General features: G+C 39.9%; 2 protein-coding genes across 5 annotated transcripts in view; both read right to left on the bottom strand.

Annotated features, from left to right (window-relative positions):
• Window positions 1–224, bottom strand: part of LAMP5 (lysosomal associated membrane protein family member 5) — a gene marked incomplete at its 5' end in the record, with an annotated part of 9,405 nt that extends 9,181 nt beyond the window's left edge. The window contains one exon of the mRNA XM_084261960.1: window positions 185–224. Coding sequence (XP_084118086.1) covers window positions 185–224 — 40 coding nt within the window. The remainder of the gene's footprint in view (window positions 1–184) is intronic.
• Window positions 225–7,593: 7,369 nt separating this feature from the next.
• Window positions 7,594–95,643, bottom strand: PLCB4 (phospholipase C beta 4; the record flags this gene model as incomplete). Of its 4 annotated transcripts, XM_084261438.1 has the most annotated exons (37): window positions 7,594–7,965; window positions 11,052–11,088; window positions 13,190–13,276; window positions 13,668–13,725; window positions 15,419–15,520; window positions 19,824–19,999; window positions 25,675–25,750; window positions 30,237–30,352; window positions 35,889–35,954; window positions 36,076–36,125; window positions 38,863–39,013; window positions 39,453–39,541; window positions 43,771–43,975; window positions 46,755–46,919; window positions 48,588–48,690; window positions 50,490–50,541; window positions 52,471–52,595; window positions 52,812–52,896; window positions 53,538–53,679; window positions 56,364–56,399; window positions 58,015–58,115; window positions 59,587–59,682; window positions 60,597–60,687; window positions 63,177–63,261; window positions 63,713–63,792; window positions 64,330–64,423; window positions 65,014–65,224; window positions 68,304–68,412; window positions 73,107–73,164; window positions 73,770–73,870; window positions 74,970–75,051; window positions 80,178–80,231; window positions 80,725–80,804; window positions 90,229–90,372; window positions 92,068–92,127; window positions 92,420–92,500; window positions 95,560–95,643. In XM_084261438.1, 37 exons carry the CDS (start codon window positions 95,641–95,643, stop codon window positions 7,877–7,879), a joined length of 3,621 nt encoding a protein of 1,206 aa, XP_084117564.1. In that variant the 3' UTR covers window positions 7,594–7,876. The 4 variants fall into 4 exon arrangements, with proteins under 4 accessions (XP_084117564.1, XP_084117565.1, XP_084117566.1 ...); XM_084261439.1 differs by lacking the exon at window positions 56,364–56,399; XM_084261440.1 differs by lacking the exon at window positions 11,052–11,088.
• Window positions 95,644–144,179: the final 48,536 nt, after the last annotated feature.

Here is a 144,179-nt window from a genome sequence, read left to right on the forward strand (position 1 = left end):
GCTGGAGTAAGATCTCCGGTCGCGACGGGGCGTCCCCTGTCGCGACAGAGCGGGCGGTGGAGATGGGGCAGCCGGTTGCGGTGAGGCAGGACCGGTGCTCTAGCAGCGCCGGGTCTGTCTCAACGCCTTTGGCTATCTCATTGCGACAGGGCTCCGTATCGCGACTTGCCGCCGCGGTACTCACGCAAGAGGAAAAGCAGCCCCGGGAGGCGCCCCCCGGCCATCCTCCCTGCTTGATCCCGGCGTGTCCGCGGCTGGTGCTGCTCCTTCTCCGAAAGGGTCCGCTCCGGAGGAAATAAAGGGAGGGAAAAAAAAGAAGAAATTAAAAAAAAAAAAAGGAGGAAAAAAAAACCCTCCCTGAAACACCTCCTTTCTCACAAGCTGCACAGGCTGCAAAAGCACTCTGCTGCGGAGTGGCGGGGAGGAGGGATGGGGAAGAGTGTGGGTGTGTGGGGTGGGGGAGGAGGGGGGGGGGGAGGGGAGATGCCGCTGGAGCTGATGGAGACACCCGCGGCGTACGCGTAGGCCGGGCGGGGAGGAGGGAATCCCACCCTCCTCCGGTGTTGGGGGACCCCCGCCGACCCCCGCGGAAAGGCTCTCGGGGATCCCCGCGGGGATCCCGGAGGAGAGCATGGATCTCGGAGGAGGGAGCCGGGAGACCCCTGGCCAGCCGGAGCCGCCCCGATGTGCCGCCGGAGCGCGGCTGAACCCCAGTGAGCCCCTCTCGCTACCCCAGGCAGGAGATGGGCCGGGAGCGGGGCCGCAGCCCGAGGTGAACCCGACGCCGGCCCAGGGCGCACGGGCTTCGCCAGGGCACGGCGCGGAGTCGGGTCCCGCTTCCCCGCGGGTCCCGTCACCCACCCATCCAGCCTTCCCTTCCCTTTCGGTGCCGTGCCGGGCGGCTGATCCCGCGGGACCCAGCGCCGCCGGAGAGACAAGCGAACCGCTAAACCGGGACAGCGGCGGGGATGGAGGAGGGGTTATCTAGTCCAGCGCCGGCTGCTCACGAAGCGTCAGTAATTTCGGGGAAGACAAACAGCTGGTTCGTGCTTTAATTGAGAAAGAAACGTGCGGCTGTTTTTGCGTGGCAAGGTCAGAAGAGAAGCCCTTTCGGAAATGGCCATCAGCACACCTAAGCTCCTAACGTGTCGTGACATACCGTGACATAAACCGTAGCATCACGTAGCAAGGGGAACGGTCCCAACAGCACCGGGAAGGTGCATTGAAACAACACAGGCCGTGGCTGTGCGGAGCGTTACTGGGGGAAACAGGCACATCGGGCTGCGACCCCATGGAGCCGGGGCGCTGTGAAGGGCTTGTCCCGGCCGGGCTCACGGGTACAGGGTGCGCGGGCATCGCGACCCTCGATGGGGGCGATAGGAGAGGGGGGACTGCAAGGTGGGGTGAGTAAAAGCAGGGGAGTGCAGGGCTGCTTGAGCCCCGAGACGGGCAATCCCGTTCCCTTCCCGGCGCCTGCGTTTCCTTCCTCTCAAGCCGTGTGTATAAAATAGGTCCTCACGAGTTGTGGGCTGAGGGGGGTCTCCGGGAGGAGCAGGCGTGTTCCCAGCCCAGATCGAGCTCCCAGATTCCCAGGGGGTGCGAGGCGGCGGCCGGGAGGCGCTGCCAGCGTGAGAGGGACCGAGCTGCGCGCACCGCGGCCCCGGGATTTTTCTTTCCCTTTTACGCGGCGTTGCGACGTTCAAATACTAAATTTTTTGCCTCCCCTCAGGAGTTTTTATGGCCCTTTAATGCGCTGCCACCCTCGACCCGTACGAAGAGCACATCTACCACTTAGAATTTACAGCGGCACAAGCCCCAGGAGCAGCGGGACCAGGAGCCTACTACCAAGGATATCTATTTTCTATACAAAACCAAAGGGACAGCAGCTATCCTTACATGGATTCACTAGCAAACCGCTTTTCTAGTCAGGAAGAGGAGTCTGGAGGCAACGGCCCAAGGTTTTGCCAAAGAAGGTGTCACAAGGTGAGTTTGGATTGTGGGCAGCTGCCCCTGGGAAGGGGCCCTTTCTCTGCCAGGGCACACCTCCCAGAGGGGTTTTCTTGCTGGGAAATAGCTCTTTAAAAATAAAATCAGATACTGATGGAACATACTGATTTCTGTCAATATTCTGTTGAAATTCCTTTTCTGCTTGCTGTGCATATTAAATATTATGTTCTGTTTATTTCCTCTCTCTCCTGTTTCATGATAAAGAGTTATTCCTACCCCCCAAAACAGGGCCAGAGCTGTGCCCATTGTGACACAGGATTAACCTGCAGATAGTAGTTTCAGAAGGCTGTATAAAGAAAGGTGGAAAAAATCTTCTATGTGAGGCTCTTTGACTGTAACAGTCTATTTCTGTGGTGATTTTAATTCCTGTCTTCCTCAGGTCTTTCACTGTTGACCTCAGTATTTAACTAGCGTCTAGCCCCCAATTAATTTCCTTCTTTTTGGAGGTTTCCAGGTAGTTTCTAAGCCTCCAAAACCAAATACATGATTCTGAGCAGCTGCCTCTGCATCCAGCCTGTGTAGCAGGGTATCACAAGGAGCTACTGGGAGAGAGTGGCTGTGTTAGAGACATGGGCAAGGCTGACCCACAGCCACAAGTCCCATGTCACAGAACTCTGCTCTCCCAGCACCCGCCAGCTGTGTGGCACAACAGAAAAACCCTTCAGCTTCCATGACAGTCCCCACTTCCAGCCTGCAGAGCCGTTTTTATCCTGCTTCCTCTGGCAAATAAATAAGGGAAAGCCCTAAGGTTTCCTACCACTAAGAAAGCTCCAAAGTGTTGAGAAGAACAAGAAAGGTCTCACCCGAGGAAACCAGCACACTATTAGCTGACCTAAAATGCTGTGACCAGGGCCCATTTACAGTGACAGCCTGGGTCACCAGGAGCCACACCTCCAACCTGCCCTTACACCCAGCTATGGAGACCACCTGCCTATCGCCAAAGGCTAAAATACCTCCCTGTTACCTACCAAATACCAGCCAGCAGTAGCTCTTCCCAGCCCCCTCCAGGGAGCATGCAGCACTGTGACAGTGGTGCTGCAACCCTGGGATCTCTCTGGGGACAGGGGTTTTTGGCTGAACGTCTCTGGGATGTGCCTACGGCTGGCAGCTGGTTTCACAGGCAGCCTGTGGGACACATGATGTGCAATCTGCAAGGAAATCAGCCCCTAAGGGGTATTTTGGGTCTCTGGCAAAGCAGCTGGTGCTCAAGTGGGGCAGAGGTTAAACAGACCCCCAACTTGAAAACAGTCAAGTTAATGACCAACCCCCAAATTACTGGAAGTGAAAGAATAGCGGGCTGCCTGCATGGCAAGGGTGTCATGACCCTCCCCATCACAGCTAAGCCAAATTTATCTGAAGAGACTCAGAGAGGGAGAATCTGCCACTTCCCTCGATGAAATTTCACTGAAGTGGAATCCATCACCCAGCCAGAGAATGACATTTTAAACTGCTTTAACTCAGTATCAATGTTCAAATTGATTAGCCTATTTCATCTCAATGGAAATTCTCACCTCATTACATTAGCGACCAAACTTCAAATAATTTTTGAATCAAATACTACTTAAACAGTATTTCAAAATACTTAGCTGACAAAATTCATCACTTAATTTCAAATTACTGTCTGTGTTTTATGCTAAATTGTCAATGGATGATATACATAACGGTTCTGGGAGCTGAGCCTGGAAGCTGAGGCTACCCAGGCTCTGCGGTTTCACAGAACCACGTTTTCTTTCTGATTTGATAAATGTCTCAGTCCTGGCTGAGCAGTGAGCACAGACTCAAAAGGCAGCTCTGGACAGTGTTTTCTACCCTTCCAAAACCAGCCTAGTCTCTGATGCCAGGAATTAAGGCAGATTTGATTTTTCTCAGAGAGGAACGAGACACGAAGCCAAGTCCTCCTTGTCCAGTTACTTCTTTAACAGGTAGGGCAGTGGTTTCCAGCCAGACTCTTAACTGAGCCTAAGAAAGTTCACTGCTTCACCATCCAGTTCCCTCTGAATCTTTTGCTTCTCCCTTATTACCTAGAAACCACTGTGGTAGGTAATAGTATAAAATTCCTGCTCACAGCACTGTCTCCACTAGCTGCATTTTTGAAGATGTATCTAATTTAAAAAAGAAAAGAAAAAAAGACTGCCTTGTTTGAGATGCTGGATTCTGTCTGGCATGCTCTGAAAACACTGCTGCTCCCAGCTCCCTCCAGCACTTGAGCCAAGCTTAGAGAGCAGGGAGAGCTGTTCCCAGTACAAAACTTGCCTTTAAAACATTATGTACATAAGGACCAGGAGGTGCCTCTGTAGGTTAAGTAGTATCAGAATAAGAATTCTCAACAGGCATCACAAGTGTGTTTAAATCCTGCCTTAAACTCCTAAAGAATTCACTGATCTCTGTCTCAGCTGCATTCTCAAGGTAGTGCTGCTACGCTGTATGTGCAGGTTGCTGCATCTCACGGTAGCGCTGCTACTCTGCTCGTGGGGGTTTCTGCATCACACAGTAGTGCTGCTACACTGCTTGTGGGGGTTTCTGCATCTCACAGTAGCGCTGCTACACTGCTTGTGGGGGTTGCTGCATCTCACTGTAGCGCTGCTATGCTGTACATGCGGGTTTCTGCACCTCACAGTAGCGCTGCTACGCTGTACAGGGGTTGCTGTATCTCACAGTAGCGCTGCTACGCTGTACAGGGGTTGCTGCATCTCACAGTAGCGCTGCTACGCTGTACAGGGGTTGCTGCATCTCACAGTAGCGCTGCTACGCTGTACAGGGGTTGCTGCATCTCACAGTAGCGCTGCTATGCTGTACAAGGGTTGCTGCATCTCACAGTAGCGCTGCTACGCTGTACAGGGGTTGCTGCATCTCACAGTAGCGCTGCTACGCTGTATAGGGGTTGCTGCATCTCACAGTAGCGCTGCTATGCTGTACAGGGGTTGCTGCATCTCACAGTAGCGCTGCTACGCTGTACAGGGGTTGCTGCATCTCACAGTAGCGCTGCTACACTGTACAGGGGTTGCTGCATCTCACTGTAGCGCTGCTATGCTGTACACGGGTTGCTGCATCTCACGATAGCTGCTACGCTGTACAGGGGTTGCTGCATCTCACAGTAGCGCTGCTATGCTGTACACGGGTTGCTGCATCTCACGATAGCTGCTACACTGTACAGGGGTTGCTGCATCTCATAGTAGCGCTGTTATGCTGTACACGGGTTGCTGCATCTCACGATAGCTGCTACACTGTACAGGGGTTGCTGCATCTCACAGTAGTGCTGCTACACTGTACAGGGGTTGCTGCATCTCACTGTAGCACTGCTATGCTGTACATGGGTTGCTGCATCTCACTGTAGCGCTGCTACACTGTACATGGGTTGCTGCATCTCACAGTAGCGCTGCTACACTGTACACGGGTTGCTGCATCTCACAGTAGCACTGCTACACTGTACAGGGGTTGCTGCATCTCACAGTAGCGCTGCTACGCTGTACAGGGGTTGCTGCATCTCACTGTAGTGCTGCTATGCTGTACACGGGTTGCTGTATCTCACAGTAGCGCTGCTACACTGTACATGGGTTGCTGCATCTCACAGTAGCGCTGCTACACTGTACACAGGTTGCTGCATCTCACAGTAGCACTGCTACACTGTACAGGGGTTGCTGCATCTCACAGTAGCGCTGCTACGCTGTACAGGGGTTGCTGCATCTCATAGTAGCGCTGCTATGCTGTACAGGGGTTGCTGCATCTCACAATAGTGCTGTTACACTGTACACAGGGGTTGCTGCATCTCATGGTAGCTGCTACACGGTACAGGGGTTGCTGCATCTCACAGTAGTGCTGTTACACTGTACACAGGGGTTGCTGCATCTCATGGTAGCTGCTACATGGTACAGGGGTTGCTGCATCTCACAGTAGTGCTGTTACACTGTACACAGGGGTTGCTGCATCTCATGGTAGCTGCTACATGGTACAGGGGTTGCTGCATCTCGCGGTAGCGCTGCTACAGTGCTCATTGGTAGTTCTGTCCTGCTGCGAGGACTGAGGCTGCACAATTCTTCCATCACTTGAAAGAAAGAAGAGCCCTTTGAATAAATAAGCGGTGATAGAAATATATTTACACTATGCACATTTTTTACAGGAAATACAACTTACTAACAATGTGTAACCAATAACACCACCACCCTACAATTCACTACAGTCAAAACTAAAGGTTTGGAATTTTTAACGTTTTTATTAGAGAAGTTGAAAGTTTCATCTCAGGACTGACAATAACATAATTCTCTCTTTTCATTTATTTTGTTTATAGGGATATGTAGAATTTGTTTGTACAAGCATATACAACAAAGTAATTGGTGCTTAGTACATTGAAATCAGGAATCTGATTTGTTCTAAACTACCAGTTTTCCATGCAGTCATCTTTGAATTGGCAGCATGGACAAATTCCAAGCGGAATGCTTACATGCATTGTTTGGCAATATAACTACAGCAAGCTCTGGAAACATGCAAATTAACACGTTAGCAAATCGGGTTTTATATCTCATGGACATAAAAAGGTTAATCCTGATATGAAATTCTGAAAATCTGCATAAATACTTCTGTGTAAAATTAAATTACTTATGTACTTTTCTTTTACTACAAGTATCAAGAATGCCCACGTAATTAATATACACACATATATATATAGACCTTGTTATGCTAAAAGTCTTTGTAATTAATCAAACAATATTCTGTGCCATACATTTATTCAGTATTTACTGGCTAGTAGAATGACTGTGGTCATACAGTAGGCATTGCAGTCCTAGTAGCACTTGTATCACATGCAAACATACTCTTAGCATTTCTTTTTACTAATTTTATCACGTGGCAAACACGTATGTGATTTTTCTACAATGTCGTGGTCCTGAAGTGTATAAATACTTTTTACATTTTCACAGTACAAACTTTTTTTTTGTATTTTTTCCAAAAGCCATTTGAACAACCTTTTAAGTTACAATGAACTGTTGTATCCGGGAGCTGCAGCAACAGGATCAAAATGCGTTTTCTATACAAGCAATGTAGGATGTAAACTTCTCTTAAAGTGCCTAATATGGAATTCCTTAGAGCACTGATCAGTTTTGGCACAAATACACTGCATTTCCCTCACACTAACCATTGCAGTAGCTTTTATGGGATATCAGCTTCTTTCAGACATGAGAGGGATGATGTGGCACTTGGGAATGACATCATTGGACTGCAGAAATACCCTGTCAAATTGCTGTTAAGAGTTAGAGCTAACTGCCTACTGTCTGCTGCCTGAAAAATACTTCAAAATGGAATTTTAAATTGCCCAAACTCAACTCCTTACTATACTGATCATTACGGTGACTTGGCAGAAGATCCAGTTCAGTGGGCTCCGTGACATCAGGTGCCGAGCATCTGACGAGTAGTTGCTTGTCGGGATCTGGCAGCAGGGGGGTTTCTACACAATATATCACACATGAGAACACAAGTGGTAAATAACATGACTTGAGTATGGTTTTGTTGCCATTTGAGATGATGTTAAAAATATCTGTTGTGTTTCAAGGCTCTGATCGAGTAATTCTGATGCAGGCAAGCTGCCTGTTGAGATACAGAAGGGAATACAGGACTGGGTTTATAGACTCTTCCTTTTCCAATGAGTGTTTTTCTGAACAAAAGGAATTCTTATCATGGAAATCCAACAAAGGGAATTCAGTGCCCAGTGTTAAAAAAGAAATAATGCAAACCTTAAGACTTGGTGGTCCGTAGCTACGCTTTATGTATTAAAAACAAAAGACCCCAAACAAAAGACAAGAGGAAAAGCCTGCTTTTCAACCTCAGCAACGATACTCTGAATTTTGCTCTCATTTTAAGGATGCTGTGTTCTCCAACTTCAGTTTGCTTGTTGAGGCTTTAGACCACTGTTGCTGGCCTGCGATCCATCTCTGCTTCCAGCTTCACCATCTGCTGCATCTCCTTTGCCTGCAATCCAAAATAACTGCATGAAGCATCGCGTTAGACCTTTTGTTCAAAGTGAAACACATGTTTTATGTGGTAGTGTCTGAGTGAAATACAGGCAAAACACACTGAAAAGGTATGTAATAACATTATGTTTACACCACACATACACCCCCAGTGTCATTCTGTTTTCATAATATAATGTAATCCAAAAAATTATGTAATTCTTATGTCTGTAAAATCTTGGGAAATATTTTGATCCTATTCCAAGACTCACAGGTGGACTTTCTGAAGACATGTATAGTAAAATGCAGCAGCTGATTTTGTGTGGGGGAAGAAAACTAGGCAGATGCTGATCTGATTGTTTCTCCTGATAGGAAATGTCTTTGTAGGTGTTTGCTCTGCTGCTGCTGTGTGAGTACTGCCCTGTGTTACTTCCCGAAATGTTTAGAGTTCATCTCTGATGCGGACTCGTCTTTTCCATAATGACAATGAATGTCAAAAAATCCCTCAACTTCTTTGCAATAGGCAACATTTAAGAAGTAATTTTTTTAATCTTTTTTGAATAATCTCTAGCAGACCTGGAGATCCTTACGATTACAGATGTGTTTTTCACCTCAGGATTAGACTACTGCTCTCTGCTCCACGGGGATATCACACACCGAATCCACCTGAATCTGTATCCAAATGCACTGTGCAGAACAGAGCAAGGAATGTATGCCAGGTCTCACTATAAGCTCGGCATGCCTAGGACTCTGCAAGCAGAATGGAGGCACTGTGCAGAAATGGCAACTGGCCTGGGAATCCCCTGCTTAGAAAGCACTTTTTGAATTCCCTTCCTCCCTTTCTCACACCCCCAGACTTACTCCTCCTGTGGCTCAGGCATGGGAGTTGTGCTTTGGTTTGAAACCCTGCAGTTTAGAGGATCTGGGAGTCACCATCTCTTCATTTTCTCTGAAGGCTCTCAATTTGGGAAGTTAGTTAAATCCATAACCCAAAGGACTCCGAATAAGTTAACCCAAAGAACAACAAAGCCCATCTGTACTAACAAGCCAGCTCTCAGGTTTAGGAAAAGGCAAGTCAAGCTAGTATTTTCTTTGGCGTAACTGGTTAGTGTCCATCATGCAGGGAAGGATGGTCACTGAACTTGATTTACATGAACTGTGTTCCTCCCTCAGTTGTAAATGCTACTTAGACAGGGAATTTTGCTATACATGCTCCTACTTAAGGAGTCACCTCTCCTGGTTGTGCAAACACATATTTGCATATGTGAAAATGGGCAGATGCAGATCTAAATTAATGAGATGCACAGGTATTCATTTTGCAAGGTAAACGTGGGTTTGTGCAGATGGGATATACATGCCTTCTTGAAAAATCTAGTCTGTACTTTCATAATCATCATCATCATCTTGAGGAAAAAAGTAATTATGATAATAGCAAAGCAACTGTCATAAATATGATTAAAAATTAATCAACGCTCTCCATTTAAATAAGTTAAAAGCTTGAAAGTAATGAAGAAATAATTTTAACATGAAAATATGGAAACATAATAAATAAATCAATATGTACAACCTCTTCTGAAATGTTGGCTGGATTTTGCCTGTGTGTGAAATGAAATTCCAGATAAAACAAAACCCTGACTTTGTATCTTAGTGACTCACATCTCACGGTTTAAACTTGTGACTTAACTACTGGCACATTGTGTCCTATAAATATTCTGTATGCCAATATATGGCGTACAGCAGTGATTTAGAGGTAACTTGGTTCCAAAGAGTACGTTAGCATAGGACTGGGATGCTCCATTTAGGTAGTTTGCCTGGTTCAGATGGTGCATTCTGACACAAACACAGCATGGCACTTGAAGACGAGCCTCATGGAAGGCAGCGTTGAAGATTCACAAAGTGAGTGGCAGCTAATGGACTCTGCTTCAAGATGCTTCTCTCTAGTGAGATCTAAGACAGGTTAAGAACTATATACAGTAAAAGAATATTTTTTTTTCCCTAGCCTAATGAATGCTTTTTGCCCTCATTACATGCCTGTAAATAAATGCTGGTAAAGTAGGTGCTGTCAGACTGAGTGGTGCAAGATAAAAGTATGTTACCAATTCAAGACAATAATTCAGATCAGGCAACACAGTACAACTGGATTCACAGGCTCACAGAATCGTAGGAGTTGAAAGGGACCTCCAGAGATCAAGTTCAACCACTCAACACAGCAGATTCCCTAGGACAGGTCACACAGGGAGGTGCCCAGATGGGTCTTGAAGATCTCCAGAGAAGGAGACTCCACACCCCCCTGGGCAGCCTGTCCCAGTGCTCTGTCACCCTCACTGGGAAAAAGTTCTTTCGTATATTGGTGTGGAACTTCCTGTGCTCCAATTGAGGCCATTGCCCCTTGTTCTGTCCCCACAGACCACTGAGAAGTGGTTGGCCATTTCCCTTTGTCTGTTCGAGCCTCACACAGCTGTCTCCCTTGGTCAATCAAGGGTTAACAGAGATCTCTTGCGAGTAACGATTACTTGGGAAGCCACAGCAGCACAGCCACATGGTAAATGTAATTGCCATACCTTGTAATGTGTTGGATTTTGAAGTGAATTTTAAAATGCTAGAAGCCTCTCTCTAGACACTGCAAAGCTATTCCTAGCTACCTGTTCTATAGTTTGCTATTCTTAGTGTGAAAATACTTATTTTATTACCATACTGATATATGTGGACATTCTTTGTCTGTCTATCAGTGTTAGCAGTTAATCATATGTATGTTAACACTAAAATAGTTTACAGAGATCAACAGACACTACTCACAGCCACAGTTTAGAACCCTAAGAGTATCTTTCAGTAACAACAGTAAATGTACAATACAAGTTAATCTCAAAATATTTCCTCTGCTTATCACTGCTTATCTGCATCTGAATTTGGGATGCTGAAGTACAAAATACTGTTAATATTGTGGCAGGCTCAAATATCTGTGGGCAAACAAGATTAACATTGTGTTCACTGTGTCAATGGTACTTCCCAATGGTTGCATTTACAAGGAGGGCTCCAATGATAATGAGTTAATTTAGAAGGAAAGCACACTGAAATAATAGTTTGCTTATTATACGTCCGTCCTACCTTGTGTTTGAGACACTGCATGACAGGATTTCAAAAGCTGTTTGTACAAAAATAATAATGTCAAAATTGAGGATTACAACAAGAAGCAAAATAAATGAATGAAAACTGAAGTGAAATTGAAAAATTAATGCAAGAAAAACATATATAACAAACCAAAACAAATTTAAATTCATAACACTTTGTATTGAAGGTTGTTTCCACACCCATAACGCTACTTTTTGGCATTGTATATTTGTATGAAAAAATTCTGCTCTTGTTTGACCTGGAAAAAACCCACAACCCATGCTTTGAAATTCTCATTAAACAAATACCACCTTTATCTTGATCCAACTAGCTTCCATACATCAATGTGTATAACAAGGAAACCTGACCCAGCTGGGGACTTGCACTGGTGTACTTTTGGGGCTAAAATGAAGTGGTCAAAACAGCAGGTATGAAAATACATGCTCTGATGGATCACATTAGTGTGAGTTAAAAAGCTGTTAAGAAGTACCCCTGTGGTGGAGGCCACCACAGCCCACACAAAAGTGATAACCAGCACACAAATGATCTTTCTCCATTTAATCATTGACAATTTAAGCTGACTTCACCTCAGCACTGAAGTGGAGTATAAGGAAGCTCATGTAGGCTGTAACCATCTCTCAGCAGCAGCAGCTGTCACCCCAGGTGAGGGATGTATCTGATTGCTGAAAAAGGTGACTCCTTTAAAAACTCACGAATTTCCCAGCTACCTCCCTACCTTGTACATAAGGTGTTTATCCCATTGTGGGTAAAAGCACAACAGCACTCATTCACTCTTGTTCTTTTTTTTTTTTTTTTAATGGATCTAAAGGTCTCTAAAGCCAAGGGAAAGAAACCCCTGACAACTGCTATCTCTGGGTCAAGCCCACCATGTTTTTGTCAACTAGCACTATTTACAGGAACTTCTGTCATGGTCTCTACAGTGATGCTACAGATCTGGTGTAGCCCGATTGCCTCCCTGTGTGCCTGCCTCCCCCACCTTTTGATTATGTGCAGATGTTGCTCAGGGTCAGACCGACTAACAGATCCATTCATGCTGGATGTTGGAGAAGGCACCTACAGAAATCCTGCAAGGGGAATTTTGGTTGTTGTCCAGAAGGGAGGTAGAACACTCCAAAGACAGAGCCATGGTAGCTGGGGCTCAGTGGTAGCAGCTGCTGGTGATCCTAGGTGCTGTGACCCCGATGGACATTAACTAGGTTTGAGCTTTTGGGGCTGTAGGACTCTCTCCGGACAGTGGAAATACTTGATTTGCATGTACTTTTCCCTTCTGCTGTGCAGGGTGGCTTTAACCCATACTGTAATGCCTGCCAGAGAGTTCAAATGATGAACATTTGATAACAAAGTACATAACCCTAAATGTTTAATACCCTAAACGGGTATTAAATGCACCCCTTCTTTCTCACCTCCCTGAACTGCTGGGTATATTCCCCTTGCAGTTTACGTTCCGGTAAGTGCAGCACTACAACTCTGTGTGATTATTACAGCTCTGCTGACTCAACCTTTCAGCAAGGGAGCTGCTCAGAATATGGAGTTACTTCTACCAGAAATAAGATTAGAATTTGCTTTTCCTTGCCAAGTAGTTTTTCAATTAAAAAACAACCCCAAAAAGCTTATAAACTAGCATAAAATAATAAGGTGTTTTAATTAGGAAAGGGTGTACTAGTACAGATAAAGCTCCCTGTGCTACTATACATCTCTAGAATTCAGTCCATACTGTCTCTTAGAGTTCAGAGATGCTCTGTGCACATTTCACCTCTATCAGCACTGGAAGTGTGAACTCCAAAATGAAGGAAACAGATTTGCTTGAGGTACTTACTTGGAGTAATTAAAATGGATATGCTGGGACTTCTATGATTGTCATATCTAGCTAACGAGTATCAATGTGCCTGAACAGCTGAAAGGACGGACTCTGGCTAAGGAGTCAAGCTTTTACATGCTTACCTCAAACAAATCTGGTGCTCTGTTGTTTTTAAGTCACTACATCTCTTTGTTCTAACTCCCCAAGCAGGTGAATGATCACCTCAATGACTTACATTTAGAAGTAATGACTTAGCGTGATTCTGGTTACTGTTTTCACTAGCTTGCTTTTCTTTTAAGCCTTTAAAATAAGATACCTGCTCATTCTGCTTCTCCAAGACTTCTAAATGCTCAAGCTGAACTTTTTTCAACTGATCCATTTCTTTTGACTGCTTCATTGCCAGCTGTAAGCAAGAGAAAATAATGGGGGGAAATGGAACACATTTTTAAGAAGCAAAATAAAACTGACTTGAAACATATACGTATATACACTGTCTTGTCCTGTCACAGGAGGCCTATTATATCACCCAATCTTAAGAAGAGCTATTAATAAAATATATTTCTATTATACATACAGCTTAAATTACATAAAACTAGCAAATACACAACAACAAATAGGAATGTTATTAATTTAAAATAGCTTCCTCTTAGGTAGATGTTTGACCTTTCACACTGCAAGTGTGTGGAACAAAGCAAGGGCAAACATCTGTTTACTAGAGCTGGGTTCTCAACACAGAGAAATGAAAATGAATATCCAGAAATAGTGCCCAGGGACTTTGTCAAAGTTATAATTACCCTTTTTCTCTCTTCCAGGAACTTTTTTGTGTTGCTGCTGTTCAGTTCTCTGACTCGCCTAAAAAAATGCAAATGTGTATGTGAAGAGTCACAGGAAAAAAAAGGAACCCCAAAGCAACAACAGAGAGAATCACAAACTCATTAGGTATATTGTGGTTTCTGGTTATCTGGACCGTGGGGGACTAATGGTAAATTGCATGCTCCTTTGGCTTTACACCTTTACACTTAGAGGTTTCCAAGTATGATTGAACACCTGAAAAAACTCTGAAAAAAACCCAAAACATGACTGCTATGAATGAAGTTTGCACTTTCCCTTACTCAAGTGTGGTGGACATAAGTTTGAAGAATGTTTGTGTATCCTTTGCTGCTGTCTGCTCTCAATTTATTTTGGTATATTAAAAGGACTACACCTCTTAACAGTGGTAATGGAAGTATCATCTGATAATCATAAGTTAAAGCTTACCAATGCTTGTAAGGTTCTTAAAGCTGCTATTTAAGCAAAAAGTATGCAATTAATATTTATATAAAATACCTAACTGTGAAGTGCCTCTTCCTAAGATGAAATATACCAAAAATAGTTCAAAGAACTGAATCAGACTGATTAGAAAGCCCCAAAACCAGAACTGCTTTCAAATCTGGGAGCAGCTTTATCTCAGAGTCATTAGTGGAAGTCTTACATTAACTAAACAGCCAGTTACCAAGGGCTCCAACAACTTGGCTTCCTGATGCCTGTAACACTCAAAGGGTTTAGTTCAATGGGAACAAGTTCAAGAATTGTGACCAAAATAGCCCAGTGCCAAGGAGAGAATATAAAAGAGGAAAGAATGAGCCAGATGGCAAGCCCAACGTGAAGGGGAAACCCTGAAGGCTTATGAGATGTCATCATGTAGACTCTGCTTGTAGCTATGTATTTGGAAACCTTCAGAATAAATAGAAAAAACTTAAAATAGCTATAATGCAGATCAGTCCTCCAAAAACCTCAGTAGCTGGTACTGGGATGTGTCTCTCAAGTCAATTAAGACTGTCATCCCCAAACGTGCTGTGAATAACCCACTTTTCCAAGTGCAGCAGTGCCCTTGGTTTGCTGGGCCTGGATGCTGGCCAGGTCTCCAATGCCAGCACACTGCAGGTCAGTTCAGAGCAGAGGAGCAACACATGTGCCGTTGTGCAGTGTATCTCCTGCTGCTTCACTGCTATCTTCCATCGCCCTCTCTGCTGATCAGCACCACTTTTAGCATTCCTTCCTTCTCTTCCACCTCTCCTTCGTGTTATCAGTAGATGATGGAGAGAGCCTGTCACTGGCATCACCTCCTGTGTGTTTAGTGATGCTGCCTCTGCAGTTATTCTAACTCCAGCTAGAACCAGATCTCAGACTCCTTTTCTCACATAGCCCTTATTTCATTTAAAAAGCAACAGCAAAAAATACAACACACTTAATGTACAACCAATAAAACTCTTACAGATGTGTTTCAATTTAAGTGTGATTAGACCTACTCAGTCAGTCATAGCTGATGAGTATAAATTTAAGAAATTTCTTATTTCCCTCCTCAGGGCATCACATTTATTAAAAGGATAGATAAGAGAAAAAAGCAACTTTTTTCTTGAAATAGTAATCTAAAATACATTTAGCATGATCATTAGACATTGTTTCCATAAAGAAAAGCAGGGGTTTAATAGAATTAATCCATGAGTTCACCTGTTAGCCTTGGACAGTATCCTTTCCTTCTCCAGAAGGGAGATCTGATACTTACCTCTCTCTTTCAGCTTTATTTTTGATAGATTTGTCTTGGCTTATGGCTTTGCTGTTCTCCATGGATATTTTAGCCTGGTTGGCACGCATTTCCTTGCTTTCCCTAGGCAAAACCAAACAAAGTCGTTAATGACTAAAATGCAATTGTCGTTGAGGTTGATTTCTGATATGACTCTGCACTCTGGTTAATTTTGTCCTTGAAGCATTAAGGAAGAGGAAAGAACAAACCCTATAAAAAATGCCTTCCTTTGGGTAGACTTTAACACAATTTAAAGCAAGGATTCAGAAATCCCCATTCGTTCCAGAGAATATAATCTGGAAAAATCAGTTTTTAAACATTTTTACACTTGGAATGTTATAAAAGGGTATAAAATATTCTCTTTTCTCTCTGCTGTATAAGAGCTGCCCCAGTATGTGCTACTATCAGCCATTTAGAGAACGCAATTTGTCTCTTAAAACTGCCTAATAAATTTACAAATCCTGTGATCAGAATGTGACTGCAAGACGAATAGGAATGCTACTTCCTTTTAAGACCGTGGTTGGATAGGTGGTTTTGTTTCTCCTTTTGGGCCTGTGAACCTCATAGCCTTCCATGTGGAATGAGATAGTTCCAGCCAGCATAGCAGAAAACCAGAAACCAAACAGATAAATATCCCATTGTTTTAAAAAGAAGGAGAGATTGTGATTCTTCGTTGGGAGTAACAGCACAGATGCTGACCTTCAGAAATGGCTTATGAGCCATGAGCGAGTGGATGGCTTTTTGTCACACGTGAGCCAGCCAAGCTCCAAAAAGGCTGTCCCTGAAGGCTAGCTCTTGCTTTCTGCCTGCTTAGCATTCCAGCTCTGGCAGCTCCTGGTCTTAAGTGCTTATTGAAACAGGAATTATATATGGAAATTAGGCAGCGAATAACAGATTGTAAAGTCCCCAGTAATGCATAAGTTACCCATCACAAGCCAGGGCAGTGCCTTAGTGTCTTTTTCCGGACTTGATCTTAAGTAGCCCAAGTATTGTACCCTAAATTCTAAGTATCTTCTATGCACAGAATTCGTAAGGGGAAACATTTCCCGCATACAGATTTAAAAGCAGTAGTACTACAGCAGAAATTAGACTGAGTTCTAAAAAGCACTGTGTCAAGAACACATTCCATTCCAACAGCCCTATCTCCAAATAAAAGCTTTTATTTCCTATACTAAATTGGAAGCAATTTTCAAGTCTTAAGGACAGTCCTGAAAGTTTTCTTTTTTATTGCTGTGCTCACGAATAGGAAAAAAGTTAAGTGTAGGTGTTCAAATTGATTTAGTCTATTTGCATCAGATATCATTTTAAAGTGAAAGAAGTTAAGAGGATTAGAGGACTACTGTGAAATCACTGATGATTTCAAAATGCGGCTTTGGCCACGGATATGGCTGAAAGAGCCAACATACCTCTATGCAACTGTTCCTCCATCCCACAAACTATAATCTAGCTCCAAGTTACACTGCTGAGGGGTCTTTCTGGGTGCATTGGCATTGTGAGAAATAAAAGCTATTATCAACAGACAAAATGAAAAATCAAATCCTCCTAAGAACACAGAGAAGCACTTGGAGGGACCACTCCTTTCCTCTGAAAGTGCTTCTCAAAGACAGGGCCAAAGTTCTAGTATCAGGTCACAGCTCAATCACCTGTCACAGGGCTTCCCATCGATCAAGTTCAGGCCACAAGTGGTGGCCATGCCTGTAGCCAGATGGAACTGGAGTAAGAAAAGTCAGGATGGTGAAGAAAAAAACGGATTCTGAAAAGTATACTGCATGAGCTCTGAGACTGAACTGCTGATGGCTTCCTGCATCATACTGATCGCAACTCGGAAGCGTATCCAAACATGCCTTCTAAAGGGACACTTGACTTTCAGCACACACAGATGCAAGCATCCTTGGAATTTATACATATATTTAGATGACATTAAAGTGTGTTAGCATTTTATTTTATGTCACCTGTATTGTTTGGATGACTAGAAATCTCTCCTATTATAAACCCCAAGAAAACCACAGATAAAGTAAAATGAAAGAGAAATAAAAATTATCTGGAGCACATAATGCTTGTGAATAACAGCTTCATGTCCCCAATTTCTGAAATGCTGCAAGCAACATCCAAGCCAGTCAAGCTAACCCGGGCTGGGGAGGCAGGGGGCACAGCATCCCTGGAGTTCAATAAGCTTCAGATTTTTAGTAGTATCTGCTGTCTTCTGCTTTGTTGTTAAATGAGCTCAAAGCACAAACTGTAATTGCTTTTTGTACTGCACACGGAGGGAAAGTATCTACCCTACAGCAGATAACTACATCATTTTAGATTACTGATCTTTCCTACTACGCCTGTGTCCTCTGTTGTGATAGCGAACTCATTACCTCAGCTCACAGAGAGGGAAGTGGCGAGAACAGCATGCTGAGAGCATGGTCCACCTCCCACGCTGCTCCCAGATAAATCCTTGTTTTTCCTGTGGTTGCCTGAGTCGACTCTTGGATATTACATATGTCTATACAGATAAATGTATACGTATTCCTACACATAATATATTCTATTAAAAATTTTAGAAATTATTATGTGTAAAGTCTCTTTGGGGTTTTATTATTCACTTTTCAACATTTCACATTCCAAATTCTTCTGAAGCATTCATAGATTCAGACACAGTTTTAAATTGGCTTTAAAGAGAAAAAGTCCCCAGTGCATATTTGGGGGTTACACACAAATTCCCAAATAAGCAGAACCAGACTCATTGCAATGAATAAAGCAGAAAGAATTTTGATGGTTTTTACAGCCGGAAAAAGAAAAAAGTTCTCAATATTTATCAGGATGTTGATTTTGAGATCTGGTTCTTAATAGCTTTGAAAAGAGAGCAATGCATGTACCAAACACAAATTATTTCTAATAAGTGAGCAAGACCTATTAATAAGAATATGAGAACAGTTTACAAGAAACAATATAGGGCTGTTGAAACAACATACAGATAGAGAAATTCTAAAGTGAAAGACAAAAAATATGAGAAACATGCTTGAAAAAACCCTAAACCAAACCTTGTCCTAACATAGATATAATAGCTGCCTACAGTGACAGCCTTTAGCAAAGGCACAAGAATAAGAGGGTGCATACAAACAAAAAAAGAAAAATTACTTTCAAAAAGTTGAGGGGCTCTACATTAGTAAATTATCTTCTAAGCATTGCAGTGAATTTCAAATAGGACAGAAAACAGGACTGAAAAGCAAAGGGATGAGATTTCTCCAGACCGATGCAGTCAGGTATGATTTAGAGATACAGTTCCAAGGACTGCACCTTCCTTTAGCCAGTATCTTTTGAATGGTGCATTTGCATTACAATTTAACAATTTCGGACTTCATTTTTGACTGGGTATTTATTGCAGGACAGCTTGAATACATGGGTTAACAGAGAGATTAACATAAAGATGAGCTCACTAAAAGCTTTTCGCTGGGACAATTCTCTGTTGGATGGAAAGCTTGCAGGTCCCAGCATGTGTTCTCTCTGATGCAACGATAAGCTGTTTTTCCACTCAGGAATTTAAAAAATCATTTCAATTCCTTCAAGTGTGAGTTGTTTATTCCTTCCCCTCCACACCCTCTCCCCCCCCCCCCCCCCCTTTTTTATGTGAACGGGCTTGAAAACAATTATGTATGAGTATATATATGGATATATATGTACGTACACACATTTTGCATTCATATTCTTTCAAGCTGCTTTACATAACAGATCATAACATTAAAAAAATTAGTCCTCTACTTAATTTGTAACCCTGTGGATATGATGTGTATTTAGCTTTGTTTAATTTCAAACAGGCAGGATGGTTAATGACAAAGGCAACAAGACAGTAGCATACGCAGTATCTTCTGCATTCCTGGGATACTGAATGCAGATAATGCTCCAGTCTAATGTAGCTTATCCTGCTACTCATTGTTTTTATGATCTTGCTTTTCATAGATCTGTATGATCTATAATGGCCACATAAACACAGGCGTCTTCAACTGCTTGTGACTCCAAAGGGTATTTCCATTTCTGATACTTCTCAGCCCCTGAAATGAAGTTCCTGGGTGAAGCCTGAGCATCTGCAGTTGATGCAAACTACCACTGCTTCATCACATCCATCTCCTTTAATGAAGTTCAGATAATCTAAACCAGCTAAGAACTGGTTTAATGGTTGGACTTGGTGATCTTAAAGGTCTTTTCCAACCTTGTGATTCTGTAAATAATCCCATTCCTGCATCTATCTAAACCTTGCATGATCCCTTCTTTTACTTCTACCATGCATACACAGCCCAGTATCTCTGACAGCAGCACAAGAGCTGTCAACACAAAGAAGTCAAATGTAATCCAAAGCAGACCTAAACCAACCCTTGTTATCAAGCAGCACTGCTCTGCTCACCTGTCATGTGAGAATTTTAGCTGCTGGGTTTGCTGTTCGTGAGCATTGATCAGCAGTTTCTTCAGTAGTTCACACTGTTGGTTCAAGTGTAAATCACGGATTTCTTGCTCTTCGGCACTGTGCGTATTGATCATCTCAGACCATTCCTTAGTGTGCTGTGCCACGATCTCTTTGACCTGTAGAGAAGTAACAGCAGGTTTGACTGAGATTCTCAGCTAGGCTAGGGGATCAACCACTACTGCTGCTGAAGATGATGTACAGACAATCATAAAAAGAATTATAAAGGACAAGCTAAATTCCCAAAAACAACGTTACTGAAATGAAGCTGATTCACAGAGTAACAAAGCCACTGAGGACACTACAGCATGTTACAAACCCAGACATAAACCAAGCCCTACTATTAGGAGTCTATTATCTAAAGTGCCCTGAATAAATTGGCTGCATTTATGCTCTTGACTGTACTACTGTTATTTTAAAACCTTCTCTAACACTGAGTTGATAATAAAACAGTTTCACAGTTTTGGTTTCCAAGAAAAAAAACTATTAGAAAGTGTTCAAATTAATAATGGAAAAAAACCTAGTGAGCAGGATTTCTCTGAGGGCTTAAACACAGCCCTTGATTTTGCGGAGATGGTTTCTCACACACACAGTCAGTTTACAGAGAAATCCTGTATTTAATACAACCTGAATCTGACAACTGGCTACGTATCTGTTTTCATTCATTAAGTCAGCAGGGATTCTGACAAGTATTCTTCTCTTGCTTATCTCCCAAGACTCATGAGAATAATGAGATTAAAGTTTTGGAAAGTTTCCAAGAGACAATATGAAGAAATCTAAATCACCAGAGTTGTTATTGTAAGAATATATCACACTTAATGATTTAGAAAAGAAGCTAGTAGAAAGATACATTTTATTATCCTTTAATAATTATCTTTGGGTATTCTGACATGCTATCCTACTTTTCCATAAATGGTATACAAAATATCCCTCACAATAAACCTGTTTTCAGGGAGTAATTTCAACTGCTACTATGGTAACTAATAGCATCTGGGTCATCTTCTACAAAAGGTAAACCTCACTCTTCAAATCAAAAATTGCCACCATATTGCTCAGAGGGACCGATGCCAGTATTTTAGGTGTGGGCCCACATGTGGGCTCTGCCTAATGCAGAAGCAGCTGACAGAGAGCTAACCTGGAATTTTCTGTGGCTGTCAGAATAAAACAAAAGCATTTTTGAAGCATATTTGAAGTGTAACGTGGGTCTAATTCATCAGGGTATTTAACAGTGAGTGTACCCCCAGCAAAATGAGCTGTGCTTATTTTTGTGCATGGGGTAAGTGTACTACTAAGCCAGAGCCTATCAAATATGAAGCGATAAATACACCGAAGGCTGTGGAGCAGTTAGTGGGAGTAGTATCTTATAATAAGATATGTAAGGCAGTACTGCCTTCAGAGCCAGAAAAACATGAGGATTTTGTTTTAAAATGGATCAAAATAAATGCTTGGATGTTGGTAAGGGAGAGATACTCACTTTTCAGATGGAGTTTTTGAAAGGTTGAGGGGCAGTCACTCCAGCTCACCTCTGGCATCCACATAAGTTCCGCACCAATATGGGGAAGAACTTTTTCCCAGTGAGGGTGGCAGAGCCCTGGGACAGGCTGCCCAGGGGATGTGGAGTCTCCTTCTCTGGAGATATTCAAGACCCATCTGGATGCCTCCCTGTGTGATCTGTCCTAGGGAACCTGCTTTGGCAGGAAGGTTGGACTTGATCTCTGGAGGTCCCTTCCAACCCCTACAATTCTGTGATTCTCAGGTGCCTACATCAGGACCAAGTTTAGTCTGAGCTCCTTGTATTGTGGATGCAAAAAGGTGAGCAGTTTCAAAGCCATATTTATCACACTGAAACTCTGCCTGGAGATGCCTCTCTTGTATCTACAGGCCCTCAAGCAACTAGACCCTTCTGTTAGGTCGTGTGAGTCTTCTCAGTAGCGACCTCATGTGGCTTATCAACCCCCAGGGCCACAGAGAGTCAACATCAGGGGAGCTAAAAGTCAGTCATGGCTGAAGTTGTCAGGGAAAACCCATTCCCTATTTATTTCTAAGGCAGAGATTCCAGATGGACTTAGCTCCATCCAGAGCTTGGAGACAAAAGCTACAGTTAGATCCAAAGTCCTGAGTGAGTCTAATTGTGACCACAGCAGAAGAAGGGCCACATACTCACAAAACTTCTATGGTCACACTGTTAGAAGATTTAATATTTGAAAAAGAAAAGTGCTATTACATGATGCAGGAAGCAGGTAGAGCCAGCAGCAACTCACAGGTGTGTACTGCACATCTTGGCACAGGTGCCCACACACAGATCCTTACACAAATTTATGATTCAAACTCCCTTCTTGCAGAGGATGCTCTGAACTGGGCTCTGCCACCTTTCAAGCATCAATAAAATTGTAGTGGGAACTGGGATGGAGCTGGCCAAGTATTCGCCTCCACTGCTTGCTGCTGTCAAGAGTCTTCCACACAGGAAGTCAGTCTTAGGACTGGGTTATGGACTAATGTGAAGTATTAGAAAGCACAGGAGAGATTACTAGATGAGATCTGATTCACAATCAGTGTTTTAAATTGCCCTAAAAGGACAGGCAGGTATTCCAGTAAACAAAGAGTTTGCTTTTACTTAAAGCCTCCTTACGCTGCAGGGGCAAATGCAAAACAATATTTACATTAAAAAGCAAGAATTGTGACTTATTAATAAACCAGTGGAACAAGTAAGTGTATAAATAGTGGAAGACATGACGAACGCAAGAATTTTGTGACTGAACCACAAAGAACATTTACAAAGCCCAAAGAAACGCAGGGAAAAAACTCAAGGGCCCCATGTGAATTAATAACTTGATTATTGATTTTAAATGGTTAATGCTACACACTGCAGAGGAACACAAAGACAGGAATCCTATATCTCAGATACACTGATGCCAGAGAATCACAGACTATCTCAAGTTGAAAGGGACCCGTAAGGATCAGCAGTTCCGACTCCCAGAGAAGAAACCTGCATGGCAGTACTTTAAATATTTGATCTGAGAAGATAGGAAGTAAGAATCATAAAAAATCCTGCCTGTGTTCGTGGGAAGATGTGCTACTAATTTCAAAATCAGCATGCAGTCTAAACAGCAGGTACAGCTCCTTGGAAAATTCTTCTCTAAGGGTGGGAGAGAAAGGGAACATTTGTTTTCTAAAACATCCTGCCAGCTAGAAGTCTCATTTTGGGTAAAGGAAGATACAATCTCATGAGAAGGATGTAAAGGATTTGCAAAACACCAGTTACAAGACTTGAAATATTCAATTTGACTCAGATCCAGATGACCTTAGAACACAAGATCATTAAATCATCTGAAATCCAATTTTGCTTCAGATCTGGGATGCACATCAAAGTTCAGACATTGTAAATTCCACGCCCCACCCCCCCCCCCCCCGCCCCCCGCTTTTCCCCAAGTTATTAGCATCATGCTTAAAATGACTATTTCATTTGCACTGGGCTGTGCTCTTGTCCTACTTTCCACTCTTAAGGTAGTGTCGCTTATACAAAAGGATAAGAAAAACAACCATTAGCTAACTTCTTCCTTTCTTGTTCTACAGGCCATGTTTGCAAACTTTTTTTGCATCACATAAATGCAAGGTGTTTGTTTAGTCACTAAGTTCAAGCAGGAATCATCTTTGAAGCAATCTTTCCTTTTTTAGTCTTTCATCCTCTGCCAGCTTGATACTGGGACCTACTTTTCTAATCCAGGGGAGTAATTTTCATCTGCTAGGTTAATTGTGTGTGAAGTACACATTGGGACATTCAGAGCTAATTTAAGTATTTTATGCAAAACTTGGGTTGGATGTTTCCTTGTGACAAGACAACTGTCGTAGATGAAAAGGTCTCTTTGGTGCTAGACGTGTACATACACACTGTGTGACATAGAGCTTCATCTGAGGACATGAGCTGTAATTAAAGCTGAATTATGGTACAATCTGATGTCAAAATTGGTGGGCCAAATGCTGAACAACTGTTAATTAATCAAACTCCCACTATATCAGTGTAATGCATTCAGCATCTCAGAATTTAATCTAATTTAATTGCATCTACCTTCATCTAAGAGGAAAGTTAATTTCCCTGTGGTCTTCAGCACTGTTTTCCAACCTGCTGCTTGCAAACCTGTGAATGATCTCTAGGAATAACTCCAGGGCCCACATGCAGCAATTGAAACAAAAGAAGTATGTGAGAATACTAAAATCTGGACGATTTTGATGGAACCACAGTGAGCAAGATACTGACTCAGAGAAAACCACAGAGGTAGATGACTTGTGGAGAGGTTCTTCAGGACCTATCCAACACACAGAGGCTTGGCATTTTAAAGGAGCTTACATTTAAGTCTCCTTTTAAAATGTCATCCTAAAAGCTGACATGGGAGTGGACAAAAATCAATCTCTTTTCCAGGTATGGATTAAATTGAAGGGAGCCAGTTTGAAAGCAGGATTTTAAAAGGAACAGAGCTCAGAAACTGCATAAATTTGGGGAAAGGGAAAACATGAGTCACTTTTATTGGATTTGGAAGATTAACCAACGCTTGGATGTCCCTCGTGTACAAATCACACCTCTCAACTCCAGACTGTGAATGACACAGGTGAGAAGCAGAGATCACAGCAAAGAATTTTCCACACAGTGTAACTTCAAATGAGTTTTAGAGCTTATGTCTGGATGACAGGGAACTAGTGCTCCTCAGAGATTTTATTCCACTAAGAAATGAATGAATTATCTTTTTTAAAAGTCATCAAAAATTTTACTTTTATTTAAGGAGTTAGTTCTGGACTTATCATAGGATAGTACACTAAGTTTGATTCCTGGGTGTTATTCCTACATCTTTGGCTGAGCAGGCAGCAATGAGAAATGAATTTTGTTTAGAAAATAGGATCTTCTCTATATGAGGATGATACAACTCTAGTTTCAAAGATGTGGCAAATTTTGTGTGTATTTTCTATACTTGTCTGATTTCATTAGTTTCAGCTTTTACAGTAACTGTCCCATACCATGGTCAGCCTCTGGGACCTTTCTGTACGTGTACTAGAAGGCACGTGTATGTGCCTTCTAGTGTACTTGTGAGCCTCTAGTTTAGGTATCTCTCAGAAACTTAAAATCACATCAACAGGTGGTAGATAAGACTTTCAAAGGAAATATGAAGTCAGTGAGCATAACAGTGGAACAGAAATAAAAAGGAAGCAGCTCTAACAACTCAATGTGAGCCACAAATCACAGCTTGAGAACAGGTTTTCCAAATGAGCTGAGATTGAATCCCAGAGCACTCCTATTCTTCAGCACTTTGTAGAAAACAGTGCACTTAAGCACTGGAGGGGAAAAAAAAACAATTAGGAGTAAGAAGGTATTTGGGTGAAGAGCAATTTGGAATCCTCATTCCCTACGAGACAGGCTAGCAAGTGTTATTCATGGTGACAATAAGGGAAAATGAAAAAGAAACTTCTTTTTGTATGTATTTTGAGAAAGTATTTAGCATCCAAATTTCATGTAGAATATATTCACCTCTTTGTATAGCTAGAACTGACACAAATGACCAGTTTAGTTTCATGATGCATGAATACAGCACTTTCCTCAATAATTTTAAAAGGGCAGGAAATTGATGTTGCTTTTAATTATTTTTTTTTAAGAAACACTTTTAGACACTTGATTACTCCCATTCTTATCAACATATTATTATTACTGAAAATTGTTCATATGCTTCCAAGAGATGTTAACTACCACTTGGGTCTCAAAATCTCTCTTTTCAGATGTTGTATGTGTTAAAATTGGCTGTTTGCTTACCTTAGATTTGTGATCCGATGTTAGTGTCTGAATTTTAATTTCCGTTTCTTTCTTCAATTCAAGACAATTACTTCCTCTAAAAAAAAGGAAAATTGCATGTGTGCCACAAGTTAAACATCTTCCCATTCAGTCAGCTCTTGCTAATTAAAATGTTAATCAAAGTTGAAGTGCTACAGCGTATTGGAATGAAATTATTTCTTCTGGCAATTTATTCACAACTTAGAAAATATTGTTGGATTAGTGATCATTCAATTCAAATACCACATGATTAATACTAGATTGGCCCAGCAATTATTCCATTGCTGAAGATGTGTCAAGCATCTCCATTTATGGCACTTGTTTCCTTTTCCAGGCCTAAAATAACTTGCCAACAAAAAACAGTTTCTGCCTGAAAACTTACAGGCCTATTTGTTGCCTTGCCATGACTTTACCCTCTATTTTTAAAGTAATTTTTACTACTTTTTTGTGTTATTTGAGGCAGAGAAAAAGAAGGAATTTGAATAACTACCTCACGGCAACTTGGGCATACTAGATTTGAACACCTATTGAAAATGGAAGCTCCTCTCTGTGAGAAAACAGGCAGGTTGAAAAGAAGGGGGACACATTACCCTTGCAGATCATACCAACCCACATGGATGAAACCATGCCATATACCTTGTATGACTTGGAAAGCAGCAAATCTTCAAGACAGGCCTCACTCCTGCAGTAAGCGGCACAGCACAGCCTTTGTGTTTGGGCAAAGTTAATGAATGTGAGTTGCAAAGCTCATTTAATGCTGGAGGAGCACACGATTCTAAGGAACAGACTGGTTGTTGCCTGCAGAAGGCCTGTGCTGAAGCTCCCCTGACTTGCCCGTGGGCGAGGAGATGGATGACTTCTTCCTCTCACCCACAGAATTTACTTCAGTAAGCCAAATTACTTGGGCCTCACACTGGGCCAGATGTACAGAAAGACTATTCCGTTGCAGCTACAACAATATTTCAATTACTGCCTCACCAAAGGTAGCACATTCTTGAAGGCTGACAAGAATTTTTGCCCATCTTCTAGTTCCTTTTCTTTCAGTGAAGTGTTTACAACAGAATACAAATTCACACACTGCAAGTCTCTGTTGCATTGTGAGTTTTTTTCTTGCAACAATACCATATACTGAGAGGAGCCTATTTTAACATCACTGTAATATTTTCATGTTGGATCATCCTCTAATGTAAAATGATGTAACTCCACTGAGTGGATGAAGCCACATCCATTTCATCATCTGAAGCTGGTCCTAATAAGAATGGCGACTGCTTGACTGCAGTAACGTTAATCCATGTTTGCTCTAGAAAAGGAGATTTAGTAAACTCTTAACAAGTTTAAATCCTATTTTAATATCAAAGTACTGCTAAACTTTGGTAAATTTGCAGAAAAATTTATCACCAAACTACCAGAAAAGTCCTAACTGAAAATAGTAGTGTAACGTGCCTTGTGTTTTCAAGGGCCACCAGAAAGACTAGCCATTTACGTTCTAGTCAGAGCAAGGAAATTTTTGTAAATATTTCTAACACTCATTTGACACTTTGGAAGTAATATAAATGCATAGAGACAAGTTCTGACCACTGTTCTGTCTGCCTGGAAAAAAACCCAATAAAACAGCTGGAAAAAAGCAACTTTGACTATGTTTGTGGGTAGCTGGGATCAGTCTGGCTATAATTTATATATGATCTGTCCTATGAAAGAGTTTGTTTCTTAGGTGTATCAAACATATTTTATCCCACATTAGTTGGGATTGGTTCTAATTGGTTCATTCACTATACTTTTTAGAATCCCAGACATGAAAACCACCAGCTGATCTCTTCTCTGGAAATGCAGCTTTCATTATATCTCAAGGAAACTTCCAGCCAGGCTGGACATAGAGAGACTTGGCCCCAACTGCACTAACATAGTGTGTGGTTAAATCCTCAAGTCACGGTTGAGAACAAATACCCTGGGACAGCCCAACCCAATGTCACATGTCTGTGCTCACACATACACATACACTTGAATTTCTGGACAATCATGATAAATCAGAAAGATCCTTCTGTGCTCTCAACTCCATTTCAGAGTGGGAACACGAGCATACGAATTCCTTTAAGCCTCTCTGAGATTTGGAACTATTTGAAGTGTACAGCAGAAAAAAGCACAGAGAGCAAAATCCTGTCCATCTGTCAGTGAATTAGCATGTGATTAAAAAAATTCTGCTTTGCTGAACAATATGCAGTTGACATTTGTCACACCATGTGGTGGAAATAGACCATGGAAAACTGCACAACAAAATCAGAAGAGAAAGCCTTCTACACAACTATCACAAAGCCTTTTTGTTCCAATAAGTATCTGAAAATTTCAATATGAATGCCTTGAAAACACATTTTAATCTTCTTTTACAACTTTTATTGCTTGTAAAAGTTCCAAAATGATACCAGGGAAATAGAGCATGTCCACTACTCATTGAACACAGGACCCCTTATTCATCAGAACATCTCAGTTCAATAAAGTCTTCGAGTCACAACCAATATGTTCACTTTTCAGCCTGTCCTAAACATACTGCACAGCTGGAGTGAAGTGTGTGCACGCATACCGTGCTGTGGGCTTTCAGGGCTGCGTACACAATGAGCTGGAGGGAAGCCCTTAAATCACAGAATCATGCTTTGTTACGGAATTCAAGTGTTCCCAGAAAGTCTGTACTGATACAGGATTTGATTTCGCTGTTAATGAGATACCAATAGATATTCTTGTAAAACTGAAGAGCCATCAGATGACTGAGAGCTCTGGAGTCCAATAGGAAGTATGAAGTCATGGCAAGGAATGGTGTTTGGCTGTGTTTTGGGCTTGTTTCTTATGGAGTAGTCATCTCCAAATTTTTATTTTTTTTTAAATTATGATAATTTAAAGTTATCATAAAGGCTTTGATGTCTGTGACAGAAGTGCTATAAAATTAAGAAAAGACACTGCAAGTAGATGATGACGTGATCTCAAACTGGGAATCGAATTATCAACTACTTCTATTCCATCTGTGTTACTCTGGAAAGCACTGTTACCCAGCACTCCCCAATATTTACTGCACAGGGACAGACATAACTACCTTTAACTTTCTCACACGACTTCACTTGCTGCTTTGCCTAGCCTGGCAGAGGCATTGGCTTCTTCTCAGGCAGCAGGAACACCAATTCATGACTTCTGAGACATGTTTCTTAGATATCAGAGCACAAGGAAGCCTTTCTCTCCCCACAATAACTATGGCACAGTGGCCAGGGCTTAGTTGACCACCACTGTAGTGAACAACCTGACTGTAATTATAAATCCAGATCTATCAATAATGTTCTGCTGTGTTATATCCAATGAAAACTGAATCAAAATCACATTAGTAAGTCCTGTAGTTGTTCCCTCTCTGTTTGGAGAGGTAATAATTTTCTGGAAAGAACTACTTGGATGAGAAGTACTTGGGTGCTTGCAGTTCTTTCTTGGGACAGAAAAACCCCAAAACATGAGCTTTTTAAAGACTCTGTGAGCTTTTAATAATGTAGCATGAATTCTCTTTGCCTTATTTACTCCTGACATTTCTATTTCTGTTCCATTGAAAGTTTATAACATGCACACTCCAAACCCACTGCCATTCCAAGTAATTTATAAAACAAAGTACTTGTGGAAGAATTCAGTGCCAAAGAGGCATCTATGTCCTGTGTTCAGTGAGTTGGCTGTGAGTTGTTGTTGCCAGATAACAATAATATGAAATTAAGGCTAATTATTGGCATAGCTTGATACAGAACTAAATAAAGCAATTCCTACTTTAGGTCACAGTATTGCAGAACAAACCACTGTCTCAATGGAATGCCAGTCATAGGATGAAAGGTAGAGAGGAGAAACCACTGCCAGGTTACACAATAGAAGCAAGGCAACTACAGGTCCTGCTACACAGTTCCAACTGGGACTGTGAGAGGGACATTTTATCAAAGTCAGTATATCCCAGGAACTTTTCTGGGACAATTAGGAGATTTACGTAGATAATGTCCCAGGCCATCACCTACTGCAACCCAAAACAGCTTTACTCACGTCAAAGGAGTAATAAGATTTATGCCAGAGCTGGGGGTATGAAGGCTTTTTTCTTAAAGAGGAAACTTAAACTTGGAAGCATGGAAAAACTCTTACTATGTTCAGGATTTAGAAGACCACTTTTTTCCCAAAATCAACTTTTTTCTACTTTCTAGTCATTAGAGCTATTGAGGACAGTAGTCTGCTTTCCCAGAGACATTCCCCAGGAAATGCAGTGGGACTGGATCAGATCACAGAAATAAAAAAAATGAGGAAATTCCTTTGCTTTTGTTTGGAAAACTCAGATAGGACAAGACTACCAAAAGGCAAAGTGAATACAACGTTTATGGCCCATTGCTAGAGCCTTCAAGTAGCTCATGTTCAGTTTGATGCATGATGCTGGTTCTAGCTGAAATTCATTCATCTCAGTGACCTTTTTGAGTGTTTTATTCCAGACCACAAAAGCATAAAATTCTATTTTAAATCTAAAAAAAAACCCCATTAAAACAATATCTTACCCCTTCTTCTTGATTGCCTTCTCTAACATTTTCTCATAGGATACTTTTTCTTTATCATACTGTGCCACTATTTTGTCGATTTGCGTGCAGTGTAACTTCTGCATAGCACTGTGCTCCTGGAAAACAGTAGGAAATTAGAATTAGTTGCTGGATTTTTAATGTTTAGTTTTTGTACAATGTAAAAATAGCAGTGTATGAACTTTGACAATGGAATTTCATCTGTTTTAGCCATCTGGTGTTAAAGGTTCCAGATATTCCACTGTGTGTGCTAAAACATTTCTTCTTTGTTAGGAAAATGAAAAGCTGTAGTGGACCTTAAAAATACGCTATACCTTAAAAACAAAAGAATTATAGGAAAAGACTTTATCTTTCTGGATAAATATCAATTTAAGTGCAATGTAAAAAATCAATTTTACAAATCCATATCACATAATTCCAAGTTTCTGTCTGCAGAGGATAATAAAAGTCAATTTCATACTGAATACCGAGCTAGCCCCTTACCCACTGCAAACCAAACAGTTCCAAGTCCAAACATTAGCTAAAAATCAAATTGTTAACAGCAGACATGCTGAAGATCTGGCCCACGACCCTAATGACAGCAACAATCTTATCATGAAGATGTTCCAGCTTGTCATAGATTTGCAAGTGATTGCACAACAGTTGTGCTATATAAATTTCAACAAGACATAACTTAAACTAATCATTTCCTTCTGTTTGTACCCACAACCAATACAGCACAGCCTGGAACACTGCACATACAGGGCTACCTGTGGAGTATTACACATCAGTGCTAACCTGCTGGCACTTAGAGTAGCACGACTTACACTGGTGAAGTGGCAGAGGAGGTTATCTATGGGAGGGGAAAAAAAACCTGTTCCTATGGTGAAAAGCTCAACCACTAACACATCTGGCACACTTGGGACTAGCACACATACAGTGCTTTCCTGTTACAACACTGCACCAGAAATATCAGTCTTCACTTTGCACTTACATGTAGACTTGATTATTGAACTTGACTTCATATTCTCCTTGATCAGAACAGCTGTATTTAATTTACATTGCAATAGGAAAAATTGTTGGGTTTTAACTTAATATCCATCCACATTGCATCTAACTGTGAAACAAAGTCTTGCATTAATTAATATGGCCTCTTACAGGACTTTATTTTGTTTTATAGCTCATTTTACATTTATTCTACCCTTGCTATTCTATTGCTTTTTGTTATTATTTTCTATACACCTGTGTTTGCCTTATCAGTGTTCCTTCCTCTAAAAATACTAATAAAACATTTGTACATTCACCATTACTAAAACATTACTATAAATGGGATGCTTTTAAAAGCATCTAGCCCTGGGCTGTACCCAAGCATTCCAACATCTGCCAAGCACTTCCCCAGGGAATATGTACAGCTTCCAGATTTTGTATTTAGTGAGGGGAATTGAATTTTCTGTACTCCAGAAGATTTGAGGGGAAACAAATAGATTCTATCAACATTAAAACATGCCAGCTTCACTAGAGAGCATTTACACTGACTACCCAGCTAGGAAAAAGTACAGATGGGGAAAAGAATGACCTAAGCTTGACAGCACCATCCAACCACTGGTGAAGTGACTGAGAGCATCTCTCAAACTACACACTCTCCCCTAGATGAAGTGAAAAATACAATTCTTATTATAAAAGACTATGTGCAGACACAATTCAGTCTCTTGAGGAGGAGAGGAACCAAACTCCTATCATACACACTGTTATTCCTGTCTGGTGTCTCTCTACAGCAACACCAGGACTCCTGTGCACAACTGGAAAGTAGAGTGTAGAGGATTCTCATTACAGAATACAAAAAAATGAGGAAATAAAGAAAAAGAAAACTACAATTTCCAAATCAATCTCCCCTTTTGCACAACTTTACTAATCTAGAGTCCCCCAATCTTTTGTACTGCTGCTTTTGCATTTGGAAAAGGAGATTTTTTTTCCATGTTCTTTTTTTACTAGGCTTTATCTCAAACCAGACATATATTCCACCTCAATATAAAAGTGCAGGAGATGAATTCTAGTTTACATAATTCTGGTTATGGTCTGTAGCAATATTAAATTCCTTAAGGGGGCACTTGTAACCGTCACTGCCTTGTCTGAAACTGGTAGAGCCATATACCTCAATCACCTGTTGTGCTATTCAAGGTAATTGCTCACTATCCTTCCAAATCACAAAAACTCCATGACATCTCTGCAAAATATTAAAATTCATTAGGGAACCACAGAAGCAGGCTGCTAAAAAATCAAATCAGTGACCTTGAGTGCTGTGTCCAGTTCTGGGCCACTCAATACAAGAAAGACATTCCACATCCTGGAGTGTGTCCAGGTAAGGGCAACCAGACTGGGGAAGGGGCTGAAGGGCAAATCTTACAAGGAGCAGCTGAGGGACCTGGGGTTCTTTACTCTGGAGAAGGGACGTTATCACTACCTACAACTCCCTGAAAAGAGGATGTAGAGAGGTGGGCATTGGTCTCTTCAGCCAAGTGACAGGAGATAGGACAAGGGGAAATGGCACTAAGCTGCACCAGGGCAGGGTCAGATTAGATGTTAGGAAGAAATTCATCACTGGAAGAGTTGTCGTTATGTGGAACAGGCTGCCCAGGGAGGGGCTTGAGTCACCATCCCTGGATATGTTTAAAAGATGGATAGATGAGGTACTTAGGGATATGGTTTAGTAAAGGACAGGGATGGTTAGACTCTATGATCTTAAAGGTCTTTTCCAACCTAGTCATTCTGTGATTCTATGACTAAGCCACTTCTATATGCACATCTCCTTGCTCTTAGAGCTCATCTACATGTGATGTCATCCCAGATCATTTACCTGAACAGCACTCAAGATCTAAGTTGATTAAAAAAAAAACCCCAAAAATGTATCAACCTCATTCAGACACATCAGCCATTCTGCAGTTGCACAGTAATATTCACACTGGGGGATTAAAGTTACTTCACAAAATACAGGCAGGAAATACTTTATTTTGAAAGCTGCCCACTGTAGGTATCTTTATGAATGCATTGTCTAAAGAAAAATGTTTCAGCAATATACAGAAGTGGCTGGACATATTATTTTAAAATCTGGCCCTGGACCAGCTTCCCAGATCCCACCGATTCTTGTGGCACCTCAGGTAACGGCACTCACTTCTCCCTAGGTAACATTTTCTCCAAATTCCCTTTGTGAACGTGACGATTGTTAAAGTTGACTCATTCCTGACAGGACACTTTCCTCTCTCTGCTCAGCCTACAGGACCAGCTTTACTCACTGTCCAACAGACAACAGGGAATTTGCCCTAGGACTTAACTACGAAGCTTTATCTATAATCCTTACAAAAGGTGCCCCCCACCCCAAAAATGTCTATATAGTATCAAAGTAGTTGTTAGCTTCTCCCCCCTTGGCTTTTTCTCCCCTTTATAGAGAATTATATCTTACCTTCTTTGCATATCTGGCAAACCTACACTGCTTTCTCAGGGTGATGTGTCTCATGCCAGCTTCAGAATGCTTTGCTAGGTGAAACTAGTTCATGATGCAAATAAATGGGCTGGGGTGTGGACTGTGTTCTTTGCCCACAAGAGCAATTTGGTCTTTAGCATTCTGAACAGCAGCACAGTGCTATTTAAGTCACAGACTAACATTTTCAGAGATTAAACCAGCCTGGAGAATATTCACTCTTCCTGTTTCAACTCTCTCTTCCTTCATAGCCACGACACAAACCAAGCAGAGATTGGGTTCAAAATGAGAGGTGAAAAGTCTGTTGAATAACTTAATGGGTTCTTCTGAAGTGAAGAAACTATACTCGCACACTGACTCTGAAACTAAACTTGCTGTGTAATATCGACACTCTCCTGGATTTACTACTGTTTCCTCCTGCCTTTTGTTTCTACGTGCTCAATTATTCCCTTACAGTCCTCCAGGATTTCTTTAAATGCATTGTCCTGTCTTCACAGAGCTTTAAATATGTACCTTTTACATGATTCTCAATCCTGAGTAAAATCGCAGTTCTTCACTGTTTTATGAAATCCAAAATTCTGCATTTTTTGCAAGCCACTAATCTGACATCACGGACTGGGTAAATTTAATTTTATCAGCCACAGACTGGCTGCCTAGCAATGGTGATACCAAGAACAGTGGTACTCCCACCAATCCAATGATCTCTATCCCACTTAGATGAAACATCTTATTTTTCCTACACAAAAGTAAAAAAGAGAACTGTGAAGACTGTACCTCTACCTGCCCAAACATGCTTCATGTATCCATGGATAGCTAACACACAGCCTTTCTGCTTCATCCCATCTGATAACATGCATTAAAACCAGTGATGAGTACACCAAGCAGTTCCCTGAGATCACGTGTGAGCTAATATGACCACCTTTCTCTGCTCAGACTCTCCTCTTCAAACTGAAGAAGTTGCCCTCACCGGAGCCTTTAGCAAGACATGCTCGAGACAGGCACTTTCTTGTTAGGCCAGACCTGCACTCTGTACTTAAGACCAGAAGGACACAAGCTGGCTCAGACCTAAAATAGCTGTGCTTGAGCTAATGCTGAAAGCCCTTCTGAGTGCACAGCATTTTCAGATTGTGGCTGGCAATTTTTTCCTCAGATTAGAGGAAGAGAGTGGAAGCCTGAACAGATGGATCAATTTTTTTTAACATTAGCAAGCTCAGCCTTGGCTAAGATATCCTTACACTACTGTGGGTCACCGATCAGGGGCACAGATCATTGAGTATGGCTGGGTTTTGTATGTAACCATGGTACCATTTTCATTTGCAAAAAGCTGCTATAACAAACTGCTGGATGTTGTCCATGAATGAGAAAATAGTGTTTAAAAATAAAAGGGCCCCTAAAAATCAACCCCATGAAGGTCTAGAAACTGTTTGTGCTCCGAAGTAGGGATGACAGACACTTTTTCTTGAGCATGGGCTTCAGACACATGGCTAAAATGAAGAAATCACTCATTTCCCTTCTGCATAGGGTCAGTAAGGAGTCTGAAATGTAACTATTTCATTTTGTTAAACTACTTCTAATACTAAGAGCCCCACAAAAGCCTCAACTGTAGAAAGTATTTTCTTTGTATTTCATTGCAGAGTCCCATGCCCGAACAACAGTTATGACAATAAACTCAAAAACCCATCTAGCAAAATGCCCAGGCAACTACATTATGTCTGATCTGCAATGAAACCTGCAGTCAAAGACAACAAGGGAATAACTGCCCCAAAAGCTCAGAATTAATACGTATGAATTGCCAAAATTCAGAACTTAAGATGTTTTTGCCTCGTAACAACAGGAAGGGTTTTCTAATGATAAAGGGACCAAGAAAACTGCCTGTCAGTATGTCATGTAAGAGAGGAGCAAGATAAAATCATTACCTGAAAAAGGTGAGCTTGGGATGCTTATATGGGTCAAACAAATGTGCACCAAATCTCAGGGAGATATGCAAAGGGTTGCCTAAGGGAAAATTTGCTCACTGGAGCACATTTCAGTACACTTAAAACAGATATATCTTTTCTTGGTCGTCCAACTGGCATTCCTTAGTCTTTCCCTACAAATTAATTAGGAGCTGTCTGTGCTAGTGAGTGCTGCAACTTTTTTCAATTAGAGTCTATTGCTCAGAGAGCTCTTAATGATCGTACCTTTGCATGCTTCTTCTTTAAGGCATTCAGCTCCTTCTGTTGCTTCTTTAAATGCTTTATATAAGCCTATAAAATGAGAAGTTGGATAAATTCTTCTGTGGTCATACTGACTTTAACCAGATAAAACCCTAGCTACTTAAAACAACTAATTAGGAATGCATCCTGAAAAGCTTTTGTCTGTGCTTACCTTCATCTGCTTCAAATCTTCTATCTTCACTTGAGGAATAAGGTCTATACCTAGGAAGGTATTGATAGTTTATCTAAAACTTCATGCATAGTAGTATACATCATACTTTTAAATCTGGATAAATTTCAGAAAACCACATTTAGGTTCGCAATGAATTATTGTTTTTAAGCCACATAGAAATAGTTGCAGGTTGATGAGAAAATCATTCATGAAGATACAGCTAAGATACAGTTAATTTCCTTTTCAAATCACTACTCAAGTGCCAAAGCACTGATCAGTCAATTGCCTTGTGAAAAAAGAAATGAATCAATGAGTGTATTTTAATCCTGCACGTTTCTGGACTGAAGTCCCAAAACACAGCAATCTAAGAACTGAAAAAGTTCCTTTGCTGAAAACACAGCAAACCATTGAAACCAGCAAACCTCTGAAAACCAGCAAACTGAACCACACAAACTTCAGGATTATGGTCCCTAGGTGGAGATGGCTCTAGCATCATCTGGGGAGGCTTCTCAGGTGAGCTTCTATATGACTATATAAAGGGTTAATGGAGGTTAAGTTTATTTCTCCTCAATTTAAAACACACAAACCATCACAGTGAAAATTTACCTGCTCCTTGCATGCTAATGGAGGTAAAATTTGCATTTTAGTTAATACCATGCTATGAGAAAAGAAGCAACAGTACACTTCAAGAATAAAGGAGAGTTCTAAATGGAGAAGAAACACCAAACCACGGAAAGAAAATTCTTATACAAATTTGATACAAGAAAATCTATCAAACAAGACTGATAGTACGATTTAGATCGATGAAAATATATTTTGATCACCTTAACTGCCATGCAAAAATTCCTGAATGTTTATGCTTTACGAAATGTTTTGTGACATACTATGACTTTGTTAAAAACTACTAAGCACATCCCACACGTAATCATTACTAAAAATGTCAGTCCAATGCCATGAGAGTTGTAACGCATATTTTTAGACACAAATGTTCACCTGTACATAAATATACTGTAAATGTACTTTGTTAACTGCTCATAGTCTGTGGAGCATAAGATTCCCCCGGCTTGAAAATGACTTTCTACCTTTTAAGATTAAGTGGAAAATATGGAGATGCTGTACAAGGGGGTTGGGGGGATGGGGGGGATGTAGGCAGCCTCATTTAGGGAACATAAATATTTTATCTTCTTAGAAGCACAAGATTCTGCTCAATTACATGGTATTAACATTAGTCTAGTAAATGAGACCAGAAAAGATTTAGATGCAGATAGAAGCTGAAGTTTTCAAGCCCACAAATCACTTCACTATTCCTGCAAGGCAGAGAACAAAAACCCCTCAACATCTGTCTGCATCTGAGAGCCTTCCCCAGACACTTTATCTTGCTGGATATGTAATTTTTAATAGCAAGGTGAGCTGTATATTGTAGCAACAGTAGAATTATTCAGATCTTCAAAGATCATAAAGATAAGTTATATAAAAGGATTGTTAAATGGAATGTAAATATCAACAGCTCCACTTGAACATGTGAGAATATGGACAAAAATGTTTGCAGGCAAGAATGGGTAAGTACCAAAATCTCAGTTTATGACTAGGGCTTCATCAGGCATGCTGTGTTCTCAACAAACTTCCTCAGGATTTTATTTTAAAACACAGACCTGTGTACTTTGTTCACCAGTTCTGACACCATGGCAACCAGGAATTAGTTGCCAAGCCCAGCAAATTTCATGCTTAATTAATGCACGATAAAACTAATACTCGTGTATCTTGGGGAAGATACATGAAATATGAAAACACCTCGCTGCATAAAATAATCTGGGTTTTACACCAAGGGAGAACTTTGAAAGAGTTCAGGTGCCAGAGATGACCTGTTTTATTGCCAAAACTGACTCCAGAGAAGCAGCCTTTGTTTCTCAAGAGACACCTTCATGTGTGTGTTTTCAGCCATATCTGCTTAAGTTAAGAACAAGAGAAGCCGGTGCTCCTTTTTACTCCTATCAATCCTTTTGGGCTGTGGTGGATGAGAGAGTGAACCACATGCTAATTCTTCTGGTCCATTAACAGAAATACTTATTGTGTTTCATTCAGCTGTAGAGATTTGTTTCCTCTCTTAATCTTCATTACCTGTGATATGTGAGAAATAAATAATCCCCTCTGACTCCATAAAATGAGTTTGTAGAGTGAACGGTGAACAGTGAGGAAAAATTACTTATTCACTTCTAAATAAGCATTTAATACGGATATTTTTTACAACAAACATGCCATTTCCCTAAGCACTATTCAGAGTAAAACCACACATTGAAAACATTTCTAATTGTTGGGAAATCTCTATAGAATCCAATGAATTCTAAATACCTTTAATTACTTAAATCTGCAAATCTGCCAAGGGATTTGGGGGGTGGGGGTCGGGAGAAGCAGAAGAGTTTCTGTGGAGTATACCAGAAAATAGTAATTCCTACAGGCATTCCTCCAGTACATCTTTAAGAAACTACTCCCAGAGTCACACAGGTTACTACTGTGGGCAGTAGGTAACACAGCTACACAAAGACACCTTTGAGTAAAATAAAGCTGTATTGGTGTAATACAGCCTTTTTAGTAATATACAACATTTATTTACAATTAGAACTTTGTCAACAGCAAAATTAGCAATTAGCACTGTCGACACCAAAAGAAGTTACTTTCTAAAAGGGAAAGAATGAATGGAAATTCAAAATGAACCCGAGGAACGAGTACTTCCCTGTGACTTTATGAATCCCTTCAGAACTGAGGGTGTGGCAGGGGATTTTTGTCTACCTTTCTTAGTGTCGGTCCCAGATCCTAAGCCTGCAGTGGTACTCGGTCGAAGTTCAGAGCTACTCTGAGGCGTTACGTTGGCTTTGGCATTATTAGCTTTCCCTTTTCTGTCATTCTTTGAAGTGTCATTTGGTACATCAGCTATATCACTCTGAAAGAAACATTCATATCATCATAAATTAATTGTTGTTTTACCTGTAGTATAAAAGCTGGGCTATGGCAAGTTTCTGAACTTCTCACCTCAAACGTAATTCAGAAAATTACAACATACTTTCAATCAACACTACAATCAGTAAAGAATTAGTGAGCTGTTTTAAATGGACACCTGCTAAAATACAGCTCCTTCCTAATTTCTTAAAATTTCTACTTCCACGGGGTGTGTTAGTGTGATCCACAAAAAGTCAGTGAATGGTATTTCAGCATGTTAACTAACATAAGACAACATATTTCAGAGCAGGATACAGAGGCTTATACTTGAAAATGAGAAATAATAGGTAATAGGCACCAACTGGAGAATGCCTAGTTTACTTTATAAAATGAAGCACAGCATGAACATGAATAGGCTGTGTCTGTCATTCAGTTCTACTTACCGTTTCGATACCCATAGCTCTCATTTGGTCTGCTCTTTTTTCTGTGATAGACAAAAATTTCTTTGGATCTGATAAAGCATCAACAATATCTGTAAAAAAAAAAAGAAATAATAAAAGAATCAACTTTTTATGATCTTCAGAGGCATTTAGAAATTAAACTCTTGCAAGAGCTCTATTTTACCTCTCTTATTCTGAGCCATGGCTTGCAACAACACAGTCCAACTTTCCACAGTGAACTTGGTACAACTGAAAGCACTCAGCATTTGAACACACTAGGAACAGGAATCAGTTTCTAATACACCAAGGGAGTGGTATTAATCCAGGTACCTTATTTAGGAAGAAGAAACACCACTGACTCCATCAGACTGAAGTTACCCTAACCCACTCCCAGTTGATGACACTAGAATTTGAGACCAGAATGGGACGTCCTGAGCTACAAAGCACAAACAAGTTTGTCTCTTAGTTATTACTCAAGGGGGAAGAGGCTGATTTGGGACTGCAGGGAATTGTAGGAATTGCTGTTATATTTCCTAGCTAAATAATGGTTTCAGATGGGTGGTTAAAGCAAACAGGAAGGCCTCTTCTCCCTCACCTTTGTGATGGTCCATGCCTGGAACATGACAGGCTGTGAAATGCCTTTTTTGTGGACCCTAATGGCCAATATTTGAATTTGGCACATGACAATACCATTAGTGATACCACAGCACAACCCTGCAATGGATACCATACAGATTATTGACTCTGCTTTCCATATGCAGTGATAAATGTGCAAGCATAGTTTTACAGGAAGAGAGAGACAGACAAATTCTGTCCCTGTATTGAATAATGCCTTCCAATGTTTAATTTCAACAGTCATACAATTCAGAAATGGCAAAGGAGTCCCTCCCCAGCAAGAAATGGTTTACAAATTAAACTGATAGAGCACCATTCAGTGACCAGAGCTTTTGATCTGTTTTGGTGATCCCTTTGAAGCTTCAGCTTTTTCATTTAGAAAAGGGTCGCTGGTTCTCAATGAATAAGCCTTCCTTGTCAGAACGGCAACTTAAGAAAGCAAGTCTGAACACTGCAGCATGACTGACTACAAAATACTATCATTTAATGAAGTCTGGTTATTTGCCAGGACCGTTGGAAGGGCCTTGGACAGTGCTTCATTTGCAAGGAGCCTGTTTCTTTGCAGAACACTGCCAAGCCCTGGTTTTGGCTGCTTGTGAGTAAAAGCTAAATGCTTTTGTGCCCTTACATTCTAGATGGTCTCACTAGCACAATGTCATTCTACAATGACAATTCTGGCACTCATGGGTTTAGTCGTCATTTGAATTTTGCCCAAGTTTCATGACATCTCTTCAACCATTTTCCAAGTTATCTTACAATAATGCAAGACAGAGAAGCTGGTCCACTGACCAGGTCTGTGAAAATATCCAACCCATCAAAAGCTTTGGGAAGAAACTTGCTACCCTTGTGCAAACTAGGGGATGGATGATATTATCTCCCTTCCAATTTAAGTTCTTCAATGAATTGTTCCCTGTAATTCGCTGCATGCAAGAAAAGTTTCCCTTTCCAACAAAAGTTGTAGTAGATACACAGCAGTACCTTTGACAGCTCTGTCAAGTGGCCTGTAATAATTGTTGGAACCCCATAATGTCTTCTGCAAAACTATGTAAGCATGTCTTTTTGTCCTTAGCATGGACTCTTCACTGAAAATCCAGAGCTACCCTGCTAACACGATGCGTCATTTGAAAATGGAACCTGATTACCATCAGCTTCAAGGTAAAAATGACTAACATGTTTGGGAGAGCAAGACCTTGGTAAATTGTATTACTAACCATAGAAGCACATCACCAAAGGCTCAGCATTCCTACGAGGGGATGTGACTCATCAGAGCCTCTCACATTGTCATTTGTCCTCTTGCTTACGTTTTTCTTTCTCCCCAGTGAGGTAAGGTGGGGGTGAGGAACAGCATTTTGTAGAAGTAGTACAATTAAATATAAACCTAGGGAAATGACTGGACGAGTACATTACAGTGGACTCTAACCACTACCCTAAGTAGCATTGCTTACTTACATAGAGATTTCTATTAGAGAAGCTTCTCTTTGGAGAATGCTACTTAATTTGCATTAATTTGTGCCAGCATTGTGTTTTATTTGGAACAGAGTAAGTGATGCAAATAAGCCACAAGAAATTACTAAGTGATTTGAAAAATAAAATCACGCATCTTTTAAAGCCTACAATGCATTACACATTCTAGTTATTATTCAGTGCAAGTTTTTAAATCTTAGTCATACAGGTTAAAGAAAAAAAAAGAAAGAAAAACATAGGCAGCTATTGAATTGAGCTATACCTACCTACAGCTTTGCTAAAACAACCATGGAGATACTAATGATAGTTCATAAAACAATGATAGGTTCATTGGAAATGATAAGTAATTAAAAAACACATGCTAACTGAATACTAATGATTCCACATGAGTATTGGAAGTTATTTCCCAGTTGTTCATCATGCTGCTGTTCTGTATTGATGAGAAAAATAAATCAGATGCATCATAGCTATCTGGGAAAGGAGGGAAGAACTAGTAATTGAACTCATTCAGTTTATGTTAATAGCACTCTCTTTTTCCCAACAGCGACAGTAAGCTATGACAACCAGTTCTCATAGTGAGTAGCATTTTACTGTAACTATACTACCACTTAGGGGGTAGTAATGTCTCTGTGTCCTCACCTCTACCAAGTAAACCATCTAAAGAAATGCTGACAACCAGTAAGATTCTAAACTGATTTTCTAATTCTCTTTGAAAAACAAGTTTTTAGCTTCTGAACTTGTGTAATGCAGTTTACAAAGAAAATAAAAAGTATTTTCTCCCTACGCAACCAGCACTCTCAGCAGCTTGAGCCACATGGAACTCTGCTGAGTTTAAATCCTGCTCTTAGGAAAAGTCTGGTATCATTCAGACATGCATCAATCCCAAATCAGAAGCATGCCCCTAGTCTAGAAAATAGTTTAAATGAGTCATTTACTGTCAAAAGCTGAAATTCAGGAAAGAATTAAAGCTCATGCTTAAAAGTGTCCCTTAGATTTATGGTTCAATTACTGCCCCCAGCATCTCAAGCTTAGGCAGAAGCTTACTTCTGCCTTGAGAGAAAGTCCCTGAAGTTAAATACTGTAGATGAGACATGCTGCATGAAGGCATGGTAGCACTTCAAGTCCTGTGGTGAAACTTGCCAGCAACCAGGTCTTCATATACGAACATCTCTGATGCTGCTGTAAATGCTTAACTTTTTTCATGAAATATTGTTCCTGAAGCCTAGGCCCATTCATTTTTTCAAAGCCTGGATAAATACCAACAACCATAGACTTGAATGCAGGCTGTGTGAGTAAGCCTTCCCCTTCTCCAGTTTGTAGTATGGAAATGACACCCAGATAAGCAGCAGAGCCTCTGTGCAGAGACGGGCTTTTGGAAATCAGTTTTGCAACGAACAAAACATTATTTTTATCAATAGTGGTTTGCCAATCAACTCCAACGTGAACTTCATTTTGGTGCAGAGTCACAGCACTAACATTTACACATTGCCTAACGTACAAGGGAATTTCATCTGCAACAAAGAAAACGTTCCCCAGAGGTACATCCTCAGGGGAACTCACCCATTACACTGATTTCAGTGGTGCAATGATTGTTCTCAGCTGTTTGTTCCTATCTACACATGGCAATTTGCCACTGCTCAGTATAAATGACCATGACCCCGCCAACCTGGTCATGGAAAAGGTCTCACATTAAACGTTATTTTCCTGAAAACCCAAAAGTATTCAAACCACACTAAACCCATGTAAAATTGGGAGAGAAAAATGCAGAAAGACTTTGGATGCTAAATTATTTCACTGTCCATTTTTAACAATATGCCAACATTCTCAAGGATACAGAAGTGATTTTGTTAGAAAAAAACACATCTAGATTATGCATTAGAGACCAAACAACATAGCTACAGTACATGCTACCCTGACAAATATTTATGTTAAAAAAAAGTAATTAAAAAAATCAAAAGAGTAATTTTCCTAAAAGGTCAAAGAGAAAAATAAAAATGAGTTGATTAGTATTAGCTTATTTTCCATATTATTTTGTCACAGAACAGATACGTGTCATTAAGACAGAGGCAGACACTTAGTCTGAAAGCTGATTTGAATGTGCCGGGTTTCCAAGGAGTTAAAACAATAAATCTTTGCAATCCTCCAACAGTGTGTGTCTGCTTCCAGCTGGCTTACCAACACCACAGCACTTCCACAGCAACACTCACAATCTACGGCACACTGAGATACGGGTTTAGCTCACCTCCAAAACCATCAGGCACGTATGTTTTAAGCACAATGTTGCAGAAGACTGTTGGGAGAGAGAGTGGTTTGTTGCCCTCATTCCGCAGGGAAATGTGTCTGTAACCTGCTTGCAGACCATCCAGAGGCAGGATCCTCTGACCAATCAACTTATTATTGTCATCATACACTGCTATTCTCAGGACAGCAAGATCAGGGAGAATAACCTGGAAAGTCATAAAATGAAGGTATTTAATAACTCTAGCACAGTAACACTCTCCCCACCTCCCATGTTTGAACCATTCACTTCATATGCCAGAAACAGCCTATTATCACTGTAAGACAGTATCATTCCCTGCAGGCTGCAGACTTTAAGATTAATCTTTCCTAGAAACACTTTTTTTCACCTTAAATAATGGGTAGATTTCTGAATATGCAAATCCTGCATCTTAGACTAGCTAAATGTTTCAGATATTTCTCTTTCATTACTGAGTGCTAGTGAGATCAATAGGAAGGCAGGTAAATACTGCCTGGAAAATGACAGAGACACTGGCAATCAAAGGGTAGATAGTGTGGAATCAGGAGAAACTATGACAGAAAGATGGGATTTGGGATGTATCCAAACAGGCAGTGAAGAATGGAAAGAGCCCAAGCACAAGCTGACAGGGATGTATGCTGAACTGCGGGTACTGCAAAGGGGAGAAGCAGGCAGAGGAGGGCAGGACAGGGTGGCAGACCTGCTGAAATGGCACGCTGCCAGCAGAAGTGGGTGTGCTCATGACACACTTGTGGTACGCATGATGGGCAGGGATGCTGCCAGCCATCTGCATCTGTCACCCCCCATCTGGACCAACTAAAACAGTAATGAAAATATTCCCTGCCTTCCACAGAACAAAGGTGCCACCTCTGTGCATGGAGAGGTGAGGAATAGGCATTTTAATGGAGAGCTGCACCCTCTCTGCCAGGTTAGGAAGGTCTTCTCTCTCCTGCTTTACCTGACTCTATTCAGCAGTGCTTATACGATAGGAAAGACCCAAGTAAAATTGCATCTAGTATCTACCTCAGACTTTCCCTCTGCCTCTTTTAATTGCACACTTATAGGGCACAAAATAAAGTATTCTTTTGGTCTCTGAACCCACCAGAGCTATTCATTGACATGCTGCTCTATTTGACAACAACTTCCCACTCCCCACACAGGTTACCAGCAGCACTCACAGCTTCCCCCCCCCTTACACAACAGAGTGACAACACAGAACTTGGGTTAGAATGACTGAAGCTTTATTTTAATTGAAATAAAAACAAAAAAAACATGACAGAAGACCAATCAAACACATTACCTGAGAGCAACTGTGTAGGGTTAAAATTCAGCTTGAGAACTTTGTAACCAAAATAAGGCAGGTAAGATCTCTCCTCTAGAGGCCACAGATCAGCACATCTTTCATGATGGGCTCAGATACAGATTTGCTAGGGAGCAGGAGTGAGGACTAAGAAGTTTATTGTTCCCTCTCCATTAAATTGTTCTGTGGTATGACAGAAGGCACTTTCACCCTTATAACCTTTTAGCACTGCACACCTCATGCCTTTGTTCCCCCCAACTACTGATGACCACTCATCTGCTTGGTCATCAATGTGTATCTTGATTACAATGCTAAGCCTGATATGATAAGGATCCAAGATGAAGGAAATGTAATCTCTTGGCTGATTTACAGTATGAGTTGTTTAAAAGAATATGCGACTATTGCACAGGAGAGCAGAAAGTCTGAGGAATATTGGCATCAGCCACTGTACCCATACCACAAGACACTGAAGCTGTGTGCAACCCGTAGATTATGGGCCTTTTGATTTAAGAAATCAGAAAGCAGCAGATGCTGGCCATATGGTTAGCAAGCCGTGGGCAGCAGGATTGCCTGTCACTGTACCTAGCATCCTCCCTGTGACTCCTCATACGCAGAGAAAAGCCCTTCAAGTCACATTCATTCCAGAATATATTTAGTCCGGAGAATCATCTTTTGCATTAACTACATTTCTATCAAAAACTGGTTATACTCTTAAAAAAAAAACAGATTAGGTGTGGAATATACCCAAGTGTGAAGTGTTATCACCACTCGGCAAAGTTTGTCATTTGGAATAAAAGAGCAACAATTTTGCATGACAACAAAACAGGTGTGAGCAAAACAGACGTTCTCAAAGACGGCACTGCTAACACATGTAGTCTGGATGAAGCTCCAATTGACAGGAAAAAAAATAAAAATAAAAATATATATATGTGGGTATCATATATATAAAGACTGAGAGATAAAACTGAACACGGACAAGTGATCTCTCTCTCTAAATTCCCCCATACCAAGAAAAAAAGGTTTGTTTTTCTTTTGTTATTAAAAAAATAAAGAAAAAGGTACATGATGCACATGGACTACTGAAGGAGGGAGCTGGTAACACGTCTGAGGAACACAGCGCCCTTCCAACTTTTCCATGTAATAACATTGACCTTAGCTTTGGATGCAGCATCTCACCTGCCCTCTGGGCTGAAGGAACAGTGCAAGATAGCAGCCACTGCCAGGGCAGGGAAGAAGATATCTCCAAGGAATGATGGTGTCCACCAGCGGGGGCTCATTCTGAGCAGACTGCATACCTTGAACACAGGCATGGCCACGGAGGAGGTGGCTACCTCCAAGTGGGAGGAGGAAGCAAAGGGGAGGGAAAAGCCAAACAGAAACAAACAAAAAAAATAATCATGTGACAGCTACAGAGTTTATCCATTAGAAAAATAAACCAAAGCAAAACTAAAAAAATAAACCAAAACACAACAGCCTCTTGAAAGCTTATTTCAGCTTTAGATTGTTTACTGCAGTAAACAGGCACCCTACAAACCCTTTTTGATGGGAGCAGTACTTATTCATGTGAGCAGTCAGACCGAAGCAGGGAGGGGGTGGCTCGAGCGAGCAAGGATGCTCATGTGCAAAAGTGTTGGCAACCCAAAAAACCCGTGCTTTCCAAGTATCCTACCTTCCGAAATACAAATGATTCTTCATTGTAAACAGGGTTGAGACCATTGTTCATCACCATGCGTGTTCGAAACTCCTTACGTATCGTGTCCGTGGGTAAACCATACATATCCACTTCTACATACGTACCGATTTTTTTGTCTGATAAGAACTGACCAGATATTACCTGCAACAGAACAATGGAGCAGTAAGGAAAAGCAACGCAAAGTACAGAACATTTGATGACTACTGGAAGTATTGGTATTCTTTTATTGACAGTGGTCTGAATAATGCTTTATAGGGAACAGAGAGATTTATTTCATCATATTGAAGTGGTATATTTAGTGCTAAAATCCTGCTTCTTTAGAAAAGCTTTTGTGATAAGAACTTAAATACATCCTTAATTTGAAATGATTGTGTTCATTGTGCTATGGTATTAATTTGTAAGTCAGTCAGCCCAATTAGCTGATGTCTCATAGATGCCTTCACTGTATCGCTGAGAAAACACCAAATGGGACCACCAGATCAGCACTGCTATCCTGCAACTTTAAATCTTCCATTTGGAAGTACCACCATCTACTCTGCCTTGACTACAAAGAGGTGAAAGGAAGCTAGTGCTCTGCTTTCACTTAGGTAAAGATTTTATACTAATCACATGTCAGTCTAACTCCACAGAATGTGTCTGGGAAATGCAGGATACTTACAAACCAAGCAAACAAAATCTTCACATGACTCCTCTATATTCTTACGGGTTTGAAAATTTGTTGCAATTTAACCCCAAATCATACTCCAAGGCAAAATTAATCTAGCCACAGAAGGCAATTACTCCAGGGAAAAGTTTATTCCATCAAGATCTACTACTAAAAAATACAGCTAATGCTTTCATTATAATCATCAAGGAGGGAAGAAAAACACTGAAACGTGATTTCAGAGATCTAAGACCATTTGAAGTCCTTTTCATAATCTAACATCTGGATAACAAGTCTGAAAAGTTCTGTGTCTGAGGGGTACCATTGCCAGCTTCAGTCCACTCAACTTCTTTATAGGGAATTTTATACTACTTTTATTCCTATCAGAGGAGCAAGTGGCAAAATATATGTTCTAAAACTACCTCTAGTGATATCTGGAACTTATGATCTCACCATCAAATCCATCTTTTTTTTTTCTTGGAGGGATTGTACTGTCATTAATATCAAAGAAAAAAAAATCATTAATAAAAAGTTTTTGTTCTTTGGGAGGTGCAAATGAAACTTAATTCAATGTCCAGAATGCACAACGAGCCCTTGGTTGGACAGAATTTGAGAAGTCTTTTGTTAAGCAGCACATAGGGTATTTGAGCAGAGTGTCAAGTCACAAAACAGTTTTTACAATTGTCAGCCTCCTTCAAAGATGTGATACCTAACGGTGCTTTATAACTGCAACAGAAGTTTTGTGGACTTTGTTACTCATGGTTAACTCCAAAGTAAGGATGTCTATCACATCAACTGTTTTTCTCTTTGAAAATATTTTGTCCATGTGTGCCCATGTTCCTCCTCTCTCTGTGGTGTAAAGTGATGTTTGTATAACTTCATACTGCTCACAGAAATTAACTTAATTTATTCATTTGTGTAATTCAAAAAAACCATGAGGTGGGGTTAAAATTCCATGATAATGTGCAATAACAATCCATTTCTAACCTACTCAGAGCAGGTAAACAGAGGTTTCTTAGCCCAGCAGTAAAAAACAAACAATGGAAACAAATTGATGAATTCCACACAGTCTAAACACATTTTCTGTAGATATCTTATTTCTTTTGACATTTAAATGTGATTTTGGATGTGTTAAGATGATAGAAATGTGTCTATTGCTGCTTTACCTGTACAGAACACGTTGCAGCAATTACACCATCTACAGGAGTTTCAGAGAAAGGGTCAAACGTTCGATCTGGTCGTCGCATGAAATCTGGTTTAAGCAGATACCTTATTTCAAGCAAGACAAGAATAATATTATTCTAGTGTGGAAATTAAAATTATGTTACATAAAAATAAAATGGATATTCTAGCTTTAAACAATGAAGTCTCCTACAGCACAGTAAAATATCATTCTGGCTGCAAGTGTGAGGAAGGAAAAGGAAATACTATGCTTGTCTAGAATACAGATGTTAATTTTGAATTACCAGCTACCAAGACATGAAATCAAACCTGAATTTCAAGGTGAAATATAAAATAAATTGAGGATGTTTAAAAATGTAATAATACTTTTTAAATATACAGCGAGTTATCACATAATAAGAAGTAGATGGCTTCATTTGTTTTAAGTCTTTAATACTTTGGAAAAATACAGAAGGCTTCTTCAATTTTATTTTTTAAATGAACCAGTTCCACAGTGTCAAGATTCATACAACACATTTCAGCTTGAAGCTAATTTTTTCATCTCGGTTATAAAACCTTGGGGGAAACAGCTGATAATGTCAGTGCTGACAGATTGTAGTAGCATGAAAGGTACTACCATAATAAAACTTACAATGGGTCCCTGAGGACTATACACTGGATCAACATATCAATGAAGCCATGCTCTGATGAGTCAAAACCCAAGGATTCTGCTGTCAAAATGAAATAGCAGTTGAACACAGAAAGGACAGGGGGTCTCTTCCATTGGTGGAAGGATATGTGTAACTGGAGTCATCCTGCTAATGCTGTGGCCCCAACAGTCACGGCTGCTAGAAGGTAATTTTTTACCCCCTCACAGTCTCTCCAGTGAATCACTGGTGCACAATGTTATAAAGGCCTAAACAGAATTCAGAAATTAAAAAAAAAATGCTGGAAAAATTCCAATGGAGAGAATGTCAATGTTTTCTCCCATTTTATTGTAACTTGGCTTCTATTTAGGAAAGTATTAATCCTCACTTTTCTTATGTTATACATATGTGTGATTTCATAATATTTTATTAATTTAAAGTAGGTTATGTGCAGAAAGGAACCATCCTTAGCCTCTACTGCAGGCCTGCTGAACTAAAAAATGCTGAAGCTAGAGTGACTCAATCTTATTTCACCAGCATGAAAACTGTAGATCAGAGGAAAAAAAAGAGTACAGACAGAAGGATTTTCTTTCTGAATAAGATTTGCATTAGTAAGAGAGTTGTTTCTTCCCAGGATGAGTTCACAGATTTTAATGTGATTCTGGACTGTCATTTCCTATTATTCACCAAACCTCTGCTTTCTCTGGATGTTAATGATCAGCCTATCCAGGTATAAACTCAATATTTGAGGGGGGGGGGAAATATTTAAATCTATAAACATCACTTGAGCATCCTTTTTCATGCAAAAGTTATGGGCAAGAACTTAGCAAGATGAAACACTTCATTATTCTCTGTGAAATCTGCTCTACAACTACAGTACACAGATTATAAAAGTATTCCCTATGCATTAAGGCTCAACTTGTGCAAGGAAATTTGGCAGTTCTGTGGTGTATATTCAAGAAAATTAAGAACAGAAGCTGAAAATGCATTTAAATAACTGTGTATGGTATCCATGATCATGTTCAGAATATGGACACAAAACCTATTCTAGCTCATCTTTAAAAACTGGTCATAATTAAAAAGCATCTTCATCAGAATACCTCCTTGCAGGGGATAATTCTCTTTGAATTCTGCTTATTTCTACTCTTTACCTAGCATCCCATTTTTCTTCTGTCACACATAATTAATAGTGACATTTTATTAAAACCATAGTAAAGGATTCTGATAGACAGTGACAACAGTTTAAATCATATCACTCACCCGCACGATCCATTATATTCAAATTTTCCTTGATTCAACTGCATTGCTAAATCTGGCAAGAGAGAAAAAAAAACACTTTCCTACTGAATAATGCAGATCATGACCAATCCTTCTCAGAAAATAAGACCATTTGTCCAGAACAATCAGTTTAAATCACAATTAAATTTAATGCATATAAACCAGACACACTTAAGCAATAGAAGGAAGCAATAGGAAAACTTCTATTTCTTCGAAGTAGTAACAGCTTTATTAACCCAGGTGATGTCTACGCTGTGCTTAGAGAACAGCCACTCCCCAAATGAAAACACAGCTGATAGGCAGGGAAGCTGCAGACTGCGGTCATGTTAAGTGCCTGGGTTGGGATTTCTATCACCTCATGTTCGGTATCTACAGTATAGGTGTGTGTGTGTTTCTGTTAGTGATCTAGAATCACTTTGAATAACAGAGATACAGGCACTTTAACTTCAGTCTAAGGCAGACATACAAAAAATACTCCATAAGAAATCCTAGTAGTATGTATTTCTCTACAGTGATCATAGACAACTACCTCTGATGGAGCGGTACTCTGATGTCTTAAAAAAAGAGAGAGATGAAACCAGCACACTGGTTTGCTGTGGGCTTAATTGAAGAAACTATCCCTAAAACATGCCAGCAGCATTGCTTAGTTTCCACATTTAAAGCATCTGAGTTTTATTCAAACGCACTGTTACAGCGCTTGAGTATAAAAACAGACAGTAAACACGTAACAAGTCCTCTCCCATCCAAAACCTCTACCAAACTTTTACAAAGTTCAAATGCCTTTCTGCAGGTTTTCAATCACACTAGAACACAACACCCTTGCTTAGCAGGTATTGTCTTGCCCAACAGACTCTACCTTCAAAAAGGTATAAAATCTTTTCCATATGTTCTCCTTTACACAAAATAGAATGTTCTCATGTTGGTTATTATTTGCTTTACTGGGCAGCCTTAATTAGTATTTCCTCAATTATTCTTCAGCCAGACAGAACAGTTGGATCACAGAGGACTAATACAGGAAAGTTACTCATTTCCAATTATACAATAACCTCTCTTACTTTGCAGTACAGAGGGGTTGAGGATGACATGCAGTGGGCAGAGGCAATGTTGGGAGCAGAGTGAACCTTGTGTATCTGCTCCAACTGCCATACCATGTCCTGTGGAGTGCTTTACAACAGCACAGCTTTGTCCTGCTTCCTTGGCTAGCGAAAACAGCGCAAAGCTTTGCAGGACAGAACTCAGGGAATGGTCATTAGGAGTGTCTGCAGTACTCAGCAGGAGGTGGAAAGCACTAAAGCACTATCAGAGCTAGAAAATGAAAATGGAAAAGCTGGTTTGTTCCACATATGACTGAAGACAATTCTATATTAATTAAAGAAACCACCAAAACCAAACAAACTTCCTTACCCTGTTATACTTACACCTTCACTGAACAGGAACAATGCATCTCTTCCCAGTGGAAGAGTGGAAGTGGAGAGGCATTTACATTCCCTAGCATTCTTCTCTCAGCTGGGATCTCAGACCCCATCCTCTGATGCTGAACACATGACTTTTTAACACTTCATAATAACCGGTCTAGAAATGCATTTGGCACAGTCACTACTTTTTACCATCTTAATTCGTACGCTTCATCTTTACTTTGCAGACACGCACCCAACTGTGCCAAGCTGTGTTTTGTGAAAACAGTGATTTCCCTGTAATTAATACTATTTATTAATAACATATTATCATTTATGTAAAAATTTACAGAACTCTTATTTTTCCATGAAAGGGGACTGAGTTTTTCTTCTCTACATGGCTTTTTTATTGCTCCTTTACTTACGCCTCTGTAGTTCCACCCTACCGTATTATTCAGCCATATGTCCATTTCCTCAAAAAATGCCAGAAGCAAATCCATGGCATCTGTCTGAGAGTTACTGCCCAAGTCATTCTTTAGGATTGAGGTTCACTGGTCGTTGCTGCCTACCTGGGGTCTGATAGTTCAGTGAGACCATCTGGCAACCAGCGTTCCAGAAAATTTGAGGCATGTAATTACTGGAATCCACTCGGCCTCCCTTTGGGTATATCCGACTCATTTGTCGTTTATTATAACTGTATAATTCATCAAGGAAAATGAGATGAAAACATCATAGAAACGGATAGTCATATCCTGGTATCTTCAGTAGTTCTTACATTAATCTTACTATTTCTCATCCTATGACCCACTTTCCCTTCTCCTTTATAAATGTGGGACACCATCAATCTAGAAAGGTACACTTGTTAATTTGTAGCATTAGTAGGGATGTGGATAAGGAGGTAAAAGGATACTTTACAAACTCAATGGCATGGGTCTTCAAATACCCTAGTCCGACTGATTCATTGAAAGAGGACATATTATGATGAATATTACGTTCTAGGAAAAAAAAGACAAGACATTTGAAAACACTTCTGCAACGAGAAATCAAAATGGAAAAATCACACACTCTATGCAATAGCAGGATATAGCAAATTCTGGTCTGTTTTCCCATTATCTGTAACCCCTAGAATCAAATTATACTGAAGAGAAATGTCATAAGTTGCTGACTTGCCATTTTCTTTCACTTTCTGGGAATTCAACTGTTTTTTTTTCCCTCTGGATAAAATTGTTATTCAGAGCCTATGTTGTATGGCTAGAGAAGGCAAAACAGCATGATAAATGGTCTAGGGTGTAATATGAAAGCAACAGCTAACTGCTGACCACTGTGACAATCGCGCTCACCTTACTTTACAAAAAGATGAACTAAACCAGGTAGTTTAATCAGAAAGGCTGACAGAATATAATCAACATCAGCAGCTTCATAGTCTCCCAGTAATTTAGTGACTCCGTGTGGATGACCAATGGAATAACATGCTAACTTTACAGGCAAGGAAACAGAGATCTAAAAATATATTGATGATAATCATGAAGCTATAAAAGGCTTACTTCATTTCTAAACTCAGAAAACGTAGAGTTCAAAAAAAACTACCTAGAATAAGCAGACAAATACTTTTATTTCATTCAACCTTTTATGTTACCTTCTGCTACATCGAAACCTTGAAATTTTACAGGTTGAGCATAGTTGACCATTGTTGATAAATATGGGTGTATATTGGTTGTGGCACCTACATATTTGTAAGATGCCATCCATGCTTGTTCATCTTCAACAGTTACTAAACCCTGAAAACACATTAAAGAAAATAATCACTATTTGTCCATGCAAACACTATTGTTGGAATTTTCAAAGTTGATACAAAATTATACCCAAATCTGCAGAAAGTTAAAGAAAGTGCAAATTAATACAGGAAAAGTGGAAATTTTAATGTCACAAATTAAGATTTCTTACTGATATATGCACCAAACACTCTCAATGTCACAGGATGCATGCAAGAGGACTGATGATAGAAAGGGTAAATATTACATGATGTTAGTAGGATAACTTTGGGGTAAAAGATAAATATTTCAACAGACTTAACAATGGTGGGAAATAGTGATTTATCCTTGTCAAATTAATACCTAAGAATTGTGATTTAATATACATTTTCTCATAACAACTGTGCTGGGGTAAAGCCTGCCTGTCTCAACATTAAAACACAAACAGGTTCAACTGTTAAACTTCACTAATAAAAGCAGAGCAAATTATAGGGATTACAACCTTCATTTCACATGACCAGCAAGAACAACAGTACCAAGCTCATATGTTCTTGGACTTTTAATGTTATCAATCTGAATCCATCATTCACATAAAGATGCACTATGTTTACATCCCAACTTCAAAGGTTTTCTACGAGTATCTCATCTGCTAGAAACCAACAACAGAAGCACTTCTCATGTGGATCAACCTGCCCAACTTCTTCCTTTCCCCTAAACTAGTTTGAAACATACTCTTTTCACTGAAAGAAATAGAAAGATCTCTGTCAATCTAAGCAAACTCCACAAGATTTACTGTTCACAGCATTTTCCCTACAAACATTTTTGTTTGTTCTCCTATCAGTGACCCAGTTACCAAAAAACCTAACCTACTGTAGGCTGACAGTGAACTTCTGCAAGGAAGCACTAAGTATGTTCCAAAATTCTTACAGTACACTTTTTATTTTCAGAATGCAACCCATGTTTGCCAGAAAGTCCTGTATTTTTGTATCAAGGCAACAGGAAGCACTGCAAAGTCCTTTGTTGGTCAGTAAGTCTCAGCATGTCTAACAGCATTAAAGCATGGAAGACAAATGTAGTATGTGGTACCTATGCTACTGCAACTTATTTACTTAGGAGTTGTGAGAGGAAAGAAAATGTGAAACTATCCACCAGTATTATGTGCATGTACCTCTATCTGTCATATACTGCAGACACATTTAAAAAAATTAATTCCATGTGAAGTGAAACAATGTATGCCTTAATGTGATAAGATGGGTCTTAGGCACAAGGAATGTCATTTTCAGACTGAATAGTTGAGTTATGAGCAGTCCGGCTGCATTAGGTGTTTTTTATGTGGAAGGACACCTCCACTAGCCCGTGAAAGTTTGATGCTTATCACCAGGGCTCAACCTAACTGCTTTTCAGGAACCCACATATGCCCAGCAAGGGTTCACAGATCTGTTCCCTAAATATGCCAAGTGGTACATCCCTTTATTAGCAGAATACAGGCATTTTTTTTGTTAAAAGGTCAATATTTGTTAATAGAGTTTAGATCGAACTAAGGCCAAATTTCTTCAGATGAACTAGTCATTTTCTGTGCTTCATTTTTGGAAGGCAAATGATTCAGGAAGAACCCACCTATATTATCCAGGCTTCTTCAATGTGCCACTTCCTGCAGAATGCTCAGACTTGCTAATAGAATATTACTAATGAATCGCAGTGAAAAGGAAGGTAGAGGGGATTATGCATGTCTTTGTTCCAAGGCAATAGTACCCTTCAGACTATAGCTGTAGGACTGCATCATGACACACTTGCTCTAAGACAATGTTCTAAAACAATCTACACATGGTGTGACTTGGTCTAGGTGATCCTGCTCTCTGCAGGGGGGTTGGACTAGATGATCTTTCGAGGTACCTTCCAACTCCTAATGTTCTGTGATTCTGTGATCACTGATTTTATCTTACAGATCCATATTTTTTACAGTAAATGGACTATAGTCTTTGCAGTGTTCACAAATTTAAAACTATGAATTAGAAAGGGGTAAGGATGGAATGTTTCTTAAAGCCTAGGGAAACAAAGGAACGGTTACAACCGCACATGACCCTTTCAGTGGCTAGAGAAAACAAAGTGGGGAGGTCATCTCACTAGATTATTTACAGTTTCCCCACCCATCAAGAAAAGAAGCAGAACCCACTTAGAAAGCAACATAGACTGAAAAAAAGTGTGGTAAGGAATAGGAGCAGCTTTAATGAGAGAAGAGAAAGAAGGAGAAGAGTGGGAGGAGGTGGGAAGAGTCTTACAGAAGGGATTCCTGGGAGAAGATAAATGCAGAAGTCCCAAGGGAAAGCAAAAGGAGGAAAAAGAGAGGAAAACAAAGTGCAGTCAGGGTAAGGGAAGAGAAAAAAATAAAAATAAAAAAGGAAGCAGGGATGATACATCTGAACACTATTCAAAGAACTGCTCTTTCCCAGTGCCTCACATTTGAGCCTGAGATCAGACATTTCTAAGAGGCACTCCTATCTGTCCCCAAATTCTCTGACAGCCCTAACCCCATAATAAAAGGACAGCAGAGGAAAACGTAGAGCAGGAAAGGAGGTAGTCACTCCCAAAAATGCTCTGTAGGTGCGGTGAACCTATACATAAAATTGTTAAACCACTAAGAATGCATGGTAAGTAATATGTATGTTATATATAAAGCAATAAAACAAACTACGCAACATCCTATGTGTCACCTTTTTATTGTTTTCTTGCTCAGAATCTTCAACAGCCTAAGGGAAAAAAATATATATACATTACCCAAAGAAAAAGCAATAGGAAACACTCACAGTAAGAAAAAAAAATCCTCAAAAAGTTAATGCATTTAGCAAAAATACCCTTTTCCACCTTCCTGTGCAGCTTAGCTGTCCCATATATTTGCAAATATTTGCATTTTCTTTCAAATCTGGGTACACAAGGTATGAAATTCAACAGCTGCTAGCAATGGCAATAGGACTGAGTATGCCAAACAGTTAATCCCAAGCCAGTGCCATCACTAGATGCAGGAGACAGGAAGTTTCAGAGAAGAATGAAAGAATGACACACCCAGATGACATAAAAGATCACCTGATCTGGATATGCAAACTGTCCAGGCTCTGAAAACTTGAGGGTTAAGACTGTTATAAACCGTGCTTTAAATGTCCAAGTTTGGAAAAGGCCTATCTCAATATGTTATTTGCAGTGGGACAGTCTGCTGTCTGTCTTCAATTACAAGCTGCCACTACTGAGAAACTTGGACAGAGAAATGTTGACTTGACACTGAACGCACATTCCTAAAGAATAAGGATCGAGCCCTGATCAGCAAAGAAGCAGAGAAGTTACCCAAGTGCTTATGCTGAAGATGAGTGACTAATCTGAAAAAAACCCCACCAAACCAAACCCCAAAACACTTGGGTAGTTAAGGACCAGCTGATTTAGTAAGTGGAACCAGCCCTCAAGCAAAGAAGTTAAACACTACATTGGGAGGATTAATAAAAGTCCTGAAGAAGCAAAGATGTTGACGTGAAAAGATTCCAAGAAGGCAGGCCTGATGTCTCAGTGACACAGTAGCCAGAAACATACTGCCAAGGGCAATCTGTGCGAGGAAAGGTTTTTCTATACCTATGCTTCTACTTGGAGTAAGATCCAAGGTAGCCAGGCAGGAGAGAAGTAGTGACCAAGAGCAGCCCTAGTTTTGAATTCCAATACTCTGTATCAAAATACTGTCAAGTAATATTCAAGTTACTGAGAGCAGATTTAGTGCAGTCAAACTGCACTAAATTGGGTATGAGTGGAATAAAGGGGACTTTTACCCTGCCTACCAGTTGGCTCCCTGGTATAGCTCCACTGCCACCCCACCCCACTGCAGCATGATCACCCCATTTCGCCTTCATTGCTGCAGGTGGAAGGGAGAAACTACCCTAAGAGTTAACAGTAAAAAATGACCCAGGGAATCCCTACAACAAAGACACAGTATGCAACCTTGCAAAAAACATTGCTGAGCGAGGAAGCTGATATTCCACCTCATATTAGGGCTCTGCAACTGAGATGCAAAGTAAAATACCAGAGGTAGGAACTGGAAATTACTTGACGCCTTTAACGTTTTTGATCAAATCCTCCACTTCTTGTATATTGTTTCCCTGCACATCGATTCTGTTTTCTCAGTGAATATTCTACCTGAAAAAGCAGAGAGTATTTATGGCTACAAAATTTTGTCTTCTTCTGAACCTAAAGTTTAGGAATCTGGTGAAGATCTCATGTTTGACTCTTCCAACACTGTGTGCTCTGGTACTTCCACAAAACATGATGCTTTTACACCCACATCCATGGAAATCTTCCTAAGAAATTATCTATAAGAATCAATCCCACCTTTTTGACACTGATGGCAACAGCTTCTTTTTGGCTGTAATCATCTACAGTAAGGTCACTTCCAAATTTGTACTCTGGATGAGCTTCCTCTTCCTGGTCAGCTGCACAGAAAAGAAAGGAGGATCAGTGCAAAAAAAAACCCCAAAGCAACCACTGGTTTTGAGAGACATTTTTGGTTGTGGCATTTTTAAAAAAGGACATAAAATCCAGGGGTTTAGATTTTCAAGCATTAGTAGTAAATTACAGCTATGGTATGAGATTCTTACAGCTTTGAAATGCTTAATGAGAAAACTTTTAGTTAGTGTGTTTTTGAATACACTGAATACCCTTTTGTACTTTTTTTGCATATAAAAGTAGTAAAAGTATAAAAAACCCACATCAGGCTTGGGCAAATAACAAGAAGAGAGAGAGATTTAAATAAAGATATAAGAAAGAAGTTGCTGGTGTCTCACGTAGAGTCTCCTTAGAGTGCTCCCTATTACAGGGAATCATTTTCCTTTGCTTTTAAGGTGACTTTTTGTTAGAACCAAGCATACTCCAAGAATCTAAAAAGTTCTCTTAGAAACACAAAATTATTGATCATGTTGTTCATATAGAATTAAACAATAGTTTTAGAAAATACTTATTGGAACCTCTTGGTAGTCTCTAGTGCACAAGGCAGCACAAAAGCACTATTAGAAATTAGCATTCAATGGAAATCAGTCTGCAAACCAACAGAATCTCTTCCGTGTTCCTTGATCACCTGGAGAAAGATACTGAGGCCTCTCCAAAAAACTATTGCACTTCAGTCTTTTTTAGCACTGCAAGGACAGGTACCAGATTTGGATCACAAAAAAAGCTCTTTCACAAGGGTTTCTACTGACTGCAACAACGGTGGCTTTGTGCTAAAGAAAAAAATCAAGACAACCAAGGAGTACGCCAAAGCTGGAATGTTCAGGTTGACAGGGGTCACAGGCCAGTACCTTGGTACAAACACTTGCAGACAATGAATGTTTTAGCTCTTCTGATGGTGGACATTTAAAACAGACAAGGTGAATCACACCCGAGATATGTCTATTTTTCTCTGTTGGCCATAAACACATTCCACATCACTGGCTCAGCATTAAAATGTTTACACTGAAGATACCTGAAATTTGGCAAGACAAATTCTATCCCTCTTTTTATACTTATAATGCAATAATCCAATCTAATGCTGACATAAGTATTAAAATAGTGACAAAATCTGTTTTCAAAGCAAAGATCACAGCTTCCCAGTCTCTCACATACACACATATACATACAGTGAAAAATGTGACTGTTAAATCATAAAGGAGCGGCAACCAAGTAAGTGAAAGTTAAAAATTACCACTAGTACCATCAACAGAGCTCACATTCCTACCACAGTCCACCACAGAGCCAGGAGGAGCTGTGATATGTTTCTGAGATAAGATGGTAAGGCTGGCAGTCTGTATAAATGGTCCTGCACTGAGCAGAGATCATGGACATGTGGGTAACATGCATACTAGCTGCTCATGATGGTCTACTGATTTACCACAGGCAATGTTTGAGAGCACTTCCCTATGAAATCCTCACCACTTTCTATTTCTTCTTCATTATCATCCTCTAGGATATTTACAGGAGCAGCAGTTTCCCCAGCCTCCATCATCTTTTTCAGAGCATCAAGCTGTTCTGTTAATAAGAAAAAAAAATAAATTAGTCATGACACGAACAGTTTCTAGGCACAAAGAAATACATGAAAACAATCATAATTGATTCTCTAATCCCAAGAGCTACTTTTATTTAATGGGCTCTCTAAGATTAAGTCTTCAGTTGGCAGTAAAATTTTACAGAGTAAGAGCATCGTTAGATATAAACCATTGTTAGACCTGAAAAGTGGTCAGTGAGGGCTGTATCCAAAGCTCAATGAGTTAACAAAAATATTTTGAGAGATCTAAAAGGTCTTTGGAGCAAGTGTATTGCTTCTTCAAAGAACAGACAGCTCGCTCTTTGGTGCCTGATCTATGCAAATGGAGGCAAAGTGCTTGGATTTTCAATTGACTTCCCACGTGCATTTCTGTTGGACAGTATGAACACAATCACGTATGACTCAAGTCAGTGGAAGGTCTGTATGCTTATCTTTGAATGGAGAAGGACCAGGGCTTATCACTACAGCCATACTAGAAACTAATACAGCGACATTATTATTACTGAAAGAAGATAAATATCAGGACTAGCAATAATAGCAAGAAAAGCCATTTGAAATTCCATTTTATTTTATGCTTATCCTGGAAAAACAGAGCAATGCAAACACACCAGCATAGGCAGAATTTACAAGAGATTCTATCTGTGTTATATTTTAGCTCAAACAGCAATCAGATAAAAGTCCCAGGATTACATTTCTAGGTCTATCCATGGCTATGCTCTACGCTGATATCAAGGCCTAGACTCTGGCATTCATACTAAACACAAGGGCAAACAAAGCATCATTTCCATATAATTCACATTCTTCCAATGCTAACATACAGGCAATTTGCATACTTTAGTTAGAAAGCCTATTGGTAGCAATGGAGACTTTTATTTAATACTTGACAAGCTTTACTTACTTTTTTCTACTTCAGGTTTCAGCCTTTTATTCTTTATGAGAATCTTTCTTCTGAGGTCATTAGGAGAAGGTAAGGCTTTACCTGGATCAAGCTGTAAAAGAGTTTAAAGGAAAGGCTTAATAAAAGTGATTTGGCCTCTTTGCATCCCTATTTGGGTTTTTGACTTTAGGACAGATACGGTAAGGGGCAGTGAACAAGCAGTGCCACCGCAGGCACAACCCTGAGAGGTAGAGTGACTGCAGTTATATTGGCTCCTCTGCTTCCTCCCTATCCCACGGGAAAGCTATTCTTAGGTAAACATTGCTGGCCGAAGCCAGCACGCTGGTCCCCAGCCTACACCATCCTCAGCTGCACTGGTCAAAACATCTCCCCCTCTCTCCTGCCTAGCAGTGGGCATGGATGTGACCTGCTGCTCTTCATTAGAGGACTTCCTACTTTCTCCCTGTGGTTCACACACAGTCTGAGTCACAGTTTATCCCATTATCATTTCATGTCTAATAAGGCAAGTGAGGCAGCCCAGATATCCTTACAGACTAGAAATGGGCTGGCACTAGTGAGCAGAACACTACCCAGTCCTCAGCTAGGTAATGAGGATGATTTTTGGCAGCAGAACTATAGGGTCCCATCTTCAGTATTTGTGAAAAGCAAATGGCAAGTCTCATATACACAAGGCAGTACTACTCAAAGGGTTGTCTCCAATTTGGGAAAGGAGAATAAATATTATTTATAAAAAGTGTAAAAAACTCTGATTTAAGTCCTGTCACATCACTAAGTTTAAGAAACAGAGATTTGGAAACGATAATTAGCACTCCACCTCAGGCTTGCTAAGAGTATCATGCAGGGAGTTGCTGCTATAATGGATCCTGGCTTCCAGTGAATCGTAAGTGATATAGGAGAAGACGACATTTACAGGGCTAGTAAAAATTCTAAGAAATATTCAGATAGTTTTATCCTTAAGTCCAACTCTGAGCTACGCAGAAGCCACATTCAGGTTGAAGAAACAAAAGAACAAAACACCACAGCTTGGAAACAAATTAAAGCAGCAGAGACAACAAAAAAAACAACCCAGTGAAAGAAACCAACTCAATTCAACCCCACAACAATGGGTGCAAGCCTCCTTGCAGGAGGTCCTTTCCAACCCCTACAATTCTGTGATTCTGTGTGATTCACAGCCACCAGGCTAGCTCAGCCATGGGAGCTTCAGCATGTGGACTGAACACACGTTGTTTCTGAGAGCGCTTGGGATGCAATTCCACTAGATGTCAGTGCCGCAGAGCTCATGTATCCCCAAGCTTCCAGGATGCCAGTCTGCATCTCCCAAGCACAGGCCATAGCTGGATTCCAACTTGGACAAATATTTTTTACTTAGAACCAGATCTGCTTCCTCCAATGCCATGTCTCACTCAAGTCTGCCCTCCTCAGTCAGTCAAGGTGCCAGAAACCAAACGCTCATAAAATACACGTTGTGGGCTCCTAACTGCCATCTCCTCAACATTTGCTTTGTGAATAGCTGGAAATGGAGTTAACCCACGAGGAGGAATGGCCATAAAATGCTGAAAGCTCAGCAGTGCTGTGAACACAGATAGCTGAGGCTAAATACTGGGCCCTGAGGCAGGAGCATGGTGGCCTCTGGCCAGCTCTATTCTAGGCATCCCTGGAAGCTGCTGGAATCTGCTGTTTGTGAGCAATGTGGCAAGGCCCTATATACACTACAGGTTCAGTTCTCTGGGATGAGCTTTGCAGGGCAACAACCTGATATTCACTAAGTCTTGTGTGTGGCTGTCCCCGCAACATGCAAAGGAAGCCAAGAACAGGGCAGCTCTAGAGGTGGCAATGCCAAGAGTCCCCTTTGTCACAGTCACAAGACAGCAGCTGAAAGGTAAGGCAGAGCCCACTGTGCTGTGGTTTTGGGGTGTCTGTGGGCAGATGGGGAGCATGTTGCTCAGGAAAGTAAGGCAGGGCTGGAGGAATAGCTGCAAGCACCAGGTAACAAGCTATTCATTTCCCAAATATTGTGTTTGTGAAGGAGTGTCTGTTATCTCCTGCCATGCAGGAGAGTGAAGTGCATGCAGATTACAGTGCACTTGATAGTCTAAATGAGACTGTAGGGAACTCTTTGTGCTTCATTTAATTCTTAATGCAGTAGTGGGGGACACCTATGCTGCAGGACCTGATCTGGAGCATGAAGCATGCAAAGTGCAGCTGAAAGAACAGGTTTCCTCAGCTGAGACCATGCAATTTATAATCAATTGGTTTTCAACAGTGACTGGCAATTTCAGAGTTATGTTTGACCTGCAAATACAGTGTGTGTGGTATATTTTATGTAGGTGCTGATATTACGTCACACATCAAGGGGATGGATTTTCCCCAGGCTGCTCACCAGAGCCCTGTACAGAAAAGATTAAACAAATCAGATAAGGACCAAAAAGAGTAGGCAACCAAGAAAAAAATCAGCAGTTATTTTTGAAAGCACAGGACTAGCAGTGAACAGCACTATAGGTGATAAGATCCCAGTTTATCATCTCTATTAAATACAGCTAATAGATGAAAAATTCAAAAGACCAGCAGAACGGAACATACTGGATGTGTTTCTAGAGGCTGTTTCAACAGTAGATCTCCAAACAGATCTTCACAGTATTTTGACATCTTGTACTGTTGGTATTTGCTGGAAAAGATTATGTTGGTTAATTTTTTTAAATATCAAGAAAGAAATCACTATTACTCAGCAGAGTAAGCAATGTAGACATCCCAAATTACGTACTGCCCACTTTCTCTCAACTGAGTATTACTTTATTGTAATTAAACTGTCAATAAAAGTCTATTATCTTGCATAGATGAATTTAATAACCAGAAATGTAGATTCATTGAATCACACACAACTAATGGAACATTCAAATATATTTCACAGATTTGCCACAGTTTAATATACTAGTCAATTTTTATCTAGCTTAATGCCAGTATTTTTAAGCACAGTCTTTTCCAAGTGACATTTAGGATACCTGCATACCCCTACACAGTTCTCAAGTGCACTCAAATTACAGTATTTTTGAGCTGTATCATCTCTCTCACATATTGCATTGCCATCATCAAAAAGGAAAAAAAAAGGCATTATATACCTGCAGTGATTTTCAAATGAAAGAATGACAGGATACTCTGATGTAACAAATGCTGTTTCCTTAATGGCTTGAATTACATCCTTTAAAATTCAATAACAGGATTCAAATTAAAACAGATCAAATTACAACCCTGAAAGAGAATTTTTTGTTCTCCACCCCACCCTGACAAACAGAGCTGAGTGTCAAATGCCAGTGCTACCCCTGGATCTGCTCCCATCTGCTATTTCCGGGAAGGATTTCTACTCCCACAATAACTCCTGCACCTTCAAGGCTGTTTCCATAGCTAAGGAAATTCTCATACAATAGAGAAGATATTTATTTTGCAAATTGCTGCAGTATGTGAAAATACAGGGCAAAAGCAACAAGCCCTGAAGCTTCTGTGAACACAGGGGCGTATGACGTGAGTCAGAAATAAGCCCTAAGGAACAGGGCAAGAAACCCTGCTGATGTGTCTGTCAGTCTGTCACAAGGGAGCACTGTCTGAGTGCTGAGGAGGGAAGGGTGCCCTGCATGAATTCTTGTCCAGGGGCTCTACTGGGGCTTACTGCCAGGTGTAGAAAAGAATACCTGTACACAGTGCTTTCTTGAAGAACATACCTGTGCACATTGCTTCTTACCTTGAAAAGAATATCTGTACACATTGCTTTTCCATGCGTTATTATCGGTTCTTGGTCTTCCCCTTTGCCATCCCAACAGTCGAGCTCAACACACCTAAAGACCCAAGAAAAACATTGTCAGCTTCCTTAGTGTTTCACTAACAGGCTACCTGGGACACGTTCTGAGCAGCGATGCTCAGAGCAGTAAGTTACAAAGCTGTTTGGGGCATTGCACAATTCCTTTTAAGCTGCACAAGGGCAATTTCAGTCTGCCTTTATAATTTGGGTTATTTAAACATACTACGTGTGGGTCAATATATTTACACCTGAACAATAATATTTTTAGCACTCTAACACTCTGCTCTTACTCAGACAACTGTGACACATTCCAGTATATCAAGAAATCAGGCAGGAAATCATAAACTGATTCTCATTTACACATAAACATCTTAATTACAAAGCAGAAAGCCCCCTGAAATTCTTTAGCTGTCATTTTGAGATCAAACTTCTGTTATCTTTCTCACAAACGCTCTCGATATCAACTTCTACATTTCCACTGCCTTTCAACATCTTACATGAGAAAAAGTGTATATATGTTTCCATTCACCACAGTAATCAATTTATACGTTCAACTATGCAATATATCACCACAATGAAAAGTATTCCATTCACAAATATTAAAGGCTGCTATCCCCTTCTTCCAACCTGCATCCAGCCAAAAGCACTTGTCTGTACATCTCCACTGAAGACTTCCCACCAAACTGCCTGCCTGTTAAATATGTATTGTGAGAGGAACTGATGAAATAATGAGCCAAAGGATGGTCCATTTCTTGATATAATTCCAAGCGGTCTAGGAAAACTGGGGCATTTTCATCTGACATCAAGTATCTGCAAAACCCATCACTTGATATGACACCTAGAAGGAAGAAGAAAGCAAGGCAAATTACTACTAGAATTTTACAGAATCAAACTGTCTCATAGAGCAGAAACCCTGGCATAAAAGCTATGTCTGTATAGATTTCTCCCCTTCCAGTGCTCCAAGCTGACCAGCAACCGTGTCCCTAGTGCACAATCTGCCACTGAGTTCCCATGTAGCAAAAAAACCCAAACCAACAAACCAACCAGGTGCCCACCTAGCTCAACATCCTGTGTCCAGCACTCACTGTTAGGAGACCTAAGGCATCAAGAGGATGTGCAGGCAGCAAGTAAGTAGTGATATCTCAGAATACTCCCAACAGTTCTGGTCTCTGAGACTCTGTGAGCCATAAGTTGTGAGCTTGCATGCATTGTACCAGTCTTCTATGGTACTTCCATACCTAGTCCTGCCCTGACTGTGCTGCATTGCTGTTAATTAGCTTGCAGCACATGCAGAGACCATTTTCCACTGACAAAAACAAGTGAACGTGTACAAGAAAACCTTTGCATTTGTTAGGAAAATGTAAGATACCTCCTACTTTACTGTTCAAAATACAGGTTTATTCCTTTGTAATGAAAAGAAACTTGTTTTCTACAATGAACATGGGAGATACAGTCATTCAGAGGGCAGTATTCCTAACACCTTTTTCTGCTGTTATATGCTTCATGAAGATTATAAATCAAGGGATAAAGTTTAAGGAAAATAAACTGGAGAACGATCAGTATGGCCATATCAGTTTTAAAGTGGCCAAGAGACAGAAAAATGAGCTGGCATAGGGAAGAAGGAATTACTCACAGGAACACAGCAGAGAATCATTTTCTGGCACTAATTTGGAGATAGCTTTCCCTAAAGTCATATATAAGAAGTCGTTTTTTGTTAAGGCATAAGTTGCAGCTGTCCTATTTTTATTTAAAGATAACTTTTCTCTTACACTCCAGTAATCCTGCTTTTCACTCCCAGCTTTCTGAAAAAATCTTCTACTGGAACTTAGATTTTTCTGTGTCAACCAGAGGTGAGCTCTTCTGGAATGTCTTATTTCAATCCTGTCAGCTGATTCTCAGTTTTGGGAGGGGGGAGGGGGAAGGAGTTGAAATGGGATTTTCAATTTTAAGAATTTAATTTTACTAATCACTGAGAACTCAAAAAGCAGCAGCACAAAATACCTCAGATGATACGCACTTCAGTGCATCATCTAGTGGGGAAAGGTCACAGCTGAGCACTTGTCCTAGATGTGCAACAGCCCAGACTTCAGCAACTTGAGAGCTCTGTGTGATCAAACACATCAGTGGAAGAATTTGGTTTTGTCATGTTCTTGAGCAGAGTCTGGTTACTACACTGCACAGCATTAGCTTCTTCAGCTTTACTTACTCCTTCCGTTACTGAAGTGTAACTGAGGAAGACTCAGTTGCTTATTCCTACTGCCTTCATCATACATCAGCCTTGTTTCTTAAACTACATGAGTTCGCCAGAAAAGGTGCTGAGCTGAATTATTTTGCTCAATGACAAAGTTGTATCTAAGAAGAAGGGGAAAAAGACTGCAGGAAACAGCCACTGCTGAGATAAACTCTTGCTGTCTCTACATGCTAAGGTTCGATATGTTATATGAAATCATCTCCCTTATCCTACCGACTGCACTGGGATAAAAATCTGCATCAGTGAGTATGATGAATGGAGGAACTCTGTAAGAGCTGTTACTCTCCGTCACCTCATCCCTGCAGGAGCTTTACTAGATTTATTTAAAACCTGTTAGAAATATAAATCAAAGAAAGAAGCTAAATAATTAGCCAAGATGCAATTAATGGCTAAACCAGTAAGCCAATACAATTGCCTTACTCCAGCCTGGTTGCTTGCAAAATCCTCCTCTTTGCAAATTACTGGACATTGTTTTCCAGTTCTAGACTAATTTCCACCTGCAGAAAACATGTTTTTACATCTCCCATCCTAAGCAGGTGGCAGCCACCTTCCTCATTTTGGAGAATATGTAAAAAGCACTGGCATCAAAGAAGAATTACAAATGAGCACCTTTCAAAAACAATAAAAAGAATAGAGTTGCCTAAAATCAAGTAAATCATACTTGGAAAATTCTACTTCATGTAGAGAAGAAATGAGCTACGTTGCTTGGGAGTGAAAAATCCTCATAAAATTTATAAATGGCTCCTAGACAAGAGAAATATCTCCCTCTCTCCCAGGTGATTCCTGGAAAGCTCATGTTTTCACAGAATTAAAAGAGCAATCTGTTGATCCAGCACACAACCCAGTGTCTGGAGTAGCATATCCAGTACAAGCTCTTCCTCTGTAGCTGTTTCATCAAAAGGACTAAAGTATGATAAGGAATGCTGAAAGCTACACATCCAGAAGAATTTCTTAAGTTTATGGACTGAGGAAAACAACTGCAAAGTCTTCGCAACTACTGGCCCAGAGAAAGTGAAAGGTGCGGGTAGTGCAGTGGAAGGGATCCTTGGTGTCAACGCCTGTGATCACCAAGTGGCTAAGTTCCATCACTGACAGCTCCAACACCAATAGCAGCTCAGAACACAGACACTCCAAGAATGGCTTGGAGACTCTTCCTGCAATCTTCTTGCTCAGAAAGAACATTTTTCAATGCAGCTGTGCAAAATACAGTGTCCTGAGCTAGGCTGCTGCCCTCAAGCACTACAAAGACTGCAAGAAGGTAGATAAATATCCAATGGCACACATGGCAATTAGAAAAAGAAATAAATTGCACAATATCTGTGCAGCTTTTCAGTCTCCCTGAGACCATGGCCATAACCACATGCATGCTGCCTTGTTGCTAGAAGGAATCTCCATGTTATTTCCTGTTTATTCTTTTTTGTATCAGGATGGATGTCTTTGTAGCCACACTGTAACCTGAACCAGGGAAATAATCCTAAAAAAATCACCAGTTTTGAGAGGGAGATATTTACCAGCAGATTGGTTTCCTGATGCAGATCACTGGGTGGCCACAGAAGTTCTTGCCCTTGACAAGGACTGTTATCTCCCTCTTAAAAGTTTGGATGCTTTGGAACCAATTCCCCAAATACCTAAAACCAGTGAATACTGAATTTCCTCCCACATTTACCTTTACTCTTCAAGTCTTCATCTGGCTCATATGTCTCAATTATCTGCATTGCTCTTTTTGTGTCATAAAAGGGAAATAAAATTTCATTGAGCCGAGGATCTCGTTGATGCTAAGGTTAGAAAACAACGGAATTCAGCAAAACAATATAGTGCATGGCTATCATCCAAGAGCATTTCATTACTGCAGATGAGAAAGAAAGAAGTGGACATTTAAAAGAAAAAAAAAAAAAAAGAAAAGAGCCCTAAAACTTACAGACTACTCAACAGTAACTTTAGCTTCAGACAGAAAATGAACTGTATCTTTTGTACAAAACCTAGGCAGTTTGGTTCTAAAAATACTTTAAAAAAATACAGCAATAATCCAGTGCAATCATGTAACTGGTCTTACTCTGCCTTGTTCATGAAAATAATGGCTGCACGTGGTATACGTGCCAACAAAATGTTGGAACAAACAGCTAAATGTCTCTCTCTCCTAATCTTTTTTGTAGGCCCTGTAAACTGACAGACTTGACTGATGGCACTGTAATCACCTCTGCAAAAAATGCCTGTCTTCAGCAAGATCTACAGTTAAAGTAAAAATAAAAAGTAAAATAAAGCTGGACTATAGATACAGAATTTGAACCCCAAATTTAGAAATATGCAACTACTGATGATTATTTGTGAATCATGGAAACAATGGGTTATTAACTATTAAATAAACAGTGTAGGTTCTTAGTAGAAATATGTACAACTTAAAAGAGCTTCACAGTATCATCTCTTCCATTCGCAGTGATTTAAGATATTGGGATTTCATAGTATATGTAATATTAAGGTACAATTTAGATGTGATTTCTAATACACTACTTGGAGGTTTTAAGTTTTCACTTAATAGTGTGCTATGTAATTTTTGTTTCTTTCCATGCTGGATTAGAGCTGCACACTGTGTGCCTGATTCTCCATTAAAAGAAAATTAAAAACAGAATTGAACGGAGTCGTGGCATGTAAGCAGATGCAATAAAACAAAGAAATAAATATGACTGTGAAAACACTCTTTTATCCCAGTAGGTGCATAGTTTTCAAGCTTTAGTTTAAGCAGAATTCCAAAATGTAACAAGCCACCCCCATATTGGTGATCAATAATTTGGAGTGGACAAAATGGTGTCGATATGGCTTGGCACAGCACTAGCAGCATTTGCTGTAATTCCTTATGTGTAAATTTTTGGGCAATTTTTTGTGATAAAAGCAATATCCAATTGAAAATAAGGACTCCATCTCTTTTTTTACAGTCAGTACATTGGTGCATGTACTTAATTATTTTCAAGAAATTACAACCAATGCCAACTTAATCATGCAATTAAAGAGGGATCTTTCAAGTAGTGCTACTGACAGTCTGCAGCATCTAAAATACAGAGGTTCATTCACTACAGATTTGCTGACTGGATATCCAAGGAAAACTCAGATGAAATATGATATGAGAGCAGATGGATGCAGGACATAACTTGCTAAGCAGTACATAACAGCAACACAACACCAGCATGCAACAGCACAGTCCTCTGTGACAAACTCCAAGCTTTATACCATTAGTGACAATACACCACTTCAAAAAAATTGGAAGAAATAGTAGAGAAGGTTCTTAACTCAAGAAAAGTGCTCTTCCCCACTCTCTTTCTTTTACAGTTAGTCATAAGCAAACAGAAGAAAATAAGTGGGATAAAGTAAAGAGTCTCATCTTGAGAAAGAGTCCCAGAGTTATTGGAAGGAGCTAAGAGCAAAATATTTTTCTTGCAGCAATGATCATCGCTTGTTATCAGTTTTCCATTTGAACAGAAGTATGTCTTTATGTTTAGTTTTAAAAATAAATCAAAATTGACTACTGATGAGGTTTTACCTAAAAAAAAGGAAGAATGTCTACTAGCATTTCTTGGGCAAAGCTTCCAGGCTCCTGAGCTTGGTGGCACATGAAAGTGTTAACACAAAAGCTGACCAAAACTAAAAGCATGAGGTTTCATCCAGAAAGTCAACATGCCCCAGGGCTAGTTTTGTATATCCAACAAAGCTGCATTTGATTGCTCTGCATACTGTATTAGACAGGACACCCCTACATGAGGTATTCTTAACTATATGAGAGTGAACCATCTAAAAGTGGGGTGGGGGAACAATGCCTGGATGGCTCTGCAAAGAGAGAAGCATAATTTAGCTTTCCTAACCTTGCCTCCAGTCTCCTCTGAAGGAATAGGGAAGTGCACAGAAGTTAATAATGTGCTGGAAAAAAAACTTTGCCTCTTTGTCCTGTGCAGCATTAAGATGGGTGGGGTTTTGTGGAGATGAAAAACAAAAGGAGATAGAAAGAACAAGTGACAGACTCCGAAGGAGGGAAAAATAGCGAAGAAGTAGAAAAAGAGGGTGCAGTGAGATAGAGTGGAGCAGAAAAAGATCTCCTCATACCTCCTTGCCAGGAGAAAGAATGAGTCCTGGTCAGACTACTGATTTTCCATTTTGACAGTTACTTGGGCTTATTAATTTATTGCTGCAAATGAATGGCAGAGGCAAATCTCAGTTGTAGTGATTTCAGTGCTTTTTCTACTTACATGTTCTTTTTTGAAAATTTGACTTTAAGAAAGAAGACCCAGACAAAATACTCAGTGCCTGACAATAATTAAATTTCTAAAAACTTCCCAGAAGCTTTAAGACTGATACACAATTAAATCAGCTGTCAGCCAGCAGCATTTAAAAGTCAAATAGAGACAGCAGTTTGGAAAAACTCCAGGAAAGAAGCTCATTTCCCACTCTTACCCAGTAACATATCCTCATGCTTCCTTAAAACCCCCTAACACTTAGAGCTTCGGCAGCACACCTTGGACATTACTGAATTCAAAATAACTTAGGCTAAAGTGTCTCATGAAGAACTGCTCTGCCAAGTAACTCCCCTCTCCTATATAATGATAACAATCTTTTTATATTTTCCAGTATTAAACACCACTGCTAATTGCAGTGTTGGCCAGCTGTCAAGGGGAAAGAAGTTATGTCAGGAGGGAGATTTCTTGGTTGTTTAGTGCCTTTCAAGTCATGACCAAAACTTGAAACTCTATCTGGAGTCAAAGGCATTAGTTTCAGTTATCAGAATGAATGTTCTTTTTCATAAACCCACTTGACTAACCCTTCCCAGCTCTGGTCACCAACTAAAGGGCCAACTACCAGATTTCCAATTGCAAAATGTGTTGTGGCAGTAAGAATGTAGCCAGCAAGATGCATCTTTCTCCATTACTGCCCATAAAATAAGGCTCCTAATTCTGTACAAAGAGCTGCTAAAACAATACAAAACTGAGAGCACAACAATTCAGTTCTAATTGAAACTTTCAAAAAATACACAGATCAATATTAAAATAATGACAAAATCAGTAATTTAGGGAAAAATAAGAATTAACACTGATAAAAAATCATCAGGAGCTCATATGGTAAAGGTGGGGACAGGGCTGTGTGCTTCAAGCAGTGAAGTTTATCACTACAAGTAATTTGGGGGCTGAGGTACTTCAAGGGAGCAACTTGTAATTTAAATTACACTATTCTTTCTCTCTTCCATGCAGAAGCAAAAATGACACTCCTTCCTTACCTAGGACCCCCGTCCTGCAAGTATTTAGAAACCAAACTTTGCGAGTAGCTGTGGCAAAAGAACATCTCACAGTAGTAAGATTAAGCTTGGGCTCCCATTTGCTAATAAAACTATGTAGATGCACGCTAAAGTCCTGAGTATGTGACTATTAGTCCTGAAGCTGTTAATCTTCTCACTGTATACTCTTTTTTGAATATTCTTTCTAAACATAATTCAGGTTTGATGAGGAGTAAGGCATGCACTCTCTACTGAAAAAGAAAATTATATTCTAATTTTGATTTATGGGAAACTCATTGCTTGAATCTTGATAAAGCAGTATTGGAGATATAAAGAAATTGATATATGAAATAGATTTATAACCAGTAAAATAATTGTAGATGGAGAGAATTTTGGTAATGCACCCAGACAATGCAGAGCGGTAAAGAAGTCATCCATCTTCCAGATGACAAGAATCTATTGGTAAAAAAAAAAAAAGTATGGAGAATGGGCCTATTTCCCATGAGTATGTTCTTGTCAGATCTACACAGTGTATTTCTTGTTGGGATTCTGAATGAGTCAGTCTTCCATAACTTACTATGCTTTAGGAATAGAAAAAAACCCCAATCATGCACTGTTTATTGAACATTCATGATGTTTTTAAGAAATACTGAATACTCCTGCCAACAACTGTATTCTGGAAGTACAGCAATAAAAATATTTCCTCTCATTCTGCACACGTAGTATTTTAAAAAATCATATACAAACTCTTAAAATATCCTCTTAGCTCTTATGATTTGTAATAGATTGAAGTAATACTGTTGAGAAGAATCAAACCACTGCTTATAAAAGCCTACTTCATTTTTTTCTATTATTCAGAAGGATTACCAGATACATTTAGCTGTGGCCTACAGGTAAAGTAATTGCTTACAGTAAAATACCGGGTGTATTTTAGTTGAAACTGCATTGAATGTAACAGTATAAAATGTATAAAACATACATAACACACAACATAACGCAACAGCAAGTAATCAACAGATGCAATCTGCAAAGCCAACATGTAGAAAGCACAATAACATACAAGGTTGGAGCTGATTTTTGCACCTGGATGTTACCATAATGGAAAGATCAGCGGATCAAATGCAGCAAATAATGGCATGATTCATGCAATGGAAAGATTGGAAGAAGCAAGCCACTGCAGACAGACTTGTATGGTAGTTAATGTATGAAAAAGCTTACTTCATTTAGAAAGCTCACTAATTGGTCTACCGTTAAATAATCAGTTTTGTCTCCATTGCTGAAAAGAAATTTATTAGAGAATGTAAGTTTTCATATACGATGCTACAGTAGGTATGATTTACATGTTGACATTGTTGATACTTTTAAAACCTTCTACTTTTCTACCTGAAGTAGCTCTATAATCTCAAAAAGAACACAGAAAAACATAACTGTCTATGCTCCCATACTTCCTATAAATTAACAAACAGTACTTCATAAGACACCATGTAAGTCCTCCAGCTGAGCGTAAATTGAGTGACAAAAAAAAAATTTTAAAACTTCAAATTTCTTATTTAATTTAGTTAGTTCACATACTGTGTTAATCACCTAAAGGAGCAAGTTAAAAATACAGTAGTTAGTAAAGCCAATGCAAAAAAAATTAAAGTTCCAGGTGCTTCCTCTAACTCATGTAAAAGTTGCTCTAAAATACAGAGTAAACTTTTACATCAACAATCTGAGAGGGAAGGAAGGGGAAAAAACACAGACTTGGGTTTGTCTTAAAATACTGCTGATGCTACTAGCATTCAAGGTTAGATAATCGTACAGCGTTCTGTCACTATCAGATACGGACTAAAAATACAGCAAAATTAGTTTAAAGCATGATTATATTAAATTTGAACTTACATCTTCTTAAAGAGGTCCTCTATGTCAGTTCGGGGACATATTTTTTGGGTGAGCTCATAAAATTTCTCATAAGTAAATGCTGCAGGCTCAATTTCATCATTCTGTAACAAAATGCAAAGGTACATTTATCCAGCAAAAGAGATCTTAAATGCTCTTTTCCCAAGAGCATATCTTGCATCAGAAAAAGCAACTGAGAACTGTTTCAGCTCTTTAACTGATATATGTTTACCTAGATTCTTTTGTATTTTCTGAAAACAGTTTGTAATTCATCTTTACCATACATCTGTTTGATACTGTGCTTATATTCTGACCTGACTGTGGTGATAATTCCACTTAAACACAGCATTGGAAATCACTCTGTTTTTCTTTCTTCTGAAGCTTAAAAACCAAACAAAAACCTCCCTGAAATATTCTACAAACTTCAGGATACACTGAGAAAACATCCCACATTTGGTGCAGTGGCTTTAAAGCAGCTCTCATCCAAGGTGCATGTAAAATTTCAATGAGCTAGCGCATTCAGTAGTGTGTCCTTCTCTGAACAGGATGAGCAATGCCTCAGTGAGAAAAAAATTAGTCTCGGGCATCAGGCACTGCTACGGCCAGGGATTCAGGTTGGTCTTTACTCCATCTCTCCAGCTGGAGACAGCCAGTTCCTGAGCTTGCAGGGATGCACCTTGCCAAACTCGTTGCTAACAGGCCAAAACCCAAGAGGTGCAGGCTCCAAAATGAAAGAAGAGAGACTGAGAAGGGGGTAAAGGTGAAAAAACTAGCTGCAACTACAACCAGTTGTCACCTCTCTGGGGCTACTGTGAGCAGGACAGAGCTGGATGGCAGGTTTCTCTCCAAAGGGAGGGAGCAAACAGCCAGAGGAGTCCAAGAAACGCAACTGAGAGGACAGTATACAACAAAATAAAAAGAAGTATCACATGTATATTCTGTGCTCATGTACTTTGTGCAAACAAATGAAAGGTAGGGTTTTGCAAAAAGGGAGGGAAGCCACATCTAAGAGGTTTAAAGACCACTATGTCATGCAGATTTAATTGCATTTTGGTTTTAGTAAACAACCTACAGTGATTAATAAGTTACTCATGAACAGGCATGTTTTTACACAATACAAATGACTTAAATCACAACTACAAATGTGAATGATTCATCAACTTATTAGTATAACAAGAAAAGTTATTCAAAACCATTAAGTACCTTGCCACTGGGAAGACCTAATTCCTTAAGTGCCTGAAAGATCACTTTTTCTGTTTTACCTGATGCAAAGGTTCTGGTAATGCTAAAACAAAAAAAGAGTGGGGAGAAATGTTAGTCACTTTATAAACAATCACTTCTCTTTTTTTCACTGCCAACATTTCCTCTGGCTTCAACTGATGAATGTAAGCATCTTCCAAGTAATAGTGCAGCTGAAAAAGTGCTCCAAGCTTCACAGAGCAGCACTGCTCTGTCTGCAAGTTATCCATTAGAAAATATGCCAAAGTAATGAAATGCAAAAATGAGGGTTTTTTCCAATATTCTAGGATAGAGAGCCACGCAAAGCATCAGTCTGTTGGCTCTTTTAAAACTCTGCATAGATAAATGATTGTGTTTAAAGAGAAGCAATTTCTCAAAGTGAGGAGATTTCCATCTCCAGCCATTCCTGGGTGTAGTGACCTCCCTTCCTTCCCAAGCACTAACCTCTGCCTCCCAGATAACCCATAAGGCAGGCATGAGCCATTCCCAATGGCAGCTTCCTTCCTCTTTCCCTTCTCAAGCAGCCAGCGCTCGCAAGAGGCTCCCAGCTGTATGCCCAGTCTCCTTCTCTGCTCCCTCACCTGTTGCAGCGCTCACCCCTCTCTCTGATACAAGTATCCCTGTTCTAGACATACTGTGCATAAAACATTTAGGTAAGTCCCAGCTTCTACTGAAATATCTCCACCAAACTGATTAACACCCTCTTCTTTTGGCAAAACAGGGGTGATTTTACCATGCATGTGACTGCTGAACTGGTTTCACTTGAAATGAAGTAAATCCAAGCTTAGCCATTTGGTATGATTAATGTGAAAGGGTTTGGATGAGTTTGAATAACCTCTAACTGTGGAAAAGTAGATCCAAGCTTCACAGCTCTCCTTTCTCATTAGGGTGAGTGCTACAATCCCTTGCTTTTGATGTCTCAATCTGGAGATAAAATTGAAATCCACAGGTTGGGAAAGACTCTATAGTTGCCCTATAAGGATGTATTGCTTTATCATCAAGCAAGACAGACATTTGCTGAGACTTTCTGATCATCTCATGCATACTAAATAACTTCACACGGCGAGAGATGCAAAACAAACTGTTGCTGTCATTTGTTGCCATAGTAATTCACAGTTATTTTACTCTCCAAAACACTCTAAACTGCCTATGTAAATATTTTCCTACTAATAAGATTAAGATCAGGAAGTGAAAGATCTAAATGATAAAGTATTTTAATAAATTTTGGCCTTTTTTTTTTTTTTTACTGGGTTCCTACAACAGATATCTATGTCCTATTTAGTCACCTAAGTAAGTTATTTGATTTTCCAAAGCTGTTAAGTACTGAGATGTTTCCACTAAAGCACAGACTGTTTAACTTCAAGCACTTGTTTCTTTAAAAAGCAACTCAGGTACCTATTTTTCTACCAATTCTAACACAGAGAATAATGTAAACTCTACAATTTACAACATATCTCCCACGCAAAAAATCCTATATCTATTCTGATGAACTAGGCCTGATAAATGCCATGTAAACTGTGCAATATTGGTATGAGTAATTAATCAGAAACTGTTAAGCCAAGATGCTGCAGCTGCAGGGAGCTTATCTATGCCAAACTAGTTTTGATTTCACCAAAGACGACAGCAAACATAGCAGTAATTTGTAATAAGAGCAGCAGTCTAGAAAAAGGTTACATAAATCAAAAAATACTTTAAAAATTCAGCATGATGCTTTCATTTTGTTAAGGGTATTGTAAGTAAAACTCTTCTCTATCAGAAGAAATCCATCCCAGCAGATTTACACTCACATTGTACAGCTTAGAAGAAAATTGGGCTACTTCAGACATAAGTTATTGGTTGAGAGATTCTAGAGTGATTTGGGGCTTTTTATAGTAATACGTCACTTTCTCATAAATATTTAAAATATTCCCCAAATCTGGAATTGAATCTATTGTGATTGTTGATGGATTAAATTATTTGGCTACTAAAGACCTTCACCACTTTCCAATAACTTCAAAAAAAAAAAAAATCAGGCTGACCCATAAACTGTTCAAATCAATCTTATATTATTGCTCCACTGAATTTATCAGTTTGGCCAGAACTGAAAGTACTGCTGTCTAGTCCATACAAGAAGTTACCTAAAACTACAAGTTCCAACCATCATCTTAAGTATTGAAACAGATTTATTTCTTTCATGCACTCTGGTGTAATCAATACAAAATAAATTACTAAAAAAGTGTAATTTCAAATTAATTTAATTAAACTACTGTAAAACAGATGTAAGCCTTGTTGCTCGCAGTTTAGCTTTTTCTTTTTTATATATTTTCATAGTTAGAAGCTAAATTAGCCAAAATCCTTTAAAATGTGGTTACATGCAGGATAAGCATAGATCCAGCAAAACTAATTTCTGAAGAGGCTCTAGCTGAACAGGTGCAACTTGCAGGTGTAGAAAATCCATCTTCTGCCAACAGAAAGCTACAGAAACCAAGCAGTTTGCGTTTACAACAAACACTGAACTTTTCAGTCATTATTTACAGTAGTGTTAAAATCTGAAAGTACAAAATATCTTACCAAATGCCCCATCCTTGTAAGATCTGTACATATAGTTCTAGACTCAGACTGCTAAAATTTATTAAAGCCCTAAAGACAAATGTGGTGATCTCCTAAGGTATCTGCACTACTAACTGCCAGGATGTCTTCTCTCCCAAGCAAACAGTTTGACAGCAACAGACATAAGCCCTAGAGTACATTAGAATATAAAAGTAGTTGAGAAGAATCTTCATTATTTCTGCAACCCAAAACTGTGTTAATAAGGAGTCAGGAATGTTTATGCCCTTTATCACTGACAACCCAAGCAGTTTCACTTTCTCAAGGTTCATCATTTCCCATCCCCACGTGCTAGCTGCAAAAACCTATCTTAAACCTGAAAAGGCATGCAAGGAGCTCTGATTTCCAAGGTGAGTTTTTATTTTTCGCCTCAGTGTTTTACTGCACTTCTGTGTGAAAATGAAAGAAAGGTGATCTTGTGATACACATTCCTCCAGCATAATGGACCTGCTGGGTGTTCCTAGACAGCCACCTTCCTATCTGTATCTCAGGAGCTGCAGCAATTGCTGCAAGAGTCTGAGCAGCAGGAGGCGGCAGAGATTTGCTGAAGCTGACTAGTATTTTTTGTATTTAAGAACAGGTACATGGTGAGAGGCTGACCATAGCAATCTGGAGGTCAATTGATGGAGAAGCATCAGTGGTTTAAACCACTGAAGAGTGTTATGTGGGGGAAGGTAAACAATGTGAAACTCGGTGCACCTCGCATAGCGGAGCCATTCTGCCACATTTCCCAGTGCTTCCTGGCTTGTCTTCCTCATACACTTATCCTTCTCCTTATGCATCTACCTCTTCCTGTTCTCTCTTTTATTTCTCCATGCTCCTTCTCCACACTAAGTGTTTGTGGGACAAGGAGGGAAGTAACAAATTCCTCACACATCCCAGGCTACCCAGTGCCGAGACACATGGGTGCCTGTCCCACTTCACAGAAAGTACCTGTTGCTGGACCAGGCTAACCTCATGACCTTGCTGTTCACCACAACTCTGATCCTCCCTCTTTTCCAATACAGGTCTACAGAGCAGACTAATGTCCCCTTCATTCCCATTCCTCTTTTACAACTTTCATCCAGCCTCTCACATCATTCCTAGCCCTTTCAGAGCATCACACAGTGCTTCTCAGATGAGACCCAAAAAGTTGCCACAATTCACCCACACCAGCATAGTCCATTCCTTGGAGCATCCCGACATAAAAAAGATCTGGCTTCCATCTGCACAGCATGGAATAGTAGATCCCTCACAAATTTACAAGCAAGCTACTTTTGAAATCAATTTAACTGCTAAAGGCAGACATATGTCAACATGGAAATGGTGCAACTTTGAATTTAAAGATCTGATACAGTGGAACCAGTGGACTGGGCACTCTTCAGGCTTGTCTGCATATGCAAATCAATGTGCTGGAGCACAATGGAGAGAATTTATGCCTTGCTAAATGGGAGGTAAAAAATTTCAAGGCAGAAACAGTTTCAGACAAGCTAGCACACTATAAATTCATAAGAAGGAATAAAACTCCATTTTCAGACAGAGGCATAAAGCTCTAAAGTCTTGAAAATTATTCTGGCCCTGTAGTATTGTTCCCTCATCTTTACTCTTCAGTTGATATGCCTTATAGGGCTTCTACACAGAAGGTGCCTCACAGCAGTTTAGTTCAAGTTTGAGAAATAAGCAGGGGCTTGGCAATATGGAAGTTGAAAGATTAATGCACTGAAGTAGCCTTAACACTGTCAAGGTGTCACTTGAGCGATGACACTAAAGAAACCTGGAAGGCAGCATGGCATGCCCTTTGTCTTTCTGCAGATACTAGAGATGTAAATTCCTCTCCTTCTCCCTTGAAAAACCTGTCCTCTTTCTGTGAGTGCCTATTTATGAAAAGCCAGCATGGCCCAAAGTGTGGTTTTCACATACTGTACAAAGAGGAAAGACGCTTAATGTATCAGCAAGAAATAATTTCTGGAGAATGAGGGGGAGAAATTACTGTCTAGCCAGAGAGGACTGAAAATCAGCAACTTGTAATAGTTACTAGCTGTACAGAAAGAAATACACTGTTCCAGCTTTTCTGCTAGTGACAACAACCAAGCCAATGATTCCTTTACTATGCAGAGAAACCCAAATAATATCCTGGGGGTTCCTATAAAAGCAGAAGTAATTTTGGCCGAGCTGTATCTGTCTCTTTTACAAGAAACTACATTTTAAGGAAACATGCCTTTTTATCCCTCTACTTAACTGACCTGCAAGTTTTTATGGTTCTTTTGATAAGGATTTTATGAAGGTTTACAACTGAAAAAAACCCATCCCAGAGTCTGAGGAGTTTTACACTGAGAAAACTGATGCTCTTAGCGCTAAATGACTTTGAAAACAATTACAAACATTAATATCTTCACTAAATGGACTAAGAAAGTAATTACTAGGTTGATAAGAAGTCCTGCTTAGTTTACCAAGGAGGCACAGAACACCGTTAAGTCCAGTTCTGTACTTATTTTTAGAGATGGATTAATAATAAAATTGGTATATTTCATTATTAAGTCACACAGAATTTTATTAATGTTATACAACTAATACCTGATAAAAACTTGAATTCCCAATCGTGCTTACCTCCGAACTGGAATTTTCCCATTTGTGTTTGTAAGAAAGGCCAGCTTCATCCAGCTGAAATGAAGAATGAAATCTTTTTAAAATACTATTTATTAAAATTGGGATCTAGATGCTTATATTTAGATTGACAGGTCTGTGAAATGAGTACAAACAATTGTTCTGTTGCAGAACCACTTTTCTATAACCTTTTTGTACTTGAAGCAGAGGAGTTCTGTAACTGAAAAGGCAAAAAGCAGCCCAAAAGAATCAGTACATCAATTAATGTATGAAGACAGGAGAGACTCATGGGATTTTTTTTCCATATGCATCAATGAAAGAACAAACCAGAGAATTAAAACATACCATATCAATAATTTCTCCTGGGCAGGTGCCAGATATAGATTTGAGACTTCTTCTGGTCACAGTGAAAGAGAAACCCTAAACTAATTCTCTGGTTTGTGATTGAAAATACAGAATTATTAAAAAAAAAGTTTCTTTTTTAAATCCAAGAAGGAACATGCAAGGGCACAGAAATAAAGGAGAAAGGAAAGGAAAGAAAGTAACTTACTGTTTCTTCAGACATGTCATTGGACTAACATTGTTCGCTCTAAAGTTATGGATGATGGATCCAAGCCCTTCTACCCATTGCTGAAAAACATGAAAATACATAAACATCAAATTAGGAAAACTGTAGACACAAAAAAGTAGGAAGGTTTGTCTTGGGGAAAAGGCTCTTCTTCCTTGCAGGTCTGGAGGATGTCAATAACCTGAGTTGAGGAAGAAACCTGCCCACTTCACAGCCTATAACACCACAGGAAAGTTCAGCCCATTTTACCCATTACTACTTCATCCTTCATGAAACAAAGTGATTGTGCATTCTGCTCTTCCAAGTACTACAGATAGCATCAATGGTGTTGTTAAAACAGTTTATTGCCAGCAAAGGCAGGCAGTCCATTGATTGAGTTATTAAACATTCTATTTATTAAACTGTCTATTTTTACGTATGTCTTCCTTTCAGTTGTGGCTGGCAACATTAGTTATTACTAAGGAACATTATACAACACATGATGGCATATTTTAACTGGCCTGGTTTTAGAAAAAGAATGAAACAAAATATTAATAAGCTGGAGCAAACCACAGGGAGACACGACAATTATTCTGAGCTGCTGACCTTATCTAACACCCTGTTATTTATTCCAGTCCTGTTTGCTTTCTGGCTTTCATCCTTAAAAAGCAAAACATTCCAGTAATCATTGGGATGACTCTCAGCCAACAGCAGCATTACAGCACTTTCTTAGGTAATTCCATTTTATGGCTATTTTTTCTACTATATCTTGTACCTGGACTTTGCAGTACTGTATAGAAGCAGCTTAAGGATTAGCCCCTAACACGAACACTCATTGATTGCAGCAAGAATCCTGGCAGGGTAAAGCTTTAGGAAGATAAAAAAATGACAGCACTACATTCTCAATTCGATCTCAATTATGCCATTGTAATGCTAGGATTACTCAACAGATAATTTACACTGGTGGAACTGAGATGGGATTTGATCCACTGCTTAACATTAACCTGATGAATAAAGAAGCTTCTTGCTTTCATCCAAATTCTGTGCATGCGGCTTGAACTGACTTGGGCAGGATCCAGAATTTGACACTTATAAATAGATGCAGATGAGTATATATTTCTTTTCATGAATGAGTGCTGTACATCTGCAAAACAGATGAAAAAACCCATCATTTATAGGGGAGGAATACTGGAATACTAACATCTTTGGAAATGGCATATTGTGAACTGCAGGCAGTAAATCCCTACGGGCTAAAACAAGGTCTAAGTTGTCACTTCAGCAGATAAGCACACCTAAGCAGACCCTCGTGCCCATGACACATAAGCACATCACAAACTTCTTTTAAAACAAGAAATTGTTAATCAGACTTCTGGAAAAATGGATCTTATTAATCTATTTTGCTTTAAGAAAACTAGCCATTTATTAAAGCATTTATTAATATTTAAATATTCATTTTCAAATTATCCTTTTGAAGAAGTAGTGCATAAGATATGCATACAAATAGAGTAACTGTACCCATTGTTTGAAAATAAAGTCTGGCTTATGAGAAAAGCTGGCATTTGGAGCTCTCAGGTGTGTTTTTGTGCTTGAAAACAACCCACCAGTAACAGTCTGCCCTCCCTTTCTCTTTTTCAGCTGCATGAATAAGATGACTTTGCAGTCATAGTATGGATGTGCTGCCTAGGGACATAAAGAAAGCAAGGTTTATGGGGAGAGATAGTATTATTTATTAGAACTGATATAGCTGGAAGCCAGTGACAGAGTTAGGGAACGCTTATCTTTTCCTACAAGTGTTCTCTCACCTAAGATGATACAGGAGCAGTGCTCCTGATAATTTTAGGATAAATGCCTGAACAAGTTTTACATATATTTCAGTCTCCTACAGCAGCGGAAATTTAACTATCATCATTCAACCATCACCAACAATCTATGTTTAAGGTTTTGTGATTTGTTTTTAAACAGTCAAATGTAACTTATTACTGTAGCATTAACACTGTCACAGCTATACAAAAGTTTGTCTTTGTGTGACCTAGACTAGTCTGTAGTCCTTTAAAAGCTCTTTAACCTTTCAACATTTACCCATAAAATAAAATGACTGCATTCACTGCAAATGAAAAAAAACATTGCTATACTAAATTATGCAAAATGCATGTTGTAAATAAGCTCCAGTCTTTCAAAACTCCCATTTTTCCCTGCTGAAAACCAAACGGTACTGGCAATGCCACCATTTCAACAGGAAATAGCCAGACACAGATCCGTTCTGTTTGAAGGCAATAGATTGGAACTACACCAGATATAACAAAATCTATATAAAATTTAAAAGGTTACCCAGTTCTGAAGTTATTTCTGTACATCAAGAACAGCTGTCAAAAAGGAATGCTGCTAGAAAAAAACCCCACCAAGTATATAGAGAAATCAATACATTAATCACCAAGTAATTTCACTGCAGGAGTTGTTGTGATGATCTCCTTTTAGAGGACTCCCTACTCTTTATTTCAGTGATAAAGCCCTTTCCTGACAGGCATGCCAAATCAAGAACCGCATTCTCTTACACCAAAGGAGCACACAGCTACAGCCAAATGCTGATAAGCCACAAAAGCATCACACTGCTGCTGGCACCAAGCAAAGGAGTCGCCTAAGAGTCTCTGTCCATCTATACATTGGCATGGTGTCCCCTGGGCAAGACCCAGCAGTTCAAGAGACACATTTGCCTATCTGTTCCTCACCATGCAGCTGCACCACAATGGAGCATCTGTCTGCTTGTCCTCCAGTTTGGGGCTAAAGCAGTTTCTGGAGTGTTTCATCAGATATTCCCCATGGTTAGCAGCTGGCTCCAAATTAATTAGGAATATGAGAGCTGAGGAAAAAAAATACATTTCTGGATTGTGAACAAACTATATAGAAGCAAAATGACATAAGATAAAAAGATTTCCTCATCCATAGATTTTTATACATTCAAACTCTCTGTCCTTCTGAGCGAGAACAGTCTCCAAGTAACAACTATCTTAATCGCTTTTAAGGCACTGTAATCCAGTGCAGAGATATTCAGAGAATACCCAAAGCCTAAATGCTCTGACAAATGTCAAGCTGGCAATATATTGCTTCCCTGACAACAAACCTTTCCTAGATTTAATGCACACTTGTCTCATGACCTTGTGGGAGGGATGAAAGAGCAGCTCAGAATTCCCTCCACTAACATGCTGGAAAGAATATAGCAGCAGCCTTGCTCGTATGCTATGACAGCACTGTATTTTACAGAAGCAGCGGAAAGACCTGTAAACCTCTGTAAGTAAAGAGGGATAAAGATCCTCAATTCTCTTATTTCTTGCTCAGCATTTCCAAATCACTACCTCTCCAAAGCACGAAAATCCTGTAACAGGATGAAATCCTGAAATGAGGACGATAGGAAACCCTTCACTTGAGTCTTACAGGAAGTAGAGTTACAAAATGTTTTTGATAGAAATAGAGGATATGTTTGATTCTTACTGATGCTAGAGCTAAATATTTTCAAAATATAGCTCAATGTAACTCCTGAAAGGCTCTCTATATCCCAAAAATTATTCCAGATTCATATGAGAGAGAATCTGGACCCTGCTGTCAAATCCTAAAGAAATAACACCCATGAAAAGAAACAAAACCAAAGATAAGTATACCTTAAACACAGCCCCTGAGGCTGACACAAGAGGCCAAAAATCTAGGAACAGCACAGGCTGCACTAAGCAGACTGTGTTTTTTTCTCTAACAAGTTCCACAATCATCAACTATCTCTTCAAGGAGAAGGTGCAAGAAAAATTGATTGGAGAAGCACTCTCTCAGCTTTTGCTGTAGCACTTAAATGCTTCCGAGGCACTTAGTGACCTTGCATTAGCTGGGGTCCGTTGATGAAACACAGCCACCAGTGGCAGGGTGCACAGATAAGTTTGACCTCTCAGCAATCTTTTAGCCATCAACCTTTCATTTAGAAAGGTTAAAAAGGGCAAAAATTACGAAGGGCTAAAAATCACCGTAAACTACAGCTCATAAAATTCTAGACAAGGTCATACATGGCTTATTTACTGATGAGGTCAGTATTATGCAGACCCCTTGAGATTTTACCTTCATTTTTTTTCAGAGTAGTCACTCCACGGACACATTTAATTTGAGCATCGGGAAAGCTGGGGAAACAAGGAGGCGCTGCCCTCTGAGTTTGGTATTCAGTGCCTGTGACTAGCTATCAGAGTCAAGGGCTTGATAGCTTAAAGGTTCAGGAAAGCCACAGAGGAGAGAACCATGTTTCCCAGTTCTTACCGAGACAGACATGGCCTGTCAGGGTGCCCTGGTTTTCTGCCCCACTCAGCCATGCTGTGACCAGTAGATGTCCTTCTTCACTCAATGCAGATGTCTCAGGACTAATTTCTGTTCTATGAAAATCACCTTACCTCTGATGAAAGACAGCAAAAGCAAGGAGACTAGACTAGCAACTGTAAAACCTGCCTGCCCATCTGCAGCACAGACCCGAAGGATATTGCTGTGAAAATTCTGTTAGAAAGATGAAAGGAACTCTTCCCACCAAGTATTTCAGCAGGACAACTTAGGCTCACACAAGCACTCTGTGTTGGGAATTGCCAGATGCATCCAGACTGCTGCCACCCTTCAAATAAAGCTTTCCACCCTGGAATGACTTTTCCAGCATTGGAGAGGTCCACTCTGAATGTGTCTGGAAAACTCACATTGGCTGCTTTTGTATACAAACTAAAACAAACATAGTGGAGCTTTGCACAGTGAGATCAACCAGGGCTGAAGTTTTCAATTTGCTGATAATTTTGCAGCAGCACAGCCAAGAGAGAACATTAAAAAAAGCAGAAAAGCAAGCACATCAAAATCACAGACACTTAACTGCATGCTGGCTAGGACATGAAGATTTCTCCAGAGATCATGGTATTACATACTTGGCACAGGGTTACTTGAACATGTAAGGCTAAGAGTTTAGAAATGTTTATCGTGTAGGCTATGAAACATAAGCCATACACTAGCATAATGAGACACAGAGAACAGCAGAAGACTTATAGAGTTTTGTGTATCTATGTTCTGCAGGTTTCTTGGAAGGTTTTGCTTTGAAACATCAAAATAATCCAAAGCTATGGGAAACAGAAATTTTCTGCAATGTGATTGTGGGATATTCCCACAGGAATCTTCTCCTACCTTCTAGCTGCACTCCTAGCAATATGATTTGGGCAAATATTTAATAGCTTGTTTCATAGAATTATAAAATGTGTTAGGTTGGAAGGGACCTTTAGAGGCCATCTAGTCCAACCCCCCTGCAGTGAGCAGGGATATCTTCACTAGAACAGGTCGCTCAGAGCCCCATCAAGCCTGACTTTGAGTATCTCCTGGGATAGGGCCTCCACTACCCCTCTGGGTAATCTGTTCCAGTGATCTACCACCCTCATAGTTAAGAGGTTTCTTCCTAATATCCAACTGAAATCTTCCCTTTTCTAGTTTAAAACCATCACCCCCCATCCTATGGCTACATGTCCTCGTGAACAGTTCTTCCCTGGCTTTCTTACAGGCACCTTTCAGGTATTGGAAGGCCACTATAAGGTCCCCCCATAGCCTTCTGTTCTCCAAGCTTCATGGAAAAAATAAAATCAGGGTCAGCTGCAGGAACTTTTTTCTAAGTAAATGAGAGGCATATAGTAGAAACATCACCAGAAATGATCAGCCTGCAGTGCTTCTTTACCAAAAACACAGTGGTCCCTTTCAGAATTTTAAGCAAACAAATAAATTTAAAAATTAAAAATCCTATTTCCACTGAAAAGCTGAGCATCTTACGAATGCCAAAATGAAATGCTTTCAACTGCAGTCATCTTCCACGCCATATTATTAGCTTGAGTTTTACCTTTGTGTTGTTTGTCAGAATGTCAGTAAAAAGCATTTCAGCACGTGCTGTTCATTCTGGTGCCTCACTGGTGCCATCAACATGCAATCCACTGGTTCAGGCAGTACCATACTTGTAGACAGTATCTATTTTCTATCCATCCCACCTATGCTGTTGTAAAAGGTTACTCCACTCTCTCCTGTGAAGTAACCCTGCCTCTCCTGTGACTGCTCCCATCCCCACCTACCACCAGGAAAATGGTCTGCATCACCACTTCCCAGAGCCAGGGTATTTTCAACACTGGTGTGAACTTCTCCCCTAAGTATGTGACATGAGTTTAACGCTATGGCTCTTCCTCGAAAAGAATTAGGCATATTCACATAAAATCCTCTGCCAGCAGGGCAGTGGGAACAGCACTTTTTGGCACAAGGGCAAAAATTATCAGCTGGACAGATGGTCCTTCACAACAACACAGCTGGATCTGGGAAAGAACAACTGTCAGGACAAATTTAACCCTGACAGCCAGTAATATTAAAGAACATAAAAAGAGCTAACTTGACTTAAGTTAGTCTTAAACTCCTTAACGCAATGAAGTGGATGAGCAAAAACAAGAAGTCCAGATTTTGGGTTACTTTATTGTACTTACACCAACTTTGCATAGGCAGCCTACTTGCCCTGTGCTGCGGCCTCACATCAGCACTACATCACTTCTGCACTATGGAAATTCTCCCCCAAATATCACTGGCCTTTTCAAATGTCCTAGATTGAGAAAAGCAGATTATCAGATTACCCAGTCACAGAAAGTCCATCTGGGAAGTAAAAAAGAAAAATACACACATACTCTCAACACCTCTAGTATGTGTGTGGGTTTTAATTTTAGTTCACAGTGATTTATACAATCTGCTTTAATCAGGCTTCCAAACATCAGTGTTTAAATTCCACCTTTTACAGTCACTCTCCACTACCACAGTGGAGTAGCTTTAGGAGTGCACTATGACAGCTGCTTGCAATCAGAGACAGAGTACACCCTGTTTTGTGATTGTTTTCTTTTAAGAGTGGAAATGAAAACCAATTTCTCAGCTGAAAACACCAATAAAATTTAAGTAGATAGAATGTAAATACCAGAGTCAGATCTTGGAGACAAGCGGAGGCATAATAAACACAACTCTTGTTGGAATGGGTATATTTGGAGCTCAGCGATGACTTGGCCAGACCTGCTGAGCACATCACCACAAGAGGCAGGGGAACATGGGGCTGCCCTGGAGTAGAGGTGATGACAGATCACAAGGCACAGCCAGTGATGAGCACTGCCAGGAGGGGAGGGCTCACTGCTGCCCAAAGCGGTGAGCAGCTCTGTGCATGCCCACCTGCCACAGTTGGGGAACCCCTAAGGGACTGTCCCCACACTCTGCCACATGGTCCTACAGGACCTGGCAGAATCTGCTTCCCACTGATACCACCCCAAGCAAGGAACTTGCAGTCATGGCAACTCAATTCCATTATAATCCAGCTTTCAGTGAGTAACAGTTACTTTTTTTCCAATTGTAAATTATCAACAGAAGTAGGATGCTTTATTGCCCTCCTGGGCAGAAAGTTTCTGGGCTTTAGTATTTCAATCTGTCCCTAAATTCTCCTGTTTTGAAGTATCCCAATCAGGTGCCAACCCATCCTGATGTTGGTTTATCTGAGGAAGGGACAAAAGATAAGTAGTGCTCGTCTTCCTCATGACACCAGGGAAGGAAACAGCAGAAATGACTGCAGATGCAGCCCTTACACATACCTGGGCTGCTTAAGCTACAATCACTGCCCCTTTTTCTCCAAACTCTTGCCTCTCTCATTTCCCAAGGTGGGGTTACTTCTGAACATGGATTAAATCAAGGCCTATTTTGAACTGCAGTCAGCAGCTGCATAGCTACTTAGTGCCACGCAGAGACTCATTTCTTCTAAGGGAGATTTACTGTGTCCCAGAAGAAAGATGTCTTCTCATGAACAAATTGGGAAGCAGCAAGCAGGAGCAGCATTCTGTGCAAGATAACTCCTAGAAAATTTTATGTTACCACAGAAGTACAGTAAGTTGATATACTTACTGTATACAAAAGGCCAATACAGTACAGGTCCAATTACCTCCCATATGCCGTATGTCCAGCAAAGAGAACTCAGAAAGCCCTACATCAGTTTTGACTTGGTATACACCATCCTCTATATCAGATCAGGAGGATCACCACTGTTGACAAGTTCTGGATACAGGTATTTTGGTGGAAAGACTCCCAAAAGACAGGAGTCTGACAATGATGGGCCTCTCAGAGCCAACCCACAGGTGACTGCAGCATGACCCACCATTTTGGTAAGCATCTCAGTGGTTAACGAAGCAGATCTTTTAGACAGTATAATTAGCTCACCTGTTGTCACAGTCTATGTAACTACCCATCATACTCCTCACAAACCAATTAGTCTAATACAGTTTATTGAGATCTCAGGTGGCTAAGAAACTTATCTCCAACTTTGTTTTCAGAACAGATGAGAGACACTGTTTGGGTTAAGTATAAAAGTGAATGCTGCCTGCACCTCCTTTTCTTTGATTCTTACCATGTTTTCAAAACATAACTATGACACGTTATTGCCCTGAAAGCCTGTTGAAAATCTGCACAGTAAAATCAATTTAGTGTACCCATCTAAATTACACAAGTATTTCTTCTATCACAGAGTTTACTCAGTACTGCCAGTGTTTAAAGAGGTAAGGATCCAAAGCAATGAAAAATCTACCAGGTCTGCCAAGGGATTTAGTGATGCTGCGTTCAGCAGAGACTAAGGAGAGGGTTTAGTAGGTGTGTGTTACTGATCACAGGCAAACCAAATTGTATGCACTTACAGTGTATTAGAATCAGAAAAGCAAAAAAACCCCACGTGTATTTTTTAAAATCCCTTGAATCTCTGGATCTAAGCTAGTAGCACGTGATCAGTACTTTGGATCAGGTTTCTCAGAGCAGTTTACAGCAGGCAGCTCAAGTACCAGGCTTTGGTGGAGTCACAGAACTTGCATTGTGAACTGCAATCTAAAACTCTCAGGGAAGATGACGTGTGAGAAAAGCGCTATTGTTCTCTTAAGACTGCTCCTTGTCAACGGGAAATAGAAAAGGACCTGGGTACACTGGAATCCCTTTAACTGTAGAGAATTTTCTTTCCTGCTTTTGTCATTCCAAATAATATGAACCCCACAATACAATCAGGTTATTGCTGAGCAAAATTTTGGAGGGTTGAGCAACACCCACCAGGAAAATGAAACTAATTGCACTTCCCTTCGGCATCCACTGTGTAATCATCATGGTCTGCTGTACAAGGCCCACACAGAGACACTAAACAGCTCAGGGAATGCCATCCCCCATATTTAATGGTCTTAGCAGTTACTTTTGATAAATCACCACGCACACAGAGCCCGATCAAGTCACTATTTCCTTTCACCATGGCACACAGCTATGTTACAGAATGCTCCAAATGGATGTTGGCTGTGTGGCAGTAGACATCAAAACAAGTATTTCAGTCAGCCAAGCAGGCTTACTTACTCAGGGAAAAGAATCAAGTACTGCTGAGGAGCTCCCTACCCCCACCCCTTTTTTTTCTAAACTCCCATACACTGTTTAATTGTGAAATACCTTGGCTATTTCTGTGTTTTCCGCTACCATGAAAGTGAAGCTGATGTTCACCAGATCTGTGCCACTGCAAACACACACTATCCGTCCTTCCAACTCATTTTCTGATTTTCCAACAGCCTCAAGTGCAGTTAGTATTTTGGGATCCTGTTAAATGGAATAAATAACTTGTTACATTTGCAATACTTTTGTTATGCCATGCACTTTGATCTCCATTCACATTAATACCTTCAAACTTTTGTCAATCATCTTAAATGAGTGCTTCCACTTAGAATTTTTTGTGTGTAAACCTGAAAAGCAATATATTCTAACAATTAGGGACACAGTTGAAAGAACTCAGAAGTAAATGAAGTATTTTAAATATAAATTAGAAATTACATATATTTTCATCACAAAAAAAAAGAAAAAATAATTACTCCAAGGACTGGAAATAGAGGAGCAGTATTAACCTCCAAGTAAATTGTTCCAATCTAGTTAAGTCCATGGTTGCTGAGAGGTACGATCTGTCTGATTTTCTGGTCATTTCTTAACGACACATTGTACAAGCTGGTATCTCTGCTGAGGGTCAAGGGTTATACATTTAATGGGCATAAAGAGCAAATTGCCTATGTAAAGACAGAGTTGAAGTCTGAAGCATATTGATATCCCCTATGTGGAAAGGCTGAGTGAGCTGGGACTGTTCAGCCTAGAGAAAAGAAGGGGGAAACTTATTAATGTTTATAAGTACCTTAAGTATGGGATGCAGGGGGAAATGGCCAGCCCATTTTCAGTGGTCTGTGGAGACAGGACAAGGGGCAATGGCTGCAAGTTGGAGCACAGGAAGTTCTGCACCAACATACGGAAAAACTTTTTCCCAGTGAGGGTGACAGAGCCCTGGGACAGGCTGCCCGGGGGGGGGGTGGTGTGTGTGTGTGTGGAGTCTCCATCTCTGAAGATATTCAAGACCCGTCTGGACGCCTATCTGTGCAATATGAGCTAGGGAGCTGCTTTGGCAGGGGGGTCGGACCCGATGATCTCTCAAGGTCCCTTCCAACACCTATGATTCTATGACATGGTTGTCAGCCCAAGAAGCATGAGGTTGTCTGCACCGACACTTTTCATGCCCCTTCTCTATGGTGGAAAGGTTTGAGCCTAGGGATTCCCAAAGAAACACTAGTCATCTACAGTTAACACAGAAACACTTAGCACATGAAAGTGGAAATGCAGAGGTGTTAACAGATATCTTGCTTCACAAAAAAAATTCTAAACTAAAAGCCCAGGGCACGGAAGCCCATCATACACTTCAGAAAATTCTACCTATTCCTTCTGAAGAATACCACTGAAAATATTTCCCAAGTTTTGGGTTTCTCCAGAACTCCTAGCTAGTACTTCTGTTGATATTCTTCAAAATGGCAGATGGTGATGAGCTACCCTCTTGGACCATGTAATTCTGTGAGGGATGGCAAAACAAAACTTGCTATGTTTTATGTCAATGGAGCAGGGAGATAAAAGAGTTTTTAAAATTTGGAAACTGAAACTTTTTTTTTCCAGATCCCTAAAAGAAGTATCTCAAAACGCTGTTACAAAGGAATTAAAACCTCCTGATACATGCTTTTAATGTCTGTTGTTCAGCTTTCACTGCCTCGTGAAAGCTGAGCACTGTACTATAACAGAAAAAAACAGATGATAGAACCTTCCCACTGCAATCACATCAAATTACTTGTCTTTAGAACTTAAAATTTTAGACTGTGATTACCAAATAAAAGCCGTGTTGTCAGTATTTTTTAAATAAAAGTACCCTGCATTTCACCTTCAGTTTAAATATTCTTTGTTTAAATGAAGAGTACAAACCAACTAGAGTACCTTTGGTACAGGTCCAAAACGAACGCTGTTGATCAGGGAGCATTCTAATACCTGTCCTTCCTGAAATGGCAAAAAAAGGTACAAGTTCAAAGGTCTGTTGACACACAACTCCATTAGCAACTACATCAAAAATAAACAATGACTCTTACTTGCAAATACTGTTAATTAACACTAAATAGTGTATTTCCTTTGTGTATCAGTTAATTCCCTCTTAAATACTTCTGTCAATTCTAAAATAGACTAAGACTACTTTTGTGAATAAACACAGTACTTGAGATTTTTAAAGATTAGCCAGAATATAAACCAAGTACAATACTATCTAATACATATTCCTGACATAAATGTAATATACCTTTCCTTCACTTTTCCAGCTCAGAAAAAAGCCAAATTCATCCACTTGAAAGAGGCAGTTGCTTTCAAAGACAAAAGATTCCTAGAAAAAAGAAAACATGGACATTATTTTAGTTAGTTTGACAAATATCATGAATTTACTTATGGTTAAAATATAAAAGATTGTTACATTTCTCCCCAGGTACCTTCCTGAAGAATTTGTTATTCCTAGAGCAATCAGAAATGAAGGAGGTAGACTTTTCAAAAAATGATCATTTTAATGATATTATTTGTCTTTTTGCTGCCATTTCAGAAATTGGGATGTACTTAATTAATATTTTCTTACTCCTTTGCAGCTATGAAGATTTTTTTTGTTTAATAAAAGCAGCGATTCTTACCTAATCAAAAAACCTTAATGGAATGGAACTTAAATATTGAAAATTAAATGCTTCAAACTATTTAAAGGTTGAAAATATGTAATTTGCCCATACTACCTTCAGGCTCAAATGACCACATTTCATTTTAACATCCAGAATTTGGGAGGCAATTTTCTGTTAGACTATCACAGTATCCATGCCACGAGCATTTTGTAGCCAGAGCATCAAGCAAGAAGAGGTTGAAGGCTATTGATTTGGGGAGAAAATTCAAGAAGCAATGGCATACCAAAGAGACTAGGCAAGGCAAAAAATCAGATTAGCTGAATTAAAAAAGAAATTTCCTCCACACACCTCCAGCCTCAATTAATGCACCATAAATTAAGCGAAAATGCAGGATAACACTGTGCAGAATCAATCACTTTTCAAAGAAAAAAAGGGATCCAGGACTTCCTGACTTCCTTAATTGAAGCCCATGGAGCACGTGTGCAGGCTACATGACTGCTTACTGTCTCAGTGCTTCCTTCTGTGGCAAAGACTGAGGCACATCTCTGGAATGCTGTGCTTGTAAGGGCAGGAAGGACATGAATATTCACAGCTGTTTTCAGAGTCTTGCATAGAGGATATTTTGAATTTAGGTGACAAAACCAGGTAAAACCTCCAATGGCCTCTATCCACAGAGCCCGTGTTTAGGTCAGTAAGTTTATCCAGGAGTGTTTGCTTTCAGTGGGTTACTCTGAGGCAGCCTGACCTGGGATGCAGGACATGAGCAGGGAGCCACAGGTGCCTTTTGTGGCATGTGCCATGGTACAAAAGCATCAGTTGGGTTAAGGAATGGTCATGTTCCAGTCAGGTCTTATCCTCACTTGGCACTGGGCATGAAGGCAAGCAAGTTCCTGGATCCACAGTTGGTTAATGTCCTTGAGCTCTCCTAGATGCACACAGCTAAAGGGGATACACTGTGTTTTGGATAATTGCCCCTTTTCCCCGGACACATTAATTACCAAATGGTGTCTATCACTTCAGGACAATGTTTTAGATCCACAAACAAGATTTACATGTTTTAATGACCAAGACACTGCGAACAGCCCTGTTAATTTTACAGGCAGGGGAGCAGAGATAGAATGTACAGTCGCTACAGCTCTGAGCCAACACCACTAATGCACGAGTGTCCAGAACATGCTTGGGTGGGCTATCTAGTTACTACCAAAACACAACCAAGTAATAGGCTGTGTATATCATAAATCTGATAACATCAAACAGCCGCATGATCAAATGTTCACTGTTTACAGGCTACAGATCTTAACTTCTGAGTCACTGGGGTTTTTACAGCCCTTGAGAAATCCTATAAAATCGCAGATAAAATATACAATAGTTGCCTTAAGTGAAAACCCTTTAACGTTTCCAGCAGTATCCCTTTCAAGAAAGCAAACAAGGCTTCCAACTGTACTCTAGCACAACTTGCAGCAAGAAATGCAGCTACAGAATATCCCATGGATGGACAAATAATATTTTGCTCCACAAATGGCAAGTAGGACCCCCTTTCTGCAGGGTTTTGGAAGGCAGTAAATTCAGCTGCCAGACTTCTGGTGCTACCATTCCACCCATATCTGCCCAGGGTCATCTAGTCTCACACAGGTGCCTGCTGGGTCAACCGACCGACAGTGCAAACTTATTACTTTCTGAGATGTCTCATTTTCCATATCATTACTTCAAGGACCCGGGTGCCTCACTAAGCATTCTTGATCTCACACAAAAATTTGAGTATTTAAAAATCTTTCCTCTATCTGCCAGCTCTATGTTTTTTCATCTATGGTGGAAGGGAACAGAACAGGTCATACTCCTCACTTGGATCCTCACAGGCTGAATTTCTGGAGTGATATTTGATGAAGAAAAATAAAGCTTGTATGAACCTCCTTCCTAAGGAATTCAGTGTCCACCAGTATCTTCTTAGTTTATATGCCCCCAAAGCTGAAAATACAGGTTAAACCAACTATCCCTATCTTGGCAGGTCTTATGAAAAACAATACCTTTTACTTACATTTCACAAGATAAGAGGAAAATTCTAATATCCCTGAAGGTACTTACTGAGATACCTTCAGCTTTTACAGATTTCCTGTCCAAACAAGATTAAAAATAGACTGATAAAATTATTCTTACAGGCGTTATCAATGCTGAGTACAAGGCAAATGTCTCAGCACTTTATTTCAGCTGGCCACATAAAATGTCCTGGTTTGCATTCCTTTAATAAATTTGGATTAAAGCACAGCTGAAAGCAGGATCATAGTAATCATATTCAGATAGAGCACAGGTTGATTTTCTAAAGTAGATAAGACCACTTCAGACCTCAAATGATGCGTTTGAATCAGAACATAAACGTTTTGTGTTCTTACTTTCCCTTGTGAGATGCAGATCCTCAGTTTATTTCCCCCATCCCTCCATTTGACAGATGTACAAAAATCATAATGATTCACTTTGTGCAGTAGTGTGCTTTATGAATCTGCAAAGATGGGAGGCTTTATGCACGTTACAGATATTTTGATCCAAATCTCCCTTTCTCTTCCTCAAGGCTTATTTCAAATCAGAGAGATTAAACGTGTTTTGAAGTTATTTCTTTTAAAAGGAAAAAATCTGGATAGCAATATAGTCTGTTGATATTTCCTCCCCACACACATTTTTTGAGTTATTTGAAAGTTTATTTGTGTATACTGAAAGCAAAACATGAAATATTCTGTAACGTCTACATATTTAAGAGAGATTAGCAAATGAAATGCAACTGGCCTCTTACCTCTTCATATCTATCAAACACAGCTCCATCCTGCAGAAAAGAGGGAACTGGCTTCTGCCAGTTAAATTCATAAGGTTTTGCCATGTTTATAGAAGAAAAACCTGAAATGGAACGAAAAAGCAGAGTTCAACTGCTGTCTTTTAAAAGTCTAAGCAGGAAAAAAGTGACTTTGAGCTTCAAGCAGAAATATTAAAAAGTCATGATGCCTTTTCAAATCAAGAGTTTTCCTCATTAGGGTATTTGTTTCATAATTTTAAAATAAGAAAATACTTGCAAAATGCATCTGAACTTAATTATTTGAAAACACAGTAGCACTGTAACATTGTTTGAGCTTAAATATCAGTCACATCACTTCTACAGTATAACAAGGCTGGTTTTTAAGGCAGCCCTAGGTGACACAGGATACCACAACCTGTAATACACGTGTTTCTTTTTTACAGGAAAACATCAGATCCTACCCTAGACAAAATTGTTGTTTTTCAAATCTAAATTGTATACTACATAGGCAAAACATTTTTCATCTGTATTTGTATTTCAAAATTCACTTACATTAATATATTTACTGGGTATTGTCAGTGATGCTTTGTACATAACTCAATATATGCATAATATTTATGTCAAAATTCAGAGAAAAAACTCTTTGAGGATACAGGGCTTTAAGTAAAAATAGTATCGTGCACTTCACGTTAAGGAATGTGAACAAAACTTAATTTAGAATATAATACAGAAGTCATAACACACAGACCTTAAAAATAAAGAATATCAAACTATCCAGTATCCTTTCCAATACCTTGGTGCCTTCCAGGTTATGCTGCTTTACACCGGAAAATATCCCAAGTACACACTCTGAAATACCAAAGTTCATTTTGTCTGAAGCCAGGTGCATCTGATTTCCTTCCACTTACTAATGCCATCTAGAGACACAGCATCTTGTTTATTCCTTTACACACCGGACCAGAAAGCCTTGCATAAGAGGGAATACACGTGGCAGCAGCCAGGTGAGACTGACTCACAGAGGACAGCAAATCATTCTGTGAAATAGTATATTGAGGATGAATACAGAACACAGTCATAATAACCTGACCTCACATGCTACTGCCTGTCTCAGAGGTGAATGCTGCCTTACCTTGTTCTTGCTTGCTTGCCCCAGCCTTCCTCTGAAAACAGTCATCTACTGTTGACCATGTCTAGCAGCAGAATACAGGGCTAAGTGTAACCAGCACAGTTCTCACTACAACAGGCACCCAAGTCCAAGCCCAGTTTGTCTAATTGCAAAGAATAAAAAACATACATAAAATTCAAGGGGAAGCATGACAGGCTGTGCAATCCATGCTATGCAAACCATTTCTCTGGTGTTTTTGTAGGCCAAAGCTCTGAATAGAAACCTAAAATAATGCTTCCACAATGTTCTTAGGCTGGAGCGTCTACTTTGACTGAACTTTAAACCCAGAAGAGATGCAAAGGTTTAAAAAGAAGATGAAGAACTTTCTAGTATCTTCCTTCTCTAGCTTGTTCTCATTCATATAAAAAATGTTCTAACAAGAACAAAAGAACTCAGAGGATCCAATTAAAAGGCTCTGTCCAACACCAACTTGAAGAACAGTTACTTTGCTTTTGATAGTTTGCTACTCAAAGAAAATATCCTTACTACCAAAGAAAATGCAAAATAAATTTCGGATGCTGTCTATCTCTATTTCTTGCTGTTTTTTAATCTGTATCATCAACACAGGAATATGAAAAATACATATTATGTTTCCAAAGCCTTAGTAATAAAATTAACTAACTCATTCTCCAGAACTATCAAAAACACAGTTTTTATATATATAAATTTTGTGTTAACTTCTATTGAAAATAGGATGACAACTCAAAATAACATGTGTACTCTACAATTAAAAATAAACAATATTAAACAATATTTAAGACTACTCATTTGTACTACTGTTTTCTCCTATGAAGAGATGCTTTGAACAAAACAGAGAAGGAGCTAGGGCCAAGAAATGATCAGCTACATTTAGTATCTTATCACAAGCCCCCTTTTCTTTTTGCTAGCCCTGTGTATTTGGCTCTAAAAGAGTACCTTCCTCATGAGGACCATGAGATGTTTTGAGATCCTTTAAGGGAATGTGTCAAATTATTGACTTCAATTTTTTTTTTTTTTTTTAAATACACATTATTTTAGGGTCTCACCCAGTTTATATCAGAATACAGCTGCTTTTTCCTCATTCCATGGAGGAAGCTGCTGAACAGAACTGCCATCTCACTGCAGTAGCTTGATGGCATCTTGTTCTATACAGCTCACAGACTTCATACAGCAACAATTCAGGAGAATCACAACAACTCAAAAGCCTAGTGCTTGATCAGCAACAAAGCTATGTTCAGAGAAACACAGCTTTGGAAAGCTGCTTTCTGACTTCCTGAGCCTTGTTAATGGCAAAGTTGAAACCAGAACCAAAAAACCATGGCACAACAGATGCCCAAAGGTCTTGGAAAAATATCCCTTAGATTTAAAGGAAACTTAAAACATACACACCTGAAGTGATAAAAACTCTATTTTGATTATTCCTCTATCTGTTTAAATGACTTCTACCATTAGAATGCTCACACAAGAGCATATGACAGGTTGTTCATGTTGCCAGCATGTGAAGTCCTTCTGGGAAAAGCTGATAGATTCTGTGTTAAAATGTAGGAAATGTGGTGACACTTTTTAAGACTGTGAAGAATATTCTTCTGCAGAACTTAGCCTATATATAGGCTAATATATATAGGCCATATATATATATATATGGCCTTTACCCTTTTTACTGAACTCCCCACAGACACAGATTTTACAGCCTAGAAGCTGTGCAACTGCCCTGAACTCCTACATAAGACACATCATAATATTTCCATCCAGTATCCAGAACTCTGAATCCTGGATGTAGATGTAAAGAGTGCTTGAACAGACACTTTTTGTTCAGAAAGACTAATTACCTTAGCACTATAAACATGGACTTTATTACCAATTTGAACTTTGCTGAGTTCATCATCCAGTCACAGAAATATAGCTCCTTAAAAATCCCCTCTCTAAAGCTATCTTCTCCTTGTCTGGGTAGTCACACAGTATGATGAAGTTGTCTCGTAACTTCATCGCTGATAAATTAAATAGATCAAGCTCTTCAGTTTCTGCTGCAATGCACATTTTTCAAGTACTGGAGTCAGTCTGAGCCCTTTCCACTTTTCCAGCTGCCTTTCTAAAGTCTGGGGTCTAGACCAGGACACAGTAGCCCAGCACAGCCCTCTGTCATACAAACCAGAGTAACAGGTTTTTTACGTAACCTTGCATTTTGCTGTAAGAAAACACACTTGATTGCTCATAATTTATCAAGCAATCGAGTTCTGTCTCAGGGACTCAAGCTCATTGTTATTTACCATCTTACCAATCTCTTCTCTAGCACTGCTCTCTCACAGGTCAATACAGTTTACAGATGAACTGAGACAGATGAAGTGTGAGGGAAAGATGGCTTGAGTACATGTAGCACAGAGTCAGATGAATTGTAACAAACAAGGTTTTTAAGCCATATGCTTTGGCAGCCATGCAGAAGGTGAAGAAAATTCAGTCTGCCTTTAGAAAAGCTCTTTTCAGTCTCGCCCTTTTCTTACACTCCTCTCAAAAATCCATTCTTCTATAACCCTTTTAGCTTTTAAGATCACTAAATTAAAATAGAAAATATTCCCCTTTCACTGTTTGGAGCTCTATTAATCTTCATTAATTGTTAAGCAGTTCAAAGCAAAGAAAAGCCCCAAACCAACCTCACCCACCAAACCCAAACATGACATTCCAACGCTTGTATGGCTGCCAATATATGCATGCAAATGCCCTCATTATGATGAGAATCAAGACTTACTTTCTTTAAAGAAATTTAACAACAATGAAATGCGTTAAGTTTCAGCTGGGAAAGATAGAATATTTAGGAACCAAATTTAAAGACAGTAAAGTTTTAATTCTAAAACTTTTAAACAGCCTCTAAAAAATTAAAATAAATATCTTCTACTGATTTAAGGTCCTTAAAGTATACGAATGCCTCTGAATGCATTCTGTTCAGAAAAGAAGAATACCCTTAACCACATCTCAGGACCTAATCAATGGCCTCAGAGTAAAGTAGGTGAAGGCTCTCACAAGTGAGTAGTTTGAGATATCTCCCTTTCTTTCAACACCGATTTAGGCCTGAAGACCTGACTTGAATCACATGAAAAAAAAAGTACCTTTTGAATCACCTGGAGTACCTAAAGAGTGAGGTCATAAAATGAACCATATACAGAATGACATTATTTAACACAGAAGTTTTCCTCTTTTGTAAGCTTGGCTGTACTAAGCCTAAATCAGACGTGTGTGGGGGTGGAGGGACTATAAATCCTGTTTTTTTTATTCTTTGACCAAAAGAAGGACAAGGTGTGGCTGAACAGGAGGAGGAAAGGATTCTGTTAATACAAAGCAGACAAATGTTTGGGGAAAGAGGTGATATTCTAAACTAACCCACAGGGCTGGCTAGCGTTGATGGATAGGATACTCCTCGGATCCCATAAACATCCTGTCAATGTTGAGACACTGTTGGAAAGGTCAGTAGTATTCCTCAGAGCTGATTCCCCCTCTAGTCCAAAACACAGTAACTCATAATTTCCGCAGTTTGCTTAGCCCCAAATATTAAAACAATACTTGTACCTTTTTTAATAATTATTATTTTTGCCTCAGAAATGAATCACTATTTACTGATTGAAAAGCAAAAAGGCTCCCCACTCTGTTTGCCACTTTACCACTTATCTCTTTGAATCACACCATCTAAACCTGCATCTGCTACAGTCTGCATGGGTTTCAATGGCCAAGCATAAGCGCCCACAGAACATTATCCTGAGCTTAGTAATCTTGCCCAGCGCATACATCCTTCACCAACACTTGTCTTTGGTTAACAGGATTCTTCATTACATCCACAAACTGCTATAAGTTTTTTTGGTTTTTACAGTTTGTCCCAGTCCAGAAAGTCTACCTGCAGCGGTGTGGACTACAGCAACAAAGTAGCTGTGGAAGGCAACACTGACATTCTTATAAAAAAAAGGCCCCTTCATTTTTTATGAGGCGCTGAAATAGTTTAATATTCAACTACTACAACTGTTTCTACAGATTTTCAGTCAGAAAACTCAAATCTTACATTTACTCCTCAGCATCACATTTGTTTGGTTGTAAATGCACCAAACGTTTCCACGTGCACAATGCAGAGACAGGGTGTTTTTTAAACACAAAACTTTCGTTTCTACACTAGAATTTTACATTCAGAGTAAATTTTAAGAAAAATATTTTTAAAAAAAGGCTATCACGGTGTGAGTCTTATGTAAAAAGTAATGGTAAGCGCCTCACACTGAATGTCTGCAGTATCCACACGATGCTATAGGACAATTCCAAGATTTCACAGCTCTCCGGGCTCTTCCAATGTCAAACATTATTGTGAGTGCTTTTTAAGCAAGTTATTGTTAAATACGTTATTCCCACAGCTAATGCAAGCAACTTGAAACAGTTCTTTCAAAAACAAGGTCCAGAAGCAACAAGAGATATACAACAGAGCTCAAGGGCTTAAACACTTATTGCCTAGTAATGGGTTCAATTTCCATTTTGCCTCATTTTCCACTTTGCTTTAATTGCTGGAATGCAGTGGCATGCAGGGGCAGCTAGGAGGTTAAGACCAAAACAAGAAGTGGCCTGTTCTTAACTATCCTCATCTTTGGCATTTCAGGGGAGTTCAGCAAGGATGCCCACTGCTTCAGATTAAGAAATGAGTGCATCACCTGCTGCCAAAAGCAGAAAACAATTGCTTATGCCCCAGCGCTGAAAATGAGACAGTCCTGCCTAAACTTAAGGTTGGAACCTAAGGTCAGTCACCACCTCTAATGACAGCCATTATCTCTAACAAGTATAAATCCTAGAAAAGACCATAGGACCCAAACACGACCTCCCAGCTTCCTTAGATTCTTCTCTTTTTGTCCTGAGGCCTGGCTTGTGAAGATCTACAGCTTTTCCCAGCCTTCCTATCCAATCCAAAACTCTCATCATTTGCCAGGGGGCAGTGGGAGGGGATGGGGTGTGGAGGGCACATTCCACTTTCTGAGAACTGAATGGTTTGTAAAGGTTATTTCATACTGGTTATGAAATAAACTCATTCCCAGTAAGGCATGTTTGCAAGAGTAGAACAAGATTAAGTGTTGATGTTTATAAGATAGTTAAATCAAGCCTTTAAGTAAAGACCTAATTCCTCAGAAACTTCCAAACAAATTGATTTGGTGGGAGCCTGCCTAACAGGGACAGCAATATCAGCTTGGCTTATGCAGCACAGGCCATCAACCCCGCAATCTCAAGAGTCTCATATGAAATCATCTTAAAACACATGTATGTGTACAGCAGCATCAGCAATATTTCAGAAACAAAGACTTCCAAATTCGCTGCAAACAGACTTCCATAGAAGGTACTATAAACTCAAAGTTAGTTCTCAAAAAATAAGATACAACAGATATTACATATTCAATGAGATGCAAGAAATCAGACTTTCTTATAAATTGTATCATTTTTTATGTCATACAGGGAAAAAAGCACTGATTATGGTCATAATGTCAAGAGACAGCTTAATGAGTCTAATACAAACTATGAATTGGCAAAATATCCAATGTAAGAAATAATTATATGTTAACTACCAAATTCCTCCCAAAACAGAAAACCAGCCAATATTAGCAACAATAAAAATCATCTTATTTTGTGGCCTGCTCAAATGCGGACCTTCTGACCATTGTTGCCTCTTTCGTTAGGGGAACTGCATTATCAGAACCTAAATGAAAGGCTTTTCTTTCCCCTCTGTTCTAAATTTGATGCCTTTGAATATCACTCCACTGAAAAACAGAGAGACAATTAACCTATATCACCCCCAGAACAAATACTTACAGTCCCAGGAAGGTAAATTATTTCTGTGCTCAGTAGCAACAGGGTCAGTGGAGCAGATCTTCACTTTTGAATTGATCACCAAAGTCCTCTGGACTCATTGCACAGCTTCTAAGAGAACTGGGATCAGTCCTTGTGTGCCCCCATTGTAACTTAATGCACTTGCTGACAAAACGAGCCTCTGTAGGTAGGTGCCACTTGAAACACCCGGAAAAAACAAAAGGAACTTGGCAATTTCAGCATCAAGGCATTAAAATAAAAATTAATAATAAAATTATTAACTAAAGTTATTTTTATTGTTGTTGCTCTGGTGGTTTGTGTTTTCAGTTTTGTAACAGTAAAGGCAAGGGGAAAAGCACAGATCTTTCAAAGGGATGATTTCAGGAGGGAGTGTGCTCATAATGCTGTCAGTTGTGCAGAGAATTTAGCACTGTGACTCATGGAGAGATAAAATAAATGACTCTTATCATTTACTTGTGTTATTCAGTATTCATCTAACTGCTTTTGACCTGTCAAGTGACTTTCATCTCATCTGTGAGCATATGATGAAGAACCTTTCCCTAGAACTTTCCATGCTTTGTCTCATTCCAGTACAAAGCACTAACAATATATAATATTGTCTAAAAACATGGAAGATGCTACGGTTTTATCTTTAGTTAAGCAGAAGTGTCAGAGGTGCTCAAGATTTTTTTTCAAGTATAACGTCAACCATCCCATTTCCTAGAAGCCATCTCCTCCCCAGGTAGTAATGGAAAATGAATTGGACTTTGATGAAAGCAATGGTTTGTGTAATGGTTGTCAAGATCTTTATGAATTGCTGCAGCATGTGATGTATGTATGAAACATATCTTGATTTAAACAGCAGTGACTTTTATTAAGTTTAATTACTCCACTCTTTGGCTTTCAAGTGGAGACAGTGTTAAAATAAAGGCAGCTACTTGGAAAAATAATTTTTAAAAAACCCACCTACAAATACATAGCACTTGAAAAACAACTCAAGTATTTTCTGAATGAATTAAACCCAAATTCTCTATTGCCTTGTAAAATCTGACATGTTGTATAATTACAGCAACAAGCCCTAAAAGAAAGGGACTTGGCAGATCTATTAACAAAAAAAACCGACAAACCACCACCAATCTTTAACATGTTCTTTGGGCAATTAATACTGTACTTAATTGCTACTGTTGGTGTTTAATCCACATCTGACACATAACACATCTTAAGTCAATGCGCAGTGCTTCTCCCTTTTAGGTACACCTGTATGAAGCACTTGTATCAACTATTTTAGTTGAAATCACAAGCAATCTTGACATTTATAATCTCAGATTCTACTTTTTAGTCTCCCTTCTGGGGCTTAGTGCTATAAAAGGTCTCAAGCAGAAATGTACTTTAATGTGAAGGGAAGACATAAATAAATGTTTGAAATTAAAATTCTAAGAATAATTCAGGAAACACCAAAGAACCTTAAGTGAGCGTAATTCCTGTTATAAATACAAGAGTTCAATGATCCTAGGACATAAAACCATCACAAAATTCTAAGACCAAATTATTAACTACAAATATCATGGAAAAAGCAACACAAACTTCCAAATCAGACTAATATTGGCAGTCTTTATTTTTAAATGCAAGGAAAAGTTTTGGAAATAACACATTAGTACCTCAAACAAAACTAAAACAAACTACAAATATCAGCTGCTCCATGACCATGTCCTGAGGACACAGTTGACTGTTTCCAAACAATGACACAGACTCAGACCTTGTATTAAGAAAATGTAATGAAAGGTCAAGATCACATTTTTGTAATAACTTCTAAATCTCCCCGTGTTTGAAATGATCCCTTCTATGGTCAGGTACTTTAGTTCAAACCAAACTTTATTAAAGTTTTGACATGACTTAATATGATCTTGTTCAAAATACACAGATATTTTAAAAACTAATAAGCTGTGAGGAACATAGATGTTATTTTAAAATCTAAAATTAGGAGAGTGTCATTCTAATTTGCAGGGTTCAATTCCTACCAGTTTTCCAGATGATTTCTGAGAAAACAGGAGCCAGACACATTGCTGGCTGAAAGTTTCAGACAATACTATGGTGATCTTCTTTAGCAATTATTCCAGTAGTCAAATGTATAACATATGAAAGCTGCACTGATTATTTGACAGCTGGGAGTCTATTAAAAGTAGATGTTTGTTGAAAGTTTACATTAATTACAAATTTCTTAGAAGCCTGGAAGATCCTATAAACTACAGTCACCGAAAAGGTACCTGGGTTTATACTTTTTAGGCATGATTGTCATTCGATCACTTAACCCATGCCAGTGGTCAGAAAATTTTTATCTATCATATTGCTGCTCAGATTTCATATCAGCACCCACCTTAAACCCTAAAGATAGCTGGTTTGTATCCCCTTATGTAAACCAGATAAAACAGAATGAAAAGCAAGAAGCACAGCCCCAGTATCTGGATTTTATATCCTTCCTCTTGTTATCATGCTTTACTTCCCCTGTTATTTTACTCACATTTGGCTCATGCCCTGACTCAAGTCTCAGGTAGGAGGTAGCAGAACGCAGGCACAGCATTATCACCTGGTTGGGGTGGAAATCATCCTAGTGGCTGCAGTAAATCCAAACCCTGGGTACCAGATATTTGGATGCACAGCTTTTCTTCCTTTCCCAGTTCTGTGAAACAATCTGAGCTCACATAAGAGCAGGAGCGGGGCAGCTGTAACATGCCCTACCTCATGGATGGCTGGAGCAGACTGCAGCTCCCTCAGAGCTTTTAGAGTTAATGGTTGGTTTCATTTTATTTTTCTGCCAAGATTTCAGGTTCAAATCATAGAATAAACCAGAAAGAAACAGAGCATACTAACTGTATGTCTGTAATAAAGGGTCTTCCTCCAATTCCTCCCAGTGTCAGGAACAAAATCAACCATGTGGTGCTCACAGTGTGCACTTCAACATGACTGCAAAGAGCAGATCTATTAATTGGGGGGACATTTAAAAGATGAGGGAAAAACAATCATGAATTGCCTAGCCTAAACACTGTTGTATGGGCTCAACTTGTCTATTTCCCTCACTCACAAACCCTCTACCTGCTGAGTGCAGAAACATTCATTATCAGTTATTCAGGGAAAACAGCCCCTTTGGCTAGCTGGGAGTCAAGGAACCAAGGTTACAGTTGATGTTTAGCCAGACTGCTCCAAGTCCTGGAAGGAGGTGTTGTCGTTTCCCATTTTCCCCCCTCTAAAAAAAATGAGCCTAGCAAAGCTTGTTTTAATTACACACTTAGTGATGCTAATTATTTATCCATATAGTGTGTTTGAAAGCAGTGACAGCAAGGTGTTTCAGAGCTAAAAGCCATTAATGTTATACATCTTTAATCACCAATAACACCCAGTATTAAGTCATTAATAAATAGCCAGTCATTTTTCTTAAGATGACATTGCTGCAGTTCTAAACACAACCAGGCAAGGCTAAAAATAAAACACTGCCTATAATTTGGAAATCTAGAAGCCCTCTTCCCAGGAGGACAGCTGTCCAAATACGGAAGCCATGTTTGAGATATACCAGGTTATCAGCTATTTATAGCTTTAATTCCTAAAGATTCAAGAGAAAAAGCAACCGGTTCTGAACTTTATATTAGATTATCATTACTTCAGTATCATAGGTAGGTGGCAGAGTAAGCGTTTCTTGTAAGTTTGTTTCAGACAGATTTCCCTTTAAGTGGCTGTTGTGCCACTTCCCAGAAGCTCTAAAAGCAAACGAGACAGAGCAAAAAAGATTGTGCAAGTAGTGTGACCAAGGAGGGGAAATAAATAAATAAGTTCCACCAATCCTTTAGCTAAGTTCATAGTTAACCATAAACAGAAGATGGGGATGCATAAAACATGGCATCAGCCTCTTTCACTAATCCCTGTCCCAGAGGAACCGTGCAATCTACTAATCAAATATTAAAACAACTCTCTTGACATTGTGCTACGCTTCCTGTCACATCAGTCATTATTGAATTGACATTTCTTGTCTCTCAGGGGTAAAATGAAGACTGTGTGAGACATCCAAGAAGTTTATCTGATAAAACAGTTCAGAGTGCTAATATACTCATTATTGAAGTATTCATTTGTTTACATTACTTAAGAGCAATGCCCCTAAACTGTCTTTTGGAATATTAATGTATTTTCTGTTGAAAAATCATGGGGCAAAACCAGGCACGCCAACTACTCAAGAAGGGGGTGGGAGAGTATTCCAAAGCCAGCATTGTCTCCCAATCTTCCTTCGGCTTGTTCAACTATTCATAATATAGATAAAAACTTTTGGAGAAAAGACATCTCAATTTTTGTACGGCTTTAAGTGGTTGATTTGACATAGTATTCCAAAAGGGATAAAAATAAAAGTGTTGGTATGTAACCTATTTGTCCAGTATGGAGACAAAAAGGGGAGCCAGTCTGCCAGTCAGGAGCGCTGGCATACAAAGCCCATTTTGAACACTTATTTAACATCTCATAATAAACAGCAGGCTTTACAGCATGCTGAGAGGTTCAATTTATTCAGTTTTTTCTGAACCAACTAGAGACCCCAGAGTCAGAGGACTTACTTTCTCTCAATTCCTAACATCAGGATGCAATTTGGTGTCGAACAGTAGGAAACAAAAGGGGGGGCTGACACCTCTCTAAGCCTTTATTGTCACCAGCTGCTGGGACACACATGGTATGAGCAGAGGATACCTCTGTCCCCATGCTGAGTCAGGTACATAACTGAACATGCTCTTGTAGGCAGGAAGATAAGCACCTTCTCTCTCTAACAAGGTGAGAGTATACACATCAGAATCAGAAATCAGAATCACTAGGTTAGAAAAGACCTTCAAGATGACGTCCAATTGTTCCTGTCCTAAGCTAAACCATATCTTCAAGAACCTCATCTATCAGTCTTTTAATCATATCCAGGGATGGTGACTCAATCCCCTCCCTGGGCAGCTTGTTCCACATCCTGACAACTCTTTCAGTAAAGAATTTTTTCCTAACATCTAATCTGACCCTGCCCTGGTGCAGCTTAGTGCCATTTCCCCTTGTCCTATCTCCTGTCACCTGGCTGAAGAGACCATCAGCCACTTCTCTGCACCCTACTGTCAGGTAATTGTAGGAGGTGATAAGGTTATAAAGACATTCTTGATCCTGGATAACCAGTAGGGGAAAAAGAAATTAAAGAGATGTGGGGGGAAAAGCACAAAATTTAAAAAGAGGAGGAGGGACCTAACAGAACAAATGCAGAAAGCAAGGTTAGGATGTCTGACACAGATGTGGGCTTTGACAGAACGATGGAAAGCCTGAGCAAACCTTTAAGAGCTAAAACAAAAAAGGGACAATGGCAGCATTTTCACAGTACTAGAAAAGAACAGTGGGTAGTTTTGAATAGCTGAAATGGGAATGGTTTGGAATAGCACAAGCACGGCTATTTTTAGAGATATTACAAGTATGAAGCCAGGTTTCTGCAATAAGGCTGGAAAAGATGGAACGGGAATATACACTAATACCACCAAAACAAAATGCTGGTGTCTATGTGTGGGGGGTAAAGAAGAAAGAAGTGGCAAGAACAGTGCCAACATTCCAGGCAATAGCAGAGTGGGGTTATTTATTGTGGCAGTTCAGGAGTTGGGATGGCAGAGCTCCCGGAGGTAAGGAGTTCAGCATTCCTCTGTACTGCAGACAAACCAAGGGATGCCTGGGCAAAATGCCTGGGAAGGTGAAAGAACTGATTGTAGATGAGAGGGTGGAGGGTAAAGGCAGAGGACTCTGGGAAGACATTGGATGCAATGGAAATCAACAGATGCAACTTGTTACACTAGAAAAATTTCTAAAAGCACTGCAGCAGAGACAGGAAGAAAATGTTTTGCCATTTGCACTGGCTGCACACACTGGAGCATTCTATGGTGTATAACTAACGCTGCCACTACCCACAACTTAATAATAGGTGGCTCACACTCAACTACAGTCCCCATCAAAATCAAGAGCAGTGTCACACACACAGCACAGCAGACCCCATGGAAAGTGAGGATAACGTTTTTACAGGGCTAAAACCAGCTTTGTTTCATGTATCACTATTAAGCTTTTCCAGCATATTTATTTCAATAGGAAAGAATAACGACTTGAGCCCAGGAGGCTTTTCCCATAAGAAAACTGGTCAGCTAGCTCAGACTAGTTTTCTTCCTGTCACATACCTATTAAATTCTTCAGACTGTTTAATGTGATAAAAATGTCTAGACTTTTTTTTTTAATGAAAACTTAAAGAGAGTTCCTTTGACCTTGGCTAGCAAACTGCTTCGCTCCTTTCTTGGTGAGCACAAAAATGTGCATGCTGTATTTCTGCAGACCACACTTTCTGCATGTATACAATAAAGGCATTTTTGATATTTTCATAAATCATCTAGAATTTTAGATAATAGCCCAGGGAAATGTGAAGAATACACACATACAATATTATATGGTGTTGCTCTGCAAAGAAAAGTCTGGAGCAGATGTTGAGGAAAAGATGACAAAGTACCTCTCACGGTCCAATGAACAAGAAAAGCAGAAAAAATACAGAAGGAACTCTGTTAAGATTGATAAAGAGCAAGATGCTTTGCTGAAGTAGGCAGCCAAGGTAGAACTTAGGCAAGAAATCCCAGTGGGCACATTAGAAAAACCATTACACATGTGAATCAGCGCATTCAATGCTTTGTGGTCCCTTGGTGCCCTCAGTCCTTAGCAGCTGCTTATTTTTGAATAACAAAACTTCTGACAATTACAATCTCTCTAAACTTAAATGCAAAACCACAATTTCTACTAAAAATATCTCTGGCAGTGAAATTGCTCAGCTCAACTGGTACACACCCCTCAGCCCTTTCTTCTTAGGCTCTATAAATCTGCATCTGTCGAGCAAGCCGTGGTCAAGGAACAGGTGCATCTGATTCTTGTCAGCACGTGTGGCTTGTATGGTGGAAACTAAGCTGCATAGCATGGAAAAAGCTTGAGAAGAAACACTATCCCTGGACGCCACTCATTGTAGCTGACTCCCATAGGAAATAACAACTTGCCAAAAGAATTAATGGACAATGTGATGTGACAGAAACATCACTTTGGCACACTCACAACTGGACTGTCAAATCATGTATCAAAGTCCCACTTCCCATCTTCCTGTACCCCGTTTGTTCCCAGAGTAGTCTTAACATCCTGTGGATAATTTTTTGTTTAAAATGCTCTTCATCTTCATCCAAGACATTAAATAACTCTTCTCTGTGATTGGACTATAAAGTGTGCTGCCAATCAGAGGAGCTGAAAAAGAGACAACTGAGCATTCTACAAGAAAACAATTCAGGACCTGGGAATATCTATGGGAAGGTTGATTTAATGTTCCCCTTTGGTAAAAGCAAGAATGGAGGTTTTCATCACCAGGGAAGATGATTTTATTGTTTTTGAAGCACTCTGACACTACATAGCTACACTATACAATGGAAAACAGACCAAGCAAGATGTGTCTAAAATGAGTCTTTTGTAAAATAACACCACATAGAAGTTAGAAGCTTGAAGCAGGAAGGTTGCACACTAGGGTGTTTTTGTGTGTTCTCTTAAAATAAATATTAACATAGGTTTTAGATCAATAAATTGTCCCTTTTGCCAGCACACTCTCCTGCAGTCCTTGTTTCTGTACAGTTCCCATCCATGACAGAGGGTGCTTTGCATAATCATTACACAACTGAATTAAATCCCTTTGCTCTGTATATGCAGAGCTCCTTTGGGCATCTAAGTGAAATGGCACATGTAGGGAGAAGGGAATATGCCCAGATGGTGTTTCTCTGGAAAACCCCACACCATCCGAGTAACACAGAGTGGTCTGCAAGGTTTTTTTAATGCTGAGCAGCTGGCAGAAGTCTTCTGAAGGCAGGCACCCAGTCTGTGCTTACTGAGATACCAGGTTGTTGGCAAGGGTTTTTCTGGACAGGAGACAAAAGCAGCACGGAATAGAGAGGCTACTGCTTCTCCTGAAACAGAAGTAGCTGGCACAGAAGCAGAAAGAACAGATTTTAGAGTTATAGGTTTCCCCTTCAAAGTTGCATTTCTATTTTCTCCAAAATATCGACAGCATGGACTAGGTAAGGGTTGATCAATACTACTGATTCACTGCAGTACACAAACTAACATGTGTGTAATAAAGTGTGAGCTAACCATGCCCACCTCACTATCCTTGATTAACTACATTAAAGGCACAGATATCTCCTAGCTTTCTAACAGCCGTAGTGATGGTCACCTCTGTCCCCAAGTTACCTGTTACCAGGGTGTGATGGAGACAACCACTTATCAGAGGTAAACAGAGAGTAACCTAACTGCAGAGAACCCAGGAAAATGCACCACAGCTGCTGGTTCGGAATGCCAGCAAGCATGAGCCCTTTTGGAGTGATCAGGGATGATGAAGAGCCATTCCAACTCTTTCACTTCAAAAAGTGCTCTAACTCCTCTCTTGTTCCTTCTGGATGATCCTATTCCTGCTAGCCCGAGCGATCCTAGCTGCACCAGTTCATCTCTCTACAGTGGTGGAAAGCTCTTCACTTGTACATTCTGCTAGCTTCATGCACTGTATCCTGGTCACAGCACAGTGCATTCATGACCAGAGCCAGCACAGAGGAAATACTGGCAGTGTACAGCTGAGAGGAAAAAAAACACAAAACATTTTTGGTGGCAGCAAACTGCAATCCTGGCCCGGCCAAGCTGGTATCACACAAACTATATCAAACTTGTTAACTTTATGTATGCTTTCTCTCAGCACTGACCCCCTGCAGTCCATGTAAAATGCAAAAAAGCAAACACCCACAGCTACACCTACCATAGCCGGCAAGTTGAAACTAATTGTCAAGAGCTACTTTTTATTAATTCATATAAATCCTGTGTGAACTTAAGGAAACAGAGCAGAACTATTAAGCAGAACAAAGACAACATTTATTCTTATATAATTTTTGAAGCTATGGCTAAAGGACCACCTGATTTTGAAGCTCAAGAGGGCAATACTTGAAGATCAGGTTGAATGTAAGACCATGCAGGTGCTGGATGCGGTAGGGAGAGAACCTTTCCATCAGAAATCCAAACTCAGACACGAGGTAGGAAGGAGTAAGTTACTCTGGCAAACCCATCGCTGCAACAGGACTATCTGATCAAGGGAACAAGGGCTGCTCTTTTCAAGTTTCTGTAAGGGACAGCACTCTGATGTAATTAAAGAAGTCAGACTTCCTTTGGCTTTCAGAACAAGCCCAGAGAGGCACACGGCACATCATTCCTATCCAAACCGGCCTTTCTTAGAAGGTGCAGCTTTGTTTTGGAGAAGTATGAAGCCAGGTTACAAACCAGGTTTATATACCAGGATAAAAACTGTCACAAGATCCACAGCTAACAAATACACAACTATAAATATGAGGTACCTGAACCCCTATGATTGTGGTCTCTGGCATATGCCACAAATTGAACTCAAGGAGTACAAAGCCCTATCAGCATACACTCAGAGCAAAGCCATACACTCCATGATGACACCTGTGACTGAAATTAAGACATGTCCCCACAGACCCGCTTTAGAGATGACATGCCATAAAAGCAGTTTACTCAGTGTTGTTTATAAAATACTCTTGAAAAGCATGTGCACATTTTTAAATGTCATTGTTAAATAAGGAAACAAATAGAATTATTATTTTTTCTCCTTTTCTTTTTCCACACATGGGCACTGAGACATATTTTTTCCTGCATCAAGAGTACAGATGATTCTTGGAGAATGCGATGTCTCAACCCACCACTTCGTTTACACAGAATCTGGCATGAATTAAGTCATGTTTCCAACTGGAACTAGGCAGTCCCTCAGTGGTAACACTGGTCAAAGGCGAGATATATTGGATACAGAAGCTGATACAGAAAAAGCAGCTCAGAACACAAGAGCACATGACTTTTATTCAAGTCTTCAGTGGGCATGCTTCTGCTGTGCAGTGCAACGTGTAGATGTGCAGTCAGCCCTGAGTTGGCAGTGCTTCCTGGGGTGCTAGAAGCAACCTCACTGTGCCTGTTCATTTAGTCTGCAGCTTACTACAGCAGTTAGGCTGCTGCAAGCTCGAGTGCTTGCCCAGGGATCTTGGGGATTTCTATGCATTACGGTATGTAGGGCAAACATACCTTCTGCTCTAACACTCCAGTGTGAAGGAGGTTTCACAGAACATTTACAGTCACTCAAAACAGGCTCACTGAAATATCACAAAGCAGGGTCTTTGAAGCAATCAGTGATGATTTTAGAATGCAGTAATATTCTCAAAGACTTTTAGGGAACCCTTGTCTTGATCCAGACCAAAGCTTGGAGTTACTGATCCTCCATAAATTACTCCAAAATGAGCTGCAATACTCATTTTCACAGTTGCATATACAGTACCTGCTCCTATGTAACATATCAAGATGGCGAAAACACAAACCTCTAATAGATTTCTGTCTTCCAACTATCAGCCTCTCGAGGTAGGTGCACTACAGGAGAAGATTACTTCAGCAAAGAATGGGTGAAATCCAAACACCAGGTTTGTACTCTAGGTTTAAAATGTAAAGTTTCCTTCATTAAAACCATTGGTTAGGGATTAAGTTGAAACTGGAACTCAGGAAACTGAAGCAAATTCATCTGTGAAAAAGTACATATTTTTCCCCACTGACACTGACCTGTGTTGAATATCTTGTCAAAATTTTTGTTTTGTCAAACCTATTTTTTCTTATTCTGTAAAGGATGGACATCAATGATTATAAATGGTAACAGTCAACAAACAGTGATAGAATAAAAGTGCTCAGTCAGCTTCACGGAAGAGGCCAGTGATTCAGTTATAAACAATGTAACTGAGAATTGGGATGGTGGGACACCTGGGAGATGCAAAGGATGCAAGTCCTGATCATTCTGCTGCCAGTATCACCCTGAGACATTCAATATTATCAGAATTTACACAACATTTCTGCTTCTCCCAAAAGCCTTTACAGCACGTGATGGTTACAAGCAAAATTTGTCAATAATATTTGACTGTCCCTGATCTATCAGCCAGATCAGAGACAAATCAAAGAATGCCAACACACAAATTTTAGTTACTTCTTTTGGATACTTCTTGAGCAGTTAGTTTGCACCATTTCATACAGCTCTGGATGCATGCAGAGTTTGAAGCTCTAGCAGCACAGACATTTCTCATCAGTATAATGTACTCTGAGGCACCCTGCATGTCCCAAGTGATACAAGACACCTGAACCACCATTAGAATATTTTTTTTTTCCCTCTTATGAAGAAAGACCTACTCAGAAGGACAGAGGGATACTGGATCCAGATTCACTAACCTAGGAAATCTCCAGGCTAAGATTAACCAGTATTATTTAGTTTGGCTGTGAAAATTTTGCTCAGCTCTTAATCATATACTATTTATAAAGGTCATATACTATACATATACTTAATCATATACTATTTATAAAGGTCTTCGCACAGTTTCAATATAAATACAGTCAGTAACTTTTTTTTTTTAAAGAAGTGTTCTGATACTGAACCAAGGTATCATAAGAAAACAGCTGTAAACGACAGGGACCAACAACCCAGTGGACATATATCTTGATGAAGCACCAGTTGGTTTGGTCTAACTTCTGATTTTCCTCCCAAGGCAGTGCCACCTCCTTAATGAAGGAATTTACACCTTACTAGCAAGTCTTACTAAATTGTATTGCCTGTTTTGTCTAGGATGAGCGCATTACAATGTTACCTCAAAACATACAGAACCTAGAGATTCACCTTCTGCTAAACCAAATCATGGGGACTATTTTCTTGTACATAACCAGTAATAAAGAACAAGGAACAAGAATAGATACCATTAGTATTCTGCTTCATCACAATACTTACTGAAAAAAAATCTGTGTTTAAGTATTATGTCATTTATTAAAACCCACTGAAATAGATTTCCCATGGGTAGAAAATGACAGTAAGTGGTAAAGTTGAAAAACCCCCCAAATTAAATGAGTATGCAATACTAGACAATGCTAGTGAATTCAAAGACATTTTCTCGACCCAAATCTTGTGATAAATAGCACAGTTTTTACTTTTTATCACAGACTGATAATCCTTTTCTAAACATATGCTGACAAATACTTAATCAGCTTCTTGAAGCTACAATTTATGTGTACAGCAGGAAGAATCAATGCTCCTAAATTCAAAAAAGCACGACTTGATATTTTTTGCCCTAATTTTCAGCATACAGTGTATATAGTCCACTCTTCCTTTAAAAAAAAAAACAAAAAAACAAAGGAAGATTAAGACATAGAAGAGAAACAATTTCTCTTTTAATCTCTTCAGGATTTAAAAATCAAATTTAGCACAGTAACCAACTTGGCTACTTGTTAATCAGATGGTCGGAAAAGTCCCCAGAAAAACAGACCTCTCAGACAAGAAAAAGGTTATGAATGGCACAAAAGAGAGATGATCTAAGATAGTATTTTTATTTATTGTCCACCAGATGTGTAATGGTATTAATTTTACATATCAGAAGGTCTATCTTCACCAGAACACCCCATCTGATATTGCACATCTACCGCATTTGTGCTTTCAGTGAAGCACCCATAGGTACCCAAATAGCCAGCTGGGAGAAGCTGGCTCCTGTAGATCTATAGAGCTACTTCATCCACAGGTTTGAAAACCATGCACTACAGTTCCACTGGAGCAGGGGGATACAACTACAACAGCCACCAACAACCAGTTTTCTGAACTGGCCAGAATTGTCTCTGGGACTCAGCTATCACTCTTCTGTAAAGTCCATCAAAACATTACTCATGCTACTACATGTTTAAATATGCTTGTAAATCTGTGAATACAAACCACATCAAAGCACTGTTCGGTCCCTGAAGTCTGGTTCCCCTGAAGATACTGAGGACATTACTAATTTCTTTCTAGAATCAAAATTCTACCTGCATCTCCTGGTCCACTCCTCTGAACATCACAAATGCTTAATAATTTACCATTTTTGACTTGTCGATAAAATCAACTTGCTGAATGTCTCACAGTGCCAGAGTACCCACCAAATTCTTTTAGGATTGCCTGGAAGCTCTTTCCAAGTGTAAAGCATGCATTTTTGTTCCTTGTCATCATGGGATTTATCCCAATCTACTTGGGAATTATCCTCACAGAAGTATCTAACAGATTTTCATTATCACATAAGTTAAGATGAAGTAGGCACCCTGCTTCTGCCTCATTTTGGTACTCTTCAATCATAGCTAGGAAATATTGCCATTCCTAATAGTTGAACTGAAGGAAAATTTATAGTGGCATCATGTTGGATCTGCAATATTTTTGTGTTAATTTGCAGGTTTCCTACTCCATGCTTAGAATATGCTTGGATCCAAAAGCCATTTTCCTGAGATATATTCCAAACATTCACAATCTAAATGCCACAGAGGAATCTGTAGTTTATAGTAAGAATTAAACTTTTGCTTAGCTTTGTAATTCCCTCTATATTAAATCACCTTTATTAGATACTTTTACTGTGAGTACTTTACCAGAACAGCCGTTGCTTGAAAATATGACTTCAGGAATATTAAAGGTAACAAGTCTTCTACTCCTGTTTGCAGTGATCCCTTAACATAGGGGAACAATACAAATAGACTGGGAACACATAAAGGGACAGATTAAAATCAACATGAAGATGTCATCAAGTACAGTAGCACATCATAGTGAACGCCAGCTGCAAAAGATGTGACTAGTAGTGAACTACAAATATAAAGTATAACTATTAGCTTCATTTTAATCTGATTTTTGAATTTTCAGTATAAACTCTTGCTGTACTCTACATGCTTAGAAAAAACAACACGTACAGTTTCTGCTACAAGACAAAGTCTTAACGTTTGTGTAGCTTTCCTTCAAAATATTTCACCATAAAAATGAGTCAGCTTTGCTAAATTCAACATTTACTAAAAGGTCCAAAGTAATCAGGAAGATTTATCTTCTGATGTGCTGCCAACCATGTTCAAAATGCCCTGTGTCTTAGTAGCAGGTTTTAAGGTTTTATACATACATGCATACATATTTATAAAGATAAAATGTATATAAAGCTTGCATTGTTCAGTGCACAAAGACTGTTTTGAGATGCTTCATTATTTAGTTAAGCATATTAAAATTTTGTGAAAAATGTAATTGTTTCTAAAGGATTTAGAAGATTGCAAATCTTGGGCAAAAGGACAGGGCTGTTAGTTTTAATAAATGATTAACACATTAAGTCACAGTAAAATATTAAATACCTGATTTCAGGCAATTTTGTAGTTGTCAATGTTAATGCATTACAAATTCAGCATTTTTTTGTTAAAAGAAATTATGACATTAGCTACTTGAAAGATGTTTTCAAAAGGTATATGCATCTTTTCATATAGAAAGGTGCCCAATGCTGCAGCAGTAGATTGGTGGAAACACATATCTCTTCAATATGTCTATAGAATCAAGTTTTCATCAGAATACTTGCTCCTTCCATAAAAACTCCAAACAACAACAAAAACCATTTGGTCCTGGTGAAGACTCAGAAGACTCACCTACTGTGTTATCCAGCCTCTGGAAGAGCCAAACTCATTCTATTCTGATAGATGTGACTACATTCATGTAATCACCTCCAGTGCTCCTCAGGCAGCCTATTCAAGTACCTCACTGTCCTTTACCCTGGAAAAGTTTTTCCTTAAGTAATCCTTACTTTCCTATTTCTTACCCTAGACACCATGGCAAAGGGATGCTTTGCTTTCTTTTTGCAAAAATCTCTCAAAAATTTAAAACCCACAGTTAACCAACGATCAATTTTCCAATGATCATGTTCAAATACTGTAATCTGTCTAAAAGGAATTCAGATGATAAAATGATCTAACGTTAAAGATGATTGATGAGAGAGGCAGCTGACAACATGCTCACTCCACACCATGTTTAGGGCAGGCAGCTCATCAGCCTCACAGCCTTCTTGTTAATTTATGAAGAAATTAATGCCACAACTTACAAATATAATAATAATATTTTTAAAAACCCCATGAATTGGACATTTGCAAGCATCTTGAAGAAAGCAGAGAAACACAGCAGAGAATGTCCCATAATGCTTTAAGTACTCCGAGTAAGATACTGGGTGGAATTTTTCCTATTTTGTTGTCAGAGTCCTGGTATCTTATCAGAGCTTAACATCCAAAAATGAATGATCATTTGGAGCCCCAGACACAGCCCAGACTTTTGCTGGGAGACAAGCAGGCAGGCAATCAGAAAGTGAAATACACTTCCATAGTGCTAATGGAAACTCAGATATCTTTAACTGTTGAATGCAATTCATCAAGTCTGCCTACATGAGCTCCAGACGGCTGATGGAAGAGAAAACTTTCCCATGGGAGGTTTGTTCACACATCTGCAGGAGACACCAGCAGATCCCATTGGCATTGTTGCAAAGTGCAAAAGTTATCTGGACAAGTCTGGCAACTGCAACCTACAGCAGGTACCAAAACTGGGCACGGTTTGCATGAGCTTGCAAAGACATATCAAATGTGTGCCACATGATGTAACAAAAAGGGTGTTTCAGAGATCTCAGGTAGAACATCAATTTTGGTGCAGAGTGAGCGATCATCACGTGCTCTCCCATGTACTACGTTTGTAACAAGTGGCAGCAATGGACACCAGTAAAATAAGTCCCACTGTAGATGTGCAATAGATGAGAAGAGGCAGTGAACATGGCTGCATAATGAATGTTTCCTGCTACAGAATAGGTGTTGTCCCTTAGCAATCTCAGAGCACACATAGCTATTGTTAACCTCAAAAGATAAAACGTAGCACTGGACACAGATAAGCTGCTATCAGTTTTTCTAATTGATGAATGGATGCAATATGAAGTCCAATTAGCAATTTGAATATGAAGACTTTATCATTTCCAGGCTAAACAATCCTTGTTCACTCAATCTGTCCTCTCTCCTCAGACTCTAACCACACCATCTCTCTCCTTTCAACTCTGTCCAGGGACCACACTTCCTCTGTGCCCAACACTGGGTGCTCCAAGAAATCCTTCCTAGAATTTTATCATAATCAATTAGAAAGCACACAAACTCCAGTAACTGCTGTTCATTCAGAAGTCAAACGGAGAACCATAAAAAACCCAACACCACAATCCAAAACAAAACCCAAGCAGGCATGATTGGCAGCTTTAGCACTGGACTTGCATTACGTCCTGCCTCAATTTCTTGAAGACATCTAGAGGAGCTACATTCCCTTCAGGGTGTTTGAAAACCCAGCACTAGGTATTAATTTAAGAATTCTGACAAGTTCACAGTACTTTAAATGATTTTTTTCCCCCTGAAATACAAGCGGTAATTAAAAACACTGATTTCCACTATGACCTATAATCAGGAATTCAGATGTGCAGGCTCTGTGAGAAATGACTGCTCAGATGTCAGCACATGCTGGGCCAGTGTACAGAAGTGCAGAAAGGCCAGCGTCCCAGCTCATGCAATTTGGCTGGGAATGTTTTGCTTGAAGAAGAAGCCATCACTAGCTTGAAAGGAAACTGATAAATGTTTTTGCTACATAGTTTCCAGTTTACACAATTTTGAAATCATTCTCTCTCAAATTTGGTCTAACTGATCTGAAATTACTATAAAAATAAGGATGCCAAATAATAGGAACACAATTCTTTAAGGGCTGCAAAATACACTTCATTTTAGTTTAGTGCCAAACTGCTGCTTTTAGCTGTTTATAATATACAAAAAGTAGCATCTAAAGTATTTTTCTATGCAACTTATTATCATGTTTAGGTCACTGCAACATATTATAGAACTCACAGGAGATTTACTACCTAAAATTTTCAATCCATGTTCAGCCTGGATTAAAATACACAAGAAAATAAGGAAGTATGAGCTTTTCCAGACAAATCTCTATGTAGTCCATCTGAACAAGGATATGTTTAGCAAGGTCCAACTATGAAGTCAATACTATGATCTACAAATACTTACAAAGTGTTAACTAGCAGCAACTACTCTGTCTTGGGTGGGTGGGGTATTCTTGCTTGTGCTGGTGTTTATGAGACCGCTGCTGTTGAAACATATAGAAATGGGGCCTTAATACATGATTTTTGAAAGATGCAAAGAGAACCTCTACTAAGCAAGGAAACATACATGCTGGTCTTCTGAACTTCCAATACATACTTTTGTTCTACGTTTACCATCCTTGCTTCATTAGTGAAAATTAAATCAATTTTCTCAATTAAAAATTGTGGTATTTCTGGTCACTGAAACACTGCAATAAGACTAGAGGCAGCCAACAACATATTAGTTGATCTATAATGTCTTGATTGCCAAAGGTTATTGTAAATAACACATTGACACTATTTCTTCCTGCTCGAGGCTTAAGACTGGTATTTTCTTTCTTTCTTTCAAAGCCAAAGACAGCCAAAGAATGCAGCTACCATTAAAGGAATCTTCAATGACATCAGCATGGTTCAATTAATAGACCTAGGTAGCTAACATTTGCCAATGCTTATGCCTATATTTAGATTTATTTGATAGTTGCGGTAAAATTAATGACTTAACGCACGGTGAGAGTGTTTCTAGGATTCGGACCCAACTACTGAGGAGAAACAGAACCTCTCGACCAAATTCCTTTTCCTGTTAGGCTAAATCTGGCCACATCCCAAACCTTTTTGTGATTTAAATAATTTACACTCAAGCCAGTCAAAATGTTCCTGTACCTTACAAACAAACTTTTATGCAAGAATTTGAATGGGAAATTAAAGTATGCTACTCCCATCCCTGACAGCAGCATGTGTTTTAGAGTAAGCACAGGGAAGAGTGAAAATCACAATGGAAGAGAATCACACTTACTAATCATAGAATCATAGGGGTTGGAAGGGACTTCCAGAGATCATCGGGTCCAAACCCCTTGCCAAAGCAGCTCCCTAGGACAGGTCACACAGGGAGGCATCCAGATGGGTCTTGAATATCTCCAGAGATGGAGACTCCACACACCCTGGGCAGCCTGTCCCAGGGCTCTGCCACCCTCACTGGCAAAAAGTTCTTCCGCATATTGGTGCAGAACTTCCTATACTCTAATTTGTAGCCATTGCCCCTTGTCCTGTCTCCACAGACCACTGCAAAGGGGCTGGCTAATTCCCCCTGCATCCCCTACTTCAGATATTTATAAACATTAACAAGGTCCCCCCTTAGTCTTCTTTTCCCTAGGCTGAACAGTCCCAGCTCACTCAGTCTTTCCTCAGAGAGAAGATGCTCCAGGCCCTTAACCATCTTCATATCCCTCCTCTGGACTCTCTCCAGGAGATCCCTGTCTTTTTTATACCAGGGAGCCCAGAACTGGACAGAATACTCCAGGTGGGGCCTGACCAGGGCAGACTAGAGGGGGAGGATCACCTCCTTCCACCTGCTGGCCATGTTCCTCTTGATGCACCCCAGGATCCCACTGGCTCTCTTAGCCACCAGGGCACACTGCTGGCTCATGGCCAACCTGTCATCTACTAGGACTCCCAGGTCCTTCTCCACAGACCTCCTCTCCGACAGGTCATCCCCCAGCCTGCACTAATTCAAGCAGTTATATGTTAACCAAGAGCTCTATATAGTCTCTTTTTTTTTTTTTTAAGCATAGCAACTTTGCAAAAATTAAGATTCATATGATCACTTCAGCTTAATTACTCTCCCAAGACAATACCGCATGCATAACCAGTGCCAACTGTGTTCCTTGAGTCGCAGTTTAAACACTTCTATAAGCTCATCTCTACTTCCTTGAGAGGAGAGGAAAGCTCCCATTACAGAGGGTAAAATTATACGATGCAGGAAGGTGGCAAATCTAGGTTTACCAACCCCTGAATTATCCTGAACGGTTTTTAACTTGAACTCCTTTTGGAACGCCGCCAAGGATCTAGTATCAAGGGATACTTTAGAGCAACATATTCAGCATGCAAAAGTGCCAAGAGAATATGTTAGAGAAATTAAATCATTCTGTTCCACTACTCAGCACTCATGGAAGCCTGAGCAGAGGCTGGTAATTAGCTAATTTGCATGGACTCTGTGCAGAACAGTATTTAAAAGAATTCCAGCAGTATAATCTTTAAGGGGCAAGAGAGCCTGGCCCGACTGGCTTGCTAGGTTGAATATCTTGCCATCCCTCTGTATGAGGCAAGACAAGCCATTTTTAGCTGTACAAGAATGGGCGGATAGATTTCTGAAAATAACTTCATCTACAGTTTCACAGTTAAATATCTAATTTTCACAAAGAGTCTAATCAGACTCGCATTTAAGTGGGCTGAAAAAGATGGATCAAGACAAGCAACTAATACAACACTCAGTTCCAGTTTCCCTGTAGGAAAATAGGTGTTATCCTTGGGTTTATCCCACTATCTTCACAATTGTGACCAGAAAATGCATCAGGCTGTCAACACCCAACTCAGGAGAACTGCTGTAGGTCCTACGGAGCAGCACGCAAGCTCTGTGGATGCTGGGATAGCCCTTAGAAATACTACCAAGTTCTCTATTTACCTACTAAGAAACACTAACCCCTAGCCTAATAATTCAGATTTATCAGGTACCAAGCACTGCCTGTTCATGACACCCTCATTTTCAGGGAGTATTTACATTCCAACAGCAAACAGCATCTCCTGCAGGCAGAGCTGGAAGAAAGCCATCACCAGTGCTTATGCAGACCTGTGCCTCAGCAGCAGAGTGTCGGGCTTGCACTGCTGGCAACCCGACCTCACAACAAATTAGAAGTTTGGTAATATCACTCACTTCCCTGTTACTCCTCAACACAGTCGAAGTCTCCCAGAGAGTGCTTTAGCTATTAACTCTGTGCACTGTTGGAGTTTGGTACACACCATGCTTGCCTACCTTTGAACCTACCTGTCCAGCAGAAGTTCTGTATTGAAATGGATAGTGCGTTTTTACACCTCTCCACCACCACCACTTTGCTTGACTTTATTAACTAGCAATCCTGCAATCTGAAAGGCCTCTTAAAAGTTAGCTGTTGCTTAGATAGTTTCTTTTACAAGAAACAGGAGACTGAAGCCAAAGCTTTTCTTAAGACATTTTCTATGAGAAGGAGTATTTTTGAGTAATTTCCGACAGGTAGCAGTAGTAATTTCCCACAAGTACAGTATCTCTACAGGTTTTCAGATGTAGCAGGTAAGGGTTTTATTTTGAAATAAACCCATGGCCGTTGCTGTATATAATGTTTTGCCTTCCTAAGCCCTAATTCTCCAGTTTTAGGCCATCTCCTGAGGTTTGCAATGATAAAACTATGATTAGCCAAGCATGAAGCCTTAGCTACAACAAATCATCTTTTATGTAGCAAAGGAAAACAGTTTTAACTGCACATACCCCTGGTTTTATGCTACTGATGTTCTGCACATGGCTCTTCAATCACCATGGTATACCACCTGCTTATAAGCTGATCAATTCTGTAAATGAAATCTACATTCGAGAATACCTACTCTTTCTGGATACAGATTCATATCCTGCTTAAAAAACACCAGCCTGAAAGCTGTTTTCAAAGTTACACAAATATTACATTTAATCTACTATGCAAACATCTATTTTGGAATCCTGACAAGAAGGAACTGACTTTTAATGCTTCCATAACATTTGCAAGTTGGAAAAAAATTAGAAATGTTCTGCGTCAACAGGATCCTCCTCTTCATGGAAATTAAATGCCAAAAATAAATATGGAATTCCCTCATGTGGCCCTGCTGTTTTCTTCACTGTTTTCCCATAGACTTCAAAAAAAGGAAAGTCTACACATGGATTTTAAAGAAATAGGAAATGCGTATTGTAGAAGGAAAAAACACAGCTTAAAACCCTCAGTTATGGTTTCAAATTGTGTGTGTGGGGTCCACTGATAAAGTTCCACTGATAAAGCTAGTACAACACTTTAGGTGAGATGAGGTTTATAGATATTACCAAGTAACTTCAGCTGAGAATAGCTGGAAAGAACACAGACAAGCTTTGGACACAGAAGCCATAATTTTAGGACTGAAACAGAAATAGCAAAGTCGAGCCTAAATGCAGGTTGTATTTGAGAAGTTTTTGCTGTTAAACTTCTGCTGATCTTTCTGATATGCTTGCAGCCATACTTCATGGTCCCTAGAATGAAGAAGGCAACTCTCTACAGCAACAATAATAGGCACCAAAGAACATGCTAGATTATCACAGAGAAGCCCCAGCAGTTAAGTCACAATTCCAGCTTGATAGAAACACTTTTTCCCTCATTATTATCAACCACCACTAGGTAATACTCAGTTCAAATCCTGGCTTAATTTCCTATTGGAATGCAGGTCCTGGGCAACCCCAGGCAACTCAATTTACATTGCAGTTCTACAGCAGAGAGTCAATGCTTTCCTACCTCTATATTAGCACTATGAGAATGATGGGAAAGAGGGAAGAGGCTGTAGCCTCTGAGTGAAATCATTTAGTGATTCAAAATCTTTGGAGAATTTGGATGTAGAACTCCAAGTATACAAGGAAAAATCTTCTGAAGTCTAAAACTTTGTTGAACTTGTTTTTCTATGTAGAACAGACATCACTGACAATTCCACTTTGAGTGGTATGGAGTATCAACTGTTAAGAGCCAGAGACCATTCATTCCATATACTTCAAGTCACCTTCAAAGCTCTTAATATGGAAAAAAATCTTAAAAAGTAACTTTTTAAACTAACTTCCGTGGGCTTTTTTCCCATGCAGAAGGAAAACACCCATTTTTAGAAACTGAAGAACAGACACACTACTACATCAAAACAGAAATGAAGCAATACTGAATCAAAAATCCTTTCTTAAACGTATGTAAAGAACTGATAGCTTTTTAGTTTTTCATATTCTTCATGATGTAGGCAGTATGAAAGTCTTGGACTTTGTGAATTACTTGATCTTAAAAGTGAAAACTCCTCCAGCAAACAAACACTATTACGGTGGCATAGCAAAGTTGATTGAAAAAAACCCTCAGGATATCAGATATCGACTTACAAGGCTCTGTTCTAAAACGATGGGATTGCTGAAGAGCGTGGGAAAAATGTTTGCGCGTTGGCTGCACCTGCAAAACTCCGCATGGAGGCATTCATGCTGAGGGTAAACAAGGAGTCAGTCATGCAGCTATTTGCAGAGTGTGCACTTAGAAATATCTACGTCCATGTATAAATGCTGGACTTGAAGGACACAACATTTGTGCCTCTAAATTGAAAAACTGAAATGAAGCCTTATGCTGCTGGCTGTCCACCTGAGACATCCAAAACTAGAAGTTGTAGCTCTCCTTTCTGTACACTTATAGTCCCTCCTTATTGCTGCCAACCGAGGTCTGACATCACTACAGTTTAAGGAAGATGTTCTGTTATTCCTTTTCAGCTTGTGCTTATCCATCTGCCTTTCCAGTACCAATTTTGTGAGGTTACTCTGCAAAATAAACACCCTCTTATTTCTCAGGGGAAAGGGAAATGAGCTTTTAAAATCAACAACAAGCAGCATTGAGGAATTTGCTACATGTGGCCCAGGCAGAGGGTTCCCCCCATTTCTTCATTTTCTGTCCAAGATCAGTTGTTCCCAACAAGTGTGGTGCCTCCCACCAGCAAACGAGCAGTGGAGGTAGGGAGGTCACAAGGCTCAGTCATTGCCAAAGCCACTGATGCGGTGGACAAAGAGAAAAGGTGGTAGGATCAGAAGGATGTAGAAAGAGACATCTGTTTTGGCTTGGTTTTGGTTTTCAGCAAAATATATATTCCCCCCAAGAAATATTAAAAGAGATGCTATGCTCTGCATAGTGATTGCTGTCTCTGCATTTGTCAGGCCATTACTTTATAACTGGTTAAGTAAACTTTATATTTGGTCAAGTAAACACAGCATACCAAAACATTGCCAAACATGGTATGCTAGTAACAGAACCAAGGCAAAAGGCATTGTTTGAAGGGGGAAATTTACATGGATGGGACGATACTTGCATATAAAGTGTCAATCAATTATGCAACAATCTGCATGACTAAGTAAAAGTGAAAAATTATTCTCCTTGAGGAATGTGCTTAAAAACATATGGAACAGTATTCTTTCTCCATGACTCTCCTCTACTCTGCACTTCCTCTGTCTATTTAAGAGGCACAAAGGTGCTTCAACACTTAGGGATTACAGAACATTTCATTAAACCTTAATCTCTCACAGGAAATAACAAGACTGCAGCCTGTAGCTGTTGCATCCAGGCTTTGTTTCCCACCCTGAGATAACTCCTGTTATCCAAGTATGTAGATTTCTAAGCCCTCTAAACCTGCAAAAAGATGGTATTGCTTCACAGGACATAATCCCATAACAGACTTTCTCCCTTCTTTTAAATCAAGTAACACACAAAAGCTTCAGCCATCCAGGTAACGGTCAGACACTTGTAACTGCATTCCTGTTCACGAGGGGTATGGTATACATCCCTATTACACACACAGGGACAGACTTTAAAAACGGCTCAATATCGAAGGCTTCAAAGGAATTGCACTCTTTTAGGCTCATGAGTGAAGTATGTGAATTTTCAAGTGCTCAGCACCCAGAGAGAACAAACAGTCCTGCTCCTATCACTTGTATAGCAATTGGCCATTTCTCAGAGGACATTATCAAAAGCCGTTCCAGCTTTGTTCTTTTCAACAGCATTGCTGCCTAATGGCACCAAACATTTCCTGCAAAATAAAGATAGGCTTACTTTGCTTTTCAAAATAATCAATTTGAAAAACTGGGGCAGAGAACATGTGGAATGTATTAACTTGTCCTGATTTTCAGGAGGAACCGTCAGTTGAGCTGCACGAGGGTAAGCCATTCTCTCACTGTGTAAGCTTTGCATTTCAGGAATTTAGAAGCTGGCCTGAGGGGAAAAAATAGAATTCCTTTTCTGCTCAACTCAGACATAAAAGGATCTGAGCTCAGAGGTGCTTTGCCACTTTCTGAAAAATAAATTCTTTAAAATATGAGTTCACTTTGATAATTTGTGCAAGTCATAAAAGCAAGTTTACATAGTCTAGTGCTTCCCTCTACAGAAAAGATATTTGTTACAATTATAGTTAAGAAACAAGAGCCAAGTATGGTGACTGAAGCGTAGTAGATGCTCCAGAAAAGACTGTGCTGTTTAATCATCTTCAGAGAAAAACAGGCAGAGATTTGACAGTGTTTACCATCACTGCTGTTATTCTGACAGTTGTGCAGTATGTGTGCATGTATGCCCAAGCACCTGTCTACAGTCAGTGTTATAGAAGCAGCAAGTTGCTAAGCAATAAACCAGAATTCAATTAAAACATAAAATCTTAAAGACTTTTTCCCCACATTTTTCTTATTTTAACATGTCTTTTTCCTCATTTTCTGCTCAAGCCTAAAAAAACTGGCCAAATTTGAATACTGCTTCTTGACTTCTATTTTGGTAAATTTAACTTTAGAATAGAGTCCCTTGAGGCACAGCAAAAGTACAGTTGTGGAATTGGAAAAAACCCACCAAACCACCCAGGTAATAAGAGGGACCCAGCACTGCTCTCAGAGGCTGCTTCCCATTCAGTAACTGCTAAAAAGCTACAAAACTTCAGTGGGACAGAGGCAGCTTTGGATCTCCTAATCCCTCCCCTTTGCAAAAATGTTGTGCCTTCACTACTGACTTACACATTGAGTTCCTAGTTCAGCAATCACTCCACAGTGGAGTGGCATTTTAATCTTTATACAACTGCCAAAACCAGTAATGGTTTTCCAATTCTTAAGGGTCTAATTTAGCATCAAATAATGTCTCTGTTAAACTTGTGGTTTCTCACTTCGCTGCTTATTCCCTCTCTTACACCTACCATCTTTTGAGGAAGCTCCTAAGTTTCTGAAAGCTCAGCACAGCTGTAGCTCACTAATTTTGATGATCCTGCACTGCAGATACACTCATGGGGAAGCCTGGACATCACCCTTACAATAAGGTAATTCAGCACAGATCAAAAATGCCAGAGACTTTAAGGTAACAAAAGAGCACACAAAATATGTGTCCTGGTTTTGGTCAGGATGGAGTTAACTTCATTTGTAGCAGCGGATGGAATGCTGTGTTTGGGAGTTAAAATGAAAGCAGTGCTGATAACACCCTGATGTTTCTAGTTGCTGTCAGTCAAGGACTTTCTTCATGAGAAAGGAGGGGCGAAGCCAGGACAGGTGACCCAAAACTGGCCAAAGAGAGTATTCCACGCCAATTACGTCCTGCCCAGGATATCGGGGTGGGGGGGGGGGTGGGGGGGTGGGGTGGGGTGGGGAGTGGGGGTGGGGGGGGAGCTGACAGGAGGAAGGCCAGGGGCGGCTCCGGGACGTGCGGTTCTTGGGGGACGGTCGGGTTCCGGGAGGGCTCTGGGTGGCGCGGCCTGAGTTGTGGGTTTGATGAGAAACTGCATTGTGTATCAACAGCTTCATATACTTTTGCTCTGAAGTCCTGTTAGCATTGTTATATTTTATCTTTCTGTTATCTTAGTAAACTATCCTTATCCCAACCCATGGGCCTTTTAGTTTCTTGGTTTTGGGGTTATTTGCCCCTTCCCTTTCCCTTCCCTTGTCTCTAACACCCCCACCCCCACCCCCCACTTCCCTCTTCCCCTGCTCTTTTCCTTTAAGGAGCAGGTAGCTGCGTGGATCTCGGCTCTCAGCTGGGGTAAAACCACAACAATATGCAAGTAGAAAGAACTGCAACCAAAGCTAAACAAGATGGTATAGGAGACGGTACTGAGACCTTCACTTTACAGCACTGAGGTAGACTGCAGGAAAGACACCACACTGAAAAGCAGTACTTCAGCTCATGGTCAGCACAACTCAAAAGCTAACTTCAATCCAGTGAGAAAGTGTGCCTCACTACTCTATGAGTTTACAAAAATGCAAAGATTTCACTTCACTATAACATTAGAGCCTTGTTTTCTAATAAACTACACTCAGATGTTGCTCCTCTGACATCATTAATCTCCATGGAAACTTTAGAATGACTGTTGGCCTGAAATAGGTTCTGTCATCCCAGATCAACTCCAAAGTAGTCCAACAAAATATCTTATATCTCATTTTTTGGCTGTACATTTTTAACCAGTGAGCACAGCTGAAGAATTATAATTCCTGCAGACACTATGAAATAGAGCTTTCATTCCTAACAAATAAGAACAGAAGGTGAACTATTTTTCCAGTTGAGGCTAAGATACAGAGATTCAAAAATCACCTATTTCTAGAGCAATATGTAGACTTGAAAAAAAACCCAAAAGATGTGTCTGTATTGAATGTAAGGAGATGATTAAAGCTAGGAGACCAGGGTCCTAAAAAAACCACTGTAGCTCCGAACAGCATAATCCCCTTGCAAGGGAGCAAGGCACAGCAAGGAGATCTTTCTAAAAGTATTTTAATATCTTCAATATATTCAGTATCTTTGTTGGTGATGTGGACAGTGGGATCGAGTGCACCCTTTAGCAAGCTTGCCGATGACACCAAGCTGTGTGGTGAGGTGAACACGCTGGAGGGAAGTAATGCCATCCAGAGGGACCTCAACAGGCTGGAGAGATGGGCCCACGCAAACCACATGAAGTTCAACATGGCCAAGTGCAAGGTCCTGTGGCATGGGGCTTGGGGGGCAGGGCCTCGAGCACTGCTAGGTTAATAGACAACCTGACGGAGCCTCTAGGCCATAAATCATTGCATGTGGCAAGACTGTAATAAACAAAGTTCCATGTTCCCCACTGAGCCAGGCTCCAGAAGAAGCTTTTGCCTTAGATAACGTATGCCTGCTGTCTAGCGAGTTTTAGAAGTTGTATCAGCATCATTAGGTTAAGTCGCTGGCGTGACAGGTAGACTGCTAACCAATCAGATGCAAGCCACGAGTAGTGTATGTGTGAAAGGACCAATCTGTTTAAAGTGCACCATCTTCTGAGCATATTTAAAGGAATGATTTTACACAATCAATTGACTTTTGCTTGCATCAAACTGTGTCCCATCTCTCTGTTGCGGCAAGGTCCTGAATATGGGTCATCATAATCCCAAGCACAACTACAGACTGGGTGAAGAATGGATTGAGAACATCCCTGAAGAGGGTTTAGGGTGCTGATCGATGACAAGCTTAACATAAGCTGGCAATGTGTGCTAGCAGTTCAAAAGGCCAACCATCTCCTGGGCTGCATCAAGAACAGTGTGACCAGCAGGTTGAGGGAGGTGATTCTGGCCCTCTGTTCTGCTCTTGTGAGACCCACAGCTGGAGTACTGCATCCAGCTCTGGGGTCCCCAGTAAAAGAAAGAGCTCAAGTAGAGCTGTTGGAGTGAGTTCCGAGGAGGGCCACAAAGATACACTTCTATGAAGAGACCAAAAGTGTCACACTGCATTAAAACTTACTTTCTTGAATGCATTTCATCATTATTAATTTCCAAGGACAACAACCTATTTTTTCTGAGGCACATGCAAGAAGAAAAAAAGACAAGTGAAAGAAAACAAGGGCAAAACTTAACATAGTATAAACTTATAATTTCATTCATTTTCAACAGCTGCAAAGGGAGTTACTTCCATTTAAAGCTGCAAGTACTTAGACATTTCCAGAAAAAAAACCCAAACCCAAAACTTACCAACAAACTTCCTTAAGAACCACCATCTCAACTTCAACTCTTACAAGTCATTCCCTGATCTCAGCTTATTTCTGACTTGGGCAGAAAACTTATTTTGTAGTGTATTTGCCCACTTTCAAACCCAAATAATACCTGGGCCTCTCTCTGTATGGCTGTTTTTTTAGACACTATAATTCAATAAAAGCAGAAATACCTTAACACCAGGTTAACACTAACTTGGGTAACGCTGCTGACTGCTAATAACATTCAGGGTACACTGTCAAGTCTGTGTTTTTTTGTTTGATTCCTTGTTTTATCTCAGCAGGATGTAGATGTGCTCTATGGAGAACTGGCTGAACTTCTTAGATGACTTACTGATACCTTTAACATCCATGTTCAATGTATGAGTTAATTTATTAATGAATAAGCTGCTAAGTAAAACACTAGAGACCCACAGTGTCTGCATAGAGAATTCCACACCAATTATAAGGGGCCACAAATGGGAGCTTTGCTGCTGCATAGGAAATCAATCTGAGTGATCACAGGCCTTGACTTTCAATAGTAGGATGTAGTGTTTGCTAGCATTGGTCTCTACACAAGCCTCAGTTAATCATCAAGACCCCTACATGCTTCATAAGTGTTAGGCTCTTTGCATACCTACCTACTCTTTTATGAAGGAAAGGTATACATCCCATCCATTTTTCCATCTGATGAATCAGATGCTGGACTAGGACCTTCAGGCAGTAACTGAGGTGTTCAAAGCCACACTCCAGTTTTGTCCCTTCTCCAACCAATAAGCAGGAATAACAAAGCAACTGCATGGTGACATCCTTATTACTAAAGTGCTGGGGAAAAAGCCGTGAATTCATCAAAACCTAAAGCCTGAGTGATGACAGTTTCACAAGCACATATCTTTAGGGGGCACAGCAGGCTCACACCTTGTTCTCACTGTGAAGGAACCAAACACACTCCATCAGTCTTTGTGCTCGCTCCTGATTAAAGGGATGGAGCCAAGAGGATGACAACAAACAGCTTGTCTAATGTGAGAGAAGAGAAAGCAAAACCTGGAGACTAATGTCTACTCCCTCTGGGAGTTCCTTGTGGTTTGATATATGCCATGCTTTACGCTTGCTAACAACATAACATCACCTGTGCAGTTTACAGTTTTGCCTGAAAAAGAAGAGAAGCAGCGAAACACTAGATTTTAACTCTTCAGTAAGTATCCAGCTAATAACACAATGATAATACAAGGCTCAATCAAAGAATCCTACCACCAGTGGTGGCCATGAGGTGATACCTAGGGGAGTGTACTTTATCAGACCAATCACGTAACTACACTTTTCTCAGAAAAGTCTTCTGCAGTTTGGTGCAAAAAGAGGTATTTTTGTTTTCTTGCTGAGTTTTCCTTTCATGAGTTTGTATAATCAACTTATTAAATTCAGAAGAACAAGTTCTAAATAACACAAAAGCAAGTTAAGAGATATATAATTTCATCTGCTAACTTTGGAACCCAGGCAGGGATGTCCAAGGAGAGACAGCAGTGGGATTGCTGCCTATGCCTACCGCTGTGTCATTTCCTCCATGTCTCCCTTCATTTCTATGATGGGCTCAAAACTATGGAACCACAGTGCAACATAGGAATACAAAACCTTTCACCAGAAAAATGACTCAGTAAATTAGATTAGAACTAGAGCAATAAAATTGCTGCTTGTGGTTTTCTTCCCCCTAATTCTGCAAGTCTGGCCCACCTTCCTTTTCTCTGGCTCCTACCTCTGAGACTAAGTTATGAAGCCTTAATAACCCTGCTGCTAGCATGAAGGAGAAATTGCTTGGTTCCTTCTCCCAAAGAGGCTTTTATGAAACATTTAGACTTCACCAGCTCAGCAAACAATACAAAACACTGCCTGTAGCAGAGAACATCAAGGTATGACATACTTGAAAAACAGAAGGAAAGGGCAAGCAATTTCTTTTTGTATCAACTGATGTTAAATTTCACAAACAGGGTACCCAAGTTTTTATAACCACCAATGCATCCTCACCATAATGCAATGCCTCATCCTGATCTGGTAACACATAACCATAACAAACAGAAGCAACAGGGGAAGAAAGAAAAGAAAAAATCCCCCCAAACCAAGAGAACTTCCAAGCATTTATGACAGAGATTGAGGACCGAAAGAAGCAACAGACAGAAAAGTGCCATACATATCCTTGTGAGGCAAAAGCTCTGGCTATAGCAGCAGCCTGACATTGCTAGGCAACTCACACTGAAGCACTAAGGGTGTATGAAAACAAGGAGTTTGCTAATTGCCATGAAGTCACTGTGTCATTTTATTATACAAGAAGTACCAGAAACAGCAGCAGCTGAAATGTTTTAAACAAACTGTATTTAAAAACAAAACAAGTCAAACGTACTGAATATAAGCTTTCATTCCCAGAATTTCCAGCAAGCTGCTGTGCTAAAGAGATCTCATCCACTGTGCAGTCTTGTGGACTTCACTAAAATAAAGTTCTCTAATAGCTGTTAGTTCACGGACCTCATGTGCAGGTTTTAACTTTTAGGATTGCTGAAAAAAACCTATTTGATTCCAGAGGAAGGTTGAAAGAGGCTTCCAAGCTACACATAAAATAGTCTGAGCCAGCAAGGCCATCATAAGGGTTAATTCATCTGCATTTGCTTTTGATATTAAGATGAGGCTTCATGGGTCATAGAATCTTGTTAGAGGTTTAGCACTGGACTCTTGATGCTTATGCTTATACTTCTTAAAGAGCACTTCAAAAGCAAGTCCAAATGTAACCTAATCACTTCTAGTATTTTTAAGTTTAACTAATAGGAGACATTTTAATTTAGGATATACAAGCAGACACATATGCATTCATGTGCACCAAACAACTGCTGCAGCTCAGTAACAATACAAATGCTTTCTGAACTCCAGGACAGCCTAAACGTGCTTGTACAACCACAGCAAAACACTTCATTGTCCACTTGATTTCTGAATGGCATCTATCTGCTTTGGCTTTGTATGAATGCCAGAAGAGACTTTGGTTGCTGTTTGTCAGTTGCCATGCTATTGTCAACTATTTGATAGACTCATAGAACAGGGAGGGTTGGAAGGGACCCCAAAACACAATCAAGTTCCAATCCACCTGCCATGGGCAGGGATACTTCTCATTAGATCAGGCTGCTCAAGGCCTCATCCAACCTGGCCTTGAACACTTCCAGGGAGGCGGCAGCCATCGCCTCCTTGGACAATCTGTTCCAGTGCTTCACTGGCCTTTCAGTGAAGAATTTCTTCTTAATATCTGATCTAAATCTTCCTTCCAATTTAAAACCATTCCCCCTCATCCTATCACTCCATGCCCTCTAAAAAGTCCCTTCTCAGCTTCCTTGTAGGCCACTTCAGTTATTGGGAGGCTGCTATAAGGTCTCCCTGGAGCCTTCTCTTCTCCAGGCTGAACAACCCCAACTCTCTCAGCCTGAGTATTTCACTTCTTGGGAATACAGTTAGCACCCACAATTTCTCAGGCTTGCATTAGTAAGCTCTGATTAGCACTACCTGTATTTCCAAGAAAACAGTAACATTTTTCAGCTCTTCCAATCACTGATTTAAGCTTTAACAGCAACAAATAGATTCAGTTTAGGTGTTATCCATAGAGAATATGGAGCTGGGAATGCAAGATGAGAGAATTCTTTGGTCTAGGGCTAAACCTAGGCAATTTCAGGTAATGCCCACACCATTTTTCCTCACTGCTGGATACGAGTAGGCTTTTCTGCACAGTACTGGTAGCAGAGAAGACTGAAACATTCTCTCCGTTGTTGGCTATGAGATTCATTTGTTTGGTCCAGGAGATGAGAGCATGTAATCAGACTAGCCACTCCGCAGCAACTGTTTGCAGCTTACCACTGAACCTCATGCTAATTTCCCCAGAAGGATTTAATAGATTAACCAGAGACCATAGCAATGGGTTCCCTTAACACACAGATACACACTAAGGAGCAAAACATTCAGGTGCACCATTAGGAATTGTCTGGAGGAATACTACTTTCCTTTGGGTTTGAAATCTTAGATTTTCTGGATAAAAAAATAACTCTAAATATAGGCCACCGATCCAGTATTTCTTATTAGTCTGCAGGCTTCATACCTCAGCAGTTTCATCTGTTGCCAGCGTTGCACGACATTTATCCATGACAACAGATTTGAGGATGTCTTCCCTTTAGCAGGAGCAAGAACTTAATGGAATATTTGGCTGATCTTTTTGTTGGTTTGGTTCTGTTGTAACAATTACTGAAGTTAATATGAACCAAACAAGAGCTAGGCAAGTGCAAAAGCTGTTTTACAGTTTTGTTAAGCTGCAGTTCAGGAGTGCTTCTGGAATTCTAACAGCTGCCTACCAGCCCTGCTGAACAGAAATGTGTTTCTATCTGCTAACTCATGAAGTCCTTATTGATAAGCTGGTCACCTAGATATAAACCCTGATTATTCCCACACAAACTGAGCAGGCTCTCATGGAAATAATGCTACTAATATCTATCTCAGAATTTACCACTCATCAGTTTTCCAGTGGCAATATCCCACCCCCCCACATGCTACAGTCACTCCCCACTGTTCCCCAAGCTGCTGTCTCAATAAAGCTGTGTGTTTTGGGTCTTGGCTATCTTAAGCTATTGGTCCAGGTAACAAAGGCTACAGAGACACTACCAGCTCCCCGATGTTCCTTCCAATATCTGGGAGTCATATCTCTAATACACGTGCTACTCCAATAGGGATTACACTACAATAAAAAATCATGGGGGGTGTGTTTTCCTTTGTTCTTTAAGAACAAAACTGGCTCCTGATGAGGTTCACTGTCTGATATCTCCACAGAATCCAGCAAAAGGTGGTGTCAGGCTGAGGCTTTAAAATATTACATGCCAATTCTTGTGAGACACGTAAGACCTAGAAATTACATGCCAAAGCAACAGCCTCTTTGTTCTCTGATACTCCTAATCAGTTTCACTTTACTAATTACAGGATAATATATGTGAATCCAAGTCTCATACCTACACACAGATTCACTTGATTCAGAGTCATCCACTAGTGACTGAAAGTTTAAACCGATGTATTGCAAGAGAATCCATCAGCACCACATCTGCAAATTCTACTCAACTGTAACTTCTAGTTTATGAGCAACTTACAAAGCAATTCTGGGCTGGATGGATAAACAGTGGTCTGATTAAACTCATGTGCAGGGAAGTTCCTCCTTCTGTGAGGCAATAAAACATGATGATCGATATAAAACCTGGTACTACCTTCTAGATCTCACTATTGGCAAACACACCCCTCCCACAGCCCACAAATGTACAGTATCAAGATGAACACTTCAGAACAGGATTTGGTTACATCACTCTCACATCTTTCAAGGGAAACATTTTGCTATACAGCCTTGCATAGACAAAGCTAAGTTATGGCTGGTAGTGTCAGAAGCTCTAGATGAAGCATGCCATTCCCCACTGCACCACACCAGTTGTTAACATTCATAAAGCATTCTGAATGATTAATAATCACCACAAAGGAGCAGCTGAACAGTGCTGCCACAATTATATCTTCCCAGAATAAATGCTAGCTGATTTTAATTGTTTGTGTTTCATGTCTTCATCAAATGAGCAACATAAAGTTGGGAAGATTTCGCTCAGAATGAATAATAGACCAAGACCAGTAATACAGAACTAGAGCAGAGGCATTACAAAATACGAAGGACAATGATCTTCCTGCGCATCCATCCCTGAAGTTTCTACGCACCCTGCCTGCCACAAAGCAAGGTTTCACCTAGAAGTTATTGCCACTAAAACACTGAGCATGGGCATGTTAGTATCATTTGTATTTCCACATCAACTCACAGGCTACACACTCCTTTGTCATTGCAGCAAAACAGAACCAAAGTTACTCTGTGCTCCAAAGAGCTCCTGGAAAGTGTTTCCAGAGATACATGTAGCTAAACTGGAGGGGTATGAGGGGCCTTGGAAATAACAATACTTTCTACACAGTATCAAAATAGTGGGTTTTTTATAAAGAAGGATCTGAAGAAGGATAACAAGGCAGAAAGGCAGCTTGTTGGATGTTATGGCGGCATCTTCTGCTGCAAGAGGCTGCAAAAATTAGTATCGAGGTCTTGAGTTGAGAATGGAAAAACGAACAATGGTGGCTTGGGTTCTCAACCCATCCAGGGTGAGAGTACATTTCTTACTACTCAAAGACACAGAGAAGAGGTGACAGTCACTGGGAACCATTGTGAAGAGCCTTGAAAGTACAAAAGGGCAGTTGATGTTCCATGAACAAGAAGCCAAGGCAAAGACAAACAAACCGGCAATGACAACATCAAAGGAGAGGGCTAAAAGCTGTGGAATCATTTCAAAATGTTATGAGTGAATTAAAATTGCATTTATCAAGGGAAGTTTGTTCCAGTAACAGGAATGCGATATAGAAAGAATCTGGGGAAACAGCTGATGCGTTCACAGATTAAAAAGCTTTTTCCACCAGCTGTTAAGCATCTGGCATGCAATCTCCTCATGCAACAGTCCTCAGTCTGTGACCCAAGGAAATCTGAATAACACCTCAAATAGTCGGTCAGAGAAATGCCACGGTGGTGGTCAAAACACTAAGTAAATCAGGGCCTAGAGGGGAGTAGCAGAGGAACTTGTGGGATGACCACAGAGGACAAAGGAGGTACCAAACAGCAAGAGTGCATGAAAGGTGAAAACAGCTTTTAGCTCTGTGAGTTTAAGAGAAAACTGGAGGGAGACTGAATGTAGCCAGGTGCACCAACGGTAGATGGAGCTGTGAGATAAGAGGAAAACCTAACCTTTAAGGGGACAAGTAAAATAGCAGTTCTGAAAATGAAGGCATAAAACCCTACCTTCATGTTAAATCATGAAACACCATCCGTAAGAGTTGGGTTTGATGTGTGACAGCCGTACTACATTAGCAGAAGGAGCTGAAATGACCTGTCACTTCTTTTTCCTGCCCTCAGATAAGTAAACATTGCCCATGCCTGATGCTGGTTAAATCCCAGCCAGCTTGCTGTCAACCAAGTGCCAAGATCAGCCAAGCACTAGGCAAACACAAATTTGACCTGATTTAACAGCCATATTGAGGGGTCGCTTACATCTTCCATGCTCCATAGCATACACTACTTGCTAATACCATTTGAAATTTTTCACAGAAGCACAGATGAGAATTTCATACTACTTTGAGCTCTTCTAAAATAATTATTTAAAAGTCTGTTGATCTCTGGGAAACAATATGTAATACTTCAAGGGCTAATGAATCAACGATATATGAAAAGATCTGCAGACACAACTGGTATCACTCTGTCACCATAAGGAAGTCTACACATGGACTTCAACACAGGTTCTACCTCATACCCAGACTCAAAACAAAGCTGGACAACTCTAGTAACTCCAAATGGAACCATAAATTTTACTTAAAACTTTTCTGTAAGCAGGAAAAAAAACCCAAACCCTGATGCTGCATAAAATGGATTCCTGTACTGGCAATGTACAGCAAGCCAGTCAAGCCTAACAACAGCTTTATTTGTCAAGGATCTAACAACTGTTCCCAAGACCAATTTTGATATCTAATTCTTTCGTGAACATTCTCTGAAAGAAGCAAGCTCATGCTTATGTGAAGCTAAGGCACATAACCCGAATTGCTTCTAGCACCATTCACTGAAGAAAGATCCCAGTAATGCTTCTTTGAGAAGCAGCAACAAAAGGGAAATTTTATATAATCTTTAATCCATATTTCCATGAGAAATCCCCACTCCCCCCCCCCAACTCTATAATTAATCTCCCATCAGCCTTTTTCAAGGAAGGAAGAACTGTAGCCACCATTCACCAGGAATCTTTTCAGAGAACAGAACATGCAAATGATGAATTTGCATTATCAGAGCTATTTTTCAGAGACAGAAAACAGCCCATGTCCAAAAGCTTACTTGCCAGTCTCATCAGCCTGGTAAAAGATATTATTTGCTCCCATAAAACTTGTTTCTTTTTTGCCTCAAGAGAAGCAAGTATTTTATATATAAGCACCTCTTTGGCAATATTTACTACCAATTCACAAGAGGTGGCACCAAGGCAAACAGTATCACATGGTGCTAATTGCAGCCTGGGTCTACTTACACAAGCTATGAAATGGACTGTTAAATGGGAATTGTGTGCATAGCTACAGGATAATAAATTAAAGAGTATGATTAATTTTATCAACAATAACAGACTTGAAGTACAGGGTAAGTTTCAGTTTGCAATTACATAAATGGGTTCACAATCACAGAGCCAGCCTGCTGTACATCAAGCAATGCATGTCTCTTATTTATGTGGAGCTAAGCTTTAAGTCGTGTTGTGTAATTTATAAATCACCATGCTGAAACCTGCTGATTATACTATACTCACTGGTACCCAGCTAAGCCATTTCCAGACCCAGTGGAGAACACAAAACTGTTCTTGGGCCCTTCAGACTACTAACATATATACTAATTATTTGCTGCTTAATAGTAATGTACAGCTATATATAAATCACACTATCATAGGGTTGGTTAAGCCCTTTAGCATATAAAACACTTTTACATGTTATCTTTTTTTCCAAATCAGTGTCACAGCAAAGCCACAAATGGCTCTAACAACCTAGTTCACACAGAAGAAAACTGCTGCTGCCAGACACTGTCCCTTGCTGCTACACAGACCCTCACTTCACTTCTATGTGTCTACTTCTAACCTAAAGCTGAAGCAACAATGACAAAAATAAATCCATGATGACCACATGCCCTGCTGCTGAGATGTCCTGCTTTCTACTGCACAGCCTCTGCATCTCTCTGTACTCAGTGAACCTTGCTCCAAAGACTTGATCAATAAAGAGACAACAACGAAAGGGTTAGAAACAGAGCTAACATCCAACTCAGATGTCAATGGCACTGATATACACGACCAGGAAATGCAACCAAAAAGGGAGGGGATAGCAAACATTTTCTGTTTGTTTCTGAAAACTCAAACATAAAACTTCTATAAGAGAACACAATAAAAAATAACGCAGAAATGTTTAGATCAAACAACTGCCAAAGCCAACAGTACAAAACCTTTCTGGTCCCAGTGTAGTAGTCAGCAGCACAGTATGCTAAAAGCTGAAATATTTTATTGTTGCTGAAGCAAAAAAAAAACGGTGACTGGAAGCTCTGAAGGAGAATTCCAGGCAGAGCAGTAATTTCAGCCATAAAATAAGGGCTGCTAGACCATTTGAAAGGTGAGAAGGCCAGCATTCACAGCACCACTGCTGGATATGGATACAGGAAGGAGGGAGAGGGGAATGCCTGAGCCATTTTCTTCTTGAAGAAGTCTTGATAGCTTTTATGACAGCAAAGGATTTTCAGACAGATCAAGCTGATCAAATCTTTCTAATTCTGGCACCTATGAAAAAGAATAGTCTTTGAGAAGTTCTAAAAGCTTGTAGCAAGTAAACTGGAAAAGTGCAGGCTTTGTCAATCCAAGGTCAAACACTTGCATTAGGCAGATGTGAGCTTCTTCTGAAGGCCCTCCTAAACATGTATGTCGGACACATGAATTCCCCAAGCAACATTGGTATTTATTTTAGGGAGACATCTTCACCAGGTGCAATCTAAGCTGACCACTACAATTTGCCAAAGGCAAAGATATTTTAGAAGGTTCACAACAACCTTTTGTGGGTGAGTAAATTGGCAGTTTTTTCCTACTCACAGTCGCATCTAAGTAGCAGTTTGAGACAAAATAATTTTAGGAGACAAAACCCACAACCAAACCCTATCTCTTCTTTCTTTTTTTCATAATGCTCATTAGTGAAATGGGTATATGAAGTAAGTTTTGGACTAACAAACAGGTACATGAACACTGCTAAAGGAATAGTACGTTCAAGTTTAATAAGGAGAAAAAGCAAACTGAGTTGGGATATGGAACTGCTGAAAAAGCTTTATACTCAGGGGAATACAACATGGACCTGCATTCTCACAGTTCTAGTTCATGCAGGCCAGACACATTCATCCTTTTCATCAGCACTGCCTTATGTGTGCTTTAACTGCAGCATGGTAACAGCAATCGTCATTTAGAAAGTGCTGGAACTAAGGATTAGTGTTTTAAAGGATTTAAAGGCTGTGCTTTCAAGCTGCTTTACAATTGTAAGGAACATTGACTTCTACAGAAGGTCATAACAGAGGCAGAAAAAATCATGTCCAAATGGATATGGGGAAGAGAGAGTATTCATAATGATGAGATTTTAAGAATCAGCATAATGTGCCACATCTAGAGCAATACATGGAAGACTGAGAACTAAAGAACTATTTGTACTTGCTGCTTCTCTTTTGACTGGGACATCTTTTTATTACATACGTATTGTAACCAGTGACCTGTCCAACTTTATACCCCTAGTGTGAAATCCTGGATTCACATTTGTCCACAGTGATACTTGCACTGATGCCAATAAACTATAGCAGAGATTCTACAACTGGAGTAAAGGAAACTAAAGGGCAGTGGTAATGAGAGATAGCTCTTCCTGAACAGAAGAAAAGCTCTGCTTTTAGCCTGGTCTCCCCTTATGCTGATTTTAGCTATGGCCTCAGACTGTCTGCCTGCATGCAACCTTCTCACCTCAACACAGCAAGCACCTGTTTGTACACCACTGTTACGGAGAATTCCAGCAAAGACAGCTGCTACCAGTATTACCTGAGAAACCAAGTCTGAACATCACTGCTTTGCTAAAGGAATTTAAATTGCATAAACCTGCAGCAGTTAGAGACGCATCTTTCTCCTACAGCTCCTTTCTGTAGAGCCTGACACAACACTAATCCCACGGGCTCAAGGCTGCAGCCCTCTATTCCATGGAAGATCCTTAGATTCTGGGGATGTTCTTGTATATGATTTTGGCATCAAAATCCTCGCGAAGGCTTGAGTGTTAAATCTGTATGCCTGTTTAAAGTATCCAGCAAGTTTATTCCATAGCACTAAGCCTCATTCTGTTTGGAATTACAGTTACACATCACTCCTCTCTGATTCAGCAGCATATAAAATATTTTATATAATTTTCTCCATTCACTTCAGAACGTTTAAAATGCAAAATCATGTCCAAAACCACAAGGCCACTGCAAATATGAACATATACCAATACCCTATAACAAATATTGGTAGAATGGTCAAACAAAAGCTCACAGTTGCCACAGAAAGTAAATAAAAATCTTGTTTAATGACAGTCTGTGGCAGAAATAGAGACAAAAAGCTAAGAAAATACTTGGATCCCAGCAGTAACTGCCTTATTCAGCTTGATGAAGCCCATTGTTTGTTACTAGAGGCATCACCAATTCCATCACCAGTGACTCAGGAGTGATATGAAACTGATACCGCATAGCAGCCACACTGAAATCGTTGTGCCCAAACGATCAGCCAGTACTGGGGGAATTAAAACAGGATCACACAGCGTCTTCTCCACACTCAAGAGGTGCCAGTAGTGAGGTCTTCAGACCTTTCCAATGCTTTCTTAAGTACCGTAGGATTCAAGGGACAACCTTCCCAAAGTGCCAGATATAGAGAAGTGGCCAAGTGGCAAAATAAGTGGGGATTTCTTGCAAATGGACCAAAATTTTGTGATCAAAAGTAGAAAATACACATATGGGATAAAAATTAAGTGCTAAACCCTAGCTAGTCTGCAAAGAGTAGAAATAAAGCACTTGTAAAAGTTTATTTGATGATAAGCTAGGTGCTTTGAGCACCACAATTCTGTGATGGATTAAAAAAAAACAACTTAAAATAATTAAGCACAAATACCAAGTGATGATTCACAAAACTTTCACTTCATGTTAAACATTAAACCTGAAAACAGAAAAAGGTGACACCAGTTTAGCCACAAAATAATTTATAAAATTCTTTAGATGCTGGTAGTTTGGCAATATAAAAGGTTGTAACAACATAATAAAGTCACAGCAAAGTAATATAACCTTGATAAAATAAGAAATGTATTTTACATTTAGTATTTCTATTTTATTTCTGTTTTCTTCATAACTCATAAAAAAAAAAGATATTTTCTCCTGCATATCCTTCTCTCACTGCTGATTTGAATGAAAAAGGGAACACAGGGCGTCTCATTATAACTTGATTGGAGCATAAAGAAAGTGTTTTGAAGAGTTGTAAGTGTCCATTCCTGGCTCATAGTGACATAAACAGAGAATCTATCATGGCTTCTATATATACACTACTTAGTGAGGTTTCTTCTTTTGCTAAGGAAATGAGGGAGTACTTTCTGATAGAAGAAACATAGGAAGAAATGCTATTCTTTATGTGGTAAATAAAGAAATGACAGAGGAACTATTTTTATTTTTCCAGCAGAATATGATCTTCAATTTTTCCATTTACTCTTTAATTTTGGTTTGCCTTCAAGTGATTAAATTAAATGACTGTGTTAATTTCCCACATATCGTTTACACAGGCCAGACCTGAGTTATTTTTGACCAGAAAGGTTTCAAGGGTGGATGTCTTTTAAACCTCATAGTTACAGAATGCTATTTATTTATGTCTAGATACTGGCTGTAGGGCTCAGTCACAGCAGTTGGAGGGGAAAAAAATAGAAAAACCCGAAAGAACCAACAGAAAACTCAAATTAGGATCATATTTGTGATGTCAGAATAGAAACTTAAACACTGCCTTTGCTCTTGTTAGCATATGTGTTTTACAAACCATACAGATTTCTTCAGTACAAGACAGCAACTCTGCAACCACTTGCTCAACAGGGATTCAATTGTTCTCAGCTCAAATTATCAGAAACACTAATTGTCAAAGCTTCACCTCAGTGTGGTCATATCCTGATTTTCATTCCAAGTAGCACCTAACTAATGTTTTATGAGCTTACTCATGGCTTGAGTACTGACAAGTGAACAAGGTAACTTCCATAATTAGTAGTTTGTATGAGACCTGTTTTTCTAGGGAAGTGACATGTGCCACAACAATGCCACCGACACTCAGTGGTGTATCACACTGTGGAGTTACCTGCAAGTAAGCTGTAATACAGAAAGGCAAGTAATTTTTTAGTCAGTAAATGCTCTTGAAGGTACAGAAACATTCTCTAAAACAGGATTTTAGATTTTAAACTGTCCGTTACATCCCTTAATGTAATGATATTCTTCCCCAAGTTTTTATTTTACTATCTAATAATGAGGGCAATCACCGCCTTATTTTTTCCTTTCTCTCATTCTTTTCTCTTAACCTGAATTTTAATAAATAGAATCATAGAATGGGTAAGGCCAGAAGGGACGTTACAGGCCATCTAGTCCAGCCCTCTGCAGTAAGCAGGGACATCTTCACTAGATCAGGTCGCTCAGAGCCCCATCAAGCCTGACCTTGAATATCTCCAGGGATAGGGCCTCCATTACCTCTCTAGGCATCCTGTTGCATTGATCCACCACCTTCCTAGTGAAGAGTTTTTTCCTAATATCCAACCTAAATCTCCCCTTTTCTAGTTTAAAGCCATCACCTCTCATCATAGTGCTACATGTCCTAGTGAACAGTACTTCCCCAGCTTTCTCATAGGCAACTTTCAGGTACTGGAAGGTCTCCCTGGAGCCTTCTCTTCTCCAGACTGAACAAGCCTAAGTCTCTCAGCCTGCCTTCATAGGAGAGGTGCTCCAGCCCTTTGATCATTTTTGTAGCCCTCCTCTGGACATGCTCCAATAGGTCCATGTCCTTGTTTTGACAGCTCCAAAGTTGGACACAGTACTCCAGGTGAGGTCTCACCAGAGCAGAGGGGCAGAATCACCTCTCTTGATCTGCTGACCACACTTCTTTTGATGCAGCCCAGGATGCAGTTGGCCTTCTAGGGTGCAGATGCACGTACATCATACACAATATGGCTTAACCCAGTGTATCATCTACACTTCGCTAACGTACACAGGTAGGGCCACCAATTTCAACTGTGCAATGTATGCCCAGTTTTGAAATGGAACCTGTAGTAATCACATTCTTTACCATAATATATAGAAATATATTATGAACATGCCCTGTGGCAGGACCACTCTGCTGTAGAAGATAATGTCATGTGTTTTAACAATAGTT

Source organism: Gallinula chloropus, assembly GCF_964237585.1.
Source record: "Gallinula chloropus genome assembly, chromosome: 3".
NCBI lineage: Eukaryota > Metazoa > Chordata > Aves > Gruiformes > Rallidae > Gallinula > Gallinula chloropus.